General features: G+C 29.4%; 13 protein-coding genes across 18 annotated transcripts; 6 read left to right on the plus strand and 7 right to left on the minus strand.

The window, feature by feature from the left end:
- Positions 1-3,502: 3,502 nt before the first annotated feature.
- Bka (FCF1 rRNA-processing protein Bka) lies at positions 3,503-4,863 on the minus strand. The gene is made up of 5 exons (XM_011501291.1): positions 4,702-4,863; positions 4,526-4,608; positions 4,275-4,346; positions 3,873-4,182; positions 3,503-3,712 (listed from the first exon to the last, which is right to left on the minus strand). The coding sequence occupies exons 1-5, from the start codon at positions 4,702-4,704 to the stop codon at positions 3,569-3,571; spliced, it is 612 nt and encodes a 203-aa protein (XP_011499593.1). The 5' UTR covers positions 4,705-4,863; the 3' UTR covers positions 3,503-3,568.
- Positions 4,864-5,688: 825 nt separating this feature from the next.
- Positions 5,689-9,575, plus strand: Pgant7 (N-acetylgalactosaminyltransferase 7). The gene is made up of 11 exons (XM_011501292.1): positions 5,689-6,105; positions 6,565-6,735; positions 6,807-7,015; positions 7,133-7,299; positions 7,416-7,623; positions 7,788-7,964; positions 8,146-8,389; positions 8,612-8,833; positions 8,930-9,028; positions 9,108-9,233; positions 9,408-9,575. The coding sequence occupies exons 2-11, from the start codon at positions 6,583-6,585 to the stop codon at positions 9,546-9,548; spliced, it is 1,746 nt and encodes a 581-aa protein (XP_011499594.1). The 5' UTR covers positions 5,689-6,105; positions 6,565-6,582; the 3' UTR covers positions 9,549-9,575.
- A 1,668-nt stretch (positions 9,576-11,243) lies between these two features.
- On the minus strand, positions 11,244-15,053 carry CCT4 (chaperonin containing TCP1 subunit 4). Its single transcript, XM_011501293.1, has 9 exons — positions 14,744-15,053; positions 13,848-13,900; positions 13,682-13,771; positions 13,339-13,590; positions 13,139-13,234; positions 12,886-13,047; positions 12,473-12,817; positions 12,151-12,402; positions 11,244-11,753 (listed from the first exon to the last, which is right to left on the minus strand). Exons 1-9 carry the CDS (start codon positions 14,841-14,843, stop codon positions 11,508-11,510), a joined length of 1,596 nt encoding a protein of 531 aa, XP_011499595.1. The 5' UTR covers positions 14,844-15,053; the 3' UTR covers positions 11,244-11,507.
- A 9,629-nt stretch (positions 15,054-24,682) lies between these two features.
- On the plus strand, positions 24,683-32,788 carry LOC105363562 (ATP-binding cassette sub-family G member 4). The gene is made up of 10 exons (XM_011501294.1): positions 24,683-24,846; positions 26,490-26,827; positions 27,937-28,110; positions 28,199-28,409; positions 29,016-29,233; positions 29,884-30,052; positions 30,810-30,910; positions 30,996-31,151; positions 31,420-31,538; positions 31,788-32,788. The coding sequence occupies exons 1-10, from the start codon at positions 24,696-24,698 to the stop codon at positions 32,011-32,013; spliced, it is 1,863 nt and encodes a 620-aa protein (XP_011499596.1). The 5' UTR covers positions 24,683-24,695; the 3' UTR covers positions 32,014-32,788.
- Positions 32,789-37,582: 4,794 nt separating this feature from the next.
- On the minus strand, positions 37,583-66,238 carry LOC105363563 (ATP-binding cassette sub-family G member 1). The gene is made up of 13 exons (XM_011501295.1): positions 65,859-66,238; positions 47,525-47,923; positions 46,522-46,705; positions 45,875-45,998; positions 45,367-45,512; positions 44,635-44,758; positions 43,602-43,716; positions 43,083-43,211; positions 42,862-42,983; positions 41,881-42,049; positions 40,935-41,191; positions 38,515-38,648; positions 37,583-38,094 (listed from the first exon to the last, which is right to left on the minus strand). Exons 2-13 carry the CDS (start codon positions 47,757-47,759, stop codon positions 37,872-37,874), a joined length of 1,962 nt encoding a protein of 653 aa, XP_011499597.1. The 5' UTR covers positions 47,760-47,923; positions 65,859-66,238; the 3' UTR covers positions 37,583-37,871.
- A 14,681-nt stretch (positions 66,239-80,919) lies between these two features.
- Positions 80,920-85,392, minus strand: LOC105363564 (tRNA pseudouridine(38/39) synthase). The gene is made up of 6 exons (XM_011501296.1): positions 85,271-85,392; positions 85,037-85,164; positions 84,393-84,961; positions 83,976-84,267; positions 83,764-83,906; positions 80,920-81,267 (listed from the first exon to the last, which is right to left on the minus strand). The coding sequence occupies exons 1-6, from the start codon at positions 85,331-85,333 to the stop codon at positions 81,206-81,208; spliced, it is 1,257 nt and encodes a 418-aa protein (XP_011499598.1). The 5' UTR covers positions 85,334-85,392; the 3' UTR covers positions 80,920-81,205.
- Positions 85,393-90,394: 5,002 nt separating this feature from the next.
- On the plus strand, positions 90,395-96,724 carry ago (F-box and WD-40 domain protein 7). Of its 3 annotated transcripts, none has more exons than XM_011501302.1 (8): positions 90,395-90,512; positions 92,061-92,273; positions 92,372-92,601; positions 92,817-92,919; positions 93,920-94,453; positions 94,756-95,163; positions 95,503-95,818; positions 96,015-96,724. In XM_011501302.1, the coding sequence occupies exons 2-8, from the start codon at positions 92,073-92,075 to the stop codon at positions 96,176-96,178; spliced, it is 1,956 nt and encodes a 651-aa protein (XP_011499604.1). In that variant the 5' UTR covers positions 90,395-90,512; positions 92,061-92,072; the 3' UTR covers positions 96,179-96,724. The 3 variants fall into 3 exon arrangements, with proteins under 3 accessions (XP_011499604.1, XP_011499605.1, XP_011499606.1); XM_011501303.1 differs by lacking the exon at positions 90,395-90,512 and adding an exon at positions 90,692-91,000; XM_011501304.1 differs by lacking the exon at positions 90,395-90,512 and adding an exon at positions 91,939-91,966.
- Positions 96,725-99,716: 2,992 nt separating this feature from the next.
- Positions 99,717-100,559, minus strand: LOC105363567 (dnaJ homolog subfamily C member 24). Its single transcript, XM_011501300.1, has 2 exons — positions 100,536-100,559; positions 99,717-100,192 (listed from the first exon to the last, which is right to left on the minus strand). The coding sequence occupies exons 1-2, from the start codon at positions 100,540-100,542 to the stop codon at positions 99,762-99,764; spliced, it is 438 nt and encodes a 145-aa protein (XP_011499602.1). The 5' UTR covers positions 100,543-100,559; the 3' UTR covers positions 99,717-99,761.
- Positions 100,560-107,420: 6,861 nt separating this feature from the next.
- Positions 107,421-118,021, plus strand: LOC105363565 (acyl-CoA:lysophosphatidylglycerol acyltransferase 1). Of its 3 annotated transcripts, none has more exons than XM_011501299.1 (6): positions 107,421-107,641; positions 111,130-111,347; positions 115,888-116,102; positions 116,805-117,078; positions 117,145-117,296; positions 117,596-118,019. In XM_011501299.1, the coding sequence occupies exons 2-6, from the start codon at positions 111,197-111,199 to the stop codon at positions 117,830-117,832; spliced, it is 1,029 nt and encodes a 342-aa protein (XP_011499601.1). In that variant the 5' UTR covers positions 107,421-107,641; positions 111,130-111,196; the 3' UTR covers positions 117,833-118,019. The 3 variants fall into 3 exon arrangements, with proteins under 3 accessions (XP_011499601.1, XP_011499600.1, XP_011499599.1); XM_011501298.1 differs by lacking the exon at positions 107,421-107,641 and adding an exon at positions 108,141-108,651 and having other exon boundaries at positions 117,151-117,296; positions 117,596-118,021; XM_011501297.1 differs by lacking the exon at positions 107,421-107,641 and adding an exon at positions 108,141-108,651 and having other exon boundaries at positions 117,596-118,020.
- A 4,411-nt stretch (positions 118,022-122,432) lies between these two features.
- Ykt6 (YKT6 v-SNARE homolog) lies at positions 122,433-124,253 on the plus strand. The gene is made up of 4 exons (XM_011501305.1): positions 122,433-122,495; positions 123,011-123,218; positions 123,608-123,879; positions 124,037-124,253. The coding sequence occupies exons 2-4, from the start codon at positions 123,029-123,031 to the stop codon at positions 124,175-124,177; spliced, it is 603 nt and encodes a 200-aa protein (XP_011499607.1). The 5' UTR covers positions 122,433-122,495; positions 123,011-123,028; the 3' UTR covers positions 124,178-124,253.
- A 2,140-nt stretch (positions 124,254-126,393) lies between these two features.
- On the minus strand, positions 126,394-128,763 carry ND-42 (NADH dehydrogenase (ubiquinone) subunit ND-42). Its single transcript, XM_011501426.1, has 4 exons — positions 128,537-128,763; positions 127,244-127,897; positions 126,496-126,879; positions 126,394-126,399 (listed from the first exon to the last, which is right to left on the minus strand). Exons 1-4 carry the CDS (start codon positions 128,606-128,608, stop codon positions 126,394-126,396), a joined length of 1,116 nt encoding a protein of 371 aa, XP_011499728.1. The 5' UTR covers positions 128,609-128,763.
- Positions 128,764-129,501: 738 nt separating this feature from the next.
- Positions 129,502-130,957, plus strand: pen-2 (presenilin enhancer, gamma-secretase subunit). The gene is made up of 3 exons (XM_011501306.1): positions 129,502-129,738; positions 129,865-129,969; positions 130,723-130,957. Exons 1-3 carry the CDS (start codon positions 129,678-129,680, stop codon positions 130,860-130,862), a joined length of 306 nt encoding a protein of 101 aa, XP_011499608.1. The 5' UTR covers positions 129,502-129,677; the 3' UTR covers positions 130,863-130,957.
- Positions 130,958-131,134: 177 nt separating this feature from the next.
- On the minus strand, positions 131,135-137,908 carry MFS16 (major facilitator superfamily transporter 16). 2 transcript variants are annotated; one of them, XM_011501307.1, is made up of 10 exons: positions 137,814-137,908; positions 136,806-137,691; positions 136,496-136,574; positions 136,282-136,417; positions 135,795-136,160; positions 135,280-135,321; positions 134,671-134,869; positions 133,645-133,793; positions 131,970-132,284; positions 131,135-131,281 (listed from the first exon to the last, which is right to left on the minus strand). In XM_011501307.1, exons 2-10 carry the CDS (start codon positions 137,077-137,079, stop codon positions 131,219-131,221), a joined length of 1,623 nt encoding a protein of 540 aa, XP_011499609.1. In that variant the 5' UTR covers positions 137,080-137,691; positions 137,814-137,908; the 3' UTR covers positions 131,135-131,218. The 2 variants fall into 2 exon arrangements, with proteins under 2 accessions (XP_011499609.1, XP_011499610.1); XM_011501308.1 differs by lacking the exon at positions 135,280-135,321 and having other exon boundaries at positions 137,814-137,906.
- Between the last annotated feature and the right edge of the window lie 6,271 nt (positions 137,909-144,179).

Below are 144,179 nucleotides of genomic sequence, written 5' to 3' on the forward strand. Positions count from 1 at the left end.
CCACTCGGCCTACTTCTATTATTATTTCGATTGTCTTAATCCTAATGCGTTTCAATCGGCTGAGGCACGGCCTTACGGGCATCCTCAACGGATAGGAGAAAAAAGTCTCTGAACGCGTGAGATATGTATTCGGTGATTGGCGAGACCATTCTCGTCTCTCGGTAACGAAACTGGAGGCTGTATATGGACTCGCATAGATTTTATTTTCCCTCCCTGCCTCATAAATAAAGCCCTGTGTATACACACATGCCAAAGCATCTTGTATCTTTTTTCAAAAGGGATTCTTAGGAGATCCTGTGCGCAGGTGGTGCGAAAGAATTCTCCATCCTGGTGAATTGCATACCAAAGCCGGATGAAAAATCTTTGTATGCGCAAATTTTGCTTTTTCAGGACTTTTTACCTTTTTAATTTTCTGCATACCTAATTTCTTTTTTATTTTGTCGATTGTTTTGTTTTGTTCTGTTTTGTTTTGTTTTGTTTTGTTTTGTTTATAAACTCCCAATGCTATTTATGCATAATATTTTATCTTAATCTGTTGGCTTTATGAACCGCCGTTTAATAAATGCCTGACTTATACATTATTGCCAAGTTTGTGTGCCAAGTGTCACATCTGTCAACGATCGTCCATCCTCCCATATTAGTAGTTGTATAATTGATATTTGGTACGCTCGCAATCATATTACCGTTAAACCCAACATGAACATTTTATCTGCTTCGCCATCGTAACTTTCGTTCGGACGAATTTTCAAATATTAGAAAATTTTCAATCATTATTATGCTATCATTACTTATTAAATTGCACGTATTGGCGGGGAAGGGAAATCTTTCACAAGATATCGTGTGAGATACAATATAAAATAGAATTATTCGATTTTTATCTATCGGAATAAAGTAATGTCTCTGAGGACATTGTTGAACAATTTCCTTTAAATGACCAATGAAAATACCATTGATAAACCCTAATTAAAGCATAATTTTCCGTTATAAAAAAAAAAAAAAAAAAAAAAAAAAAAAAAAAAACGATGCACAATAATACGATTTGTAAAACCAATAAATATTATTTATGACGCGATAGTAGAGTTAACCTAAGGTAAAAGAAGATCATTATAGATACCTTCGGCCAAACTTACAAGCCAAAAGATAAAAAAAAGTCTTGGGAAAATAATGTGCACTATAGCGAATAAAAAATTACAATAAAAACAGAATGAAACAATGCAATTTAAAGTATATTCAATGATGTTGCCTCAACCATTAACAAGGCTCTTTATTGTGGCGGATTAACGAGCCTTAATAAACCAAGGTATTCAATAATACGCCAATAAGAATCGGCGGAAAATATTATTCATCGTACACGGAGTTGGGAGTTGGGCCAGAAAGATGCACTGAGATGGGGCAAGTACCGCAGCCCGAAAAATAAATCGTTTTTTCCTTTTACACATAAAAGCAAATCGGCATAACATGTAACGGGTAATTCACGTACCGATTTCGCAACATTCAACCGCAGTAAAATAAACGCTTCCGAGTGTACAAGCACTCTTAAGGGATTCAATTACCGCGCTCATATCGTACGTACGACTACATAAAGGGAGGAGCTGTAGTGGCCGATGGTGTCGATGGTCGCGACGATGGTAGGAGTGGTAAGATTGAGAGAGAGAGAGAGAGAGAGAGAGTGAGAGCGAATGACGAGGGGAGAAGGGGGCACATGACGCAACTTGGTTCGAATTAAAACGAATTTCTGGTACGGGATCCCCTCGATTTGCATGGCGAGAGTAACGTCAAGCGGAGCGTAACATCGAACGGGGCTCTCCATCGCGACGCTTCCTACCTGGTGAAACGATACGAGGTCTGCGCCGCGCGCAATACAACACGATTGAGACCGGCGAGCGGGTACTTAAGATATTAACGTTAATAAATTTAACGTCCCTTTAAATACTACGCTCGTGTGTACTTGGGCGCGCGCCAAGATATTCAAATGCACGTGGAGCATTTATGCGTTTTTCAATGTCGGCTCGACTAGTCGTTGGTTACGTTCTGGGTATATCGTCGGTTCTCTCTCTCTCTCTCTCTCTCTCTCACTCGAGTCTTTCATCGATTCGCGAGTAAATAATGCGGTCTTACGTTTGGCAAGAAAATAATCGTAATAATGACTAAGGCATCTAATTTTTCCAATAATACTCAAAGTCAATAAAGCTGCGAGAATTTGAGATAATTGGTCACTCAAAAAGTCTTTGTTACGTCGGGACGTAAGACATTCATTGCAATCGCCGGAATTGCTGAATTTCTGGGCAGGATCCGATCCTTTCAACTTCCCACGAATGACCATATTATACCAAAATTTTTTGTCTTGCGCACAGAGATAATAAATAAAGCCAACGTTGAAGTTGAATCAAAATTTTAGCGATATTTAATTTAATTTTTTCTTTCTCACCGCTTGCTTCTCATAATCGCACTAATGACCATTAATCCAACTTTTCATTTCCTATTATTCGATTCATTAATTTCTTTCGAATCAGCGATTATTAATGCCGCCTGTCAAGCTTCACCCAATGACCAAATGTATTTATTTATTGTCTCTGTCTCTTTTAAGAGCTTATTTATCAGAAAATAGGATGCTCGATCTTAGATAATAATGGGCAAAGTATATTAATCTAATTCGGATCTGTCCTCAGCCTCACCGATGCTACACTTATTTATAAATCATTGGTTTCTCAACCATCAAAATAAAATATAACACCAACATATTCTTTGGATAGCCAATTATCTTCTTTGACACACGGTTAGCCAGTTTAACGGTTAAAGAATTTTTCCGCCGCGCAAGGTGAGTGAGTGAGTGAGAGAGAGAGAGAGAGAGAGAGAGAGAGAGAGAGAGTGAGAGAAAGGCAATAGCCAAGAAGATGTAAAGGCTACAGAAACCCTCTAGGGAGGAACTAGAAAATGTGTTCGCTACGCTGATTCAAGGTGAATATAACTTAGCATTTCTCTTTTTTAACCGACGTCGCTCGCTTCCGGTTTAGATGTACATGTCGACCGCCAAACACGGATACATTTTCTAGAATCCAGTGCCTCCCCAGAGGGTTCGTACTTGTAGACAAGCTGCAGCCGTATAACGCTTTCCCCTTTCACTGCTGTGAGAATCTGTTAACCGTTAAACTTTGCAGAGTATTCGTAGTCAATTAACAGTGCTAAACAAAATTCTTTTTTTTTTCTTCCAGTAATCATTAGTAGTTTGTTAAGAATATATAATTCTTATATAAGCATTCAAATTATTTTAGTAAAAGTAGATTCATTTTATTTTAATTTTGTTGTTATTCTTCCACTCCAATGACACGCTTAGATATCTTTAGCGTTACGTTGAAAAAACGTGAAAGAACTGGAAACTTTATGAATTTTGGCTTCGACAACAACAATAAAAGAATCTTTATTATACTCAATTGGACTTATCGGTCCTTCATTAATTTATTTTGTACAAAATCTTAAACCTATAATACAATTAGCATTTGTATGTAACAAAATATACGATAGCGCAGACGTATACGATCTGTAATTGGCCACACCGGCTCTCTTAAATTTACGTTTTCGGCGCTCCGTAAGCATCGGGCATCCTTTCAATTGTGTACCGATGTTGTGATACATACATAATGGGTACACCTGGAATCTTGCGGATTCTGCGTTTTAGATCTTTATCGTTTGTCGCCACTATATAACATTTGTGCTAAAATTAAGAGGTTTTATATTATATAAGACACTACGTATTTCAAGCATCGGTAAATAGCTTATGCAGTTTATAATATATCCAAATATTGGATTAACCATAAGTTTTGCATTCAAAAGCTACGAATTTCAAAACAAAAAGAAAAACATGAACAACTCACCTGAGTAACTCTATTAACAAGACAGTCATCGGCGTACGTGCCTTTATGCATACAGGGAATTCTTTCAAATCTAGAGTCTTTTATAATTTTTAAAGCCACCTTATATTTTTGTCCTAATTTCTCTAATTCACCAACCACACAGTCTGTGACATAAGGAATACACTTTGCGTAGAGGCATTCCATCATATTCTGTATAATATCTAATTTATTCTTTATTGAAAAGTTAATAAAATTTGTATCCAATAAAATGTGATATGGTGGTCCCAATTGTTCATTATATTCGAAGAAGAGCGCAGAAGATTGTTGCGGCCTATAAAATCATAAATCAAACGATTATTTAAGCGTTTAAAATTTCCATCGTATTATTAAAAAATTAAAAGAAAAAACAAAAATTTTACTCACACTTCTTTGATTTTTATTTCTCTTGGATCTTCGGGTTTCTGCTTTTTAGGAGGAGCACGTTTTTCGCTCTTACTGAAAGTATTTCATATTTTATAATTAATAATATTTTGATAAATTTTCATATAACGCGCGCGCATGCACACGGACGTTATGCACAAACGTTCACGCATGTGTGCATGTGTTTATAATTTATACATAACATAGGTTAGATTTTAAAATAATCGATAAAAAGGTATCGTTGTTTAGCTTACATTCTAGGATCGCTCGGACTAATCATTTTTTTCATTTGAGCAAATCTCTGCATTATTACTTTTCGAGTTTTCTTATTCTTGCCCTAATGATATTAAAAAAAAAAAAAATTACACATGATTACAATGCATAACCTCATTTCAGATAATAAACTTTAAAAATATATCGCAATACCTACCATCTTATATTTTGCTTCGATTTCTATTTGAGAATTTAAATATATAACGTTTATGAATGGCACTTTATCGAATACTTGATAGTAATCACCATAATCACATGCTTCACGTTTTGCCACGTGTAAACAGGAGTTATGGCTAATCTGCTACTAAACACACGCGCGCGCACGTGCACACATGTCACATGCACGCACACTCGCGCGCACGAACATTGAATTCAACAAACTGTGCACAAACATGGTATATTCTATAAGGCTAGGCAATTTTAAAACAAACAGTATATTTACCATTATAACTATGATTAATGTTACAGAAACAATAATTGTCAAATTAAGATTAAACGTGGCCATGTTATCGAAGAAAAATTCAAAAGGAATTACTTGAAAATGCTCGTTTCGCTACAATCGATTACTTTAAATGTAACAATACTTTATGTGCTTTTAAACATTATTAAAAGAAAACAGAGACTAAAAAAAAAAAAGAAAAAAACAAAAACAAAATAATAAATACACTCTGAAGCTTATAGAGAATGTTAATAAATAATGTAGTGGTAACGATATTCCATACGTTAGTACGCGTCGTTTAATCAATTCTCTTATGAATTATATTATCCACATATTAGCAAAATTATTCAATTATATGTATTATTATTGCTTAACAATTCCTTACGACTAAGCTGCATTAAATTTATTATTAAGTAAATTAAGTAAAATGGGAATATTCATATGCCATATGCGCCAATAATTAAAATAATTCGTAATTCGTAATTCGTAATTAACAATACGAAATGAACAATACGAAAATATCAAATTTAACAATACTGGAATAAAAAATTATTAAAAAATTAATAATATTTTGAATATTAAACATTGAATATGTTTGATGTGAAGAATATCTTAATTTTTTTTTTTATTTAATTCAACAACTTAAGCATCAATTTTCATTTAAATTTAATACTCGTGCGTATTGTGACTGCAGCAAAAGCATTATGCGGTATCTCACATTAGTTCTGCTATTATTCCATTATCAAGTATATAAATAATAGAGAAAAAAGATAGGGACCGTAATTGAAAAAGTACCAACAACATCGTCATCTCTGTAGATTAAACTTGGAGAGTTTGGTTGGTTTGGATCACGTTGGTTTGGAGAAAACGAGCGAATAAGAGATGAAGAGATTGTAGACATCGGTAATCAGATTCCCGCTAGTCGGCATGACACGTTGGCCTTTCCTTTTCAGATTAAAAATGTCGCTTGTTAGTATTTTACACACCTATTGTGTTTAATTAAGTGATATTTAGTGTAGTCGGCATGTTGTACATTAATAAAGTCATATATTTTTCTATACGAGATTTGTGCTGACGTACTGTAAAATTTATTATACATGCGTACGTAACTGTGTTATAAAAGGTGAGTGTTGATTAAATGGAAATAAAGATTATAAGCTGCTGTCGGAATTTTCGGATCAAATGAAATTTAAATGTTGATGAGACGGGAATTTGTTTGAAGTAAATTATAATTGTAAATTACTGTAAATTATAATTTAATTTATATTGGTAATATGTTAATTATTCATGGCTTGATAATATGACATTTTTAAATTGCATTATCATGTTGCCTATTTATTCTATTAAATTTTATTATAATTTTATTATAATCAAACGATAGTTCGATAGTATTTCATTACATTGGCATTACATTCTATTTACAACGTTTGCTAAGCTCGCTAATTAATTTCTAATTTGATTATTCGGATAGATTCAAGGGAGATCGATTGACATTTTTTAAATCAAATCCTCGCAAAGCGGACCATACATTTCTATCATATTGCTTTAAATTTAACATGATGATTTATTTAATTTTTGTTCAGACTTAAAGGCAGAAAAATGAGAATTGTACAACTTAGAAGAAATCGGGTAGTTCACATTGTATTAGGTAGTGCATTTGTACTTTTGATTTTCTATTTTATATATTCGATGCCACGTGATAAAGTTAAGGGGTTGAATAAGTATTTACCGGAAAGCTTACAAAGCCAACAGGTTGGTAAGATTTTATCGATAATTATTTTACATTTATGACGTAAAATAACATTTTTTTCTATAAACTTTAGGACCACGTACCTGAATATGTTAAAGGTTTAGGCAATTTTGAACCCAAAGTTAATACAAAGGTAGGACCTGGCGAAGATGGAAAACCTCACATTTTACGGGATGATCAACAAAATGATGCTCAAGAATCCGAATCGGCTTATGGCATGAATATTTTATGTTCTGATGAAATTGCCTTGGATCGAACCATACCAGATACAAGACCAAACGAGTTAGTTCCTATAAAAAATAATATCCTAAAATTAGTATACAAATGTATAGAGATGAACTTGCTAATATAACGCCTTCGTCGTTTACACGATAATTATATAGAATTTAATTTTTTCAGATGTCAACATTGGAAATATCCAGAAAGTTTACCAAGAACCAGCGTTATTATAGTTTTCCATAACGAAGGCTGGTCAGTTCTTATGAGAACAGTTTATAGTGTTATAAATAGAACACCGCCGCAATTCCTTGAGGAGGTCCTCCTAGTCGATGATTTTTCGGACAAAGGTTATTATTTAAATATTAATTTTGCCCTACTCCAGTATGTATCACTAATTTCTAATTTTCTATCGTTTAATCGAATTGTAAAAATCCTAATTTAATAATATTTTGAAAATCTTTAGAGAATTTGAAGGAAGATTTAGAATCTTATATCGAGCAATGGGCAGGTAAAGTTAGACTTTTGAGAAATTCAGAGAGAGAGGGTTTAATACGTACAAGATCTCGTGGGGCCAGGGAAGCCACCGGTGAAGTTATTGTTTTCCTCGATGCACATTGCGAAGTAAATTTAAACTGGCTACCACCGCTACTTGCTCCAATAGCTGAAAATAAGTAAGATACTTTTTACTTTATAATATGTATAACGAACTTCTAATTAAATTGATAATAAAAGAAAAAAGAAAACATAATAAAAAGAAAAAAAGTGTCTTAAAAAGCAGCAACAACTTAGAAAATTTTTTTCTATTTTTCTATAATAACTTTTCTATTTTTTCTAGTAATGTAATGACCGTTCCTATAATCGATGGAATTGATCACAAAACTTTTGAGTACAGACCAGTTTATCAAGATGGTCATTTATATCGTGGTATTTTTGAATGGGGAATGCTTTACAAAGAAAATGAATTACCATCGAGAGAATCAAAAAGTAGAAAATACAACAGTATGCCATACAGGTTAATAATATATATACTTATATTTATTTACTTCTTAATCGATGAAAACATAAGTTTCATTTAAGAGATATTCTGTCATTTTTGTACTTCAGGCGAAATACTTTGATGCTCAATTTTTAATAATATAATTGAAAAACGAATCATCGTACAAAATTGTTATTTACTTCCTTCGTACTTTTAGATCCCCGACTCACGCAGGAGGTCTTTTTGCTATTAATCGAGAATACTTTTTGTCTCTTGGTGGATACGATGAAGGTTTGTTAGTTTGGGGTGGAGAAAACTTTGAGCTTTCCTTCAAAATCTGGCAATGTGGAGGTAGTATCGTTTGGGTTCCGTGCTCTCACGTTGGGCACGTCTATCGAGGATTCATGCCCTATAATTTTGGAAAGTTAGCGCAAAAAAAGAAAGGGCCTTTGATCACTATCGTAAGTTATACTTTTCGTTTGCTATCGCAGATGCATTGAAGACCTTGAAATGAAAGAAAATCATTGACATTATTATCATTGAACTTGTTATCAATGTTATTCAAACATTTGTGATATACGCACACACACGCATACACGCATACATACGTATATGCGTGCGTGTGGTGAGAGATTTATTTTTTGATAACGTTACTTTATCTAACGTTTACTCTTTAATTTTAGAATTACAAGCGCGTTATCGAGACTTGGTTCGATGAAAAACATAAGGAGTTCTTTTATACGAGAGAACCTTTGGCTAGATTACTCGATCACGGGGACATATCAGAGCAATTAAAATTTAAAACACGAAAAAGATGCAAGAACTTTCAGTGGTACATGGACAATGTAGCCTACGACGTACTCGACAAGTTTCCTGAACTACCTCCAAATATTCATTGGGGAGAGGTAATGACTTTCATAATTACATTATTTATCAAACTATTTAAAACAATTACGAGCGATCTTATTGTTACGAAATTTCATTGACATTTTCGTAATTAGTTAAGAAATGTCGCTACCACTACGTGCCTCGATACAATGGGACATGCACCACCTAATCTTATGGCGACTTCTCATTGCCATGGCTTTGGAAACAATCAGGTATAATATACATTTCATTATAATTAATTATCGATAATTTATAATATTAACAGCTGTAATTTTGTCATTTTCAACGTAGTTAATTAGATTAAATGCAAAAGGGCAGCTTGGAGTCGGTGAACGGTGCGTTGAAGCAGATGGCCAAGGAGTGAAATTGGCATTCTGCAGATTAGGAACTGTCGATGGACCGTGGCAATACGATGAAGTAAATAAATAAATTTCTTTTATTTTAAATTCGCGTCACTCGCCTGCGATCCAATCACTTTTTACAAATATAAGTAAAAATGATGAAATATAAGAAAAGCTCGAGTAGCATTATAGCATTAAAGTGAATAAGGAATCGTGATTCTTATGATTACATTTGCTTAATACTTTTCAGAAATCTAAAACACTCCTGCATCGGGTTCACAAAAAATGCATGGCTCTTCATCCACAAACACATCACTTATGGATAATGCCTTGTGACATTAATAATGCCTATCACCAGTGGACATTTGTTCAAATCAATCCTCATTGGTAATAAATAAATCTGTTTAAATTGTTGGATCCAATTAAATAATAATAACTACTTCGCGCACAATTGCACAAATTGGCAAGCTAACACAATATCAAAATACCGAAAAATCAATTATGTAAGAGATATATATATATATAATTGATCAATTATACGTATACTTTAATCAAATATTCAGTAGAAAGAAAAGAATGACTATTGTGCAAGGAGAATGAACAAATTCCATAATCCGCTTAGATTAATTGTTTTTAGTTTTGTTATCTGTATAATTGAGTAAAGCGGTAACAGTGAAGACTCGCTCACATTATAATTAAGTTGAAAATAATAATTTCTTTTTTCTTCTTCTTTTTTTAAAATGCCTTTAGATGAAGCAGTTTATTTATCATTGGATCATAAGGAATCATCTCATTATTACAGCAATACTAAATCTTCCAAGCGACTACTAGAAATTAACGAATACAACTTTTTTAAACTGGTAAAAAATTAAAAAATATTTTTCATACAAAAGATGATCTGCCTGGTTACGAGACAATCTAATTAAAAATGCAGGAAGTTAGTTTAAGTTTTTTTTTTTCTTTTTTTTTTTTCTCTTCATATTATTATAAATGTTAATATAATTGGACAATTAGATTGGAAGAATGGAAGTTAATATAACTGACTTAGTTGATTGCTCGGTAAGGATATTATTTTAAACCGAGTTTGCAATAATTTTCTTTTATTTAACATTTTATCGAGTATTGATATATACTTATTGTGAGGTATTTGTTCGTTTAAATTTGGATACAGTTTATGTATATTTATGAATAGTCCGTATGAAAATAGATATTAGATATAAAAATTAATTCGAAGTTTGGTTCAACTATAATTTTATATATTTTTAACTTAAGAAATTATTTTCTTTTTCATGTTTTTTTAGCATATGCAAGTGATTATTAAGAATCAATCACGTATATTTTAATTCCGAGATTGAATTAATTTATATAACTAATGTCAAAATGTACGATAATATATCATTGGAAATGTTATATAACTTATGAATCGGTTAGTATGGGTGATAGAGTAATGAAAAATGAATGAAATTATATTTAAAATATTTATTTGCATTCCAATATTCAAGACTTTTAATCTTGTGACTTAAAATTTTGTAAAACTAGGTAGCAATATATAGAATTTTATTATTTGTTTATTTATTCAGATTATTATTATTTAATGTTAAGAGAAGTAAATTTTCACGAGAATTGTTTATGTAAAATACGAAATAAATGAATGTATTGCTACCTATTTTAATGGTAATTTATCAATTTGATATTGGTGTACTTAATACGAGACATATTATTTTTTTCCAAGCAAGTAAAGCTTAACGCGAGAAGTTTAAACCTAATAAGATTTAGTAGCTGAAAATTATTTTATTACAATAATGAACGAGTGAAAAATGTTTGTAATAAAATACAGATTTTTACAATATATATATATATATATATATATATATATGTCTATAAGATAATGTTATAAGAAAAAAATGTAAGGAAATATTTTTTTTATAAAAAAAAAAGAAAAAAAAGAAAGGAGAAATAAACAAACACATTTGTGATATATTTGAATTGTTTTAATTAATCTCAACTTACAATGTTTTATATAAAAAATTATCAATCTTTTTATAAATGAAATGGTCTCGACGATGCTTACATATTTTATTAGTTAATATGAGAAATGCGGTCACATGTGTACTTTAAGTTAAAATTACCAAGCTTATATATTACATGAAAATCCTGGCTAACGTTAATTAGATTTTCTAAACTATATGCAATATATTTTATAAATATTTAGTAATTTTAACTTTTTACGATATTTTATTCATATGAGCTTCACAGGCAATTCTATTATGCAATTTATGTCTCAGAGTTAAAGGCATACCAATCAATCTTAAAGACCTTGGTGTCGTTTAAACAACGTTAATATTAAAATTTACTGTCTTGTACTGATAATGTCGTCGATCTTCAAAATGCTGCAGACTGTCTCGGTTGCAAGATTTATAGCACTTACTGAAACAAGTAACGGTTGCATCACATTTTCTTCAAACATTTGCGTAATCGAACCCTTGCGCACGTTTATACCCATATCCTTTATAGTGCCTGTATGGAACTTTCTCAGTTTTGTAATAGTCGAAATTGGATTTAAACCCGCATTCTCCGCAAGCGTTAATGGGATAACCTGCAAATTAATTTAAATAAATACAATTTTTTTGTCTTTCATTTCAAAATACATTAAAGAGTCGGTAAATATAAAACAAAATCTTTTACAACATACATTTTTATTAAATTAATCTTATTGATGGAAAACATTGTACCGAAAGCAAAGCAAATTTAATTGAAAATTTATTATATATATATATATATGTTTAATTTTTATTTTTATTCTTTGACAATTGTAGATATGTGAAAGAGATAGGTTAAAGACAGTTATTTTATTTAATTTTCTCAATAATATAAAAGTTATCATCGGTATGAAATAAAAACGTTGCGCTTGTGCGAAAAACGGGATAATTTCTAAGCTGAATTACGATGGATTTTTTGACATTTTATATATTACATAGAAATGGTGAACTCACCTCGAGAGCATTAGCATAAGCTTTAAAGCAATAAGAATAAACTCCAGTCATTATCCTTGACATGGCTTCGAGTTCTATGGATAATCGAATTTCCGGCGCTCCACCACCAGGGAGAACATGATTATCTCTGACCAAACAACGACTTACGCACAGCGCATCATGCAGAGATCTTTCAGCCTCTTCAAGGACGAGCTTGTTACTGCCACGGACAATAATTGTCACTGTTTTACCTTGATTTTGCGCTCCTGTAATCTGCATAAAAACGTAAAGCATTAATTATTCAGTTTTAATTAAATGTTTCGTAATTTTTACGTAATTTTACCATAACAAATTTAGAGTTGCCAATTTGAGTTTCTTCGCAAAGCTCGGCACTGACGAGATTTTCAGCAACAAAATGATCGACTGAAGCAATTGGTCGACAACCCAATGTCTTACAAATGAACGGAATATCCTCTCTTTCGATATCTTTAATAACCATGCACTTGATCTTATCGAGGAAATGAATTGCTAAATCGCTAAGGGCATCTCGGAGAATAGATTTCTGTACGAGTAGAACATTGCAGCCAGCTTTTTTGATTTGTTTAATAATATTAAGAATGTAAGCCCTTTCTTCTTTGAGTACTCTGTCCATCGCTGAGTAATCAGAGACAATAACATTGTGGTCCATCTGTAATATATATTGTTTTTAAAGCTCCGAATCATCATTAAAATGTTGTTATTGTCGCGTATAATTACATCAGTTTTTGGAGGTGAGATGCAAAATTGAATCAGACCAATTTTTGCTTTCTCAATGCGCTTAGGACCATTGACATTGCATGATTTTTGTGGAAAAACTAAACCGTCGATAAGTTTTGTATCCTCGACGGTACCACCCAATTTTTGAATAATTTTGATGTCCTATATTAAATAAAATAATATATTTAGTATAATGATTAATATTGATATGACACATTCTATTAATGAGCTAGTTAATTTTGCTTTGAGAAACCTTTAAGTCTACGATTTGTTCTTTGACGGGCTCGACCACTTTCAAAACAGCATTAACAGCAATCGGTGCCAAAAGACTGGAGTACTGTGAGACGACCTATGAAGAAAAAAAAGAAAGAAAATATTTTACAACAAAACATAAAGAGATCGATTGACTATGACGATCGACAATAAATAATGGAATGAATTACGTTGAATTACTTTAGAATTTAAAGATGTAGCAGCTACTTTAATTATAGAAGTGTCATCGCTAACTGAAATGGTTTCTGCCATATTTGTCAAAATATCTACGGCTGCTCCAGATGCCTTTTGAAAAGCATCGCTAATTAAAGTAGGATGAATATCTTTTTGAAGTAAACGTTCAGCCGCTTCTAAAAGAGCTCCGGCAATCACAACGACACTAGTAGTACCATCTCCGGCTTCGACATCTTGCGCCCTCGATAATTCTACCAACTAAAATAATAAACAAAATTAATAGAATTTAAACTTTCTGTGAAAATCTGTAACATAACAACAGTGCCGTCGTATTATTTAAAAGTAATACCATTTTTGCAGCAGGATGAATGACATTCATTTCTTTTAAAATAGTGGCTCCATCGTTTGTAATAGTAACTGCACCATTGCCAGATTGAATCTGAAAAGTTTCCAATCATTATGTTGACTATAATACAGATGATTTATCCATGTTTTATGAAACGTTGTTAAGTTACCATTTTATCCATTCCCCTGGGTCCCAAGCTTGTCCTGATGGCATAACTGACAGCTATTCAAAAAAAACAAAAAAAAAAAGCAGTGTTACATGCTTATTATGTACATTCTATTGTAACATGTTTACATGTTAATTCTATTGACTAATGCATTAAAGTGAATATTTCATTGAAAATATTCTTTTTAGGTATTTTTTTTCTCTTTTACAATAATGAAACATTTCTTTATTTAATTTAGTTAATTACATTCGTACTTACTTCTAAATTTATGTTGGGAAAAAAAAAAAATAAAATAAAAAAAAAATCACTTATCCAACGTTAATATCATTGAAAGGATTTTCTTTTTTTTTATATTTATATTTATATTAACAATCTGGAAATTTTCGCACGACCGAGCAGAGCAAAACTACTATAAGCCTCTTTATATTGTTTTTTTTTCTTCAACTTTTAGTAATAACGTATTAAACGACACCGTGAATAGAAGATTGTGGACATTCAATTGCCTAAGACAATTGTAACTGTTCCGGCAGCGTTGTAACCTCAACCGTTATCATCCATTCGCAAACGTCAATCGAACTTTATTTACTATTAAACCAACTTAATTCTCAAAGAATACAAAAAAAAATAGAAAAAATAGAAAAAAAAAAAGAAAAAAAAATTAAAAAAAAAAATAGAAAAAATATCCGACTGATAAATTCTTTAGCTTCTCGCATGCCGGCAACACTGGCATGGCCATAAAAGTCTCGTCGCTCTCCCTCTCGCTTCTCGCACCTTTAGCAATAAATTATCACTTTCCTAGTCGTATCGCTAACGCAACCGAGCACAATCCACAAATGCACCCAAATTTCATTTTCTTATGAAAACTAATATGTGGTTAAAGAACAAAATTATAGTGGCACCTTTAGCTGCATTAATGTTGCTAAAACGAATATCCGTTGGCTTGCTTTTATCCTTGTAAGCCGCCTGGCGAATTTCACGTTTTCCCTCGATTCCCGTCATCTTTCCCACCTTCGCCTTTACAATTGGCCGTTAAAACGAATGCCGAACTATCTCGACTCGACCTGGCTCGATTCGAATTCTCACAATTAAAACTTCCCTTTCTCGTAATTCGCACGAGGAGGAAAACACGAGGTTAGCGAGATGATATCTTTTGCCTGTTAGTACTACCGCAGGGTAACCACGGCATACATAGATGGAAGAACTCGAGGGCCATCGGATGTGGAGAGAGACATAGATAGGAGATGAGCACTGACAGCCGAAATCCTCATTAGAGTGACGTGAGGCGCGGTTAAGGACCCGCGTTTCTCGAGTATTATGAATGAGGGGGAGATTTCGCGCGAGATTTCGAAGCCCTTGAAACGAAGGAGCGTTTCGAATCCTGAAGGATATGCACTCCTCGCTCCACTCCGGGAGCGCTGAATTACGACTGCGAAGATGCAAACGAACTTGGTGCCGTAACGGGACGTTATAAACTACTCGGGTTGTAAGCATCCATCACCGAGGACGCCCACGAGGATTTGCGAAAGCGATTTTTATTATTTATTTATGTAAAAATCAAATCTTTATCAATTATGTAATAATGCAAATTCAAAAGACAACGTAATCGCCGTTCCATTTCATCTGGGCCGCCGATATCATTTCGCGGACATTCCGGTTCCGCGGTTGAAGCGACGCCACTGCCTCTTACGAATAATTCCCGAAGCTCGATGACTCGTTAATGGATCCAAGTGAAGAATTGCCGTTCTCGATGCTCTCGACGATCACCTGTCCGGACATCCGGTTTCCACGGATTTGCCAACGACCCGGGTCACGAAGCTCCCTGGGTCGCCGGGCGCCAAATCTCGCCTTCCCGTTTTGCAAAAATGTATGCGCACACACGGCTGTGCATCGTGCAGCATTGAAAGGAATAGAGCGGCGAGGTGACTTTATTTAAAAATTCAGCTCGATCATCGGCCGATTATTATTTCTTTAAGCCCGATGATGTCAATAATAGGGTAAAGTAGGGAGAATCCAACTAGACGAACGAATAAAAGTAAACGAATCGTAAGAGGCAATTTTTCATGATTTATTTGAATTTACAGATATAGGAATTGAAGCGTGGCCTAGAGACTTTAATAGGATTAAATTTTACTTGAGATATATTCTATTTCAATTGCTAAATGCGTTTTGCGGCCCTTTCAATGCCATTCACGACCTCGCCCGCTCAATATTCATTTGCCATATATAATAATCAAAATGCTTGTAAAAAAATGAATTTTTAACTACTTGATTAGAAACATGAAGAGGGTAAGGGAGAAAAAAAAAGAAATGCTATTAAGCACGTAAGATGGAATGATGTGCGGAAGCGAAATTTGTGAATAGTGACGATGAGAATGGAATAGCAGTTGGCAAGTAATAATATGCTAAAGAGGAGATGAAAGTACGCGACAACAACGCACGCATACATACACACACAATTGTAAATACTGCGTTAGTGGCTTTTTTAGTCAATAGTAAGTAAGTAAGTGCCATTAATTAATAATAAAATAAGAAATTATAAATTGCATTCACAATATCTTTATTGAAAATAATATAATAGCGTGTACGCGTTGAGACGCGCTTTGCCGCAATTACGATCAATTGTCTTTATTTTAAAGGGTTTTGCCGAGCGAAGGTGACATTCACGTAGGTGCAACGGTGCCGTGGTATGGCACGTGATTCATCCTCTGTAGCTCCCATGCATACTGTACGAGAATGTATACTTGCAATTATAATTTTAATTTTTAATCAACGTATTGATATAAGAGGAACACGATGGCACAAGTAAATGCTTGTCGTATTGTTCGTATTGTTCGTATTGTTCGTATTGTTCCATGATCGCAACACATCATCTAATAATTCCTCTCCTCTCAACCGGTTAATCAATCACTGTGAATATTTTCATATAATTTCTCCATACTTAATATTTCAAGATGCTCAATTAGGATTTTTGCCTCAGTAGCTTTACAACATTCCTTTTTATTGTTATGGGATGTTTTAGCTCGCCTGCCTCATTATATCAATATTTTCTGATAAAAGCATTTGCAATCGTTGCTCTTACTTTCAACTTAGACGAGGTGTCGGTTTTGGAATTTGGATATTTTCTTTTTTGTCGTTTATTATTGTTTTCATTATTGTTTGTCTTTAAATGCAAAAGACTCGTCTTTTTACCAGTATATTGTCGGGAGTTTTGTCGAGCTTCGCACATATCCAACGGAATTCCTGAAAGCGAATCAGATTGTTTCGAAAATCGTTGATTTTATTTTTTCATATTAGAATGGATTGTTACCTTGTCCATAACGATAGTAACTATTGGTGTGTTTTTTTTTTTTTTTTTTTTTTTTTTTTTTTTTTTTTGTAATGCGAGGATTGTATAAATTTATAATACGTATTAAGTGATTATCGTCGTGTTCGTATCGTCGTAATCAAATATCTACTGCGACACCGATTGTATTTTCGATAATCGGCAATTATAATATGGGTAATTATTTTATATAATAACTTATAATTAACTTGGAATTTTCTCGAAAATCATCTCGATAGTCTTCTATAAGTATTTCTCTTTTTTCCAATACAAGTTCCTTTACGCTGTTATTAGAAAACTAGATTTACGTCATGATAATGTTGAGAAAAAGGCGCTATAATCAGGATTCACCAAATTTGGAATTGTACAATTTTATGAGCGTTAATTATATAAATATTATGCAATTGTAAACATCTGTTTTGTTTGAGTTATAAAATTTTTCTAATATCTCTTAGGTAATGTCTTGTAAACGAGCAAGAAGCGGATAAAATATTTATTTTACAATAATAAAAAGAATACGAACACTGAGTGAATAGTACGAACAATGAATGGCCTACTTAATCCATGAATTGCTTATTTCATATTAACTCGTTACTGTCCTTCTTATACATTTTATAAAAATCTTAACGTTCGACTTTTATTCAATTACTCTATTTGTGTATCATGGTAATGTTACATTTATTTAATGTTCATGTACAATTAGAAGAAAAATATAATAAGCATTTTTGAATATATTCTATAAATTTTAGCAATAATAGGAGATGTTCGGTCCAAATGTTTAAAAGTTCAATGTTTTATTATTAATTTCAATTCAAGTGTCAGCTTCTTTTGCATTAATTAAGTTGTGCGAGTGCTGTAACAAGATTCTATGGAGAATATAAAATATAAAGAGCAGATTATCGATGCATTTCAAATGAATTACTAAAGAATTTCGTAAGAGAGGCAACAAGTGATGCTTTAGATTGAACGTACAGTGACATGTTTGTAGCAGTTATCATATGATAAAGCTACTGTGCTGACAATTAATATTAAATTTACAAACATGTTTGTAAATCGACAGATCTACGTAGAATAGTAATATGAATTTGAATATATAAAAAAAAAAAGTAATAAATTGCCTCGTGAAATGCATAGAAAGCTTATTATTATGTAGTTACAATAGCCATTAAGAATTATAAAAAAAATTCGGACAATCTAATTGTTAAGAAACGACAAAATTTATATCAATTTTCAGTTTGACTATTAAAAGAATATAAAATAATTGTACATTTATTGGCAGTCGAAAATCTTTTATTCCTTTAACACTTAAAATAATTATAGGATAGCCAGCGAACGATTTATTTACCAGAGTGAATAATATTCTATTGACGAGAATCTACTTATTAACTTTCGACCTTTAAACAATACATTAAAAATTAATAGATTTACACTTTACTTCTAAGGCAAATATTATTTAATAAATTTTACAATTTCATAAATTTCATTTGCACGCTTATAAATATTAATGCTATGTAATCGTATTACAACCACTGCTGATGTGATAATACTAATATTATGATAATATCATAACTAATGCTTTCATTCTCAATTGAATTGTTTTTAATGATGACGCTCCTTTTACAAACATACCCGATCGAATATTGTATAAATATGTTGAATATTAAACATACAGCATGATTAGCACATATAACGATAATTTCTCGCTAATCAAATGGAATAACACGTTAATAGTCATGTCTACTCTTACGTACACGTTTACTCATAACTGTTTTAATCTTCAATTATATTCCTTAATTTTCCTTCATTTCATCTTATTGTATTGATTTATTTAAATTATATTAATTATTCATAGGGAATTTTACTCATCGTTGTTTGAAAGATCAATAAGTCTGACGAAAAATGCTGTCGAATAAAATTAATTATTTTTATAACTATCAGAGGATTGTTTATATCATTAGCGAGAGTGACAAAACTTTAGTTCTGCTGTTTATTAATAAAAATGATGGCAATAATATGTCGAAAATTATATAGGATTAGTTGTGGGAGCTTAATTACTTTAATCCATACTAAATATCGTTTTTATTGTCAATTATAAGGACGAATTTTGGATTTCTTTTACATATATAGTAATAAGAAAATCTTTATTTTCATATTTTAAAGGGTTGAGTTAAGTTTTTAACGAAAAAAAAAAAAAAATAAATAAATAAAAAAAAAATTTATTTTTTACATTACCGTCACCAATTAGTATTTTTAAATAAACGTTTAGAGGTAAATATTTTTTTTCTTATTAACATTTATTACAAATGAGACTTTTATCCTGGAATTTATCAAAACTAGGCATTATAAATATAAACATTGATTTTATGTTTTTAATATGTCTAATATATTGCAATCTTCTACTTGATTGAAAATTATTAGATCGATAACACATTTTAACAAGATAGGAAAATAGTATTGGAAATTAAATCATTTTATGATTTTGTACGTATGCAATCAAGCATTTATAGATTAGTTACGTAAGCCACATTTATTTAATTGCTAAATAAAATGGGCTAATAAATGAAAAAAATATAGAAAAAATCTTTTTACGTACTTTCATGTTTTTAGAAGATAGAATAAAAAAGGGATTTTTGTGGGAAAAGTATCCTATGATCTCATTAATGGAAATTTTTCGATAAGTATAATACGAATTGCGCAAATTAAGATTAATAAGTGAAAATTTACAATTTTATAATTAATATTGAAATACTCATTTGGATTTTATTTTATTTTTTTTTAATTTTAATTCGATTATAAAAAATCACAATAAAAAATTTATTTAATTCATAAAATCTGTATATTACTATATACTATTTACTATATACTACATTCGTATATTACATTGTAGCAATTAGATAAAATCTATTTGGAATTCACAATGTTATCATCTTAAAGAAAAAGAGAATGGGAGAAGAATTTTCAATCGGAAAGACACGCACTTTATAATTATGTTATATATTAGATTTAGATAATAAAATATGAAATAATATTTTTTATTTGTGCTTGTGTTGTGATTGTTAAAAATTTAAAATATATAGCAGATTTTATTTATTATAAAACAAGTAAAATTATATATTTAATAGCTTGAAATTAACATTTCCTTAATTATTAATTTTGAACGATAATTTGTAATATAAGAAATTCAGATCTATAATGCGACTTATAAAAATGTTAAATATTTAAATTACACGTGAAAATATTTAAATTAGAGAAAACATTGATGTGGCAATACACCGAGAATGAATTACTTATCAATAGTTATTATATTAATGTTTTTATATTGAATTTAACAGTAGTTTATTAAGATAATCCATAATTCATAATTGAGATTTTACGAAGTAATAATGTTAAGTATTAGAAAGAAATGTATAAATGCTATATATCATTTTAATATATTAGAAAATAAATATAAATATCAGAGATAATATGTATTACTCTGATATGAGAATCTTGTTTATTTTTATGATAGTTTGATTAAATGGCATTTCTATTTTATCATGGGTTATGAAATCTGTAAAAGAGTTTAAGTGAATGTAATTTGTGAACTATCATTCGGTATTATTGGCTTATGAGACTGTATTTTGAGTAATAAATTTTATAGATACAATCGATACAATATTTGTTTTAAAGTTCGGATGATTATAAATTGTTATATATAGTTGTTAGTTGATGAATTTCTATGATCAACATCAATTCTATGATGAATTCAATGAATTGGTAAAGTAATTTTTTTTCTACATTATTATCAATGTTTTTCATATGGTAGATATCGTCTATAAAAATTGTATGAAATTAGTTCGTTATATTTAATTTAAATGATAATATGTGTTTAAAAGTTGTTTAAAATGTTTGAAAAGCCCTCTTTGCTTTCAGATAATTCATTGCCCTTCCATCGATATCTTTTTATTTATACTTTCTTCCAAATATCTTTATTTTACGGTTTTTTTTTTTTTTTTTTTTTTTTTTTTTTTTTTTTTTTTTTTTTTTTTTTTTTTTTATACATATAATGCATATTATCGGACATAAAGACACGCGCAAGTGTGACTATGTAGGATTGAACAATACGCAAATAAATGTTGAGAATATGAACAATTATCGATATAATTAATTGTTAAAAACTGAAAAGTTGATAAAAATTTAACGATAATAAGTGGTAAAATGTGATTATAAACAAACGTTGCAACACATGGTATGTAATAAGACAGAAAAGTTCTCATGACAAAGATTTAATCAGATATAGAATGTATTATAATTCGAAAATGCTCGTAGATTTATGGCATTCGAAAGTTACACGATTACATTCCATTCAGTTGTCACTCTACTTTTGCCTTATTTAACTAATTAACGATAAAGTTGTTTAGTTTTATCGCGCCGTTATTTCTGCACTAGCATTCGATATTAACAAGGGGAAGAGATTTCATAATTCCCTTTTAAAGTTATCTTTAGCACCTCGTGTCGTTGATAAATTTATCCCATTAAAAGTAAAGTGCGAGAGGCTAAAAGTTCATTACCAACGTCGAATAAGAAATGAATGCCAAGAGCGGCCATACGCCGTAACCAGTAATGGACAAAGTAACTAATGGCCTGTAAATTCAACTGTGGAAGATAAGGTATCGAGGTGTGGAATCTTTGTGTAGCCTAACACCTACGATAGAGTGGGAATCGGGTATAGTTATGGGTATATTTGATCTAAGCCAACAACAAGGCTCGATGTTCAATAGTGAAATCGTCAGTGGTGAAAATTAATCTCGGTAGCATAGCGGAAGCCAGCATTGAGAAATTCGCAAAATCAAAGGCAAACGCGATGATTGGGATTTCTCACGGCTGCATTATCGACGTAAGAATACGAGATCGGCGAGGCCTGGGGCCCGTTCGTAATTCTCCGCCCCTTTGCACTCACGCTCCTTTCCTGGCAATGACCCCCCTGGCATCCTTTCATCGTAGGTGGGGAGAAACCGGTGGAAGTCGCGCGAGTTACAGCCGCGCTCCAGTTGTCGAGTACTCGTGAACGACTCGTCCTCACGGAATCCCGGGGCCAGGCATCGACCAATGTCCATCTTTATCCGCGACTCTCCAACATAGCTAAGAGGTGCTCCCCATAAGGTAATTTGGAGTTGCTTATGGATGGATGTGGTTACAGGAGTGCTTGCTTTCACCGCGGGTGATAGACGAGCGGCCTCTTAATGAAACATAAAAGCGAAATGCATACGATAATTTGCTCGACGCGCGAATTAACGAGGCTTTAAGTACGTTTTCACGGGAGCAGAAGCGTGACGGGAATTTTGAAAATAATTCGATCGAGGAAATAATAACGGCTACATCGCCGACGAAAATGTATTTTAATTGCGAGACATAAATTGCAGCGAAAGGTCTTCTGCTCGAGATATCGGCAGTGAGATGCCACTATCGGCATTCTAATTGGGTTCACCAGTATTTTTATTTTGTTATTTGATAAAATATTTTCCTTGTGCGCGCGCTGTCTGACGGAGGAATGTTCGCGGAGTAAAATAATCTGACATTAATGATAAACGCCTCGCGGCGCACGCCATTGTCCAAATCACGTAATTTTTTAAAAAAAATTTCTCCAAAACATGTGCAAGACTTTTTTCAGTGAGGTAGTTGACAATTTTGTAAAACCAGTGCGCCAGAACATAGTTGTGCTTTATTCAAATTTCAAGGGTAAGTTACGTTAAACGACGTCTAATGAAACTCCACCGAGTGCGCTCATTATCGTTCCTCACTCCATTTTCATCCACACTTTCATTGCCTTTCTTTTAACACATCTGACATTTTCCTCTTAAATATTTTCAAACTGCTCCTATTTCCGATTAAATACATTTTAACGACTTTACCACTTTAACGTTCTTTATGATTAATAAATTCATTAAATTCGTTGGAGAGAATTTCTAATTAGAAAATTACTGATATTTCAATATGATTTGGAAACAGTTATGTTTCAAATAATTTTAAAACAACATTAAAAGTTAATAACGTATTTTATTATTGAATTTCTTTTTTCAAACAATAAAATTACAATGCTAAGGCTGTTAAATTGCGTAAAATTATAATTTCAAATATTCGAACAAAGTACAACAAACGTACAATATTTCTATAAATGAAACAAGAAGAGAAATACAAGTAAATTTTTGCTAATAATTTCCAACAGTCAATTCTTCAAAATACTTCAAAAGTAATTTTAAATAATTCTATGTAATTCCACAAAGTAAATAATTATTTCACTCGAGTCAATATCTTTAATTATCTCTCTTCTAATTATTATTGCAAATTAGGGAATAAAAATATTAACTTTCATTTTTAATAATTTTTTTGTAAAATTAAATTTACAAAATGAAATGTACTTATTGATAACATATAAGGTTTTGTGTAATTTTCTCATGAACGAAATAAAAAGTTTAATGATAATTTATTAATATTAATTAAATTAAATCATATCATCCATAGACGTAATGAAAACATTAATCATAGTCAGAGATTTTTTACTTTTTTAGAGAACAAATAATTACTTTTATCATTGGAAAAATTTTTAAAAAACAAAATACACATTTTAAAAATGAATTTATGTAAAATATTGTTCAAAATAGCTTATGAAAATAATTTTAATAGAATTTTTAATAGAAAAAACAGTGTATGTAACAATTAAAGACGCAAGTTAATTATAAATAATCATTCGTACTCTGAATATTTTCTGAATATTGAATATTTTCTTTGACAGTTTGATGAAATAATATAATAATTATTAAAATAAATATGAACTTACTTTTATTTTGTATTTATTACATTATTTATTATATTCATTTGACTTGTATTTTATTTTGATTTTGCTATCTTCGAGTTTATAAATTAAATTAGTTCTTATAAGTTAAACATTTTTATGTTTTAATGAAAATTTATAATATTATATTTATATAATGATAATATTATATATAAATACTATAATAATGATTTATTAAACATAATTTTTAAAAAATTGTTCGATAAATTTTATTTAAATAATTATATATTTTTCACTTTATAGTTCCATTAATTTTCAATTTTAATTAGATTGTTGAATATGCATTACATATTTATTATTGGGAAAAGTTAAAAAAATTCTAAATAGTGCTAGCAATTTTACATTATTATATTATTGAAGAAGAGTGTATTTTACGTTTTATTTCAATAATTTTTTATGTATTAAATTTTCCTTTAGTTGAAAGTATATTATGATAATAATAATCCTATGATAGTGATCATAATATGATTATTTGTTCTCATATCTAAATGTCTTGTTCATCTAAAATGTGTTAAAAATCATTTTTATTTTTCTCTCTTTTTTCTCTCTTTTTTTTTTTTTGTTTAAATATTTTTCATAATTTCATTTCAACGTTGTAAATATTATATTTCATAAACATACTTAAGATGTACATTTTTTAATTATACCATTGCTACATTAAATTGAATTAAAATTTACAGAAAACCATTGAGAAACAATGGAAAAAGAGTCGGAAGATATCGAGGCGACGATGCCACTGAGATCCAACGATCGCAAAGATACAGGAATCATCGTTACCGTCGGCAATACGCCGCGTCAAGTCGACGTTCAGTTCTCCGATATCTGTATATCAGTTCCGCAAAAGAAAGGTAATTCTCACTTTCCAATATTTCGCCTCGTCTTTTCGTCTCTCACGACCGTGTAATAACGGCAAGAGCCGACATTAAATGCCAACGGAATATATATATACATATATATTATTGTATATACACATGCGTGAGAGCTCATATATATTTGTATATATTACAAACGTTAAATTATACAAAAATTTATTTTTGTTTTTTACTCGTAGAATATTCTCTAAAATTTGGCTTATTTTATGCTATATCGTATTGCTTTTTGTATAGATTAATAATTGAAAATTATAAGTACATACGTTATATATTCATAAATGAGTGAGTACTATTTTCAAAACAGCTTTATAAGTAGAAAAAAAAACTAAAAAAAAAAAAATATAGAAAATCAGAATAATCATTACTCATTATTCGAATTATAATGTTAAATAAAAAAAAATGTTTTTCCTGAGTAATGTATTATTATTATTGAATTGGTATGGGCGTTTTTTTTTTTTTTTTTTTTTTTTTTTTAATAGTATGTGATGATGGAAACACATTGAGATCATTGAAATGATCGATTAAAGTTATAAGAAATTTCAAAAGATTATACGATTTTTCAAAAACATCGGTATTGGACGTGAATTCTCTTGTTAATAACTTCTTAAATGAGTTATTTTATACTTTAATGAAACGTTGAACAAGATAAAAAATATCGAGCTTTTTAATAAATTCTAAATTAATTTAATAGAATTATTTAATATAATCATTTAATACAAATTTTACTCCAAATTATTTATTCTTATTCGTATACGTGATAATGTATATATTTTATCGAACCTTCTCTATCAAATGCGTTCATAAAGATTAATGTGTTTTAATGAGAATTAAAGCAAAGTATTTTAAATTATATAGAAAGTGATGGAAAGACGGTTAGAATTCACTATTAAATACCATATACCAAGTAAAGTTGATTTACATTTTTTTTTTTTTATCAATTTGATCTTCTTTCTGGCAAAGTATAGAATTTGATACATTAAATAGATTTTACGTACATAGATCACTAAATGCCAATGTATTAAGCGTTGCTCCACATGCTATCACTTTGAATTATAATTTGTTATAATTTTTTTTCGATTAACTATTTTATCTTTACTTCAATGCATGAATAAGGCAAGGAGAATTAGGCAAGTAAATTAATAAGCAGATTTATCATATATAATATCTATCGATCAATTACTCTCTATAGTATTCTAATAAGTAAATTAATAAGCAGATTTATCATATATAATATCTATCGATCAATTACTCTCTATAGTATTCTACATAAACTTATTTAAATAAATTACAAGTAATCTCTTTCATGAGATATTTAATAGTTTTATCTTATACCTTAATAATTATAATATTGACTCTATACGAATTTTGTCAGTTTTCACTATTATATTGCTGACATTGCACGATTTAGTACGGACATAATAAATTTAGTACTATCGCATGAATTTGTAGTAAATTCTGATAAATAATCTTCTCTGTCTAATCTCACCATCCTTATCAATTCTGTCATAATTATCATAGACGAATATTGTCAATGTTTGGCCCTCATAATCACCAATGCTCTCAACGCAGAAAAAAAACAAAACAAAACTAGTAAGAGGCTTATGTCCTTGTGTACACAGGCAAATGCAAGGAGATTTTATGCGGTGTAACGGGAGAGTTCCGTTCGGGCCGGCTCACGGCGATCCTCGGGCCCTCCGGAGCCGGGAAAACGACGTTACTGGACATCCTGGCGAGCCGCGGGGCCAGGAGTTCCCGCAAGAAGGTTCAACTTGGTGGTCTACGCCTGAATGGAGTCAGTTGCTGCGAACGTCCGGAGATTCTTCGTCGACTGAGCGTCTGCTATATCCCCCAAGAGTTTGCACTCATGCCCTTCCTCACCACCAGAGAGACGATACACGTCGCGGCGACTCTCAAGCTGCCCGGGAAATCTTACGACCCAGGCACCAGGAAATTCGTTGTATGCACACTTGGCTCTCTTGAATCCGAGCTCCCATCCCACTTTCCTCCAAAGTTTTTCGCTTTCCTATTAAACCACGCCCACGACCGTCAATGGCCAACTATGAGAAACGCTTAATCAATTATTAAGAAAATGAAGTGAAAATTATACTTCGTCGAGCGACTATGCTTTAAGATAATTTCATCTTAAGCTTTAAAGTTTGTTTTGATAAATCAATGCTTTAATTAGTTATAAACAAAATGAAAATGTACAAGTTACAAGCAAAAAATAATGGCATGTAATATAATATTTGAAAAGCTTGAAAAACTTTATTAAATGGAGACAGAATCTATCATTATATATATATATATATATATATATATATTAAATTATTTAATTAATTATTCCGAGGAAAAAAAAGATCTTTAATTTTACGTGAAGTCGAATGAAATTTGCACTCTGAATTAATGAATTGAGCTTTGTAAAGCGATGATTGTTTTGCAAAAAATTAGAAATATAACTATAATGTTGAATATCTAATAGGCTAATTAATATGCTCAAGAACGCGTCAATTTTTTAAAATTTATAGTATTGAACGTAATGTAATATTAAAATATGACTGAAAAAATCACATAATAATGATATTTAAAGGATCAATAATAGCAATAATATGAACTCGAAGGATACTTTACTAAATTGCTTTTTCTCTTTATAAAAGGCTATAAAGAATCGTTTGAATCAATGAAAGCAGAAAAAAAACTATGGATAGAAAGAAAGGCAATTGAAAGTTTTCGATCCAATTCTTGTTAAAAAAAAAAAAAAAAAAAACATTTCAATTGAAATTCACGCAATTTGAACAGCTCACGAGAATTTTAATACAAGAATTTATAGCAAAAGTTCAATAATCAAAGTGCAAAATGTGTACGAAATACACAAGATGCATAGGACCAAAACTTCCTGTACTTGACGAATTGCTTGAAAGCTCATCGGCCAAACAATTTCAACGAATCTCTAACTGGCAATAAATAAATGACGAGAATAAAAACTAAATAGCGAGAAAATAGAGCTTTGTTAAACAAGTGATAATAAAGTTAAAAGTTCGTCTAAAAGTTGTGCTATTGATATCCTAGATGAACGACGTAGCGACTAGATTGGGCCTCCAGGACTGCATGGACACGCTGACAAGTAACTTGAGCGGAGGTGAGAAGAAGCGACTTTCGATAGCCGTGGAGATGATAACGAGTCCCTCGGTGATGCTCCTCGACGAGCCGACCAGTGGCCTCGACAGTGCCTCCTCCAATCAGGTGCCTATAAAATACAAAATACAATTTGCAATAAAGAACTTTCTATTTAAGCGATCGGACTAATAATGCTCGACCGGTTATTAATCAGGTGATCGGACTCCTGGGCTCGATGGCGCGCACCGGCTGCACCGTCGTCTGCGCGGTTCACCAGCCAAGTAGCCACATAACATGTCGCTTCGACGACATCCTCGTGTTAAGCCAAGGGAGAAGCCGCTACTGCGGTCCCCGCGACAGTCTCCTCGATCACTTCAAGAACGCCGGCTACGCATGTCCGCCTTTCTACAACCTCGCCGAGTTTGGTAAGCGAGGCTCGGACGATGAGCCGTCGAGAGAAATTTATGGACCTTCCCTCCATCGTCCTCATTCATTCGCGCTCGAGACGTTTTTTCTTCTTTTTTTTTTTTTTTACATTTCATACTCTTTATTAGTGATCGAAACGCAAACATACTTTAAAGAGCTTCGTATAAATTTTTTTTTTTTTTCATTTATTAGTATCCGTTTATTTCAAATAAGTTTTACGTCCGATTCAAATAATTCCAGCAGTAACCTGTCGCTAATCCTTTGAAAATCATAGCAAAAGTCGATATTTTCCAGATTAATTTTTGACACGCATAAGTACACTTTACATTAGAAATGCCATCCGGTAAAATATTCCTCGTGTCCTGTACTTCATTCATAAATCTTTTGACATATTATTTTATTGAGAAAATAGCGATTTATTTATATTGAGTAGAGGAGCCTCGATAACAGGAATAAAATACAGATTTAAGCGCGAATAGAGTAAGCCGCTGTGAAAATGTTTTAAATGTGTTTAAATAAGCTTCCTGTGAAACGTCATTCCCAACATGGAAGCGTTAAAAATAATAAAAAAAAAAAAAAAAACTAATTTGTATGGCGCTATTCAGTGCTGGAGGTGGTGACAGGTCAGCGAGGTGGCAATTACGAGCTCCTGTGCAGCAAAGACTCGATGGACGAGGCCAACGTGAGCGCCAAGTACCTGAGCCGCTCCTCGACCTCCAGCTTCCACGGCGACTCCGGTGCCTCGAAGCGCTACGCCGTCTCCCATTGGACCCAGCAGAAGATTCTCCTCCGGCGAGCTTTTCTCTGCATTTCACGTGACAACGTACGATTAACAATCCACCACTTTTTCCCCTCTCCGCTAAAAATTGTCTCATTTATATTTCTAAAATGTACACGCGTTTATAGACTTTTTTTTTTTTTTTTTTTTTTTTTTTTTTTTTTTTTTTTTTTTTTTTTTTTTGAAGTAAAAGAAGAAGAAAGATAGTTGTGTAGATGATAGCTAACGGACATGGAATGACCATGCCAATTGTTTTTAATGCTCAATTCCAAAGTCAAGTGACAAACTTTTATCAAAGGCTTATATCGTTCTTGCGTAAAGTCAATTGACTGATTACTTATGCGCTAATAGCTTCTCGCGATACTCGAACAAATATAATACGACGAAGGATCTTACCTGTAATTCACCATTATCGACTGTCTTGTCTTAAAAATTTTCAGTGTTTGAGTATTGTTTGAAAAGTGAAACGCGTTCCATCGAAATCCATTGGAATGCAGTGGCAATTTCCATTGCCCGTCTAAGCAATAATAAATAACACGTTTCTTTAAAGGCAAAAATTAATTTCTAAAATTGTAAAGTAATGAAAAGGACTCGTTAGCATTTCATTCGGATCGCATATGAAAGAATCTCTCGTTATTTCTCGTGCTATTACAAGCTATCTCTCTTTATCTATCTATCTTATCTTTCTTTTCCAGACTATGACCAACTTAAGGCTTTCAGCGCACTTTGTCGTCGCCATTCTTTTGGGAATAGTTTTTTACAAGTTTGGTCACGATGCCAGTACAGTATACAGCAACGTTGCTTGCCTATTCTTCTTCGCTGTATTTCTCTTCTTCGCAAACTCAATGCCATCCGTGCAAATGTGTAATATTGAATTTTTATTGTTAACTCTAATACCGATACTAACCCCCAAACGGCCATACGAATTATCCATACAAAACGAGAATACCTTCCACCTCTTACTTTACCTTTTATCGCTAATCCACTTCACAACGTTATCACTAAATATTTTCAAGCAAAAAAACTTCCCTTTTTAACTGCACGCTGCACAGTTGCACGTTGCACTCTTATTCGGTTGCATTTGCGGTGGCGTTTAAGACTCGATACTTATTTAAGAGTATAAACGATCGTTAGGTACATGAAACATTTACATGAAAATATAAAAGAATCGTACGGATCATCAAGATTAACAATGAAATATTAAAGTTGGTATCGAATTAAATTCAAAGTAAAACAACGTCTATATTTATAAATTCACTGATTAACGAATTTATGCGTAAAACAGAGAGACAGACAATATTTCAATAACTTATTTTTATTCATTAACTTTAATTTAAATGTACATCGCAATGGCTATTATCACGTGATTTTTCGTTCTTTACACGCACGTTATGTGCTTGAAATAAATGCTCGAACAGATGCATCGCGTATGAATATATATTCCAAATTACCTTACCTTCCTCACTTTTATCGAGCAAAGACGATAGATTATCAATAAAGCCAAACAAAAACAAAAAATAAAAATAAAAATAAAAATAATCTCTCGATTGTAAAAATGTACGATTCATTGCTTTGGAATTTATCAAAGTAATGAGGTAACGAATTTGCGATTTTCACGCAGTTCCACCAGAAGCGACGGTTTTTCTCCGTGAAAACACAAACAACTGGTACTCCCTCGAGGCCTACTACATAACGAAAGTCCTTGCCGACCTGCCAATACAAGTATTACAGAAAAGCTTGCTTTTATTTATAAAGAGAGTTTGCTCGCGCGCATATTAATTTAATAATTCTCTCCTCTCTACGTTAGATAGCTTGCCCGACGGGATTCCTGGCGATCGCCTATTACATGACCGGTCAACCCCTCGAGCTCATGAGATTTGCTCAAGTTTGGCTGATCTGCACGCTATTTACCATCATGGCGCAATCCTTCGGCATCGTCACCGGAGCCGCATTCAACACACACGTAATGTCCTTCAATTTTCTCTCTCGCCCCTTTCAATACGTAAAATATCACATTGCTCAGAATTAAAATGACCCCGTTTGTAAAATTATAATTGCTTTCTCCCCACCTCCAACCGCCCACATTTTTCATTTTTCAATTTATATTGCTCGCGATAACGAAGTTTATGGATTCTGAATTTTTAATATTACTATGCGATATTCATTATGGATATTAAAGAAAATCCATGCGATAGATATTTGATTACCAATACATTTATTATCTTTTATAGATCGGCATGTTCTTAGTCCCAGCCTTTAACATTCCCATGTTTCTCTTTGCCGGATTCTTTCTCAAGCTCAAAGAGATTCCATTCTTTCTGCAGTTCCTCAGTTTTATAAGCTATTTTCGGTAAGTAATGCTCCAGTATTTCTTAATTCCCAGTAATACCCATCTTAAAAGCAAAACAAAACAAAGCAACAAAGAAAAAAACTCAATCTTTCAAATCTATCCTCATCGACGTACATATTGTAATTTACGTGAATTTAAAGCTCACGACGACCAAAGCCCACCCATTGGACAAAAATTTTGCCACCATTGATTCCAAAGAATCATCGCCTTAAACATTAACGAATTAAACATTACACCGATGCGTTTTAGGTATGCGTTCGAAGGCATCATGCAGGCTGTGTACGTAAACCGGGAGAAGATCCCATGTCACACGGACTTCTGCCCCCTGCGATTACCAAGTCGTATCCTCGAGGAGTTTAACATGCCCTCGGTGCCCTTTGCTACGACAGTCTTTGCCCTTGTCAGCTGGATCGTCATCCTTCACTCGCTCATTTACGGCGTATTGCGCTGGAAGCTCTATGTTTTTCGAACGTAACCGAGGAAAGCGGGGCCTAATCCTTGGTCTCTCACTTTCATCCATGTAATTTGCAATTATTTGCATAGTTGGAGCCTGTGCTTTTCGATTGACCATCACATTGACGAAATCGAAGAAAAGAGAGAGGGAGTGGCCCATTGGGAAATGGTCGTTGCGCTAGTGAAAATCGCACTCAATGGCTAAGATTTCAGCATGCGGTTTTGGGAATGAAAATTCTGTCTTTGTTTAATGTACAGGCTCGGCTCTGCTTCAAGAAATTGACGCTCGACAGACAATATATATTCGACGCTAATTAAATCAATGTGTATTGGAATACTTGGAGTTTGAGAGTTTTATACATTTATTTTATACGAGATTATACTTGTCCTTTGTTATTGAAAACGCGTGTACTTTAACGAATATCGTCCTTTAAAATATCAATGACATTGGATGGGAAAATCGAGCAATGATATATTCAATCTATAGTTAACGATAATCAATAATTCTCATTAATTTTGTAAAAGTTATTTCTAATAAATTTTTAATTTATTCCCATTGTCTTATTCTAGAACGAATACTTGAAGAAAGCACTTTTATTCAGAACTTTCACCACAGTACATCTTCATATTCTCATAATTACATAATAATTAATAATATAAAATTAAGTTCATCTCTATCTAACGACATTTAAACTAACGAATGAACGAAAATAATTATATGCCGGAGGTAAAAATAAACCTCTTAGATAATAGTAATTTTGATCTGGGCTATTTATAATGTTTATTAAAATTTTTGAAAACAATATGAGAGCTTTTAAAATAAATTTTCATTGAGACTTAATAATATCTGTATGATATTTATATATATTCTATAATTATTATAAGCTTACAAGAAACTATTTATATCCTTTTTCATATGACAAACATGCTATATATGTATATGAATTAAATATGTATATGAATGTCATACGTGTATATTAGCATAACATAAATTAGTAACAAACATGTGTATTAGTGAAATAGAAAAAAAGAAAAAGAAAGACAGAAAAAAAGTAGTTTAAAGAAAATTTTGAAATCATTAACATTATTTATGTAAATGTGACTATTTATTTATGTAAATGTAATAAAAATGATCCATAATGTAATAGGTAATCAGACAATAGACAACAAATTCTTTATAATACGGACAAATTTTCAGTTCATTGCCAAGCAATACATATGTAAAAAAGCATTACCTAAATCAAAATAATGATCAACATTAAAATAAGCAAGCATCCATAGATCATCGTAGAGCTTGAAAATACGATGAAATAAAAATTTTTATTCTATTTTTTCATACATAATATAAAAGAGTAGCAGTAATCGAGTATTAATACATATATATCTTGTATTATAAATTTTTTTATATAAAATGCAGATATTTATAAATATCAGCAGTGTGCTATAGTAAATATTATATTGATTTTGACATCAACGCACACAATATTTATTATAACTCAATGTAAATTTTGTATATCCTTCATCCAATCGTTACTTTGGTAGATTTTTTCTATTATCTAATACTTCCATTGAAATTTAACATTAATTTAACAAAATGTAATTTATTCTTTATTGCTTAATCAACATTCTCAAAAAACATGCTTGTCATTTAGTTTCAGCGATATAAACTAAAATGGATATGTATAAATTTGTGGGCAAAAAAAAAAAAAATGAGTTAAAATAATTAAGTATAAAATTTTTAGAAATAAAAAAAATTTGTAAATATAAATAGGAAATATTATTAAAAGTTACACGCTATTGTAGCTTATTATTTTCGTCTCTTCGATATTATCATTATTTTATTTAATTCAAGTTTCATATGCAAACATTTTCATTCTATAACGATAGCTTATACCAAGGATTACTTTATAAAATATGTATAATTATTTTTATTTATTCTAATTTACCAAAATTTATTCTACTTCTTAAACGTGTTTTAATATAAAAATTATCGTTTGTTTTTTTTTTTTTTTTTTTTTTTTTTTTTTTTACCTTTGTCACCTATATATCTGCAAAGGCATCAATTTGCGATTATAACTTCATACAAAGTATTACATAAAAAAAATTTATGAAAACGGTAAATTAATTAATGTTTAATTCACTTGATTTGTTTATTTCACTATAAATAATTCGCTGTGAATGATTTTTTTTTTTATAAATATATGCTTTTACGTAACACTCTGCCTGCACATATTAAAACTATTTATGCCTATGAAAAACTTCAGCACATGAAAAGTACTTTGATATATCGATTTTAATGATTTAAGAGTTTTTGAATCTTAATACTTTTTGTTAAAATTTTGAATTAAAAGTTGCATTATCAGGTCAATTATTGTCTTTGTATTGTATTTAAAAATTTAACAAAAGTCTGTGATACGCGTATAAATGTGTGGCAAATTTATTAAAAATCTGTATTATATCGCTATAGTCATTGCTGAATAAATGCTTTCATCTTACAACGATTAATTGTTTAAATTTACTTTATTATATATAAAAATAGCAATTTTTATTATTATTTTAATATTTAAATTTGGTTAATTAAGCCAACATTCCATTGAGGATTCGATGTGCAACACTCACTATCACTATATAAACTAAATATATAATCTAGAAAGATTATTTGATAGTAGTTGAATTATAGTACAAATATAATTATGAAAAACTTTGAGATTTTGGTAGCGTTTAATGAAGAGCGAATAGGAAATATTCGTATAGTTATTAAAATATATCATCCGTGGATACGAATAAAATAGTGAAAATGATGACCTAACGAATATAACTTATGCTGATTTAATTCTATTCATCTAGTAAAGTAATCTAGTTATTGTAGACTACCGTAGGAAAAAAGCTTTGTTATTTGTTTTTTTCTTAATGACAAGGAAAAGATATTAAAAATTACGCTGGTGGATGTAATTTATTTTGCCTGAATTCACGAAGCCAAGTCAAAAAGTGCTTAACATTTCGGTAAAATTCTTATAAAAATACATTTGCTTATTTTAGTTGAGTTACGATTATTGGAAGGAATAGGAACCGTAAATTGCCATACGTTCCATCGTATCGAGGTGACGCAACTTTCCAATAGTGTCAGGGGCGCATCGTTGCTCGAACGATGAAAACAAAATTCCTGTCGATGACGATGCACACAGCAATCAAGACAATTAGCATACTAAATATAATTTGATAATTATAACTAGACTAATACGACGTTAGAAAATTTAATATTTGACAATCCAACGTTTTTAATTCATTTGATATACTGTAAGAAGTAGCAGATTTTCAGAAATATCTTTGAATTGCATACATAATTAATAAAACAAGTACTAGGCAGAGAGACTCTGAGTAAATTAACAAAGTTAAATTGTAACTAATCACTTGTAAAGAGTATAAACAACGTCACATTTATCATCTTATACAATGTGCTCATTCATACATTGCTTGCATCAGCATTATTAGCGTATTTCTGATTAATGTGCTACTAATAAATGGTAGTAACACATTTCTCCCTGACACGCTCGATTGTATTTTAAAATATTAAGACAATTTTTATCGCTAATCGAAAATATAAAACAAAGGAAATATTATTATGAATAATGCTTTGAGGAATATTTAGGTATTAATAATTAAGATAGCATTGCATTTCGTATATAATATTTAAAAAATTTATATTCCGACAGAGTACATATACAAAATTTTTTTAACCAATTAATTAAAGTGTCATATACAATAGAAATGCAAAAAAGATATCGTAAAATCGACTGAGGATATATCAATATCATTTTTGATACTGATTTTTTTTTTGTTTTTTTTTTTTTTTTTTTTTTTTTTTTTTTTTTGTTTTGTCGAGAAAGTCAAAACACAGTAATAATGCTATTTATTAAATTTTCAAATAGAAAAACTGATTAATAAAAGAATATCGTACGTATATAAATATTATAACAATTGATCTATACAGTCAAAGGAAACAAAGTAACAACAGTATATTTAATAATAATATGTTTACTATCATAAAATTGTATATTTTTACATGTATTTCTTATCTCAGCTAGTATGCACTGTATGCTAGTATGCATATACATGTATATACATGTATTCATTTCGTAAACTCATTTCATTTAATTTAATTGACTTGTCGGTGAGACAAAGCTCATAATCATTTTACATACAATAAATAAAAAATAGAATTGACTTATTTGCGCTTCACGGAAAATTCATAATCAGTTCCGATAAAAAAAAAAGATGAAAATAACGATGCATACGCTAAATTTTATCATCGATGTTCATTACTTTTTTCCATTTATCATTGACAGTTTAAACCGTAGTAAACAGTAAGGTCATTATTACGTTAATTAATAATGAAAAAAAAAAAAAAAAAAAAAAAACGAAAAAAAATTCAATTAAAAAAAAACTCTCGCGCGTAAACATTCAATGTCGAATGAGATCATACTTATACGATCCTGTACAATGAAAAATAATGCATTTCTGTTTATTGATGTTTGTAGAAAATTTTTTTACCGACACTCTCTCAGTTTCAAACTAATGGCAACGGCATTTCTCAAGTGAAAGCTCCTATTATCTCTGCTTGAGCGCAATGAAAGCTAACGAATAATAATAAATTCTATTTAAAATTGACATGGTTATATCTTATGAAAATATTACATCGAGATGGAATATTTTGAAAAAAGATTTAATAGTATTATAGAGAGAAAAAACACGTTTGCATGTATAATTAATCATTTCTGTCGACGATTAGTTTACGAAGTTGACCTATCGATAATATAATACTTATAATTTTTCTTCTTTTTCCATTTTTCTCTTGTGAATCAATTAAATTTTACTTGAGCTTCGAATTTGCATTTGCATAAATAATCTGCGACTAGTGTTTCTTAAAGTTATTGAATTTTAATTTAAACGAGTATTGAAAAACTTTAGTTATGACTCAAGCGTTTCAACTTTATTTATTGTGCAAAATAGATATGAATATTTCAAGGAAACTATAATGCTTCGATAAACTTTGTAAGTACTAGTTATAAATCACGTAATTTCCGTTTAATTAGGCATCGACTGTACGAGCACGAGAACAACAAAACAACAAACAGTGCTTATTATAACAGAAAAAGGACGTACGGCACTTTAATTCGAAAGGAATGATTAAAAATTTTATATATCAATGAACTACGCCTATAATTGCTGAAAAATAGACTTTTAGTCGAATTAATAGGTCTTGTGGTAAATAAATTTCTTTCGTTTCATTAATTATACCTAATATCGACGATTTAAATAATTATTTTGAAAAAATCGCATATATTAAATGAGTCAACGAATTTTCGCTAATCTTCCGCCCTCTAGCACCTCCTTACACATATATCTCATTAGTTTTAAAAATATTCAGAAAAATATATATATATATATATATATATATATATATATATGTGTGTGTGTTTTTTTGTTTGTGTGCGTGTGTGCGTGCGTGCGTGCGTGCGTGCGTGCGTGCGTGCGTGCTGGTGTGTGTGTGTGCGTGTGTGTGTGTGTGTGAAATAATTTCACTACTACGCCTTTCGCATCCCTCTTCACAGTGCGCTTGGGGCAGTTTTTCTAATAATCATCCCTACATCTAACATCACAATGTCGACAAATTTCATAACTACATATGGCACACGTTGCAAAACCTTTCTATTCTCGGTTAACGGCCCGAGGGAATTGTCAAATTTTCGTTCGTTAATGTGCTTAATAGTCCCCCAGTCTCCGTTTCATCGTCGACCGCTACGGTGCAGCCTCGAACGACGGAATTCCCACAATAGTACATCATGCGAGCGGGTTTTTTGTTATGAGATGGGAATCTTCCTATCTCGAGGACAGAAGTTTCCAACGCAAAAGGAAATAGGCGACGATGCGCATGGCGAGGACGATAAAGGAGAGGGCGGCGATGTCGTTCCAGAATTGATCGTCGCTCATCGCGATAATTTCCTTTACGAATTTCCGTGGATCCTTGTAAAAGCAGAAGTCAAGGTCATCGTTGTGACACGCAAGAGTCTGTCGATTCAAGCCGTAAATTGCGTTCACGTATCTGCAACGATGAATAAACATTGGTCGTATTATCCCTTTCGCAGCTTTTTGCGGCATCGTTTTCACTAATCACTCCAACAATTTTAATAAGCTTTCGCAAAAATTATTTAGTATAATATAATTCAAATGGTTATTCGATCTTGTGACTATTAAGATGAGCCTCAACTTTTTCTTCAACTCTCATTAAGGACACGTGTACGTGTCGAATTTAAAAATGCTTTTATATAATTAGTTATATGCAAAAATTACGATGTATTAAATGCGTGTGTGTTTGTTTGTGTGCCTGTGTGTGTGCGTGTGTGCCTGTGTGTGTGCGTGTGTGCGTGTGTATATAAACGTTATAGTTTTATCATAATTAATAGTTTGTTGTGATATCATTCTTAGTAGTAATTTAAAAAAAAAATATATATATCATAAATACCCTTCGAGACCATATCGCAAATAGCTAATGTACGTTCCCCAGTATAAATAGTTTGGAAGATCTCGTAAAGACACCCCAAATCCAGCAAACATCATCATTGGTACGGAGAGTGTGGGTGCTAAGAATGTCCCATTCTAAAATTGCAAAATTATCTTCTCAAACTTTTGAAAATAAATCTTAACATATTAAAATATCATTTGTATAATGTTTCGAATATTTTTATAAGTATTTTCAATTATCGGCAACTTTCATTAGGAAACGTGGATGTGAATAATGAATGGATATATAAGTGGGTATGATACTTAATATTCTTATGCAATACACGAAATATAATAATATTTTTCTATTCAAATATATTAGTTATTAAATGCATATTCGATCATTGCATATCCCATTACTACGCTCTGTCGCCGTATGCCAGAGAATCCTAATACGATAAAGAATTATTTATCAATTATTATCGCTATCCTTGCATTCGCTTATTAATTATTATTCACGATTCACTTTGCAACCGATTTCCCTCTATTAATATATACATAAACACCGTAATATAATGCACATTATATGAAGTTGATATCGTTGAATTTTTATTTACAAATCGTTCCACTTCAACCGCAATATTTATAAACACTACTTGCAATGTTTCGTTTTATATTTCTCTTTAATATAATATTTTCTTCGTACAAAATAATCTTTTATTGATTAAAATGTTGTTTATAAAAGTCTAAATTGTTATTTAAATTCATGTAATTATTGCACTTTATTGAGAATCAATTATGTATTACTCCTTCACTTTTTTATATAAAAAATTTTATTTTTATTCATAATAATAATTATTATTAATTTATTTATCAATGCTCATAAGTTATAGAGCTACAGAGTTATTATTCTTTTTCTTTATCTGTAAAATACAAATGAAAATTGGAAGGTATTTTATATTTAAAGATGCACATTTATGAAAAAAAAAAAAAAAAAAAAAAAAAAAAAAGTTAATTATCGATTCTTAATTGAAAATTAATAAATATAGTATCTCGAAAGATCATGGAATTTTGCTTGCCAAAGCAAATTTTGAGAGCAAATTATTATAAAAATTATGTTTATCCAATATTTGCTGAAAAACAACAGTATGAAAAACGACAATTTATACTTTGAAAATAATAATAATATATATATATATATATTAGGGATGAATAAAGAAACTTAATAATGAAACTTTGAATTACTGTCAAAATTTCTTAGCAATGCATAATCGGAACTTTGTTTTTTGCCTCGAAGAAAATTCTGATTTTCAAATATATAAATGCGTAAATCCACGCGTAATGTCCATATTATTATGATTATTATTATTATTAACCAAACCATGTGAAAATAATTTAATATCTGTACAGATACTCGCGAGCAAATGAGTCACTACATTAACTATCGAGAGCACGTATATATCCGTTTCATTAATTTATTTATTACATGATTTATTTTCCATAAGCGCAAGGACATTTACGAATTTGCATAATTGTTAAAAAAAAAAAAAAAAAAGAGGAAAAAAAAAATTTAGATATAATTGTGATTGTAATTGATAAGTTATTTCATATATTGTCAATATCTTTGTACCTCTGTAACTCAAATCAAACATAGCAATATTAAAATAAAAATTCTTCAAATAACAATTATGCGCATAATCACTTATTATTAATCAATACTGATTTTCGATATTTTTTAACTCAATAATCTAATGTTTTAAATTGTAAAATTTTTCATTAAACGTATAATTATTAATTATTGTTAAAGATAATTAATTCGATCATCAGTAAACAAATAAAAGATTTTCATATTATCTCATGAAAATTATTACTCGCAAGTGTAATTAAAATACTTCGTGTAACATTTAAATCTTGTAATATCGTTCATTTACCCTTGTAATGTAAAACATGAAAATAATAATATATTAGAAATGAAATGGAAAATATTTTTAATAAATTTAGAGAATTCGTCGAATGAATGAATGAATATCCGTATTAAGTAGGAAAATAAATTACTAGGAATAATGGAAAAAATGTATGTCGCTTATTGAATGGTTTTGCATTATACGAATAGCATTGAATTTATTTTAATCTAACCGATAAATAAAACTTAACAATAATTCTTTAATCAATATACATCCTGATCCATCGGACGTAGAAAAGAAAATGATAATCCCTTTGCATTTATAAAACCAACACTTTTTATTTTATCGCTGTTAGGCAAATATAAATTAAGTGATGGAAAAAAAGAATTTTGAAATATTTTCACGTCGTTGGATCGTTAAATATCTTCTCCTTTCCACTAATTCCCGACATTCCCAATTATTTTCATTTTTTATGGCTAAAATGGTCGGCGCGTAATATTAATTTCCTAATGCAATGCTAATGCAATAATAATTTTACCACAACGTCGAAGCTCGAGCCAATCATGAACCCGAAGCTTTGGGCGACGAAAGCCACTAGCAGACTGATTCCAAAGAACATGGAAAATCTAACGATGTCGTGTGGCTGGTCGGACATGAAGTAGACAATGACGGTGAAGAATAGGCAGCCGATAATCATCACGGGAATGTCAACAACCGTCACTGACATATAATACGCTTTCAAGCTGTACCAACGATTGAAATGTTCCTTCTTCAAAATGTTCATCTCTGCTGGGACTGAAATGACATTGCAAGAAAATATATGACCTTTTAGAGACAATTTCCATTCAATCTCAAATAGCGCGACGACATTTAGTCTTTAATCTCTATGAAATTATTATACAGTACAAAATTATTATACATTACAAGTAATTATTTGAAATTAATGATGCTGTAATGTAAAATATTTGTCGACAATGACGAGTATCGTAACGGTAATAACTAAATTCCTTACTAAGTATGAAAAAAAAAAAATAATAATAAAAAAATTGAGTTTATCAAGTAAAGTGATTCCACGTATTATCGTTATTGGCACAATAAAGCAACGAGCCGTCAATGTACATTAGTATTCAATTATCGCATAATCGTGGTGTTTGTAAGTCCACGTGAATAAATAAATTGACGAGTATCGAGGGAATCGACGCAAACGATCGACGAAACGAAGTATTCGCGAGCATCGAGCGAATGTTTCAAACGGGTGAAAGTCCCAGGCGAATAATGCACAGTGAAATTTAAAACCGCAGTCTCGCTCAAAGTGATTCGAAGCACACCGCCATAGCATCATAGCATAGCATAGCACACCGACAATAAAATACGCATACGTAGCATAATCATCGAATCGAATAAGGCTCGTTAATTTTTCATTGTCGGCGAGTTGATTAAGGTACGGCTCGGTTGCACACAGATGCAAGTTGTCGAATACCTACTGGTTAAGACCGTTAACATCATGGTGGTCATCATGTGATGTATGAGGCAGGCAAACAGGAGATTGTAGTTTTCGATTATGCGATCGGCATTGTTTCCGGCCTTCATAAACAACGTTCCCAGCATTAAACCAGTGCATATGTTTACGACTATTCGTAAATGCGTGAGTGTCTGTAACAAGAGAATCGGAGAATTATCTTTCGTTTGAAAATTGAAATTTTCATGTGATTTATGCGGTGGTACGCTTATTATAAGTCAAAGCTTCGCTAAGGCGACGAATACAGAAAATACGTCAACTAGTTGTTCTAGTCTACTAGTTCTAATGTGAATGTTGAAGAATGTTGAAATATGGAAAAATATTAAAGTTACTTATTCAGATAATCATATTATCATCGAAGCGATGTATTAAATATTCATTCTTATTAAAATTTATACATATATATATATATATATATATATATATTTATTTGTTTGTTTTTTGTTTTTTTTTTTTTTTTTATTGAGTTATATAGCGTATCAGTACTTACAGAGTCTCTTTTAACTTTTATGCCGCCTCTCTTCAACAAGACTTTTATTTGATTCCATTGCGATGTTGCTTGAGGTCCTCGATTTCCACCGTTTTGTTTATTACTTTTTAACGGATTAATTGCTGAAATCACATTTGTAATTTTATTAAAAAAAAAAAAAAAAAAAAAAAAAAAAAAAAAAAAAAAAAATTTTTTTTTTTTTTTATTTTTTTTAAAAAAAATCAACTAGTTGTTCTAGTCTACTAGTTCTAATGTGAATGTTGAAGAATGTTGAAATATGGAAAAATATTAAAGTTACTTATTCAGATAATCATATTATCATCGAAGCGATGTATTAAATATTCATTCTTATTAAAATTTATACATATATATATATATATATATATATATATTTATTTGTTTGTTTTTTGTTTTTTTTTTTTTTTTTATTGAGTTATATAGCGTATCAGTACTTACAGAGTCTCTTTTAACTTTTATGCCGCCTCTCTTCAACAAGACTTTTATTTGATTCCATTGCGATGTTGCTTGAGGTCCTCGATTTCCACCGTTTTGTTTATTACTTTTTAACGGATTAATTGCTGAAATCACATTTGTAATTTTATTAAAAAAAAAAAAAAAAAAAAAAAATGCTTGTTTTACTTAAGTTCGATTTTAAATAAGAAATAAGAAATATAAACCTCTTAAGGATTTGGCATCCAAAAGTGCACTTGGATTGTTAAACCATTTGAGGCTCCTGCCGTTTTGAGTACCCTGAACGAGCGTTTCGATTTTGTCTTCCCCATATTCACCACATGCCAATTCAATTACTACGAACATTTTGGAATGAAATATTTTTACGCCATTTGAATTTACACGTAATAAACGTGTTAAAAAAAATTATGACAAAATTTATAAATGTTTCTGCTCTTAATATATGCAGAGGAAATTATGTTTTTAGATTTTAAATTTTACTATAAACTTTACAGTTTATTATAAATTTGTGTACTTTTAGTAATATTACTTTCACCTACTCGTACGTATGGAACAATTAAATAGACAAAATTGATTAATTATCATAAAGTATGCTTTAGAGTTGATGTTGTGAATAGAAATTATCGCGTACGAGATTCTTTACGATATCAAACATATAAACCATAATATTATGCTCATTAATATTTTCAATACATAATAAACTATGTGCATTAAAGTGTATTTACCGTAATCAGCTGGATTGTGATACATTGGACAGGGAAGTTTGACATTTTCCAAATACGGCACTAAATTATGCGTTGCACCTTGATAAAGACATTCACCTTTCGCTAACACGTATACCTATGAAAAAGGCATTAATCAATTAAAATTACAAATTATAAGTTTAATTAAATATCAATTGACATGAATTTTATTCCAAATTTAGCTTCGTTTATTGAGAAAGCATAAAAGCCAATATAGGATACACAATTCGTCATGAGTTATTGAATTCAAAGTCACGCATATAATATGGACGAATGTATAAGTTGAAAATAAAAGGCAATTAAATATTTTTAATCGGCCATGCATTAATAATTTTCATGAATTATTCATTATTGTTTTTTTTTTTCAAGTGGCGTCTTAAGGCCTTTAAAGTGATAAATTGAGCAATCAAGGAGAGAAATATACAAATAATGGAGAGTATTAGACAAATTAAAATGTAGTACTCGTATTAGAAAATAATTCGTAAAATTAATGAATTGCCATGTTGTTAGAGCCGAGAATGCATGATAAGCATATTATTCATGCAAGAGCTTTTTTCTTCTTTTTCTTTCTTTTTTTTTTTTTTTTTTTTCATATCGTAATTACAGTGTGACGTAGATTGGTAATTTTTCTCACATTACGTAAATAGATAAAAAGATCGTTTTGATGCTAGTAGAGAAAAAAGAAAAGAACAAAAAAACGTTCAACGCTTTAAAAAGTATTCGAATGATTTGATTTAATTAAATTATGACATGTTATCTTCTACCAAAGAACGCAAACGAAGAATGCGACTTTATTGACGCACTTTATTGATTTATCATCGAGTCAATTTTCTGTCATTCGTTGCTTTAAAATACGAGATTTCCGAGGGCTCGTCAATTTATCAAACGAGCAAGAGTCGGTGCGTAAGAAACAAGGACAGAAACGAAGAGAGGCGCGTTCGAGCCAACTATCAACCGAGAGAGAGAGAGAGAGAGAGAGAGAGAAAGAGAGAGAGAGAGAGAGAGAGATACATGCCTGATCAAAAAGCTGGAAAATCATGGCACTTGGTTGATGTATTGTGCATATTATCGTTCTACCCTGGCGTGCAAGCAATTTGAGAAGATTGCACACTTGTGTACAGGATGAGCTATCGAGACCCCTGCAAATATTTCAAAATAATTTTGACCATTAAAAGCCGTAAAAATAAAAAAAAAAAAAACATTGAGAGACTCGAGCGGGAAATTAAATCCTATTTGTATTTAAATATGTCGCGAACACATATATATATATATATATATATATATATATATATGATTGTCAAATGCGATTTAAATAAATATCCGGCCGCTGAGAACAACTACATTCTTTCAATCTGCTCTCATCGTCACAAAATTCAATGTCCAAGGAGCATTTTGCGCATATGCTCATGCTCGTCCTACAAAATTACACGTTAGGCTGATTTTCATTCGAAAAAGGGGAATTTTTCGCTACAATGCCGGATCATTCCCATCACGAAAAGTACATTTCACAACGATAAGGGCTTCTGCTCACAAACGCAGCTCAATACATGCAAATACTTTGAGTGCATACATACATTATACATAACGATGATCGCACGTAGTTTGTGCAGCTCTATTTACTTTATTATAGAAAATAAGATCACGTCGACAGTTAACCGTACGAAGAATAATTATTAAGATCATTGAGCTCCGGGCAAGTGGTCGGATTATCTGGGAGTTAATGAAAAATAAAATGCACGCGACTTACGTCGTCGGCTCGTCGAGGAACAACACCGTCGGGTTGTTGACGAGTTCCAAGGCTATAGAAAGCCGTTTCTTCTGGCCACCGCTCAGTCGACCGGCCAGAGTCTGCAGATGCTCGTAAAGTCCGAGGGTCGACAGGATTTCCTCGATCTGCGTAAAACGAGTTTAATTGCCACGTGTCTTTTCGCCGTCTGCTCCTTCAATTTTCACGTATTCTTTCGATTGTTGTTGTTGTTGTTTTTATTGTTGTTGTTGTTGTTTTTATTGTTTTTTTGTTGTTTTTTTTTTCGTTTTTCGTTTTTCGTTTTTTGTTTTTCGTTTTTTGTTTTTTGTTTTTTGTTTCTTAATAAACATATCGGCTAACAGCATTTCGAATGTGAAATGCGTCAAATCAAGAGTATTGCTTAATTTTGCTCGAAAGGGACAAATATAAACGGCCGAAGAGCCGAAATTACTGAAATGAAAGAATAAGAAAAAAAAGTGGGATGGACGGGGAGGGTAACGAAACTTACGATCGTCTCTTTTTCGTATTTCGGAGTATCGGTGCCGAGCTTAAGATCGGCTGCCACGTGCATATTTTCGTTGACCGTAAGTAACGGCTGCAATCGATCGTCTTGCGTAATATAAGCGCTGGACCTGAAAGGACAATCGGCCGTAAAGTAAGTGCGATTGTTTAGGAGAGGCGAATGTCGCGCGCATGCCCACGTCACAATGGTGCTCGTTAATTTATTCATACGCAAATAAAAGCTGAGAAGCGCGAAAGTGGCAAAACTTGCTTGCTTGCTTGCTCGCTCGACTTTGAGTAATAAGTCTGTGGGAGCTGTTTTGTAAAAAAAAAGTTGGCGCGATCGAATCATTCGAAACGTTCGGCACTTATTACAAATACCGTGAAATATCGATTTATATATATATATATATATTTGGACGTTGGATTATCGAAAGTTGCTCTTAAAAAATAGTGCTGCTGAATTAATTGCTTAAAACTCGAGTGCCGTTACGCGCAATTGCTAATGGAATAATCCAAGGTGAGGAAAGTTCGTAAAAAGGTGTATAAACGTCTCGTTCGCCGTGAGCCTCGGCGACCAATGTCGGCGTAACGAGTATCCGAGTGAGCAAATCTTATGGATACGTATCTTACAGGTACGTCGACGTTTCTTACCTGCGGAAAGAATCCAAGTCACGGACCCGACCATTGATGTAGACTATGCCTTGGACGCCGGTAATGCGGAATCCCGACAAAACATCGAGAAGAGTGGATTTGCCGGCACCCGACGGCCCCATCAGCGCAATCAGCTGCTTCGATGGCAAACGTCCGTTCAACCCGTGTAAAATCTCCTTTGTTCCTAAAGACAATTGCGCAAATTGCGAAACTGGGCAGGTACACTTTGACCCGTAGAAATTATTGCCCACTTGTCGAACGAATGGCTCGAACGATGTAAACACCAAGTAAACTCGATTTTAATCGATTTAGTCATTCGCATATACATGCATTTTGCTCTTCATTTTCTTTAACTTTTACTAATATCGACTCGAACGTTTTCATTCTCATTTATGACAAAATTTCATCGTATTAGAGTTACAAAATTATATCGATACTTAAGCTTCTTGCCACCTTGTAATTGCCAATAATTTCCTTTTTCAATCGATATTATCGTTTAATCTTTGAATGGAAAATTAGTATTCCAGCAGCAGCATTGCATTAATTATCGATGCTCTATGCTTATGAAAAATTAAGTTGAGCCATCTATTATTGTATTTAAAGAAGTGATATTATAATTAAGACGATTTATATTTAATAATTGTTAAGTGGTTAAGTGGTTGGCCGTAGCGATAGGAAAATAGCTCTACTTAGAAATTTAGCATTAGGAATGACTTTCTAAAATTGATTGATTTATCGCTGCACTACCGTTTATTGTCCATTAATTGGAACGCGCTCGATAAAGTAGGAAAGTAAACTTGACAAAGATGAGCGCTCAATCGTGATATTTCCTTATGTTATTGCGATATTGATATTACGTCGATGTGAATTATTATTCAAATGGTATCATCTAAATGCCACGGAATCGTTATGAATCTAGAAAAAGGCAGTCTACCATCGACTCGCTCCTGTTTGTTCAGTTAAAGTCCCTCCTTGTTAGGAGGGACGTCGGACGATAACCTACCTTTCCTCAGGCCGAGGGACACGGTGTATGTGATGTTCTCGAACATGAGGTCCATGTACTCGTCGTTCTTCGTCTTGGAGAAGGGCGTGCCGTTCTTATCACCGTTGCGAGAAGGGGCCTCGATGACGCCCTGTTGATGGCCGGGGCTCGAGGACCTCGCGCAGCAGTTGGCCCGAGACTCCGAGCCGACGGAGCCGTTGCTCACGGCGCTGGCCTCGTGCAGCAGTACCTCCATGGCCAGGATTAATCCGGTTGTCAACGGCTCGCCTTCGCGCCACGTTATCCACTCTCGGCTAGGCGACAATTTATCAAAGTATGTGTTTGGCGCTTATCGCGATGCGTGGATGATGCGTGGATGCGTGGCGTTACGAAAGCCTATTTGCACCGTTGGCTTTCGTGCTTTAGGACACAATTGCAGCCGCGAGCGTGATTATTAATAATGAGCCAATGGGCGGCTTTGTCAGGCGCCATCGATCGCGAGGGGTTGAGTTGATTATTGAGTGGGAGGATCGGGAGTGGCGGGCGGATCGCGGGTCTAGCAAAATCCACAAATGCTTGCACGTTGATTTTTAATGTTATGAAAAGTAGCTCCGAGCGGCTAATTAATTCAGCGATTCCATGCATTTGCCTAACAATTTTCCATGGCAATTGCGAATTGTAATGATCGGACCCAAAATCATTACAAGTGGCGGATAATTCTCAGCGTACGCGTGTAATGATGAACACGAGGTCGAAAATCTTCTCACGACCACTTGCTTTCCAATCATTACTTTTTATTATAAAAGGTAAATTCGAAATAAAAAATTACTAATCATCCGAGATTATAAATAATAATAATTGATAATTATCATATTTATAAATAGTAATTAATATTCAATATATTATTCCAACACGAGTTTATAACTATTAATATAATAACTATTTACCAAGCATAGTCAGCCATTCGATTGAAATTCACGCGAACGTAGAAATTATTATTCCAATGTGATCTACGTGTGTGTTGTGTGTGCGCGTACGTGACTTACACACATACATAAAATATATTAATTTTATCGATTGATTTTTTATTTTTTATTTTCTAAAATTATTTGTAAAAAATAAATTCTTTTACAAGTGTATTATAACGGCTTATGTAATAGCATTGTTATTCTTTGCATCCATTTCAAATTAATCATTCGCCAAAATACTTATCTTGTATTTTGATTTTTAAATGATAAGAAATAATATTATCTACATATACTAAAGAGCACAATTTTATGAAATATAAAAATTGAGCCGGCAAATTTTAAACAATAGGAATTAACATTTACCGTGAATGGTTTTATACGAAAGTAAATATCTCCAATCTATCGAATCCCTGCCTATAATTGTTTTACTTTCAGCGTGTACAGTTACATTGTCGTCATAATTATTATAATTATAATCGTAATGATCAATATAATCGGGAATCTTGATGTAAAGTACGATCGAATGTAACTCGTTTCGTTGTTAAAACTTACATTAAGATAATTTTACAATTTCATAATTTGCAAAATTCAAGACCTTATATCCATACAATGCAACATTGATTTTTAATACTTGCATATTTGTTAAGTTAGAGCATCGAGGGAGATACGAGGAATCGTGATTGAAAACATTTTTTCTCTTTTTAAGATTAAAACTTTATTCAGCTACTTGATGAGCATTAATAAGAAATTTAAATGATTGTTCGGAGTATGAGTGCGTAATATTATGATATCAAAAAGCTATAGCACAACGTATAATATCAATTTTAATTACACAAAGAAGTCTAGAATTTATTTTGAGAAAAGTATTCGAGGAATAAAAAGTATATAGAATATCATAAATTTGTCTTAAAATCAATGACGATACTTATCATTTTATATTAGCTTGGAAGGATGAGGAGAGAAACAAAAAACAAGGGCATTCGAACGATATACGCTATCGTTTTATGATTTTTAAAATCTGATAACTGGTTAAGCAAGATTATGAAATCCATAAAGTCCAAAAGTACAAAAGAGATCAATTAACGAGTAAGATTTGATAGGCTACAAAACTTCTTTTCTAAAGTCGACAATCTTCTATGCATTTTCTTGGCTTTACGTATGATAACTACGACCTTGACCGGGCAACTACAGTCCTCAATATTATTTTATGTTTTGATGAAGACGATAAATAAAATCTAATAGAATTTCTCATTGTTTGGAATTTTTTTAGAAAATAATAATTTTATCATATCTTAGCTACTAAGTTTAATACTTTTAGACCATTGTTAAAGCATGAGGATTAAATTAATATAAAAATTCTTCCTAATATTCGATAGATTTGTTCCGTTCCGTCGACAAATCATTATTACAAAATGTATTAGTTAGTGATTAACAAATTCTTTATTACATTCAATGCTTATAAATATGTATTCGATATGTGAAAGTGAGCTTAACATTTTTATCAAATAACATCATAGATATATGACGTTACTTTATCTTATGATTTGAGCTCAATAAATATCTCGTAATCACGAAATTTTTAATATTCTACATTGCATCGGATATGTAATCGATACGTCCTATTATCCGCAAGTGGTCGAATTTCTTTGGAATTAATCAAATTTCTCTTATATAAAATTTCTTTACAAAAACATGACGTCCCACATAGTCCTATGATAAATTTCATAGTATTTCACGGTGCGTAAAATAATTTAAAAACGAGAAGTTTTTAATAATTCTCTTCTCATCGTAAAGTAACAAATGCTAAAATCACTTATTGTATCATTTACTTATTTGGAATTTGTGTATAAGCAATCGACACGAGCACATAGAAAGTAATAAAGCAACGAAGCGTGTGTAGTTATACATCAACTAATAATTAATTAATTGCTTGTATCAATCATATTGATTGCTACTGGTATTCGAAAAATTCATTCGTCTGACGTTTAAGACTAGCAAACCACTCAATTTAATAATATATACTAACAAATTATATCAATAATTATTGAAATATGTTTCAATACCGACAGTTTAAAAGTATTATTATGTATTATTTGTTTACGCTTCTCCACGGCATCGTAAGATACGCTCATTACTTTTTCGCAAATCTATTCAATCACAATTCTTAAGCACATGCAATTACGTCTTGATCGTCCATTTTAAATTTAACAGCAAGTGATGAACCTTAATTTAAACAATTACGTATTGCATTGTTATTTTTGCTGGCGTATTGCTTTTTTTTTTTTTTTTTTTTTTTTTTTTTTTTTTTTTTGGTGCCTTTGTTTTCATTTTCTTTACTCAAGCTATGACGCAATTAAACATAAGCGTGTTTTTTATGTATTTACATGGTGTTTTATCCTAAACGCAACTTATCATGTTAATAGTTAATAGATAATATTGAACACTACACTACTCAGTTTAATGGAGGTTATTCGCAAGTACAACGCGATAAAATTAATTAGAATTGAATATCAATTCACCGATTTCAATAGCATAAGGATTAGTGGCATTGTACTATTATCCCCATGTCCTCTTGTCGTAAAAGGACTGAATTCCATTATATTACTAAATCGAAATACTCAATAATGTTTCTTTGTAATTAACAATTTATTATATTTTATTTTTATACAAATTTATCGGAATAGTCATGTAAATTATGCTAAATTTGAGAAAACTCTAAATAAACTAAATAAGTATTTTCAGTACTTAACTGAAACTTTATAAATTTATAAATTAGCTATAGAATTCAATATATATATATATATATATATATATATATATATATATATATATATATATATATATGTACATATATGTACATTAATCTTAACTTCTTTTTAATTTTAGGATTTTTGCTATTTTTAACTTTTAACGTTAAAGTAAATCCATTATTTGTAAACTTATTATTAACTTAACAAAAGCATGCTTTCGAACTAAATCAACAAGTATTTTCATTATAATCTAATTCTTTAGAAATATATGCTATTCATTTATCTTATCTTTACAATGAATATAAAATCTAAATTCACAGGATTTGAACTGTCCATTCAGTCTTACGAGTGACATCGATTTATTATCATTTGCAATTATTGACAATATTGAATATGTGTCATAAATAGTTTTTACGAGTCGCCCTTTAATAATTTTCTACTTTATTTAAAAGTTAAAATGCGCGTAATACATAATCAAGCCTCTTCTTTGTTCAAATAGTTCAATTAATATCGAACTCTGTATTGCGTATCATAAACCGACTATAATCGTACGAATTAAAAATAATTTACTATTTTAATTGTTTACGCAAAGGTAGATCGATAAGAGCCTATTTATTTTTCTTATATCACTATTCGCTTTGTTAATTTAATTTAGGATTTTTTCTTACTCTCTTTAGAAAGAATTTCGTATTGTATAATCGATACGTGACTATAGGCTTTTTTCCCAATTGTCAGATAAGCTGAAATCTCGATTATTCTTTATACTTTATAATTTTTTTAATAGAATTTCACAAAAAAAAAAAAAAAAAAAAAAAAAAAAAAAAAAATGCTCTGTCTATCATAGTTTTGACAAAATCATAAAATATACGATTGCTAAGAATGATTCGTAACTCGCGAAAATCTCTGCTCGCTTCGTATCATTATATCTAACTGTGTCATTTTAAAATCTCAGCTTGGCAATAAAACTTTTTCATATAATCATCCGACTATACACTTTTGTCCTCATAAAAGAAAAGTGTTTAATTTTATAATGTATTTACTTTAATCAGATGCACTTTATATTACGTCGGAGTCACAGAGGGTATCTCGACTTAATGCGTCCTGGTGTCTTTGTCTTATTTGCAGCTTACTTATGCGCTTATATGCAATAATTCGACTTAGTTTCAAGAAAATTTAATTCCTTGATAACGATTCTCTATTCATTATACGAAATTAATTGATTAGCCAGCATTGAGTCAATAAATGAAAATACTCCTCATTCTCGCTCAATTAAAAATTTATTCCCATTCGGCGATTGCCTCGTCATTTTTACGTTCTGTCATTCCTCTACGATCTGTCTTACAATTTCTGCCCCTATCACTTTTTATGCTCTAGCTCGAGTTTACGTAATTTAAAAATTAAAATGAAAACCATTTCACGACCTCGCCCCTTACGGATAACCGTCAGAAGCGAATTTGCACGGTTACAATGCGACTAACCAGAGCCTCCTGGTAAATCCAATTGACGCACCAGGGCTAAGAGCACCCGGGCACGGCGCCAAATCTCGTGGCAAATCACGAGCCGCGCATCATGGCCCCCGGAACTCATAAAGAAAAGCGAGAATCAAACGCAATTGAGATAAGGTGGCTCGAGTTGCACAGCCAGCAGCATCGAGCATCAACGTGAAATGGGATAAGGAGTTCGGAGGCGCGTGCGCATCGATAATTTGTCACTCTCCCTGTCGCTCCAAGAAAAGCAATGAGTCACGCCGACAGCACCGCGGACTTTGACCGCCGACATATAAACGCAGCCAAGTTTCACGCGCCCATCACATTATCATCGACCGGCGAGTTTTTATCGGCCCTCCTCCGGGCACGTGGACGCGGGATAAGCCCCGACGAGAACGTGTGCCGCGGTCCATCGGGACTCCCCTCCCCGCCTCATCTCCTACTCCTACTCCTCCTCCTCCTCCTCCTCCTCCTCCTCCTCCATCTCCTACTCCTCCTACTCCTCCTACTCCTCTTACTCCACCTACTCCTCCTTCTCCTCCACCTCCACCCATCTACGCGAAACGGCGCGGCTTCGTTGTTTCGGCGGAGATCGTAATGGCGACAAACTCGCCACGTTATTCGATAAGCGATCGTTTCATACTTCGGCGGGGCTTTTACTTCCTCACGGACGGTGTCTCCAGGGCAACGGTTACTGTACACTCGCTCCCGTCTTTCTTTCAGCAGGGGCCGGCCTTCCTCCTTTGGATGAAAATAAAGGGCTTCTGGCTACGTGACCTGAACTTGGGGTACTTGTAACTACGCGAAGGCTTCAATTGGATGGCGAGAAGTAGTAATGCTGACCCAATTCAATATTATTTCAATTCGGATCGCAATGGTGCATCGCTTCGCTTCGACTTATATACTCAAGGCAAACGTTACGAAAGATGACAGCCAAAGAAATGCGCCGACGAATGCCAATAATTACGATGAGAAAACATTAGAACAACAGATCCTGTAATGTCCGTCATTAAGCGTATTCGATTTTTTTCGCTATTTAATGCTGAACGTAAACGAATGAAACAAAGAATAGAAATTCATTTAATCTGTGTGTAAATTTTCATTTTACAATAGGCGCTTTAACCATTTGATTTCAAGTTTGCGGTTAAGCTCCGCTAGCCAAGAAAATTAATTGCACAACAAAATTTTACTAAAACTTACTTCTATAATCAATCTTCTTCTTTTCCTTATTCATATAAGGAAGACTTTCCGCTACGACAAAAGAAATATTAATATAAAGAAAATCTGGCATTATCGACGCGCTTCGATTCTATTCTCTCCATTAGTATAAATACTGCTGTATTCATCATTACTATTCTTTTTTTCTTCTTCTTCTTCTATTTTACAATGCGAGAGAATTCATTCGTATCTGAGTAAAATAAAAATAAGAGAAGATAAGAGAAGTGGTTAATTGTACGAGTAAAATGTTAAATGCTAAGTACTATTAAGGATTTCGAACTCTAAATTAATAAGTAAATGATTTATTGATTTTACGAATATTAATCTGTCTTAACGCCACTTGTTGATTGCACACTTCAATTGTACTGATATTTTTGCCGTCAAAGTATGCAAATAACAATATAATGGTATAAAAAAAAAAAAAAAAAAATTTTCTTCTTAATTTACAAAGAAATATTTATTTAATATTAATAAAAAATGTGCTCTTATTATAATTTTTAGCATACTATTGTAAATGCATGTTTCCAGCACAAATCGTTAGAGCCATTTTCTATTTCGATAAATATTATTATTATTATTATTATTAATATTATTATTATTATTATTATTGTTATTATTATCGTTGTTGTTATTTTTATTATATTGCTATTGTTGTTGCTATTGTTTTTATTAAATATTATCGCACAGTCTTTTGCATCATCATATATAAGGATCGATAACGTATGTGATAATATTTATATTTAGGTAATTATTTACTTTGCTATTATGAGAAAGATTTTTACAGTGATTATTATACAATTTTTAGATATAATTAGCAGTATAGTTCTTGACCTTTTAATATATGCTTTAAATTAATTACAAATAATAGAAAATTAATTTTTTTTTTTTCAAACTTCTCGTTCTTACAGCCTTTCAACTTATCTTAATCTTTCAATTATATTATAAATAAACATAATCATATAATTTTAGTGTCGTAGTGTATATTCATGAAACCAACTAACATTAATTAAAGCTGAAATAATTTTGAGAAACCGAACGATGTCCTTTGTCGTAAAAATATAAAATTCATTTTGTATTGTTTATTTAAGGTAATTTTCCTTAATTGTTACTTTTATAAGAAGAACGTAACTCTCTTTAATTCTTTTTGCTTGAAAAATAATAATAACGAAAATTGAACGAGCTATGCTTTTACCTTCTATATTTAAATAGATAAATATATTTGATTTGATAAGCAATGTCAGCCGTATAAAAATAATAACCAATGAAACAATGTTTATGCAATACTTCATCTTTTCTACATATAAGCGCACTTTTAACATTTCTTAGTGCGTTAAATCCTGTTCAAAAGTCCACAAATGTTTACATTCTTATATGTACTAACGAGTAAAAACAATACTAAAGTAATAGCGCCCATTGGTATCTGTTTTAATTTAAGGTACATTTTACGGTTTTGTTTTAATGTCTAATTACGCTGCTACAGGAGAAATAACATTGTACCGCGTGTCCTTTATTTTATGTTTAGTTTGCAAATTAATATATTGTAATAACGCATAGTAAGGCTATGAATTTTAATTGCCTTTTACATTAATTGTGAATAAAAAAAAGTTATCAACCACGTAATACCTCGTTAAATAATATTTACACACACGCGCACATACACAGAGTTATTTTATACAACAACATTTTTTAGAATATTCAATACAATTTATCGCTTTATGAATCACTAGGTACACGTGCATAGACGGTAAAAATTATTAAGTGCATGAGAAAGTGATAATGATTATATATTTACTATCCCATTCTAAGGCATAAAATAGTTTTCAGTGTGCATTACCTTAAAAGAACGCACGACGCTGCTTTAGGTTAAAGATTAATTTCTACTATAAATGAGAATAACCAACTTAATAATAGAATAATAGATAATAGAAGTCTTATGTGCAACATATTAATAAGCTTGGACTTAAGACGCATCTTATGCAATAAATTGTTTACTAAATTCAGATGTCTCCGATGATAATAAATTAGTTTAAATAGACTTGATTGGTCTACGCGAACACAATTAAAATAATGAAATAAATCGAAGTGGTCAGCGTTTCGACCTATTTGCATTGGGTAAGTGACTGCGATCATTTTCGAGACTAGAGAGGATAAATATAATTTTTATGCAAGTAAAGGTTGTGAGCTATAATTTTCATGCCATTATTTATAATCTCTTCATACTAACTAATAATTGTCATTTGGCTGACCGATATAAGTAAACAAATTCTATCGATTACAAAATGTCGTTAATCTATTTAGGCTCATGTAGAACAATCTTATTAATAATAATTTTTTATTTGCTGAAATATAAGGAAATTCACACAAATAAACTATTAATTATAATACATATATATATATATATATATATATATATATATATATATATATACATAATCTATTGTTGTCAAATAATCAAGTAAATTATTAAAACATAATACTATCTATTGTATATTTTTCAAGTCTGTATGGGAGAATAATTAGTAACATAGATAACATTAAAAATGCAAAATCTTTCGTGATCTAATTGTATTAATAAAAAATTAATCCTAAAATTATTCATAGTAACAATAACAATGACGATCATAATACTAACAATAGCGATAAAATTTTTTAACAAATTAAATTAGAATGCTAATATAAATTGCAAACATTGCTTTCCATTATTTTCATTTCGATTCAGAATATAAATAAAAGTACGTTAATTATCGTTAAAAATGCATTAAAAATTTTGTCTTTATTTTTCAAAATATATATTACATAATTTACAAACAGTCCTTTGTAAATAAATAATATTAATCTATTTTATTCATATCATTTATAAAACAATTTTAACTCGCCGTTAATGTTTATGGGCAAATTAACACTCCATTAAAATTTATGTATGTAAGACGTAAAGAATAAATTATTTTTGTTCTCAAATATAAACCAATGAAAAACATACGACAAACTAGTTTATTTATGATAATATTGATCTCATGATGTATACATAATATTACATACATATCACTATCAAGAAAAGTTATTAACATCAATAATGCTTATATCAATAAAACATTGATAACTATATGGACAAATCTTACCTTAGTTTACAACTCTAATTATATCGTATTTTTGTAATTAATATAGTTATTAAGTAATAGGGAGTAAGTGTATATTTGAGAATTCCATGTCACTGTTACAAAAAAAAAAAAAAAAAAAAAAGAAATAAAAAAAAATTGCATATCATCGAATGTACATGCGTACCTACCTTTATACGCATCGATAAACATAATTAATATAATTTACATGTAAACGTGCTTTTGCGCTTATTTAATGTTTCCTATTGATTCTAAATGAAAATGATTGATTTATGGTATTTTACAATAATATTTTGAAATTATTTAGAATTCGTATTTTTTTATTTATTAACGGCTAATGTATCATTACTGGATGACGTAATTGACATTAGAGCGATTAGAGATTTATCGGAGTCTACTTGTAATGACATATTCCAAGAGAGTCACCATTTCGATGCTAATGTATCTTAAATAAATAAATAAATAAATAAATAAATGAAAAACATTTAAACGAAAAAAAAACAATAATAATTTGTATTGCAACAGGCTTGGAGCAATATTATCCGTATGTCTATTACCTCATTTAATTCGAAAATTTAATCGTCAAAATCCATTGGATTTTACAACATAATGTATTGATTGGATCGAGTGGTTTGCGCGATCGATCGATCTCATAATGCGTCATGGTGTAAGCTTTTGCATGGATAAAAGCTCGAGCTGATAGGACGGGGAAAATAACGTGGAAGGACACGTGCGACCTAATGGCTCGCGCCGCTGGTACGAGCGACGATTATCAAATTTATGCGACGATAGAATCGTTGTGCATCTTTCTGTCTCTCTCTCTCTCTCTCTCTCTCTCTCTCTCTCTCTCTCTGTGTGTGAAAAGGAGAAGGGATGAAATAGAACGGCGAAACTCCTAGTCGTACGTTAGATCAGCGATCGACTTACGTAACGAGCGGCACTTTCGATTCATCTCCCGTAGAGAAGAATCATTGGTTTCGTTCGCGATACTTTCAATCCGCCCTTACCTGTACCAAGTACACCCAGTATTCCCGGATAAGCAATCAAAGTCATTGGTATTTGCTCGTTGATCAAGGAAGGTCGACACGATGCAGTCGATTAGAAATTGTTATATGACTGATATAGACTTTGATATATGCTATATAATTTAATTAATTACGACATTTAATTAATTACTACATTGTATTAACGCTATCCAAATTGTAATAATAATTTTCAAATCGACCATCACGATTAGGCATAAAAGAATTATTTCCAATTTTATTATTCGTTTCATTAAATCTATAATGACATTTAAGAATGATTAAAATTATTCATTAAAACTTGATTTGTGAAGAAATGAAAAATTTTTTCTTATTTATTTTGTATTATTAAAAATTCAAATTTATGTTATTAATGAACTTTGCTTTGAATTTTGTCCGTATTCCTAATGCTTGGGGGAAAAAAAAAACAAGAAAATTTTTTGTATTACAATAATCTTTTCAATAAATGATTCGCTTATATCTTTCATGTATAATTAAAAAACAAACTTTACGATATTTCTATACAATTTACGGCTTATATTATGTGATTTTTTTTTTCCTTTCAGTTTTATTATCATGACCATCGTTTACAACAGCATCACTATTGACTTTTTGTTCTTTAGCCTCGTAATAAATTAGAAATACAATTGTAAAAAAAAATTAATTTATAACTATCCGATTTTATCTCTACTTCAGTATTTACAATAATAGTGAACGAATTTTGAAATAACCGAATTCTAAATAACTTAAATATACTTGTATTCTTATTATTTACCTCTACACTTCGTTATTTCAAATGATTATTCATAAAACAAATTTTCCGTAATCGAAATGTCGAACAAATCAATGATTTAATTATATTTTTAAAAATGAATAGTTTCAGTATAAACAACTCTACGTATGTATGATTCATCCTGATAAATCAGTCTCACAAAAGAAAATGGCTAATTTTTTGGTTTATTGTAAATTGTCATTGTCTCTTTTCTCTTGAATATAAACATAGTAGTTTTAAATTTATTCTATCGCAATGATTCATAAAATTCATATAGCTTAATAATATTACCAAATGACTTTATGGACCTTTAAAATGCCTTACCATAATGAATTCACTGAGAGAAACCGAAAAGTTTAATGTCATGTAAATACAACTTGCACCATTATATGTATAAATATATAAAAAATTACATTTTATTACAAGATAAATATTATACTATTGTAATGAAAATATGTGCTCTATCTTTCGACAAAGAATAATATTGTAATAACGTAAATAATTAAATTAAACTAGACGTAAAACAATAAAACCCTAGACGAATAATATTTTATAATAAACTATATTTTATTTCATATTTATTAAAATTAATAAAATTTTGTAAATGGAAACATACGGATGCTAACTAATTATAAAATTGTAATTTTCAATTTATTATATTGAACGAGTTGTTACATCTCATAATAATAATAATAATAATAATAATAATAATAATAATAATAATAATAATATATGTATTTTATATTTGTTACTACATTTGATATTCTGAACAGTACTTGCGATAGTAATTTGAATTTTTTACAGAAAGTCTTTACACACAATGATAAATTATGAGAAAATCTACAAGTACTAATAGCAGTATTGAATCAATTAAACTCCAAATGATATTAAAAACATTAATAATAATGTATTTAAATCATACTCTCACGTATGTAATATATTCTGTATTTCATTTTCCTATAGACACGCGCACGCGCGCGCACACACACACACACATATATAAACTCGAAACGAAGAAAAATATCTGTGTAGAATCCAATCTCATGAAATAATTAAAGGCCAAGAAATACAAGTTTTGAAACTGGACCTCCCACAATACGCCTGTAATTTCTTATTGCGAAAGCATCAATTATACAAGAGTGAATTTGGAATTCCTATTTTCACTTAAGTTTATAAAGCTTATTACAATGGTCCCAAGTTCATAAACGAACTTGTTTCTTATAATGTATGTCTTATAGCATCATTTATTTCATATTATTTTAAATTTTGTATTATATATATATATATATATATATATATATATATATATATATAATAAATACCTTTAACGATCTTTTTAAAAATATATTACAATTCCTACTTTATAATGAATGCAATATATCCACGATCTCGATTAATATATTAAAATTCGACTTGACAATTAAATAATTTTTTTTTTTCTTTAACATAATACGTAGATAGAAATTTAAGATTCATTTTACTGAGACAATGAGTGCTGCATACGTTATTTTTTTATTTGATTATTATGGAAGCAATGATGGTTTACCTTAAATTGAAATATTTGTCAATATAATGTTTGTACTGGCTGTAATAAAGATTCGTTCGTGTTTCTTAATACGTAGATGAAATAGAGAAACTCGTTTTCATGGAGTAATCGTGAGTAGATTGATGATGAATCCTTAAAATGTTTGCTAGATATTTACTTCGCAACTGTAAATACGTTTTTCATCGCCGTTCTTGTCTGTGTCATTGTCAATTATGTCATCAAAATCCTATTTTTGCATCTCCCGAGCATCTTTACTATGTATGCCGAGCGAATTTCTGAATCTCGTGACTTTCGTGACTGTAAATTTTAAAAATCTATAAATGAAACGAAATGAATTCGTCTAGCATCACCAAGAATATTTCACACTGACATGACAATTACAATTTATAAAGATTATATTTATAAGAAAACAAATTCGGTCAAATTTTGAAGATAGGCGATTGATTAGTATAGAGAATAGAGTCTATGTTGAAAATTATAGAGATAAAAATAAATAATACTTAATTATAAATGTACACCCGATTAAAAATATATTCATAAGTTATAAAATAGACAAAATTTTTGTTTATAATAATTTTTCAGAATAATATCGTAGGATAATCTAGCTGTAATTTCTTTGAGTATTAAAATATGCACAGTTTACTTACTCAATATATTATATATAATAAGAAATTATAAAATGCAGCGATAAAGTAATTTTACACTAATATAGTGCAATTATATCAGTAAGGCCTAAAGTAATTAGAATAATTAGAAATATTGATATTTTATACGTCAGCTCGTATATTCAATGCTCAAATAGCATTGATAAATGCGTCATTAATGGTGTCATTTAGTATTTATTGAATGTATATAAAATGCAAAAAATTATTTACACCTTGTTATTTTCCAAATTAATGTAAGATCTCACTTAAGCTTAATTACCGGTCCATTGTAATTCATTCGTACAAATTTTCTGTGCCTTACAATAATAATTACGTAAGTATTATTCATTTAAGTGAACTATACGAATTTTAAAATAATTCAGCCTGTAAAATACGAATTAATATTAACCAATAAGATTTTGCTTCAATTGACCACTGTCATATGCTAATGTTAATTATCGTCTAGTACGAGTTATGTAAGTGTGCTTAAAAAAAAAAAAAAAAAATAAAAAAATAAAAAAAAAATAAAAATTAAAAAGAAAAAAAATTTCTCCCCTAATTATAAAAGCAGATATTGTTTTAAAAACAATTGAGCTTGAGACATTTCACTCGTGCCAGATTACTACGAATTTCATATTCCGGATCGCATATTATAATGATAAATAAATATATAATGAAGAAATACTAATATCCGATCGGACAATGGTAACGTAATGGTAGAGTAGTGACACGATTTTATCGACGTCCCGTTGGATATCGCGTAGGCGATCGATTTATCTATCGTGAAACTGCTCGCGATAAATCATTTATTATCCACCTTTGTATTGTGCTGCTGTAAGAGAGACTCGGACCGATGTAGAAAAGCTCCGAATAAGTGCAGAAGCGATTGGCTTATGTCCAGCCCGTTTATGGAAACGAAGATGATTATTTGCATTCGGCAATTATCGGCTTTGAGGTTCCGATGATTTATTTACATATATTTGCACGTATCGGCTAACGACATCATCCATTTATGCGCAAAAAATTCATCGCTCATCGAATGTAAACACATACTCGTTTTTTCCAACCTCATCTCAATATAACTTATGACTTAGCTTATATTTAAGTCGGCGTACCGAGTTCGGCTAACGATTTCATGATCAGCAGGCTACGCTCGGCTAATTTAAACTATTACGACATTTCCATTCGTAATATTTAATTGTAAGGTAATAATATCCATGGCGCTGCATGTAATTGATTTCGTCATGTCCGCAACAAAACAACGGATTTATCGACAATGATTGTAGCGACAAGTAAGTTTGAGCGTATAAGTGGCAGCAGACGCTGCCACTGGAACTATAACATAATCGTAAATAAACATTAATAATAACAAATTGTAAAATTAAAGAAAATCGCAATAAAATTATATGTCACGGAATCTTGACCTCTAAATGGTAAATTTTGAATTGCATCAAATGAGAAAAACCTTGAAGTAGATAAACTATAATCTATAAATACAGATTATGATTTACTGTGGTGAGAAAAACATAATTTGATAAGGATATATTTATAAGTGACATTCTTAATTGTTAATTTCAATATTTTCCTGGAGATATTCAGCTGTAATATACCAACATATATTATGTCACCCATAATATTAGTGTAATGTTAAGTTTTAATGGCAAATTATTTTAAGTATCGCAATAAATCTTCGTGACAAAGATCATACTATGTACGTATATATCAACGAATTTACAAAATCCATTGCTAAGCTGCACTTTGCGCAAACATCGTCTTGAACGATCGGCATGCCGAGAATGAAAATGAAATGTGATATCGGACTCGGAGGAGCGATCGTTAACGAACCGAGGAAACGAATATTTTAGGTGAAGCGTGCCCTTTCAGCTTCTCACCTTATTCCAAATGTCATTATCTCGTTCTACGTGAGAATGATCGGGGGACAGATAAAGCGCCGATAACGTAGAGGCAGATAAACTTTCTTGATTGGTACGTTACAATGACATTGACACTTTACATGAGGGAAAAGGATATTTCGATTTACGAGGTTTTCTTGTGAATTTGATGTTTGAAATTTTTAAATTTTTTTGATTATGTTGAAACTATTTCAAACGCTTTATCTTGAGAGATCGGTGCTGTTTTGGTAAGAATTTTCATTGTTTCGCTTTTATCGCTTGATCGATTGATAAAACGATATGTTCTTTTTATTATCGGAGATGAATACTATGCCTGATATACGAAAATTTAACGGTAACTCTCAATTATTTTAACCAATGATAAAACTGGACATTCGGAGTAAAAATAATTGTAAGTTTTTCAATTTGTGGTAATTAATAATTTCACGATTCATTATATAATTTAAATACAAGACCAGCGAATTTTGATAAATAATGGTATTTAAGGTATAAAGCTTGGAATTTTCTTTCGACACACATTACCGAACAATTTTCCATCCCACAATTATGCTTCTCCCCCTCCCCTACTCCCTACCCCTTTCACCCCTAAGATCTTGTACTTTTTACGTATATGAAAATTGAAAAGACCATAAATACGATATTTTATCCTAGAATTATACAATATTATTAAAGGTATATAGTTTATAATTGCATCAGCCGAACTGTATTGAATAATATATCTATTCGTATTTTGTACAATGAAATAGTCGAAATGAATGCATATTCCTGAGTTTCTTAATACATTATTTCTTTTTCGAATAAAAAAAATTAACAATCGATAAAGCCTCGGAAACATTAATCTTTTCAAATACCATTATCATTACGCATATGAAATTTAATTTCCGTCTTTTTAAATTTTAAACTCATATTATTTGTTACTATGCTGCCGAATATAATAAAAATATTCTAATTCTCAAAAAAAAAAAAAAAACAAAAAAAAAAACTATTATTACGGAATTACCAGTAAAGCATTTTCCAAGCAAAAAATTTCAATCCATTCATTTTAATATACAAAATAACATCGATTTATTTATAATAAAGTGGAAAAACCTACCTAATACGGTAAATAAATTTCTTCTCCAGTTTCCCCTTCTTCGCTACTATAAATACGTTTTATATAAAAATCAACTAATTACCCGAATTGTTGTATGTATATATATATATATATATATATATATATATATTTTCATTCTGTTATAACGCAAACGCGCTTCTAATTTTATAATATATTGTGATAGTTATTATTATCATTTGAAAACAATCAACATAGTGATAATTTTAGAAAATGAATTAAAATCAATATTTTTGTTATCTAATTAATACTGAAAAGCCTTGACAGAATAAATTTAAAAAAGAACATTTTTCTCTTGCAAATATTGTCATTCGTAACATATTTTCCATAGTTTAAAGTGTCATTTATAATTTAGATGCACAAGCAAAGTGATTTAAAGGAATTTTACAACTTTTTATTCGTAATTAAATTCGATTTATTCGTAGCTTCATTGTAAATTAAAAAAAAAACAGTAGCATTTTATTATTTATTTAACAATGTTATAATTATTATAATTTTGTTTGATTTCAAAACATATAAAGAATAATTTTTTCACAAGTGACGTTTAATTATATAATAATTTTTTCACATATTGAAATATAACTCTGTCATTAAATGATTTTTTTTTTTTTTTTTTTAAATCAATTCCCAACGTAATTTCTTGTCTTCTTTTCGTTAAATTTTCAAATTTTTAATTTATTTAATTTAATATATACGAAGAAATTATTATTTCATCGTACTTTTAATATGCTAGCATATTTTAAATATGCGTCATCTATTGTTGCAAATACATCAATATGTCAGATGTTCATGTTGTTTGCATTACATTGTTTGCATAAATTTGAAAAAAAAATCTAGCACACACTCGTATACATCATTCTCTTCCTTTCTCTTTCGCTTTCTCTCCTCTATCCTTCTCTTTCTTCTGTTTGATATTCGAGAAAGGAAAACATTGATACTTATAACTAGGTAAATACTGAGGAAGACAGTCCTATAGTAATTATTAATTTTAATGCCGTTTCAATAATTATTCTCCCTTAATTATTGAGATAAAAAATGTAAGAATAGCAAAGATTTAAAACAATGAGTAGCTACTCATCATATTTACGTATATAGAATAGGGAAGAAAATAATTCAATTTAAATAAGTATAATCAATTCCCAGTATCGATATTAATTCACGAGATAATAGAGAGGAATAGAAAAATTATACTATTAATTGCTCTTCGACTGAGGCGGGAAAGTAATTTATCAAATAAATTTAACGTAGGAATTAGATGTTTGTTCGCTGGTAAAACTGGATTTAAAAATTTCTCATTTGGATTAAAACATTGAAATTAATGAGTAGCTTCGCCAACATATTCAAGATAAATTTCCAATACACAAAATATTAATTAAACATTCGATAAAGTGCCATATATACATATAAACAAAAAATTATTTCAAGGCATCTTAATAATAATAATAAAAAAAAGAAGAAAAAAAAAAGCTTTCAATGGACTCATAGAGATACAACTTTCGTCGAATACTTTAATAAGGCGACAATGATAAAAAACCACAAAACCTAAAAATGCATTTTGGTTATTACGCGTAAGACGTATCTGGATGCTACAAGTAGCAGGAGCTACTGTCAATAAATATAGACAATATAGTCAGAATAGCTGTCTGTCAAATACCCTCTCTCTCTCTCTCTCTCTCTCTCTCTCTCTGTCAATACTTCTCTCGTTTTGTTTTTGCGCTCCCGCCACAAAGTGACACAACTCAATTATCGGCATGCAAACTGCACGATCCGCCACACTCACTCGATTTCACGAGCAATACTCAACTTACAAATATCACTCCTCTGTCATCTCAACCCCCGAATGAAACACCGTCGACATTTTCAAGCCACAGCATCGTTCCGATCTCGAATTGACCCGAAGCAACGAGGTTTACGTACTCGACGAATTCGCAATGCATCAGCCAGGAAGGCAGTCGTCGGTGTCAAAACGTCGGCCGAGGAGTCGAAAATGAAAGAGAGCCGCCCGCTCCCATACCGGAATCCCCGCGGCTCCCACTCGTACTCACCAGGGCTCCACGTGTCCTCCGCACCGACGCCAGACGAACCTGCGGCCAGAAGTTTGGCAGCTCTCCTGCCACGGAGATGATAGGTGAGTCGCGCGCGCGCGCGTCCGTCTCCGTCCGTTTCTAGCTGCGGACTGCGACTAACTAACTGGACTCGGCAAATCGTGGACGCCGTCTCGCCTTGACTGCGCCGGGGTTTCTCGCGCCGCGACGCCCTCTCCTTTCTTCCCTTGTTTTTTATACGTAACGGCCACTGCCCTCCCCCGTCTCCTTAAACGTGGCGCGGGCTTCTCCCGCGGGCGATCACCTTTTGCGGTCCAAAAATCGGATTCTCGGGATAGTTTTCAACGGGTGTTGAGTTTGGGATCGTTCGGGCCTTATAACGCAAGTCTAGCGGGACCCTAGGATTTCACTGAGATAAGAGAGAGAGAGAGAGAGAGAGAGAGAGAGAGAGCGAGAGAGAGAGAGAGAGAGAGAGAGCGAGAGAGAGAGAGAGAGAGAGAGAGCGAGAGAGAGAGAGAGAGAGAGAGAGAAAGAGAGAGAAAGAGAGAGAGAGAGAGAGAAAAGGTTACCTCTTCGAAACGAGCAAACTTACTTTGCTGATGTTTGGCGTTGACGATCATCCTTACAATTGTCTCGTAGCCAATCGATTTCCCAAAATTAATTAAGATAATTCAACAATGGGATATTGTTGCTGAATTTCAAAATCATGTATATGCTTTTTGCAATGGTATCGCAATAAAAGAGGCCGCTTGACACATATTGACGTTAATCAAATAGCCATTTATACTTAAGCTTTCTTAGAAAATATATTCCTAAGGTATGGATCCTTGAAAAAAAGTACTTTCTCATTTTCTAGTTTGTTGTATGTGTATTGAATGTACGAATCAAATGAGCCCAAAATAACTTTATAAAGTGCGAAAGATATAATTTCTTGAGCATACCAATTAATATTCTAAAGATTTTTCCATACTTTTTAATTACTTATGAATTAAAATCTCTTAATTATCTCAACCAAATAAATTCTATGTAACTGTGGAATGTATTGAATATATTTTTCGTCATCTTTTTCCTTCAACTATTAACTTATTTCTAATAAAATGCTTGTTTCACAATACTTTATAGATAATGAGTAAGTAATTAATTTAACTACACGTTATAATTTATCTACATTTAACATTACATTGCTTTATGCTAACTTATAATCACGTTATATTCCAATTTTTGTTTTCAATCAAATTTTTCCCAAATACTATAATAATTGGTATTTAATTCAAAATATTAATAAAAAAAAGCACATGATTGCTCTTAATTGAAAAAAAAAAAAAAATTGTCTCTATTAGTTATTGTAAAATCCAAAGACATTTCATTTGACGACCAAAAATGCCCAATAAGCATTAAGGACGAATGTAATGATTTCTATTAAAAGATGTAAATAACAAATATGTCACATAAAATAAATAATAATGATATCTAATTTTTGAAAACAATATATACAACATATTGGAACAAATCTTAATGAATTGATGATAGTTTAACGTACCGAGTATTTACTTTAATAATTATGTATAAAAAAAGAAAAGAGGAAAAAAATACTTTGTTGAGTAATTTGTAAAATTTGCTATTAAAGCATTCTCAAGATAATAAGTACTTAGACTTTTAGTGTTATTAATCTAATTTTAATTCTAAATAATCTTAAGATACTTTTAAGAAAAATTAAAATAAACTTTAATAACTTATTTCATCATATTTTTCTTTAATAAGAAAATGAAATCAAATTATTAAAAAATTATTCAACATGTCCGTTATTCTCTCAATGAAAATGTTTCTTGCTACTCTAACAGCAAATCATTCACACTGATTCTTAAGTATAACTTTTCAATTAAAAGCAGAAATTCATGCGAATTAATGAATGTCAAAGATATTAATGTAAGAAACTTATATTTCCGAAGATTTCTAATTTCAAATATAAACATTTAGCCATCATATAAAACTTATTTAGACAGAGGAGTACCAATTTCCTTTTTTTTTTTTTTTTTTTTTTGAATAACGAAGAAAATCCGTTGTTACTCGACTCACCAAAGGACACAAATAACAATTAGCATATTGTAGGAATATAGCTATTATTGTTACAAACATCCTTGAAATATAGAAGAAAAAAAGAGAAGAAAAAAAATAATTAAAGTTCTGTTCATTCGCATCTTGGATAGTTTGATTCATCTGCAACGAGTATATATTTAAGTAACTTTATATAATAACAATAAATACTAATGTCTATCCCTAATAACAAGATCATGTGAATATTGAAAATAAAAGAAAATATTACATGCAATATCAGAATGAAAAGAATTTTGTGTCTGTGCTTGTCTGTGCTTTCACACGAATATGAATATGCAATGGAAAATCTATTTAAATATATTGGTGGATGCAGCTGTGACGACACTTCTCTAGAATTGGATGAATAAACATAAATTAACATTTTAAATATTTGCAAAAAATATCAAAGTTTTTTTTTGCACAGTAACTTATCAAATATAATATGAATCTTAGTTGACTCTAATTTAACATAATTTAACAATTTAACATAAAACTGCTAAAAATGAGGAAATCCTAATTGCTCATATAAATAAGGTATAAAAATAGAAACAAATTAGTAATGAACATTGTATAAATAATTAAAATATTTAAATATATTAATTTAACATTATTATATTGCAATTAAATTTCATGCTTTCTTCTTTTAATTAATAATCGATGCACTTTTTTAGATAATTTTTTTACTACGGTATTTTCAATAAAATATCGATTTTCTATGTTTTCAATTAAAAATTTCCATATACTTAATATTTGATTGATTAATTGATTAATTAATCAATTAATTAATTAATTAATTAATTCCATTGATTAATTATTATTTTACACTTATTTCGATTTCATAATGCTGACAAAAATTTATCTCTCTATCATCTCACTCTCTCATTAAATACCTTACATGCAATACAAATACAAATACCGGCTTCGCTCTATTTAAACATCTTTTTATTCTTATACAATTTATTTGAAGATAAATTTTAACATAGAAGAAATACATATAATCTATGAGTATTTGTTTTTATAGTTATTGAAATATAAACAAATAATTACGCTTATTAATGCTCGAAAAGTTTATTTTATCTTCGAGCGACTGTGTGCAATAAATTAATTAATTACTTCGTTCAAAATGAAATTAACGTTAACATTTAATTAAATTACCATTTAAATCTTATAAAATTATTGCTCAATTGTTTTGGATTATTAAACTTACAATGCTATTGCATAATCAATGCAATTGATTTGGTTAAATTTTAATTTATTATTAATGTACTATTTATTTATTATCATATGCTACTGTATCTTAAATATTTTTCATTACCTATTATTGAATATTTTAACAATGTAGAAAAGTAAGAATAAAAAGCGTTGATTAGATAAAAGTGATCATTTGAAATCACGCTTTAGACATTCATTCGGATAATCGATAAATTTTAAAATAACATGAATCATCGAAAAATTTTATGTATGTTTGCTTGGTAAAAATCGTTACAAATTTTTTAAATCGAACTTTTAATTTAAAATATAAATATATAAATTAAAAATAAAAACTTTTATTATTATTATTATTATTATATATATATATATATATATATATATATATATATATATATATATATTTATATTAAGATTAAGATAGTTTAAGATAAATTCGTAGCCATTGACTTATAATTTATACTAACATTTAACAAACTAATTAACTCTTGAAGTATGTATTTTTGAATTGGTACTTAAATTTAATTTGGAATTACTTAATTTTCAATAATTAGTGTAGTTTCTTTATAAACTTGAAAGAGCTTTCAGATTTTTTACTCCACTTGTTAACTGTATTTATAAATAGTATCGCAAATATTTTATTCGTTTCGTCTTTGTGTCTTTAATCCAGCATCAAATTATTTGCATTATTCGCCTTATTATCAGATCGAACATCATTCTTCTATTGTTATTGACATCAACATGAAACTACAAAAATTATTTCATCACGTTTTTTGAAATGTTATAATTATTTATTTAAACAGCATCCGACTAATTAGTAAATAATTTCTCTACAAAAGAATATAACCTCAGAAATTTTTAATAAGTAAAATTATTATATATTCACACAAATCATATAATATTTACAATACTGGCAATACTAACATTTGCCGAATGATCCATTAAAAAAAACCTTTTATACTTTTAACAATCGCAAATGCATTTATTGAATGCTAAATTAATATTTAAGTAAAATAATTGATTCTACTTCAAGAGTGAGTATTTCTTTCAGTATGAAAGTTATTGCAAAGGCAACGCCCCAAATATTGTATGGAAAAAATTAGTTATATCATTCTTTTTTATAGTAATTTATTACTATGAAATTGAATACTATTAATTTATTGAAAAACTTATAGATTTTACATATAACATATCTCTAAATCATGTTTTAATATAAATATATAGGACGACATAAAATACTAAATGATATATTGTGATATACTAAATGAAATATTTTTTATAAAGTCATATCATATCCTTTTTTTGCTCTATCGTATATACTAACAATTTAATATGCAGAAAAGTTTACTTTATTATTATAATTAAGGAAAAACCATATGTAAATTTACCTCCAAATTAATGTTTTTATAATTCATTATGTAATATATGATTAGCATTTTATTGATATTCAAGCTTTTATTTGAATATATACAGAAATCTTATAGGACTAACCGTTAATAATATCGCTAAAGATTTTTTTCACTACAACGTCAACTACTAAAATTATGAAACTACATATTAATTAATTAATCGACTATTGTTATTTTTGAATTTTAAAATTATGCTTTGATTTTATTAAAAAATTGTTAACTAGATTTATCCATAAAATTAATCAAACTAAAATTCAAACTTCTCTACTATTGTAAACGTGTGCCTAATAATTATAGACATTTAGTTAAAATAATTTTAAATTCCAATAATATGTATGAATATTCGATATAAGTTTGATTTCACAAAATACTATGTTATGCTTCTAGTTTTTGGTAAAATTAGAAACATTTAGTAAAATGTCACTGTATACCATTACTTTCAAAATTATTATCGCTAAAGCGCATGTAAAATTACTATAAAATCATCCCTTTAGAAATCAGATTACCTATGATGACTATCAAAGTTTAATGTGTATTGTAGTTTATTTGAACTTTCTCTTGTATATAATTTTTTGCATTACTATTGTTTATCTGAATTGGGTCTCTATTTACTCTGCAATACTTCTAAATTAGCTTTTATATACATTTATCGTGACATAATTACCGCAACAAATACTTTTATCTATATTAGAAAAATATATTATTATAAACAATTTTCAGTTCTTTATAATAATGACTATAGAGTTATTGTAATTTTAAAACGAAGAAAAAAAATATTTTCTTATTATTATAATTATTTTATTCATTAGCCTATACGTTCATCTATTGCACTTTGTCAACAATAGAAGACAATAGAGACTGAATTGTTGAATTGTTGTTGTTGTTGTTGTTTTTTTTTTTTTTTTTTTTTTTTTTTAAGAAAGATTTGTCTTTTATGATAGTTATTAAACGTGTTTAAATTATTAATTATTATTCATATATTTAATTTTTATATTAATTTTTCTTCACCATTCATTATAATTGTCCAGATGAAGATTTATAATATCTTAATATTAAGAAAAATTTAGAATTATTATTTTTAATAAATAAGATTGTTTTTTAAATTTTCATCATTTTATCATTCACAAATAGATCGTTCAATGTGTATATTCATCGTCAATTGATATTTATTATATATGCTTAAACATAAAGGCATTTGCGCTTACATAAATAAGTATTACGTAAAATATTAATCTATGATATATTATTGGCATATAGATACATTATTGATTAAATATGTATTAATAATATTGACTGTCCGAATAGCTCGTAAATATAACTAACAAAATCGCCACACTGTATTACTAATTTATAAATTAAATTATTTATTCGTACAAAAGAATTATGAACTAACTGTATATTCACATTGTTTTTCAAAAGTAATTTATCATTGCTCTAACTTCCTCTATATTCAGGTTGTCTAGAACTATGTCTCGCTTTCCTGCTGTTGATAGTATTAAATGACTAATATTACTTCCGCTTTTCATTTATTATAGATTAGACAAAATAATTTCATCTCCCTTCAATAAACCCAATTATTTTAATGAATAAATATTCGTATAATTTTTATTTTTGCATGCATAGCCCGATATTGTAATCTCAGTAAATAAGATTGTCAAAAATTTTCAAAAATAATTTTAATCTAGTTTCATCATCAATCAACAATTATAAGATCAGTTATCATAATTGTATAATATCGTTTCATTTCACTTTATTTTGAAGTAATGATTTAATAGCATTTACAAATAAATTAAAATAACCAATAACACGAGTAAACCGTTCTAATTAAGTTGGTAGATGAAATTTATTGTAAAATAATTTTTATACCACAATACAGACTGCTTTTGTAACAATTAAGAAGAAACGATGGATTTTTGTTTTAATGGCATAGACGAAGCTACGATGAGCTTAAAATCTTTTGACTTTTAATAGTTTATGTTTGTATAGATATGTCAATGCACATAGAGATTGTTAAAATTGTATAAAAAAAAAAAAAAAAAAAAAAGTGTAAGCTTGCGATGTTTGATTAACTAATTTTAATACAAATTTCATTAATATATCATGTTTGATGCAAAAGAAAAACTGAAAGATTAATTTTGCTGGAAGAATTTTTATATTGTAAAATGAAGATTGCAATTAAATAAATGTATAATAACATTAAAATTTGATAAAAAATTATTGAAAAATGATAAATTAGCGACTTCAAAGAACTACCTATTATATTCATATTTAGTTATAATTCTCGATTTATTATCATTATCATTATCGATTATTAACTAATAATTATCAAACTCTTCAGTTATTTTTTGTCTACCTTTTGTCTTTAGTCGAAATATTGATTTCTATGCAAATTACGTATTCAATATTTCATATATCACATCATTGATTTTTTTACATTTCAAGTATATGTAGGCGTCAGTTGAAATTAATTTCTGTAAATTTTTTCCGACATGACGTGCCGTTTCATAATGCCCACAATCATCTAATTACTCTTGTATTAGTAACCTTACTTATTCCATATTTTTATTAACACATATTCTTAAATGAAAATAAAAAATATAAATGTTGAGTAGTCTTTGTATAAAATTACAAATTGCAAATATAAATTAATATTGCCATCTATATATATTGTGTTTTAAACTGCAAAATGTTGAAAAATTTAATTTCACTATAATTATTATTAAATATTGAATTACGATGAATGTTTACTTTTTATTCAAATAAATATATAATCTAATAAATTTTACTCGCAGTAAAAGTTTCGCTTCTTTGAAAAACTAAACGTATTTTATGATATTCTTATAATTTTTCTAATTATAATAATTATAAGGAATTAAATAACTTTTGCTAATAATATAATCGATAGACATAATTTTATAAGCTATTTAAATTAAATAATAATTAAAATCAAATTATTATTTTAGACATTGATCATAATTGAGATAAATCTGTAAATTACTCTTAATTTCAATCGCATATTGATATTAAATAGTACAAAACTTTGTTAAATTGAATAAAATAATCTTTTTATTTATAGTATAAAATTAACTAAAAATAAATTAGCAATAATATGAATGTGCTTAAAAGTAGAATTATTTATTTTATGAATATACAATGATTTATGTTCTCTCTCAATAATAATCTTTGTATTTCTAAAAAAATTTTCTCTTATCACATTATTATTGAACTAAATGGAAATTTCTCTTGATAATATATAAATATATATATATATATATATATATATATTAATAAAACTTTTAAAATATCCATTTATTTTATCTAATACTACTGCTTTAGTTGAATAAAATCTCCAAGAATTGTTGAATTAATTATTATTCTAATAATTTAAAATTAATATGAATAATAGAAAAAATATAACCAATAATCTGTAATAATAAAGCGGTTTATAAAGTTTTATTACTAGATATAAATTTATCATCATAACAAAAAAAAAAAAAAATGTATTTTATGTGCTAACAAGATAATTTCATATAAGATTTAGTGTGACTATGAGAAATCATGTTTTTCACAGTCGATTTTCTCAATAAATTTATGTTTATTTCATAACTTTTGGCTTTATTGAAAATAGAATCAGAAAACGCTTTTTTCTTAAATAAGCAAATATATTACAATTAAATAATATTAAAGAGTATTTGTTTGATTTACAGAAATTATAAAGAATTTATTAACTGATAAATATTAAACAGTCATAATTATCTCAAATATTTAGTAGCATTGAACAAATATATTTATTTGGATTAACTCATTCGTGTTTTATTAAATTTTGTTTAACATTATTAAACATTAATTTTTTATTTTTACGTTAATTGTCTATAATTTATTCTGTACTACATCTTCATTTCTTAATAATAATGAGAATATATTATTTAAATGATCGAACTCGTTCAAAAATATAACGCAGGAAATCTTTTCAATCGGCTTAACATAAAATAATCAGAAAAATTATAAATTACAATAAATACAAATTGAAGGTCAATTATTAATGATCCTAGAGATTTATTAAGACGAGAATGTAGATTATGAACACAGTATTTTTAAATAAAATTTTGAAATATTAATTAGCGAATATTAATGATATATTTGTAATGTGAATAATTTTTTTAAATTGAACGTTTAAAATGTATAGCGACAATAATACAAGATATAAAACTACATTGACAGAATATAAATTTAATTTCAATTAGAATTATAATTACTTAATAATAATTGAATAATTATTTATCAATTGTTGCAAATAATTTCTGAAATAAAAAATATTTTGTTCTCATACAATTAAATAAGTGATCGAAGATATTATTAACATAATAAAAATAATACTTATAAATATTATGTTCATTGATTTTTCTTTTTTTTTTTGCTTTAATAAACAAAAAATTTACCAAATTAATAATTACAATGACATAGAAAGTTTCAATGGAATTTTATTAATGTTTATGGTATGCATTTTATAATCTAAGCCATAAGCAAGGATAAGCAAGTATCCGTACTTCTCCCTTATATATGCATCGTATCCCACATAAAATATATTTTTCTTTTAATAAGTAATCAATTGTAAAAGGTATTCTTTTAATTTTTAATTTTCATAAGGAGTACATTTTTTTTTTAATATTTTATTAACTGTTTTTTTTTTTTTTTTTTTTTAAATTATAAAACCAATATTTCTTTATGGAACAATATAAAATCTATAATTGATGCAAAATAAATTATGTGATAGATTATCCGTATTTTTAGGTTCGTTTTTTTCAAAAATATTTATTAGTATATATTATAACAATAAATATAAAAAATATCGTAAAATAAAGATTCTCAGCGAGAAAAAGCGATGAAGGGTTAGATTAAAAATTAAAAATAAATAAATAAGAATTCATCTGTTATTATATTATGTATAATTTATTAAAGCTAAATTTATTGTTTTTGCCGTGTATTTTCGTATATATAATTATTTTCATTATAAACATGTGCATAAGTAACTATGTAGATAATTTTTTATGCAATTTCAAAAGTACGTGAAATATATACAAAAGATTATTAATTAAAATTATTAGTAAGTTTAAAATTTCCTAAAGAGTTTTTATCGATAATTGACAAAGAATAATTTTATAATTATTATATACAAAATTTTCATAAAGAATTATTTGAAAAAAAATGAAAATGAAATTAAAATTAAAAAATTTAATTCAATAATACTATTTAATATTCTGATAGTGTTTAAATTATACGGAGATCGTTTTTCTAATTTTCTATTTTATTTAACAATTTTTTATTAAGTGTAAAAATAAATCAATTTCGACAATTTTAAATAAATCTTTAATATCAATGGGACATTAAAATAACGATTACGACAATTTATAATTATAAACGACGCTCAAATAAAATTATACAATAATTATTTACATTATGAATAAACGTATAACAATGTCTCCTATAGCAACGAGATCTCATGAAATAACTAAACAAAAGAAATTAAATACAATTTTTACAGTATAAACCTAATAAAATAATATCATACTATGAATATTTTATATAATATATATTAACACTATAATATACTCAGTACCTTATACTTTTATCTTTTCCAATATAATTCGCGAAGATGAGTTGACTCTTAAAATGCCGTAAATGTGTGGTAAATATATATTGTGTCATTGTACATAAAAAGCAAAACATTTGCAGCGCATTGCTGATCTATAGGTATTTATTTATTTATCAAGCCATATTTAGTGACCATTTCAGACAATAGTTAGTGTGTTTAATAATTTCGATAATACTTCCTTTAATATGTCAATTATATTTTCAAATAATGATTATGCTGTGTGTCCGTACAGAATGAGCTAAATACGATTTCAAGAAGAAAAAATGTTAGTATTTCGAATTAGAATCGTCACCAATTTCATCATAATTTCAATAACAATATATGATACTTGCTTCTTATAATTTTTTTTTTAATATTATCGATTCATCGGATCAGTTCTTCGACATTTAAAATTTTTCATCTCATTAATTTTATTATTTCTGTTTTGTTCAGTTATTTTTGTTCTGCTCATAATTTCATTCGTAGAGAATAATTTATTCAATCTTACTTTTTAAATACAATATTTCTATTTAATAAAGCAAATTTAAAATATTTTAATAAAATCTCATTACATCCTGTAAATATAAACTGATGTATAAACAATAATAACTTAACTCTAATCAACGTCTAATTGCAAACAATCTTAAGGTTTCGGCCTTCCGAAATGTCAAGCTCGTTTTTATATAAAAACACTGAATGTAAATAATCGCACTCGCTAAACACCCAACATAAGTGCAACGCAACATATAGGTAAGGCAACATTAATAATGCCAGAATTTTTCATTGTTCATGAACTTTGGTTCACTGACACACAGGCGCATTTACATTTTCCATGCCTTATCAAACGAATGTAAGAAGCGCTGATTACGGCGAAAGCGAACTACGCGTTTCCACATTATCTTCGCCTCTATAATTATAAGCTTGCTTATTAATAACTATCACACAACTAACATCGCACGGCTGTCGAGGGTCCCGTGATATTTCTTTGTTGGACAGAGAAATATCTGATATTGGCTAAGCTAATAAAGCTTTATCAAATGATTATAATAACAAATGAAGTCGAGTAAAAATTGCAGTAAACTAATTACAACACTGTTACTTAATTACCAATGTTATCCATTGGATTATACATTTAGTGTGTTTCTCATCTATCCTACAAATATATAAAGAATAATGTTTGCAATTATAAAAAAAAAATACAATAATCGATTGCAATACATTAAGGATAATTCAAACATTTACAACATTCTCTACTAATCGACAAAAACTACTCTGACCACTAAAAATTACTTTCAACCATGTTTAGATTTAAGTTCACAACTCATAACTAAGTCTTATTTGATTATTGAAGATGCCAATCCTTTGTCCAGAAATGTGCATTAACGATAATATAACATAAATCAACATAACATAAAAATAAAAAAATATCATATAATCATGAATATTATATTTATTATTTTTCTATTTCTGTTATAATTTTCACTTTAGACATAAACGAATGACTAATAATAAATGAATATCGTTGCTATTTATTCAACAGAAAATTAATTCACACTATAGCAGTCAGTAAACAAAGCACAAAACAAACAAACAAAACAAGCATTATGTGCAAAAGTATTTTATAATAATTTACAATACTGCAAAGCATAAAAAAATAATCACTCGTTAAATGAGAAAATCCTTTTTAGTATTATGCTTTCCAACATTTTAAATACAATAAGACAAGAAGAAAGAAGAAATACAAAAAATGCAGACAAGGCAGATAAAAATTTTGTAATTACATATTAAAATAAATAAATATGATTATTGTTAACTTTATTTTAACTGCTCATCTTTCAACTAAGAATTGTAAAAGATTTCTAAAAATTTGTAATATACTATAAAAATATTTTATTATAAGCAACCGTTAAATGTTATAAAATGGGGAGGACACCTTTTATCATTGACTGTTTAACGGTCAACTATTTAAAAACCACTACTATTAAAAACTATTAAAAACCAATTTACTAAATTTAAATGTGCTAATATAGAATAACTGACGATTAATTTAATTTATACAGCTATTATTGTTAAATATAATTTTCATTTCTACAAATATGGTTTATTCATAAATAAAGTATTATATAATACGGTAAGTTTAGTGGAAATTTTTTTTAAATCTAAAATAAATAATCGTGACAAAAATTATTTAATCAATATTTTAATTGCAGACGAATAATAAAAAATTGTAAAAATGTAAGAAAATTACTATAAGACATAATAAAATAGACAAAGAAAAATTCCATTAAGTTATATATATATATATATATATATATATATATAGTGTATGTGTGTGTGCGTGTATGTGCGCGTGTATATGACGAATATTTTTAAATTCATTAAACAATGATTAATAAAATATATGGTTTGTGTAATATTTACTATAAGAAGGTATTTTATCATATATAATAAATCTATTAAGCAATCCTGCAAAATTGATTACAGCTGTAGAATTACAATTTTATTTATTCAAAATGAATAAAAATCTAATTTTAATGTTGAATTAATATTAAAGTTTAAACTAATGGAAATTCATTAAAATTAAATGATATGGAGCATCACGATAAGTACGTTTTTCAAATGATAATATAAATATTTTTTTTGTTTGTTTTTTTTTTTAATTCAGCAATTGATTTAATTATAATAATAAATATTCTAAGAAAATTAACGTGATGTTTTATCAGTGGACATTAAGTATACTTGAAAAATACTATTCCAACTTCTCAAAACGTATTATCAGGCTCTTATTTGGAAAAATATACATCCAACAATTCGGTCTATATTGGTTTCAATTTGCGTTGATGATCAAAGATTTAAAATTTCAATAATCACGCTATTAAACGACGGTAATTTTTTATCATTAAAACAATCACAAAATTATGGTGCTCTTAAATGTGAGTGAAGAAAATTTGGATTTCATCATGGTATGAAAATTATCAAGGTGATAGATAATTTGTTTTTTTAACTTTCAGATTTCAGCACACGAATAGAGGTATTATTTACCGGTATTTACATAAAATACCGAATCACACAAAAATATGAGTCTAATAAAATAACAGAATCAATTATATAAAGTAAAGGCTCGTCTAGGCTTTTATTAAGTTATTTAAAGCGCCACTAATCCAAAACTTACAAAATTTACTTTTCATCATTTAGAATCTGAATATTATAACTAAAGTTCTGTAAGAAGTAATATCAAAAGATTAAGTATTATCTTAAAAAAAAAAAAGCTATCAACGTGAGATAATATATGTTGGTTCATATTTGTTAGGTATCATTAAAAATGATATAGCTTAATCAGGCTAATTAAAAAAATTAGATACATTACATTTACATTATAATAATCAATAATTCGTATTTCTCATTATAAATCAATGCAATAATCATTTTTCAGTATCTCTAAAAATGTCGTAACAGCACTACCAAACTACCACGAAAATATTGAAATCGCATAATCATTATTTATATAACGCGGGACTTTTCGAAGGGTCTATTCGAATATTCAAAAGTTGGAATTAATCATTTAATCATCGAAATCCATGAGTTTTAATGAATCGTTAGACATTCGATGATGTAGTTGTTGAGGCGAGGACGATATCGATGAAGAAAAATAGAGCAAATGAGATAATGGGCAACTAAATTTGTCCTTCATCAAAGTTAGACTAGAGAAAATGGTAATTTATTATTCCTACACAGTATTACTTGGTATTTATATACAAATATGGAATTGTGTTAATTATTATAAGTACAAAACGTTGACGCTTCAAAGAAATAATAATTATTGGATAGCCACTTGGAGGAATCACAAAATCAAACAATATGATGAAGAATAAATAAATTTCTTTAATAACTCTATTGTAATAGTATAATTGTATAATTATATATTATCATAATTATATAATTGTCTTATAAATTTTATTATTATAATTGATCGTTAGGCATAAAGCACAGTCAGTTTGTTTGATTTCAAAATCTTATTTCAAATTTCAATTATTGAAAATCACAAATGCGCGTGCCTATTCCATATGCGTATATATATATATATATATATATATGTCCAAAATGTATGTAGCGTCACGGTATAGTGAAAATTAATTGAGAAAATGTTATTGAGAAGAATCGTGATAATCCATGTATTATTGTATAGACGTACACTTACAAAATTTGTTTTGTTACAAATAATTTTTAAGCGCTCGTTGGTGATTATTGTAAAAATATCGAATATAAATACGCAGCTTCGATCCTGTCAAATTGGCATAGATAAACCAGATTAATGAATATTAATCAAAGTACATTTGGATGGCGAGAATCCGATCAAACTTATTGCATCGCCGCAACGGCTGTTCATGGAGCTCCGACGAAGTCAGACGCCCACAGAGAAGCAGCCAAGTAATAAATCTTGACTATCACTTTTCGAAAGCAGCTCTGTCCCTGTGCGATGTTTGTTTTTGTTTTTGTTTTTGTTTTTGTTTTTGTTTTTGTTTTTTCGGCCCGTAAAGAATGGATTTGAGAACGGAAAGACGGGAAAGGAGTCGATCGGAAGCACGCGTCGAGCGGCTGGCCTGTTGACGATTGTCATGCCTCGTCTACGTGGTCGATGTCTGCGTCTTAGCCGGATTGACCTTTGACGCTCGATCCTGAAGGCGAGCCCTCGTCGGCTGCTTTGTTTGGCCGAGCTTATCCGCCGTTCGGCATGTGCATCCGATTCCTGGATGATTCGCCAATCACTAACTCGTTTTTGCCAGCCTTCGTTTTTTTGCGTAGTGCTCAATGCGCTTTTCAAGACTTTCTGAAAATAAATTAAATATTGGTGTGACTCGTGCTGTTATACAAGCTTCGTACTTTTTTTTACTTTGTGCTCTTTTTATACACATTTTAATTGGCATAATTATCGATTATTGAGACTTTTGAACTGAAAATAAGTGAAATGATTTACAACTATAAATAAACATTCGAATGGGACTGACAATATTATTTACTTCAGATGCACAACAAACTTATATAGAAGGTAATAGTAATATTATCCAGGGATTGTTCATCGTAGCGGTGTAACGATCTTTTTTCTTTTTTTTTCCATCTCACATATTGCATAGTAATTTATTACAATCGACAAATGGCCAATACATCATTGTCCTTTAATTTTATATTTTTTTCTTTAAACGGTTATTTGCAATTTTTATTCGCTTTGGAGCTTTAAGTAAATAGCAAAAAATAATTGTCTTCTTAATTTAACGCTTATCATTAGCAATCAAGATACAAATTGCTTTGTTAAAATTTAAAATTTTTAAATTTCATTTTATGATAATTAACGATGGAACATATGCATGTATAAATTATATATTTTATAAACAACTTTACGCCTTCAAATGTTTCGCAAATACTTAAAATAATCAAATTTTCAATCAAGTTTTAAAGAATTTTTACATTCAATTAGAAAAATTGCTCAACTTTCTTAATAACGTAATGAGGAAATCAAATTATTTATCTTATTTATCTCTATATCATATCTCTCTCTAAGTGTAAAGAAAAAAAAACGGGAGAAAAAATACCGTAAATAATTTTGTCTACATTTATGATTTCTTTCTCTATTAGACAATTGGTCCTATAGATATTTTAAAAAAAATTATCTCAATATTATTAGAATATAATTACTTTAGATATTATTTCTAAACGTGTAACTAAAATAAATATAAAAATATTATCTTTATATTCATTATTTATAATTAGAAACTCAAATGCATTTGTATAATATTTTCAAAAATACTATAAAAATAATCGTATTTATTGTACAAAAACCTTTTATTAATTATAACATTTCCTATTCCTTATTTAAAATTGCATATCCGATCAATTTCGACACAAATATCTGCTTATATTCACCTTTTTATAAGGAAAAACATCTAAACTATAAATAAAATTAATTAATAAAGAGTAAAAAAATTCAATTTTAATGAAATATATATAATAATACTTATAATAAATAAAAAATATTCATCGTTCTTTATTTTATTTGTTTAATTTTAAATATTTAACTTATTATGAATTACGTAACGTTTTTTACTTTGTGTATGTAGTATGTCGAAAGACCTATTTATAGGAGAAATATAAATGAACGATCTTGATTTTGTCATCGATTTTTTTTTTATAATTTTAAATTAAAGAATAACAGAAAATTAATTTTCTAATTACATTCTAAATTTAAAGATTAAAGCTATTTGTAAGCATATTACAAAAACATGTAGTAGAATTAAATTTGATAAAACGTCATAATAAATCGTAATAATCTTATGAAATTTAATTTAATACAAATGAAAAAAATAATTTGAATAAACAACAATTGCAATTTGCATTCATTATAAAATTATTAAATCTTTTGTCTTTCTTTTCGTAAGTTATAAACAATAATTTTATGTGATAATACTTTTAATAAAACATCTATTTTTTTACAATTGTTATTTCTATGGCAATGACTTTTACGTAGCTTACGAATAATTACAAAAATAATTAAAATTTTTTGTAATATTTTTGATTTTAAAAATGACTAATTATTCGGGTACTATTAAATTGAAATTTTTTTTATATTAATGTCAGGCTCGTAATTTATTGCACTACATTTTGTTTACAATTAGTAATGTGTTACATTATGCTTACATTTATTACAATTCTGTCATGAATATAAAAAAAATTATTATTTTCACTAATTTGTATAATTAGTTTAAATTTTGCTTTTAAAAGATATGGAATATAAGGTAATCACAATCAATCATATATTTCTAATGAATTCGTAACACTATCGTTACACATCTAAAATTATAAGCAAAACTATCAAATTTCACTATGCTAATATATAATTATAATACGTACAAGTGTTTCCACCTACTTATAGGCAAATTTAAAAATTCTTGATTAGCAAGACTAATATTTGAAAAACTGTTGTTAAAATAAGTATAACATAAATTTACACAAAAAATTTGTATTAGTTGCAGGAATTTTTTTGTTTTATATAAAGGTATTGTAAAAAAAAAAAGAAAAAAAATGTATTCGAATATAGATAGATAATAGAAAAAAGGATATTATTTACAAGGATATAAAAATTTTATATAAAATAATTTTAATTAAATGCAAATTAAATAGTAAAATATATTAATAGTGTACTGTAATAAGATTAATGTATTATCTTTTTCATGGATCTATTTCATATAGTTTTCTAATAACATTGAAACTATATACTTAATTACGAGTAAATATAGACTGATAAAAAGTACAATCGCATGAAATAACTTACCACATCTTTGACGCTGCATCAATGGTTGGTAAATTTTCCGTTTAACTCCTTGCATCAGGCAATCAGTTTGAAAATTTAAACTAACACTTTTATCATCTAATAAAGTCTCTAAATTTGTTAACATACTTCTTGTCATTGTACATCTACAACAATGAATTAAGTTTAATTTTATTAAAAATATTTTTCACTTCACGTACAATTAATTATTTTACTTGATTGCAGCACAAGTCCATTCTTCCTGCAAATCTTTAATAACCTTTTGAATTTCTTCTTTATCTATATTCCAATTTACATCATTATAATAAGAATAAAATAAGTTTAAAGGAATATAATGAGCTATGTTATATTGAGGCTTCTCCGGACATTTTTCAATATCTAATAAATCTTTAATGATTTCGGGCTTTTCTTGTCCATATCCAACAAGAAATAAAATACCCATTATACAGCGAATTTGATGCCATAGAAAAGCATTGCTTTTTATTGAAAATTCACACATGTCATATGCTTAATGATTAAATGAAAGAAATCAAATTAGAATTATATTTGTTTATTTGTATTAATTTTCTATTTTTTTAATTGTAAAAATCACCCCTCACTTTAAAGGGATGCATAAAAGAATTAATATTCACCTGAATTTCTTAAATCACATTCTTTGGTTAAACAAACTACTTGAGCTTCGATTATATCTCGTGAGAAATTGACAACACCATTTCCCACATCCATCTTACAAAGATTTCGAAAATCATGTTTACCAATGGCATATTGAATGGCTTCGTTCATAAGGTCAATATTTAAATTTCCTCGTGGAAAAAAGTATTTATAACCTCTCCAATTACAATTAAATCTAGCTGAAATCATATCTCCTACAGGAGCCCAACAAATACATCGAATATTTTTTGGAAGAAGTCTGTTTAAAATTTTACAATATGGTATTTCATCGATTAGCGATCCCTGCTTTACTAAATCAAGGCGACTTCGAATGTCAATAGAGATGACTTGTGAAAATGCACTCACACCCTTATCCGTTCTGCCGCAACGATGATAATTAGATGTCTCTCTGCTTTCTATCAAGCAACTTTTTATTAAAGCAGCAAATAAATAATGCTCAATAGTATTTACAAAATCCTCCTGTACAACAAACCCTTGATAATCCCATCCTAAGTAGGATAATTTCATAAAAACATGCCTTTTTTGACATCTACAAAAACATTTTAAAGTTAAAATATCGACCTCTACATTCCAACATTATAAATAAATTCGAATGTATACTGACTTTGTAAAATCAAAATTCCTCTTCACAGCATCTGTCTTAATGTTATTTGAAGCGTTATCTGTCTTCTTAATAATTTGTTTAAGTTGAAAATTATGAGCTTCCAATTGTAAAACTCTGTCTATCAATTGCTAAAACATAAAATAAACATAATATAAATATATACGTATCTGCGCTTTCATGTACACATTAATATGCACGCGTAATTATACAAAATATAAATATGCTTAATTTTACAGATTTATCAAGCTTCTCCAATACATTCCTAGATAATAAATTTTTATTAATAATCTTAGCCATGATTACAATTTAAAAGCAAACCATACACCATAATCATTAAAGGTTATGTGAACAGTCATTCGCATTATGTCGCATAGCATACCGAAAATATTTACCGACAGTTAATCAATTTCATTTGCAACATCAGAGATGACGGTACTGCATATTCTATGTGTGAAGGAAAAAAAAATCATAGTTTATGTATTTTAATATTCAAGATTTTCTTTCTATATGCTATTACGCTATATTATTTTTTAACCTATTGTATTTTTTATTTTTTTTTTTGTAAAATAGTTTATTTAACGAAACAATATAAATTATATGTAAATATTAAGTATTTGTCATATTATATTATAATTAATTTTATAATTTATTTCATGATTGACTTAGACTCATAATGTTATTAATTTGTAATAAGAATTCATTAGCGATACTTTTACTTTATAATGATGATTAAATAAAAAATATTTCGTTTCGATTTAAAACGATAATTTAATTTAGTTATTAGGAATTCCTTATCTATTTAATGAGAAAATTTACAATCGTCGTCGTTAGAAAAATATTCCTTCGATATTTTTCATACTTTTTTATCCAAATAATATCTTTGAAAGAGTCGCTTTATACAATAATCCACGCCCATCGCCATTATTCATATTATATTGCAATAAATGTTTATTTGTTAAGAATTATCTACAATCATTGGACAAAAGTATAACAATACCAATTTATGACATAAAATTGATTCGAATGTAAAAACAAAGATTTCACTTCATTTGATTAAACTAAATCATAAGAAGAAGAAAAAAAGATATTTACAATGGGAACTATTCAAATTTATTAATACATCCTATGACATTTTCAAACAATTTTTGACAAAATGTTCACACGAATTGTATTAAAAATATACGTATTAATATGTTGTAATATTAATAGTTTATTTGTTTAATATAATTACTTAATATATTTATTTATTTATTTGTTTATTTACTTATTTATAGTTTAGAAAATAAAAGTAATTGGACTTTTATTAAATTTCGACAGAATTTTACACATAGATAGTTACAAAATCTAATAAAATTAAACTAAATATTGAAGCAATTCAAAAAATTAAAAGATTATTTCAATTGGAAGATAATACATTTTTAATTTCAATGATAAATCAATAAAACAATGAGATGTAATATTAACCATTAATCAATAACCGTAAAATAATATTGATTTTTTTTTTTTAATCATCATTCAATTATGCCCTCAACCCTTGAATAAAAATACAAAAAATTGTATGATTTTATTTCATAACAATTGATAATTTATACAAATAATAGAACTATGTATTAATATTTAAATGCTTTTGTTTTTGAATTATTAAGTATGTTAACGATATTCAAAATCGCATACTAATTGTATTATCAAAAATCTTTGCGATAAAGAAATGAAAAGTGTTTATTGTTTACCAATAATATAACTTGTATGTCTTATCATTGTCTTAAATTATTTATTGTATATTCATCCTGCGATTCACGCGAAAAAGAAAATTTCAATGACTCCGGCATATGTATATATATATATATATATATATATATATATATATACATTTATCTACCTGTAAAATTAAAATTCTAATTATGCATGTCGGAAATTGATGATATAAATAGTATTATTATTATGTTACATATAGTAGGTGATTAAATATATTAAAAATGATGTTGTTTTAAAATATAATATTGTTTATTAATTGAATAATATGCGTGTAAGCGTAATATAAATCAAATAAAACATAATATATTGTTATAAAGTTATATATTATTAATAAGATTTATGTTTTATGATTTTAATTTATATTTAATTAATATAATTCAAAAATAATCGAGATTAATAATTACAAATTTGTCTAGCTTTGTAAAATTCTATAATTCATTTATATTTATTGTCTATAATATTTATTATCAATACCAGTAAAAATGCCATAAATATCTTTAAAAATTGTAAATTTTATACAGATTTTTATATTTAAAAAATTTTATGACGATTATTAATACTAAAATTAAATCTTTGTAGTATCTTCAAAATCATATATTTGCTTATCTATGATTTATCTTTAATTACATATTGATAATTGCAAATCTTGTAAAATGTAAATGTTATTTGTAAACTTATGTACTATGAAGTATTAGGCCATTTTGTAGAAGCAGAGCATTGAATTTTTCAAAATCTATGTACATCTGTAAAGCATAGTTTAGATTCTATAAAGTGTACTTTAGATAATTTTGGTGTCTTAAATTCATCAATAATACAACTTCGAAATCGAATTACTATAATATCATAAATTTGGATATTCTATAATAAAGTAAAATAATTGCTTAACATTAAGTTAATAATTGTATGTAAATTTCAATAGATGTTAATTTTAAGTATTCTAAATTCATTTGACTACATAATGAAAATTTCTTAGTTGTTAATAATTACATTATGAATTATTGTTAAATTCATTAATAAGGAAATTTCGTGGGTTTAAAAATTTTTGTTAAACCTCTTCTTTTATCAATCATAAATCTCAAAATTTAACAAACATCTATATTATTTTAAAAATTGTAGTAATTTTTAGATAAATAAATTGTGGAGCACAATATCGGTAAGTATTAGTTCATTTCTAGTGCAATTTCTAATATCATATACATGATAAATTATCTATTCAAATATAAATGTATGGAGTGAAATCTCAGCCCGAAAGCATCAGAAGCTGAAAACTGACTTGTATCCGACATCACCGCATGTCATCAAACTTACAGTAATGCATGTAAAATTATTACAAATAGAATTTAACAATTAAACATCGTTCATAGTATATCTCTATAGTGTAATTAACGATTACATACATGTTGCGATTGATAACATTGTCATTAGGATAAAATACATCGGAGTTCTCAACATTAATTAATGTGAAATTGCATTGCTCTCAAGGTCGTAAGATCGAATGAACAAATAAAGAATCTAAGTTTGCACGTCACTTAACTTCTAATTTAGGTATAAAATTAAAATCCAGTCAATCCAATAAAATGTCAGTTTATGCTATTTCCATTACCAATCGATCAGACTTTCGAACAAATTTTCGAAACTGTGCTACTACACGCAAACTCTATCATTAATCATATCAATATTTCATTGTTATTAAGTATTGAAAACAATATAAAATTTATCATTAAATTACTATAATTATATAAAGTATTAATAAAATTTAATATAATGAGTCGAGAAGGATATTTATCTTTGATTTGTTTGATATTCATTATCTGCTGAGAGGAAAAATTTGTTGTATTCAGTATTAAGCAAAAATTTCTCGTTTTACAACGAATACGCAGAGAATTAAAAAAAAAAAAAAAAAAAAAAGAAAAAAAAAAAAAAAAAAGAGAAAGTAAGAACAGACCGATTGAATTAATAATATGTGAGGAAAAACACAAGTTAACGACATTAATGGCAATATTACCTTAAATGTCATTAAAGTCTTGGTTTAACGCACATATATAAGCACTGATGGACGAATTTATACGCATGATTCATTTATTTTTTGGATTGTTCTCTTTTGGTATCTTTAGTTGCGCAAATGTTTATGCAAATTTATTCTATGCAAGTATACAGGTCTTTCGAATCCGTGAATGTATTTCCATAAAAAATATACTTTTTGCCCCGTAAATCATAAATCAAACGTATTAATTACAAATCTGACCACTCCCTGTAAACCACATGGTTCCCCGCAAAAACACGAGCTCACTCGTCGTTCTGCCGCCGTTCCTTCTGCGTTACATGATAAATAAGCAATCCCTGACGCGCTTTTCACTTTCAGCTCTTGGCGATTAGCCCAGCAATTGGCGATTGTTTAATTAAATTCTGCTACGTATGATAAAGAATAAATTTTCAATAGCGGCTGTTCGTTATTGCATTAAAAATATCATCTCGCTCTCTTCACGCCGACACCTCATACGCGCACGAGGGAGTAAACGCCCGCGGCGAGGATCGTCAGAGCTAACCTAACCTCGCGCCTCGGACAGCAGCCAAGTGAGATCACAAGGCGAGGACGTACGTCACAACTTATGCGACATACGCTTTTTAAATGGCTAGAAAGAGATATAGCTATAGGCCCGTGACGTATATTTCCACGCGCATTAGGCGATGTTCCGTGTCATATTTGCGCGGCGCAACACACTCATAAAAAATCTTTGACTGCACGTTGCCTTGTCGATTTCCCCTCTGAGCGACAGCTACCAATACCAACACTGGTCATACAGTCGTAGACAAAGTTCCAAACTGGGGGGGTACGAGTACGACTGTGAGGGCGACGACGACGACGACGACGACGACGACGACGACGACGACGACGACGACGACGACGACGACGACGACGACGACGACGACGACGACGACGACGACGACGACGACGACGACGACGACGACGACGACGACGACGACGACGACGACGACGACGACGACGACGACGACGACGACGACGACGACGACGACGACGACGACGACGACGACGACGACGACGACGACGACGACGACGACGACGACGACGACGACGACGACGACGACGACGACGACGACGACGACGACGACGACGACGACGACGACGACGACGACGACGACGACGACGACGACGACGACGACGACGACGACGACGACGACGACGACGACGACGACGACGACGACGACGACGACGACGACGACGACGACGACGACGACGACGACGACGACGACGACGACGACGACGACGACGACGACGACGACGACGACGACGACGACGACGACGACGACGACGACGACGACGACGACGACGACGACGACGACGACGACGACGACGACGACGACGACGACGACGACGACGACGACGACGACACGATAATACCGACAGCAACAACCATAACAACAACAACGACGACGACAGCGACAATAACGACAGCGACGGTGACGAGGACGACAACGGCGGCGGCGGCAACGGCGGCGACAGTGGCGGTGGCGGCAGCGGCGGCGGCGGCGGCGGCGGCGGCGGCGGTGGCGGCGACGGCGGTGGCGGTTGCGGTAGCGATTGCGGTGGTGGCGGTGGCTGCGGCAGCGGCGGTGACGACGGTGACGGCGGCGACGACGGCAAGCAGGAGGACGGAGGCGAGCAAACACCGCGAGCGTAAAACCCACCTACCACCACGAGGTTAGATACATATCTGATTTTTGGTCCGGATTATCTTATCTATCGCAGTCCTATCTATGACTGTATAGCGTAAATATTTTCCTCGACTGATATGGGAAAGCAGTAGAAAATAATACACGCAGCAGTGCAAGGGCTAATTTTCATTTTGTAAAGGTTATAATATGGAGCGCGTGAGTGCAGACGGCATGTGTGTGCGCGAGCGTGTATATATATAATGTGTGTGTGTATGCCTTCCTCTCTCCCACGGTCCCTGGGAAAAGTGTCTCTTCTTTATAGTTCTCTTCTTCGCGAGAGGAAAAAGAAAGAAAAAAAGAAGGAGGGCACGCACGCCACGATTCTTGGTGTTGTTGCCTCTTCCTCTCCCTCTGCACTCACAAGACTAGCAGATAGCCAGATCGTGTTGAGTTTATTTCCTGTTATTTATTTTAATTTATTAATCACATGCTGAAGATTTGGAGGAACATCGGGCCGGACAACGAGATTAGCAAGTAATGATTTCTTGTTAAATCGGCGATTTTCTCGAGAATTCGGAGTAAGAAAGAGCAGATATGTCCACCCCTCGTTTTGTTCCTAACCCCCAATCTCCCCCTCTTCTGCTGTTCATACGTTGTGTATCCTTTTAGGCAGAAAATTTCCAAGTCCTTTTAGGGTGTGGCGAGGCATTATATCGAAGAACCGGCGAGTTGTACATTTTCCATTAGTACTTTAGATTAGAATGATAACAAATTTAGCATCAAATTTATTATATACAATATAATGCAGGCAAAAACTGCGTGTAGTATCAAGGTTAGGTTCATCTTTACCCGTTAATCGCACGCTTTCTTAGTTAAAAATATCGCTGCTCTTTTGCAATGTAAAACTCCGGTATGAAATTTGCATTGTTTTTTCGGTTTAATTATGAGCATTAGCAATAGGGTTTTTTGTTTTGTTTCAATAAATAAAAGTGTAATATTCGAATTTTTGAATTTGCTCCAATGTGCTGATTAGTTTTGGAGAGTTTTTCGTAATGGTGTAACACGATATTCTTGCTCCAGAATGTTTTAAATATTTAATTTTCAATGTTTATTTTTCATTAATAAATATTTTCGAGTGTATGTCGAATTATTGAGAATGTTGTGATAATTTTGTTTGTTGCTAAGAAACAACTGCAGAACTTTTTTGATGATTTAGCATTTCAAGTGCTTATGTGCAAGTTAGTTTAAAAATAAAAACTAAATTAGTTTTGAAATATTTCTATATGATAAAAGTATTGGACTTTATAAATATTAAACTGTTTTCATTTATCATATAATATATTTGAAAGGTCAGAAATTATTCAAACAAAGACTTGAATACAAATCATATGTCAGTACTATATTTGGTGTTCAACTATTTTAAATTCTAAATTATTTGAATGAATCATAATGCTATTTATCAATGAAATATGATTAAGACAGCATTAAAATAAAATAAGGGTGTGTAAAAATATTTAAAAATAATTGTAAATAAAAATTAATTCTTTAAAATGCTATAATCATTAACTCTGATTATAAATCACTTTATTTATAGTATACGCCAGTAATGTCTGTCCCTCCATCGTCGTCCAAGGGAATAGCCAGCGTAAAACCAGGTGGTACAAGTCCAAGTCCAATAGAAGGAGTCGAGGGTGTCCCAGGTCCCAGTACATTAGAACAGATTCCATTACCACAAAATGAAGAGTTGGATGATTATGGAGAAACGGCTGACGAGGAGGAGGAAGAAAGTACCGAAGAAGATTGCGAGGTGAAACATAACTTATATTTCAGTATTATTGATTTTTAAAGTGTCTCGCGATTAGTGAAAAATATTTGACATGTGATAACATAACCTCTCTTTTGTAGATCAGTGATTCGGGTCTGTTTTGCGATGCAGAGTGTGAAGAAGATATTGACGAGACGGATTGTCAATCACTGGCCCTACAAAGGCAGCCACAATTGCCACAACGTATCCAAAGTCCAAATTTGGAAACGTGCGTACCCTTGGATGTCGTATTACCTCCAAGGAAACGTAAAAGTGAGACTGAATCCAGTTTACCTTGTAAAAAGCCCAGTCCTGAGGAAAAACCTAATGTGTATGTAATTGTATTTGTTTAGATATTTGTTGTGAATAATTAATATATGATTTTTATAAATCTATAACCATTAACATTACAACTCTACAAATAGTTCAAATATATCAGTCAGTAATTTATTAGAAAAAACTATTGGTGATCATAAAATAAAGTAGTAAAGTGAACTATAAATTTATAATATATTTTTTTTGTTCATATTTTAATGTTTACTGCAGAAGTCTCAAGAGACTTGACGAGAAAGTGAAGCATGGTCGACCAGTCATTCCGACAAAGGATAATCCTCCTCCAGAAATGAGTGATTGGCTTATACAATTTCAGGTTGGGATTCGTTAACTTTGAATTTATTTAATTGATTTTATACTATAAAGACAGAATCAAGGTTGATTCGATACTAATTGCATTGACTAACTAAAACAAACTTACAGTAACATTCAATGTTAAATTTAAATGATTCACATTGAATTAAATCAAATCGTTCGATACTTTATTTATATTTTCCAATACTAAATGTGCTTATTACATGGATTACATATATTAATTGATATTGAATTTCATAGTAACACAGATTTATAAAACAAATTTTGTAACATTTAGAGTATATATTATTTCAAAATGTAAATTCAAAATTGAAGTCATAATTAGATTATCATTATACTTTTATTCTTTCGCATTAATTGCAGCTGATATTTATATAAATCGGTGTAAATTTAGAAAACCCTGATGAAAATTTTTGTTTAATGCTCTTGTATTATTTCTCTAATATGAATTGTAGTTCTCTATGCCTGGAATCAGTGGCTTACACAATTAGAAAAATTTATAATTTTAAAAATATGGACTATATTATATATATAATGTTAATAATGTATTTGTTAATTTTATAATTTGTAAGAATGAATCGTCATAAATTCGTTTGAATGCAGAATAAAAGATACAAAATTGGAAATTTTAACAATACATCGCTTCAATTTAAAACTTATGAATATTAATTTATTGTTATGTTATATATTATAATAATTTATTAAGAATTCAGGAAAAGAATTTTTACGATTAATTAAACATTAGGTATTTTATGCAATAAAGGAATTTAAATGCTTCGATAATTAAATTAATAGCTTTCGGATGAGTATAACCTCTTTTATTAGCAAAGAGAATGTCTTGCGATGATAATTGTCTACAATCGGCAGCAAGTACCTATCAAATTCTAATTATATAAAAAAAAATCATCCAAAACCATTCGATCACGAGCTACGGCTTATGAGCAAATACTTAACAATAATTTTTTATCGCCCAATAAAACGACGATTCACGTAATCCACAGAGGTGGTCGAACGCGGAGCGTATGCTCGCGATCGACGAACTGATCGAGCGCTGCGAGCCGACCCAAGTCCGCCATATGATGCAAGTGATCGAGCCCCAATTTCAGCGCGACTTTATCTCCCTTTTACCGAAAGAGTTGGCGCTGTCGGTACTCGCGTTCTTGGAGCCTCGCGACCTGCTACGCGCCGCCCAGACCTGCCGCTCCTGGCGTTTCCTCGCGGACGACAATCTCTTATGGAAGGAGAAGTGCCGGGCGGCGGGCATCGACGATCTCAAGGACGTACCGAGGCGCAAGAGCGCCAAGTGCGCGACGGCCAATTGTTCGCCGGGCAACAACAGCGCCTCGCCCTGGAAGCAGGCCTATATGAGGCAGCACAACATCAAGATGAACTGGAGGACGAAGCCAATTCGGCCGCCAAAGGTGCTCAAAGGCCACGACGATCATGTGATCACGTGTCTGCAATTCTCCGGGAACAGAATCGTCAGTGGCTCCGACGATAACACGCTGAAGGTTTGGTCCGCCGTAACTGGCAAGGTCAGTATCGTTTGTTCAGTTCCGTCGATCGCCATTTCCGGGAATCAGGGCTCGTTTATTCCCGGTGTCTGGAGTAAAATGAAGAGAGAGAGAGAGAGAGAGAGAAGAAAAGAAAAAAGAAAAAAGAAAAAAGAAAGAAATGCATTAAAGCGATAAAGAGGTGCAATCGCAACAAACAAACAAAAAAAAAAAACGTTAAATTTAAAGCCGAGCGCTCGATTAATTTCGAGATGAACAAGGATACGCGCTAGGAGCTCACGATTAAAAAGATTGTAAAAAGCAATTTAATCGTTGGATTACAGTGCCTGCGAACGCTGTGCGGCCACACGGGCGGCGTCTGGTCGTCCCAGATGTCCGGCACGACGGTGATAAGCGGCAGCACAGATCGCACCTTAAAGGTGTGGAACGCGGAGACGGGCGAGTGCATACACACGCTGTTCGGCCACACGTCGACGGTGCGTTGCATGCACCTGCATGGTAACAAGGTCGTCAGCGGTAGCAGGGACGCGACTCTGAGGGTTTGGCGAATAGACACGGGCGAGTGCCTCCACGTGCTCGTCGGCCATCTGGCCGCGGTGAGGTGTGTGCAATACGACGGCAAGCTGGTCGTCAGCGGTGCCTACGACTACATGGTCAAGGTGTGGAATCCGGAGAGGGAGGAGTGCCTCCACACGCTGCAGGGACACACGAATAGGGTCTACTCGCTGCAGGTCGGTCATTCGCGCCACGCCCCACCACTACTCGGCACAGCCGCGCTCAATCCCTTCTTCTCGCCAGTCGGTCTTACGGTGACACTCGAGCTTGCAAAGCCCACGCTTACCTATTTTTCTATTCTTCCCAAAGGGCACTGCGAATGTCTAGTACACAGATAAAATCTTGATGGATCGTTAATGCGGCTGATATAACGTATTTGATTAAGGGTCGTATAATTATGTAATAAAGATTTCATTGGACTTTAAAATTGGGGATGAAAAGGGAGTCCGACGTCTGCGTTATAGACCTGCCGCCCCGTTAAGCCTATGTATGGCATTTTTTTCGTTTTCTCGCAGTTTGACGGAGTGCACGTGGTGAGTGGCTCGCTGGACACGAGCATCCGGGTGTGGGACGTCGAGACCGGTGCTTGTCGACACACCCTAATGGGCCATCAAAGCCTTACCTCGGGCATGGAGCTGCGCAACAATATTCTCGTGTCGGGTAACGCCGACTCGACGGTCAAGGTGTGGGACATCGTAAGCGGACATTGTCTACAAACATTGTCGGGTCCAAATAAGCACCAGTCGGCCGTTACTTGTCTGCAGTTCAACAGCCACTTCGTCATTACTTCGTCCGACGATGGCACCGTGAAATTATGGGATGTCAAGACTGGTGCGTACCATTTTCCCATTGAATCTCATTCGTTCGACATTACCATCGGGTTCATCTTCTTTCTCCTTTTTTCCTTCCTTCCTTCCTTCCTTCCTTCCTTCCTTCCTTCATTCATTCGCCTCATAGTCACTTAAGACTCGTGCAATAATTGTTGGTATACCAATGGAATAAACGAAATGCATTGTGATGTCGGCAGGTGAATTTATAAGGAACCTCGTGGCGTTGGAGAGCGGTGGCAGTGGCGGCGTTGTCTGGCGAATCCGCGCGAGCGACACGAAACTCGTCTGCGCGGTAGGCAGTCGCAATGGCACCGAGGAGACGAAACTCCTCGTACTCGACTTTGACGTTGAAGTCAAATAAAATCATAATAAGCATAAGCAAATCACAAAAACAAAAAACAAAACATTTAACGCTAACGATTATTAATTAATTAATTAAGGACAAATCATTAAAACGGTAAAAACGAAGGCGTAGGGGCGTTAACCTGTGTTGCCGCTCGCACTCGAATCAAAAAATGGAAAGATGCAGGTGTGAGGGAGAGGAGGATGTAAGGAAAAGGTGAAGACAGAACAATTTTCCTCATGTGACTTCTGTAAATACTTTAAACTTAGATAGTATAACCAATCTACTGTACAATGTTTCGTGCATGGCGTTGCGTATGATTGTGAATAAGACTGCTTGTGGCTGCGCTTGTGAGTGCTATCCGGAGAGCATGGTAAGAATGATTATATAAGAAAGGCGAATGAGACACTGGACTATTTAGAAGTACGAAGTGTATTGTTAATATGAGCGGGTACAGACGCGTTTGCGGTAGCTTTCGTCATTTTGAAAAAATGAAACTGCAAAATTAGTTTATGCATGTAACCCAAGTGATTTTTTTAATTCTCTCGATTACCCCCCCCCCCCCCCCCCCTTTTCCCCCTTTTTTTTTTTTTTTTTTTTTTACTGCAATTTGAATACATTGTACCCCAAGTCTAAGTAGAAAATAAATAATTCACGATAGGCATTGATAAAATGGAATTCTTTATAGAACGTTCTTTGCATACCAAACTATCGAATTAAAATTGTATATTGATATTAAAGTAGTTTGACTTTTGTCCGAGCAAACTTAATTTTGATTATTCGGATCGTGAAGCAACTAAAGTTTACAAAACCTTCTTACACACACACACACGCACACGCGCACACACACACACACACACAGAGAGAGAGAGAAAAAGTTTTTATTTATATAGATTCTTGATATACATATACTATATATTTATATATTTTTTTTATCGCTAAAAAAAATCTAAGGAAATTATTTAATTAAGTGACGATTGTTACTTAACGCTTTATTCTTAACTTTAGTTTTCATATCGTCACTTTTACAATGTAACTACTAATAGTGTCAGTATATATATTTTATAGATTATTCAAATAAATTTTCAGTATTAACAATAATAATCATATTCGAAAGTAAATGAATATTTCAAAATGACGCAAGATGCCCATGTCTGGATCGGCAGAACAGTGAGTCGTAACGTAATTATATTTCCTTGCTTCCTTAACAAGTTACGTATCAGGATTCTGTATTTACCATTTTACCTTGAGTTACTCGAATGTGTTCGAAAAGTCCTATGATAAGTAACCGCTAATTAATAACTTCGGGCAACTTTTAAAAGTCTCATATTATTTATACACACACGTACACCCACTCGCGCATGCATATGCACACACACACACACACGCGCGCGCGCGCGCGCGCGCACCCACCCACTCCCAGATATATTAATTATAAAATTCGTATTTCATTTTTTGCATAGACTTCCACAATTTAATAAGTACGAAATTATAAATTAATCCGTATTACTTAATCACTTTTCGATGGCTTGAACATATTCCGTTTACTCAAATGCGAATTTATATATAATGATGATACTTTTACATTTAAAAGTATACAACATGCAACTTCACTAATTTATTTGGGGTTCTAACTTAAACATTTTATAATTATTTTTTTTTATTAATTTAAATAATTTCCAAAAATTTATCAAAGGCTGTTCTAACACTTAATAGAAATTCTTTTTGTAATCTGAATAAAGGACTTAACTGGTCATGTTAAATCTTTCTGTTTTAAACAGTTATAAATACTTGTGTGTGTATATATATACACATGCGCATGCATGCATATGTATATCTGGTATATATATATATATATATATTGTTGTACGTATGTACGCATATATATATATATATATATATACATATATGTATATATGTTTGCGTGTGTGTGTATGTGCGTATGTTTTATATATGTATATATGTATGTATACACTAACATGAATGAAGAAAGAGATCTTTCCAAATTAAGAACTTATTTTTTACTTTGCACTGAAAAGTTAAAGAATCGTTGGAGGCACTGAAGCTCTCTGACGTTTTGTGGACTGATGTATTGGTATATAAAGGGCATTTTTTTTCCTACAATGTGCCGAGCAGTTTTCATTTTTGATGGTTCATGCAGGCACATTAGAAATAAATGTTCCAAATAATAATGAAAGTTTGTTAATTAAAAAATGTTTGAGTGTTGACTGTATTTTAATTAGTTTGTGTAAATTTAATATTTTAGAAACTTGCAATATTTTTCACAAACTTTTTCTAGGTTCCCTTGCATGAATTATACTTAAATGATAAGCTATATTTACCAAGATATTGTATCATACTTGAGAGCATTGAGTCTGAAAAAAGAAATTAGATTGGATGGGATTATTGTGATGTTTATTATCAAATTTAAATTGTGTTAAAAATGAAATTTTGTTTTACGAAATCGTAAGCGCGGGAAGAAGACGTGTTACACGCGTGTGACGTCACGAGTCAATTATTATTTCAAAAAGGTATCATTTCTTGTAAAGTTAACTTGATTATTGCGCTAGTTAAAAAGAAAAATATCGTACGTTGGTTTCTCTGTGAAAATTGTTATAATTTGTAATCTGTTTATTTAAGACTTTAAGTAAATCAAAATTTTTAATCTGTAAAAAAAATACCATTAGGGAAAAAAGTCAAAGTTCTTTTTGTAGATAAAAGAATTTCTTATGATAAATTTGATAGAATTCTTTCTGTAATTTAAACAATTCGGTATTTTAGTACATAAGTAAAAAAATTTTCATGGATACGTTAAAATGAAAATTGCTAAATTTGCGAGAGAAAAAAAAATGAGAATCTTAAGATCTCCCACAACTGTGACACGTAGCAACTATATTATGTAATTCTTTTAATTTATGAATAATTGTCAATTAATGAAATTTATATCATTTGGCATGAAAATCCAGAATGAAGAAAATAAGTTAAGGGGATGAGAATGATACAAAGGACAAAAAAAATCATAATAAACATACTGAATGAACTGTTGAGTTAATATCAGCACTGAAAGAGTTGCGTATCAAAGTGATGATCATTGATTTTAAAATATCTGTAAAAATCTGGTTAGCCATAGTCCAGTAATAGTAAATGCAAAAGTTTATTTATTTTGTGCAATACAATACAATACAAGAATGAATTTACTGTACAAATATACTCAATATTTCCATCACGCGATGATGGAGTTATTTTGTTTAATATAAGATACCCAATGAGCTTAATATCAAATACTTTCTCTTTTACTGTAACAGATTAAAAAAGGCAGGTAAATTTTTAATTAAATGTGAATACTTTTACTGTGTTGACTATTATTGGGCCCAGATTATTTGCAGTCCGTATTTTATTTGTATATTGCTCAATAGTTTATAATTATAAGAATGTGTTATCTGTTGTATCATTTTTTATAAGAAATAGAAAATGTTGCTGCATTTTAAAAACTTTGTTATTTTATTTATTTTATAATACAATTTTTCTTACCTAAAATTTTTGTACATATATTATAAAATACATAATGTAATTAATTAATTACCGTCTCCATAATTCGCCATCATGTTTCTACCGCTATTACGAATGTACATTCTTGACAAGGAATGTGTAAAACGCAATTAGTTTGTTCTAAATCAGTTTTTTGAACTATGTAACTATTTCCACATCGGCACTGGTAAGAAAGTGTGTCGATATCTTCAGTTTCTTCTAAATCGTTAGGAAGTAAATTAGCATAAATAAGTTCACCCTCCGCTTCTAATTGAATTTGCTTAAATTTGGCGTCGTACTTCCTTCTACGATCTGTATTTCCTAATATTTCCCAAGCTGCTTTAACATCATGAAATATTTTAATATTCTGGTGGGAATTTTCATTCTTATCTGGGTGAGACTCTAATATCTTGCGATGATATGCTTGTTTAATTTCTTCCGACGACGAGTTAGGTAAACATCCAAGAATATTATAAAGATCCTTCTTTATATCATAATCATAATCTAATGGACGATATTTTTAATAGTACAATAATTAAAATATCTAATTATTATATGGTACGTGTATAAATTGTATATACTATAACTTTAAATTATAATTTCTAATAATATTAATCATTAATACATCAAGCTTTTACAAAACTATAGTTTATTAGTCACTCGGATATAAAAAAACTACTAACGATTAAATATGGATTTTAAATTTCGGGAAATACCATAAGTTATTAAGTAATTTATTATTAAAGCATTTTAAAAGGCTTCTCCCTGATTTATTAATATTAGAAATTAATTGCACTTTATTTGATTTTTTCATTTTTCATGATGCAAATATATTAAAAAAACAAACCTGTCATTATTAACGACGACGTTGTTAAAATATTATTTTTGTATTATATGATTATATAATACAATAATAAATTAAACATTCGGTTGGCGAGTTGCTGTTCATACAACAATTAACCTCAAGAAATATATCATTCATTTAATGCTCTGTTAGTTTTTACAATTTTGAGAGCAAAAAAAATTAATAATAATCAAATCCAATTATAAAATTTCTACACAATAATATTTAATTTAATTTAATATTTAAAAATATCAGAAGAACAGTGGCGAATGTCAAAATTAACATTTTTTTTAAAGCACAAAACACGGCTTATTCTGACCTAAATGTTATTCCACAAATCACATGTTATACATAAAAAAAAAAAACAAAAAAAACATAACTTCTATATAATAAATCGCATGAAAACGAAAAACACTTTTCAATTACTTCCATGTTACGTGCATGTATTATTTCGCCAACGTGCCTTATCTCAACAACTTCCGTCACGATATATAATATTCCTTCGTCACAACGTAAGATTGTGAACATTCCTCATTGCACAGCAGTGTCACATTCACGACACAATGTTCGAATAAGGCGAAGCATATTCAAAGAGTAAAATAAGAAAACAGGAACAAATGTAAAATTTAAAATTGGAAAAATTCCAACAGAGTATAACGACCAATCTGAGATAAACTGAAAATAAAACATTACAACATCACATTATTGTAAATTTGTTTTATTATTGTTTTCTGCTCTCACATGCTTATCAAATATTTCTACTTTCCAAGCATACACATTCCCACACATGTAACAACACATACCTAAATATACGCACGCGCGCACGCGCGCACACAGAGAGAGAGAGAGAGAGAGATATGATTCACACAAGAAAAAAGATGAAAAAAAGTTTAAAATTAAAGTTTAAAATAATATTATATTAGGAAAAAAACCATAGCTTATTTTATTCTTTAAATTATCTTTCAACCGATGAGCTTTTTGTATTTTTAAATGTCTATATAATGTATTGAAAAAAAAATTTTTTGTTCAATCTTCTCCTTTAAAAATAAAATGTTATTATCTTTATTATTTTTAAAATCAAAGTTCTTATCGTGTGTATTTGAATGGTAAAAGTTAATTAATTACCCTTAAAAAAAAAATGTATATATATATATATATATATAAGTAATTAACATTGATATATTATCATAATCGACAATTAATCTAAATAAGTCTGATAATAAACTGAAATGAAAACTAAGAAGTTTTCGTCTATTTTAGAAAAAATAAGGCTATTAATTTTGCGAATGTACGAATAACATTTTTAGGCAATATTAATCATTATGTGTTCCAGATTTAATAAATGAGCGTACTTCAGTAATTAAAACCAAATGCTTAACCGACTTACGAAAAAATTAAATTATAAATATTAAAAATTTTAATGTAAACATGAAATAGTATTGATCTTACGTTACCGCGCGTGCGATATAATGTTTATCTTATCAATAATAATTAATAATATAACTTACATTTTACACGAATGTTTTATTAATATTTAAATAAAGAGAAACACGCGCTTAAAAGATACCAATGTCTCATCAATTTTCCAACTCAATTGTATCGCCTAATATTAATAAACCAATCGCATCAGCGCGTTGTATTAAAAAATATTCAGCAATCCTACTGAGGATAAAACATAATCCTGATTCGGCTGTTGAATTAATAAATTCATTCTCATGAGCACACATTAGTGTATTCGAAGTATTCGATCTTATGCACATTATTTAAAATTCTTCACCGAAAATTTTATATATGTTTTTTTTTTTGGTTTTTTTGGTTTTTCTTTTGGTTTTTGTTTTTGCTATTTTTTTGTTACTTATTTGGTGGGAGAGGGGGGGGGTTGAGCTTCAACGAAAAAGAGATCAATAAAAAGATATCGCTCAAATGCATGAGTATCAAAGGAATTGCAGAGAGAAATATTCGTGCAATGGGTCATCGTGCGTTTGATAAGCTAAGCATACATTTGCTTTGATAAAAAATGTTTAAGCTGTGATATTTGAAAAGAATACTTTAATTGCAATACAATACTTAATGTTAATCGCAATTAATCAAGGCTGTTGTTTTCAATTAACTTTACCGATCTTCCGAGCAGTGATATAAAAATTCGCAGAGCCGATATTATTAATAATATTACCGTCAAAGGAAAAATTAAATTTCATGGAAAAAAACTCGGTTAATTCGATTTATTTAGGGCACACCTTACACGCAAGACATCTTTTATAAAATGAAAAATATACCGCTGATTTGCCGATTTGTTGCCGAAGCTCGTTTAAAAACTATGACCCATTTACATTAATTTCTATTAAACGCAATAATATAGTCGATGTGAATTTCTTTAGCACTGAAAGATCAAATTTATTTAAATAAGTATGCAGCATTTTTTTTTTTTTTTTTTTTTAATTATTTGAAAATTTTGAGAATAATCGTACATGATCGAAGGAATCGTGAAATCTTTATCGTTTACATTTGTATAATTTTATTTTGTCTGTACTGACTACGTTGGCTGACACTACCTTGTTATTTAATATTTATCTCATTTTATTTTATAAATGGTTCATGGCATATTTCAGATTAAATTATGTATGTTATTACGTATGAACCCAAACATAATTTACATGTGCATTCCAACTTTATTATATTAAATATCACTATATTATTGTGTCCGTTCCTTAATATTTTCACGTTTGTACGCGTTTGCAAACTTTTACATATAAAGGACTAAAGTGACTTGTTACAATGTCGTCAACTAAAATCTTTGTAACTTTTTCATTTATCATCGTTTATTAATAATAGTACGCACTTATATTATTACGATTTATGATTATATTTTTAATATTTCACTAATTTTTTAAAGATAAATTTACTAGAATTTTTCCATCCAATATACAATTAAAGAATAATCTCTCTCTCTCTCTCTCTCTCTCTCTCTCTCTCTCTCTCTAAATACTCGTAGATATAAATTATTGCAAATTGAACAAAGTAATGAGTATTCATTCCCAATAAAACAATTTCATTATAATTAAATCAATTCTTATTTTTGGTTTGATTTGAATTATCTGTAGCAAAATTCAGTTAACATTAAATGGATGAGTATTAAATTCTTAATCCGTTATCTTAATTGAGAAAATTTTTTGAAGCATTAATTATTTAAATACAATACTACGGCTGATCATTTACTTAAAAATTCAATTTCAATGTATAAATTTGTTTTATTATGTATATTATTTTATATGAAAGTAATTTTAAGTAATTGTAAGTAAAAAACGATCATCCTAAAATTTCGAAAAAGTTCATTTAAAATTAAATATATAATTATTTATTAGCAGCTACAATGCTTAAGTATAGCTTCAATGTACATAGGACTGCTCATTTAGATTCCAATAGGTCTAATTGTATCACAAATTCGAAAGTAAAATACAAATTTTAATTATATGTATTGATTGTTTTTATTAATTTTTAACTTATTAATTAAGAAATTGATGCTAATTTTTTATTTCTACTTATTTCGTAAGTTTTTATCGTTACAGATTATATATCTAATTTTACTAATTTTAAACGATATATAACAAAACTTTAAATTCACTCGAATCTCATTTTAATACAGAGAGTTAAATATACGAAAATTCAACCTGCAGTCGACGAATATGCAATAATATGCTAATAAGATTTAATATTTTATACGATTTATATATCTGGTTCACGCTTTTAATCCAAATGCATTAAAGGTATGCATAAAAATTATGTAACGCTAATTTTATTTGTATGAGCTCACGCAACACGCGTAATAGAACGCACGGCTTTTATTACAAAATATATTATTAATTTTTGGAATTTTGTCGTGTCAAATTATGTAAAGTAATAATAAAAAAAGAAAAGAAAAATGTTCCTATTTTGAACGAAGTTGATTGTTGTTAGTTTCTTACGTAAAACCAACTGCATACAGAATATTCATCATAACATTTAAAAGAGAGATAACAAATATAATAAAAATAGCGTAGAAATAAATTTTCTGATAAACCAAGTTTTTTTATCGATTATATATTAAATGTTAATTAATTAATTTTTTTTTTTTTAATAGTACCGTGATAGAAAAGTTTGTATAAAACTTTGATAATTCATTTTTGAAAATTACGTCATCGATATTTGAAGTTTGCAATACTACGAGCGTCGCATATGAATTATAATCTATTTATTTAATGACAAAAAAAAAAATAATAAAAAAAAATAAAAAAATAAATAAATAAATATATATAAATAAAAAGAAAGGGATAAGGATTTGTTAGTATTACCATATGTACCAATTAAAAGAGAATAAAATAAAAATGTGTCTAATGAAAGCAGTAGGAAAGGTATTAACCGGTTTACCTCCGAATTAATTGTTATTGTCCAGAGGTTAATAAGCGATATTGAATACGAAATTTGTAACAGAGAATGAAAAAAGAAAAAAGAAATATAAATATTTATGTGGAATTAATAGAATATTTAAAATTAGTAATAACAATTAATTAACTGTCGAGTTAATAGCAATGCAATTGAGTTTAATAATATAATCGCATAATCGCGGTCCTGGAACAAACATTTACGGAATATAATTTTTTTTTTTTTTTTTCATTAAATTTTTATTACTTAAATGTTATAAATGATGTTATGCATTGAATAGAGAATGATTATTCGATTTATGATCATTTAACGTATTCTAATCGTTAGCTCGAATAACTTAATAAACCGTAGAAAAAATAATATGATGCGATCACGTATTTCTTCGACGCGTATATGAATAGAATAGAAGAATAAAAAAAAAGTGTTTTTAGCTTTTAATATTCAAATTACCGACTATTCTTCTACGCAGGAAGGAAAAAAGTATTTACCTTACATTAATATTCTACGAGTTATTTCTCTAAGAAATGAAATTGTTTAACGTTGACAATAATGATCTAATTAATTATTATAATTGAATCGATAATTTTAAGCTCTATATGTTCAATGATTAGAATTTTTTTTCATTGTACGCTTAAGTTGAAATTTATTGTACGAAGCCGAGGCAAAACATTTGTTTTTATGCACAAAATACGCGCTAGTCATTACAATGCAACGATTATATTTCAAAGTAAATAAATATATTGCACAAATACATTATCGATTGTTATGTAAAAATCAACATTATATAGAATAATTAAGTAATGTATGCTATAGTTTTTTTGTTTTGTTTAGTTTTTTTTTTTTTCAGTTCATCGTAGGATTGAGCATAGAGCATCATAGCGCTATTGAAATATTTAGAAGAATTTATAATGCTTTAACGAGACAATCGCATAAAAGTACTGAAATGATTCCGTACGATAATGAAAAGTACTTGATAGGTAAGAATAATCACAATAACAAATCCGTAAATCTCATCCGTATCTCATTAAATAATGTTAAAGAAAGCACATTGAAATTATTCTTTTAAAACATTTATGCTTATATGTTTTATCGCTTATAAAACGCTTATAAAATATAAAATAAAAAATCGCTTATTAAAACAGCGATCAAGTATTGATTTAATAAGTATTCCTGTAGCAACTAATAACGCGTGCAATTGCGCGATGGTCTCAAAATAAGTAATTAACAATTTTTGAAATTATAAAAAGATTCTCAATGAAATTGCAAATTTAGATTGGCGATATGCATGATATGTAATTTCTTTGCCACGCTCTTAATATTATTTTCTAGGATTTTCAAACTACAATCGTCTTATTCGTGCTCTCAACTGCCGAATTCAACCTTCGCACAATTTATTGGAATATATTCTTGATTAATAAGATACTTTAACGAGCCCACATTTGTTACTCTTTTGAAATGAATATACATTATAATGGACTTAGCGATTAATTTAAATAATGACTCTCTCGTTATGATCTACTCGCTCAAGAGCTTGCAAAATTTTTTCAATCCGATCCTTGGCTTTAAGCTACGGATTACGATGAACATATTGGAGGGGAATGCTAGCGCGATAGGAGAGAAGAAGATTGTTGAGATCTCAGCTCAAAAGTCATTATCAGCCTTAAAGTTTTGCAAAACGGAAAAGTATTTTCAACCTTTAGTTTAATAATCTATAGCCGCGTAGCCCACGCGCGCACTCAGCACTGACATTTGTATTCAATCCCCAGACGGATATGCCACCAACAGCGACGATACCACTTGGTTAGCAAATTTAATCGTCGTACGTAATTTAAGAAAAAAAGACAGAAATTAAAAAGAAAAAGGAAAAAAGAAAAAACGTGACAAACGACAGCACGTGGATTATTAATAAATAGTTGTGTAGCGTAACACGCTCGCTTTATCATCATTTCGCGAAACTAATGCTTATGTTTACCAAACAACGAACGTTACCCTAAACAACGATCCGCGCAGGTTCCCAGGTTCCCTAACTTCCCCAGCTACCTAGAGTACAAACCCAAGTAAGGTCCGCGTTACTTACGGGCATCTCCGGCGGCATAACCTAGATTACACGCAATTCAGCTAATTGCCAAAGACACCGAGGTACGTTGGGTGTAATTTCGATCGGGTCCGGGTTAGCCTGCGCATTAGCGTCATCGTGGTCGCGGAAAGGGTGGAATTCGGATCGAGGAGAGGCGCTTGAGGATCTTTTGGAAAAATCTTCATTGACGGGCAGACGGCGGATGGTGGGAGTGGTGGTAGCGTCGGCAATAGTAGGGGCGGTGGTGGATATGGTGGCGAAGGAGGAGGTCGATGAGGAGGAGGAGGAGGAGGAGGAGGAGGAGGAGGAGGAGACGACGCAGTGGTAAATAGTGCGCGCGCGTGTTTTCGTATGACGGACGGCAGCGAGGAGCGCGCAATTGACTTAGTTAATGTTCGGCGACGTCGACAGTGGTGGCGAGGAAGAGGTAGGCGATAAGGTCGACTCGTGTCGTGTCGTGTCGTATCGCGACGTAGAAATCGTGTAAAAGTGCATACGATGCATCAAGGGCGCTGAAGAGGGTAGACATGAACCGGAGCAACAGCGCCCGGGCTGATCGCTCAGAAGCAAGAGATGCCGTGATTTCGCCTGAAGATTCTTTCGCGAAACCTTGGTAGTTCCCTCCTATTTATCATTTTATTTTGTCGGTCGTTTAGTTGAAAATTGTTAATAGTATAAAAATTCGTTGGTGTCATCGATAATTCGCCGTCGAAGCCTACGAAAACGATTACCACTATCGCAATAATAACCATAGTAATAAGAATAATAATCCGTCGCCATACATAACGATAACAACAACAACAACAACAACAACAACAACAACAGCAAGAGTGATAGTAAAAATAGTAGTAGTAAATAACAATAGGTATTGATGATAAACAATTATGGTAATAGACAATAAATAAATCATCGATATTAACAACGATAATTAATAATAATAATTATTATTATTGTTGATGATAATAATAATAGTAAGTAGCGGTGTTGGGGTAGGACGTGGTGAGGGGAAGTGCGGTGTGGCGTGGTGAGGCGCGGTGTGGTGAAGCGCGACGAGGCAAACCGTGGCGAGGCGAGGCGCGGTGAGGTTAAGCGAGGCGTGGTGCGGAAAGGTGTAGTGAGGCGAGGAGAAGAAGAATAAGTAACAATACCAGTGGCCGTGGTCGTTGTCGTGGTCGTGGTCGCGCGGACGACGATGCGTTTGCGCGCGAGTGTCTGAATTTGATCTGCGTGGTGGATGAAGGGGGGGGGGAGGAGAGTCGCAGAGTCGCTCGAGTCCTCCGTCAAACACAGACCGAAGAGCGGAGAATAGTTGCGGGCGCTCGCACGGACTAACGCAAATCAATTTGTTGATTTAGCAGTGACGTTGGGCCGCGGTGGGGAGAACTCGTGAAGGACACAGACGGGTAGAGCGATCGGGAGAACGAGAGCGGCTCATTATGTAATATTGAAAGACAGGGAGCCCCGAGCATGGCCGTGGACAGCGGCAGCGCAACGCCACAGCCCTAGGATAAACATGAGCAAAAGTGAGGTTAGTGGCGGCGGTGCTGCTAACCCTCGGCTGAACGGCCGCGTCGCCGCGTCGCCGAGCGACACGATGAACGAGCGCCCGAACGCTCTCATCAGGTGAGTTGCGATCTGATTTATTTTGTTCAGGTACGAGTGGACGGCTCGCCAATCGATGTGAGATGCCCGATGCTCGAAGCTCGCGGGCGAGCGGCTTGTGCGTTTACGCGCACCTCATCGATTTCCGCGACGTCCGCTTCAAATATCTCGCCGTCCTCCCATCGGCGCCTTTCAGCTTCGATAAATAAACGCCTGCTCACGCCGTGAGAATATAGAGAGTCTCGGTCATCTCCTCGGGCAGTTTAGCGAATAAGCGACCGGTGGACTTTATTCTCGTTTGTTTCTGGGCAAACTCAATGGCTCGATATGGAAGTTTTGGAACAGGGGAGGAAACGAGAGTAATAGTGGTGTAAAATTATTATGAATTAAACGTTAATCGAGCACAGTTAGTTATTACAGAAAGGGCCCTTCCATTATGTTATTAAATGTCTCGAATGATCATTAAAATTTAAGATGTATTTACTGGCTTAACAATGAGTTATCGTGTGTTTAAAAGTTTCTACGTTTGTTATGACATACATTGTGTTTATAGAAGAATAAAAGTAAATGCTGATATTTTCATCAATTTATTATGTCGTTTTCTTAACTGTTATGTGGCATAAAGAATTTTCCTAAACTATTTGCCAAATAATGATTTTTAACCGAACACTAATATAACACTATGTAATTGGTACATTACAAATCATGAGAATCTTTAAGTGCAAATGATCAAAGAAACGTTAACTTGCATATAAAATATAATCATAGATTAATATATGAATTTAAATTAATGCAAATTACACCGCTCGATATGATAATAATCCCATTTTAATAAAAGTAACGTACAAAAAGTATTATATGTATGTGGGTCTTAGTTAAAAATAGCGATAAACTTATCTCTCTATCTCAATTTATCTCTATTTCATTGATCTTCCTTAACTAAATGATATCTATTTCAGGATAATAAATTTAAATATACAATGCTCGAGAGTAAAAAAAACTGCATATTTTTATAATTGAATATTAATTTAGTATGAATGTTATAAGCTGCAAATGTAGAAATTATATTGTCACAAGCAACACCAATTGCACATTGTATATTTCTTTTCAAATGATAAGTAACATGAACAAACATAATCCTAAAAACTTTATTCAACTAAAATAGCAAACCTATTTTTATACAATTAATATTTTTCACATTTTCCATTAATAAACGATTTAGGAAAAGGTAAAGTTAATTATAATTATATTGGATAATAGATAATTTACAGAAGAAAAAAAAAAAAGAAAAAAAAAATTATAATTTAAATAAAGTAAAAAAAAGTAAAATTTCCATTATTTTATTAAATTAAATTAATTAATTATCTAAAAACAAATACCAATTTGATATTTTTAAATTAATTGAAATATAAATAAACAAAATAATAATAAACAAAAATTACAATTTATAAAATACAAATTCTATATGTATTTCACCATAGGCATTATGTTTCAACCTTATATATAATTAAATATTTTATAGTTTTTTTTTTGTTTCATATAAATATTTACCATTTTACATTACATTTTACTTTCATTTTTAAATAAAAATATATTGCAATGTTATTTATTTTTATTAATGTTAATAACAAACACAATGTAATAATGAGTGCTTAGTAATTATGACTGTAATCATGAAAGTATATCCAAGTTTTACTAATGAACTCATTATTATACATTTCAATGGATAATGTACAAAATTGTACAAAATATATATATATATATATATATATATGTCATTTTAGTTAGATTATTTCAATATATTTTACAATAAAGCATAAATATTAATAATCTTTTTAATGTCTATGTTTGAAAAAAATAATAATATAAGCATAATAAGTTGTTTGTCATAACAAAAGCCTTTTTTTTTTCTTGTTTTTTTTTTCTTGTTTTTTTATAACAATAAACTATAATATTGTGTATGTAGTTTATTAAACTAAGTATACAAAGTTGTTTTTAACGTCTCATATTGACAACGGGGTCATTTACTTCAACAGTCTTGCACAAACTGAAGATAAGTGGGAGATATAAGTCAAATTTAACATCAATCGCCTTGTAAGAGTTGCCTTGATTCTTAACAATATAATTGCATAAATGGACTACGCAAAGGCTTTCAAACAGCTAATTTTTTTTTTTTTTTTTTTTTTTTTTTTTTTTTTTTTATGGTAAAATTAATAAACTGATTTAAATTTTTCTCATAGTTCTTCTATCTTTTTGTATAGAGAAAAAAAAAAGTCAAGCATAGGTAAGGTAATAAATGTGAATAAAATGGAACTTAATAAGCTATTGTCTCATATATTATTTGGTACATGCATATAGAATTGATATTATTGTGAATGTTATTTTTATCAATGATTATATTGATAGTTGATACGATATCTCATTTTCCTACGATAAAAATAAGAAAAAATTTAATTTTCTATGATTGAAAATTTATACCAATGAAAACACTTTTTTCAGATTAATTATAGCGCTCACAACATTTTTGAAATGCCTATTACGAACTGGATTCGTTATTGTAAACAATATGTACTGTATACCAACATATATTACTTGGATGTTGCTGCTATTTCCCATAAAAATTTATGATCCACAAGTATATTGGCGCATCGAGGGCCTTTTCTTTCATTGGCTCTTAGCAATGGTGTCTATGTGGACTTGGTCTGCTGGATATAATGGTAAATTTTATTTTATTTGCATAATTATAAGTATTGGCGTGTACCTTTCGCTGGAGATACAATATGTGTAAGTAAATAAAAATTTTTAGTTGAACCGACTGCTGAGAATATTTCATTTATATTGAAAATTTTTAATACAAAAAAATAAGAATTTTTGAAGAATAAAATACAAATTAAATATTAAATCATTAAATGAATCTTATTAATTCGGAATGAATTTTTATTTTTTTTTTTTTTTTTTTTTTTACAAGATTCAAATTAAATAATTTCTTTTGAAGCTAATTAAATCTTGATTTCTAACAATTTATGTTATGTATAAACTGTTAGCTTTATAAAATTTTAAGATATCCAATGGGATATGTTGTTTGTTTTTTCTACTATGATTTGTTAATGCTTTAAATAAAATATTACATAAACAATTGCGACATTGATTTTGAATATATTAGACTGAAATCATTAGCAAATGTCACAAATATAAATGTTTTTTACATTAATGATTATGATTCTTCAATATCGATAGATATTCATTTAATTAATGCATCGATGTTAAATTTTATTCTATTTCACTAAAATTATCAACTATCAATTTATCCTATTAAGGATTTATTAAAATATTCGTAGACATTTATTCATTAAAAACTAATAATGCAATCGCATATTTAATCGGCACCCCCCCCCTCCCCCCCTCCCGATCGTTAAAACAAAAACAAAAAAAAATTTAGCTGAATATTTTGTGGAATAGTCAACGTAAGTCGAAATTTTGATAATTTTACTTATTACTCTAATGTCGAATGAATTATTTCGTTCACTTTAAACAAACACTTGTTTTTATTTACATATTTATTATTTTATCGATGGTTTTGAGATAGTATATTTATGAGCGAAAAAATTATAATAATGTATTGTAATTACTAGGTATGATAGTCATTAATTACTACATATTAATGTAAATATTTACAAAAACATGTAATTTAATGTAAGGAAATTTAGAAGGTTTTTGTACTGGTCTTATTTCTCATTTTCAAAATCTTAAACAAATATACCAATATCACAATAATCTATCATTTTTATATTTGAATTCCTAATGGCAAATAAAATGATGAATAACATTAAGTATGTGGACTTCGTACTTGTTTGCCAGCATATTTCATCTATCTAAAAATTCTTTTGATAAATGTGCAATTATACCGTAAATAAAATAATAAAAAAATCGTACTACAAAAATATTTCCATATTTCTGTCCAATCGTCATCTTTTAATTTCACGCATTTATCACATTTCTTCAAGAATTTTTTATTTTCTTCGTTCCATTTTTCAAAAATAATACAGTACAGCGTGTAATGATATCAGAAGATTTCATTATTATTAAGTACACTATACCAATCTATTCTCTTAACGATGGCTAACAACAAAACGACAACAGTACAATATCTGTAAGTATGTGTATATGCAAATACACTTGCAGACGTATTGGTTCTAATGATAATTTCGTGCTTTCATACGAAATTTGGTAATCGTGCCTGAAATAAATTATTCGCGTCTCGAGCGCGACGCTCTGCGTAACAGAATCATTCAATAATATTTACGAGCCATAAAACGAATTTCTTAAATAGATCGAGCAATTTGCACGCTTCTTTATGAAATATATGAAACTTAACGACATTTAAATAAATAAAATAATCATACGTATTGATAATAAGTTTCGTAATAATTCATCAAAATTCTCTTTAAGCTCAGTCATATTAACATTTTTCTGTACGATTCGCCATACTTATTAATATATAAGTAAATAAATTTTATATATTAAATATCGCAGTTATTTATTTCGTGTATATACTTATCAATAAAAAAATAAGTAAATAAAAATGTCAATAAATTAGGGAAAATTGAATCGGCAAGAAGCAGCTTATGCGCGAAAAGCAATAGTTCGAATTCAAATAAAATATTTTCACATAATTATATATTTATTGCAAAATGCTATCGCTGTATCAAATTTCTCACCACGTGCATCGCCAAGGTGCTGTCATGTTGAATGTGTGACACACCACTGCATTTCATGATGGAACGATGACGGCATTCTTACTGTACGCATTGTGTAATTTGGATACCTATTGTCCTTCTATTATTATTATTATTATAACTAACGAAGATAAATTGCAATAAGCGCAAATTTACCCTTATTTGCATACAGTTGATTACGGCTAAATCAACGTTTTATTTGATTTGTTTCTTGAGTTTTTAAATTATCCATTAATGTTATTGCATTTTTTTTTTTCTTCACTATTATGCCTTTCTTAAGGAAATTATTATTCGCAATTAGTTAAACGTTCCAATATTGTACATAGGACGTTGAATCTTTAAAGTATTTATTTTCTTTCTTTTTTTTTTTTAAATACGAATTAATAAATGAACTATAAAAAATTTAATATTGTGAATATGTTATTAAAATAATTATTTACTTCATTTTGCTAAGCGGTAAATATACGCAAATACTACTCTATTCTTACTTTATGACAATGCATAATAAATAAAAATATAAATTTTAATTGGTATTAGGAATTCATAGATTTGCAATAAAATATGAAATTCGAATATACGGAATCATCGCATCTCGCCATTATTAATAGCTGAACTTTTAAATAAAAAATGCCCGATCTTGTAAATGAAAAAATTACATTTTCCTTTATTACGTACCAAATTACTATTGAGTATCCTGCAATATCGTGGCAGTTATTTTAAGTATTATTTAGCGCTTTATATCCATTTTAGTTCTGGTCTATCAAACGATTTTTTACTATCTGATTTTCTAACTAAAGCCCGATTTGCCGTTCGCTTATTCATTATTTTAATTGCTCGTCTCGTGTACCCTAATCTATATGGTTTAATCACTCTTTCTACGTTGAATGATTTATATATTGCTACATCACATGCGATGTTTTACATTTTCCAAGTGCTACATACGTTTATCATCATTATAACATTATCAGGAAGATTATTATTTTGACAATTATAACAATCGTCCTTATAACCTGGCATTATATAGAAACCATACATTTTTCAAATATATTTTCATTAACATTGTATGTTTTATTTATTTATTTATCGTACCAAAGATCTTTTTAAGAATATTTATGCCAATGTTCTATACTATATTTAACGGAATAACAGGCACGTTTCGTTTATTTTTCTTAAAATCTGCTATTAAAAGAGATTATTAAGTCTAATCGACAATCAAAATGTCCAATACATTTTTGTATAAAAAAAATATTAAAATATATATCAATGAATTTAAAAATTATAAGAATTTCGAATTTTTTTTCCAAACAATTAAAATATTTTTTCATGAAAAACTATGAACCTTTTATCAAATTACTAGGTTTTGTTTGTCTTAGCTTAAAATATGGGGAGAGAGAAAATATATATATATATATATATATAATGCTCGTCATTATAGTTAATAATTAAACACACGTTTTATTCTATTTATTTCAAATGAATTTCATATCTAACATTAAAACTATTAGAGTTTTTCGTTACAAATATAGAAAAAAAAAATTAATAATATTCTAATTAATATCAAATGAATCAGGTTTCATCAATACTCGTAACGGGAAATTTAGCCTTAACGACGGTACCCTCAAAGCTTAAATTTTTTTTAGACTTAAAGCTTTTAATTAGTCGTATGTTATAAATGTAAATAGTTGCCAATGCAATTTTATCATCTATGTGAAAAACAAAAAAAATTATAATTTGCACCAGAATTATTTATTTTTTTTTTTTTTTTTTTTGTACCCAATCGCGTATTTCATGTACAAATAAATGAATTTTTTTTTTGTTGAAAATCTTAACATCATCCAAGCCATAATTTTATTTATTAACAAGATACGCTACACTTAAAAGTATATACGATTAGCAAATATAATTTTTCAAAACTCGAATCACCGGTCAGTATTTTTTATTTATTTAAATATTATATGTCTGTCCAATAATATACACCGATTAAATTATTTTATTTTTATAGCAACACTAATTCTAAATAATTACCCAAATGGTATGTATTATTTAATAGCTATAAATATTTTTAATACCTCGATATATAGAAAAGATACGTTGCTCACATTCTTTACATAAGTTCTTTACATTTCATTCGTTTTTATCACACTTCTAAATTTTATATCATTGAAAATATTATCAAGCTTACGTTTGATTGATGTAAATAAAAAAATAAAAAATATAAAGAAAAAAAAAGTTGTGATTAATTAATTTAATACGTCAATGTAAATTAAAAGAAAAACTATTAAATTAAATATTTAAGTGAAATAAATATAAGACGATATAATTCATTTTAAATTATTATAATTTATAATGTTACATGAGTGAAGCATTAATTAGATTTATAAAATACAAACCCAGCGCTCGCATATTATATTAAAATATATTTTTCATTGATTCGCTTCTTACGTTTGAATTTTGGAACAAATCAATATTTCTCTCTATAAAAATACATACATGCAATTAATATTTTTGTAACGTATTGCAGTGATCGAACAAGGTGATGACATTAATAGAATCATAAGTGATCGAACTTTGGTAATTGCAAATCATCAAAGTACTGGTGATGTTCCTATCTTGATGACAACTTTTAATACTAAGCCTAATGTGTTGCCCAATCTCATGTGGATTATGGACAGGATATTCAAGTTCACGAATTTCGGAATGGTTTCAATATTACATCATGATTTTTTCATTGTATCAGTAAGCATTAATAATTTATTTTTCGATAATATTGTTGATATTATATAATTTAAAAAGAAAAGGAAAAATAATCAATAAATAAATAATAGGATAATTTATAGATTTGTGTTTATTGAAATTAATGTTGCCCTTGTGTATAATAAATTATATTTAATTAATTTGCCATTACAAATAATGTATTATTAGATAAATTCTTTATTTCTTAATACTAATAACGCAAAATACTTATTATTTACAATTTGAAATTGTTCTTGAAATTCTGCCAATAACAAAAAGATAATATATACATTAGCGAAAAGACATTCGATTAATGAACACACTGAGCATAGAAAATATTGAATATATACAAAGTCATTCAAATCAATATCATTCTTCTTAATAATTGCATAAATTTATTGATTTTTATTTAACTGTGAAAAGGCATTGTAAGCTATGACTATCAATTTCTTTTAATTTTATATTGTTAAATAATACCCTGTAATAGGATACTAATAGGATTGTAATAGGATTACAAAATAAAGAGAGAGAGAGAGAGAGAGAGAGAGAGAAATACCATATCATTCTCTTAAAACTAATAATTTAGAAAATAAATATTATTATTCAATTCCTTGTAAACTTGCGAGACATTTTCATTGCGAGGCAAATTCATTTTTTTTTTCCTGTCTTTAATGCATAAGATAATAAAGTTATTGTACTTTCAAGGGTCGTAAAAGAAGAGAAGAAAGCTTGCGACAATTGGAAAAACACCTAAAACAGTCATACGTACCTTTGGATAGAAAATGGATGGTACTGTTTCCAGAGGGCGGATTTCTTTGTAAAAGACTCGAAACTTCACAAAAATATGCTAAGAAGAATAATCTACCTATTTTAGAAAATGTAACTTTACCAAGAGTTGGAGCTCTGCAAACTATATTTGATGTTGTTGGTCCCATACAGAATAATAACTCTGACGACCAACAATTGAATTCTAGATCAAGTATAACAATTGATAATCTAATAAAAGTTTTATAAATTTATTAGAAGTTAATTTAAACAATGTTAGTTACAGCTATGACAAAACCAGAGATCAGATGGATACTCGACATAACGATTGCTTATCCACAAGGAAAACCAATAGACTTACCAACTATTATAACTGGTTCAAGACCACCATGTGATACAGTTCTTTTCTACCGAATATATTCTACTTCAGTGGTTAGTTAAAGTCTCATTCATTCTCAACACTTTACCAATATCTTTTCTAAGTTTTTGTTTTTTAACTTCGTTACTTACATTAATACAAGTATTATATTATTGAGAACAGTGATTTGAAGCTGAAAATTGTTGCAAATATAGTTAATCACTATTTTCATTGGACCGTCTATTATTAATAATATTTAAATTTATATTGCTCAATCAATTTATTGAATAAGAAAAATGAATTAATTATCGCAGATTTTTAATAACATTACGAATTATTATATTTTGTATTGAATTTTTTATTCCTTTTTTAGGTTCCTAAAGAACCTAAACAATTATCAAGATGGCTGTATGACAGATGGGCTGAAAAGGAAGCTCTCTTAGATAATTTTTACAAACATGGTACCTTTGTTGGCACGCAACGACTAAATTCAGAAGATTACAAGATTCAACAAGATCCCTTGCGTTTCCTAGTCCTCCACTTATTCTTCATGACATCTAGTTACATTCATTACAATATGTTCTCTTACGCTCTATCTTGTATTTGGTAATTCTTTTATTCTTTAAAAATGGACTTTTAAAGATTTTATATTTGATGTAACTGTGTGCTGTCACTCTAACTTTGATGACAACAGCAGTTTTATCATTGAAGTAAGGCTTTTGAGTGATTTTACACTAACACTGTGAGGTATTAAAAATTAGTATGTCATTGAAATAAAATCAAATTCTAACTTTAACTTCATTATTCATAAAATTTCAATATAATAACTGGATAATTGTTGTTTATATGTTAATAATAACCATTATTTTTTGTTATTGGATCCAAATTATAAATATTCTTGTAACATTTTGAAATCTTTTATTATACATAAGTAATTAAAATTATTTATAAAATTAGCTTTCTTTATCGTAAGATAGAAGAAGAAAAAAATGACATACGCGAAAGGATTTAAACTGCAATAACCGCACACTAAAATAATGATTATGATTTTCACGAAATTATAGCCATTAATACTGTATATTTAATGAGATCTAACTATTTGTACTTGACATTGTATATGTGAAATTTAAGTTCCTAGTTTTGTGGGGAACAGTAACCACTTTTTAAAACAGCGTGAGTGTATTGTAGCACATTACTGAAAATAAGAAATATTTAACGCAATGAAATTCAATATTAAATTTAAGAATAAGAAAAAGTAGAATATATTGAATACTAATGTAACAGAAGACGTGTGGATTGTATTGATATAGTATAATAATGATAACTGCAAAGAACAATATTTTAATGCAATGCAATGTCAATAACATCCATAGTTTGTGGGAGAAAGTTCCAGAGAAAATTTTTTAAATGATTTTGTATTGTAATTCTTGCTAAAATTTACACCAAGGCTTTTTTATATATATGATAATATAAAAAAACAAATTTATGATTAGAAAATTGTCAGAACATTCAATTTTTAAATAAAAGTGATTTTTTTTTTTTTTAATAAACTAAATATAAAAGAATATATATCACGTAATAAAAAGAATATCCAATTCTGTTTGCAAACTAGCATTTCTTGACTTGTAAGGACTTTTATCGTTACCATTACATGACTTGGACGAATAATTATGCATACATCAGGGATTAAATTGATAAATTGATAGAATATTGAAAAACATACGATATATGTAGATTAATGACCAATATTGTTAAATAAAAATATTTCTTATGAAATAAATTACGTATGTATTTATCTGGTGCGGATGAAAATTAATTATCATAGTTGTTAATAAAATTAAAAATGCGAATAATCGAATTAATTCGTTCGTGCATAATTTTTGTGCCTATCGATAGATCAATGGTTAAGATGCAAACTATTAAGTCTATTCTATTAAGTAACGAATTGTTTTCTCGTTTTTTCACTGACGTGTTAACCAGTTAATTAATTTATCGATAATTGATTATTTGCTATGAATGAATGACACTTCAAATTGATCGTGCCTTGCTCTTGTTAGCAGTTATTATATATCATTCTGTAAATAGAATTTTTTTAACTCGGAGCCTAGCAAGTATTTAAAATAAAAGAAAAATATTTAAACTAACGAGTAAAGGTTACTTTATGTAGGCAAAAGGCATAGAAATCTTTTCATTGGTATAATAAAAATAAAAAACCAAAAAAAAAAAAAAATTGAATCATTAAATTAATTGATTGACAAAGATGCAGCCACATGTTCCAAAATATTAAGAAATCTTAATTTTTTTTTAATTGGTCAAGTATGGCCTATTGCGCTAATACTGCTAAGTACTCTACATATGTACATATTTGTAGAAGATCTTTGATATAATATTTATTCATTATCTTTTAATGTATTAATAAACCAAAAAAAAAAAAATCTGAACGTATTACATTAGATCATCTTTTTGTTTCAAATTTATTATTTCTTCGTGTTTTAATTCATTTATGATATATATGTTTGTCGAATTAAATATTTGTTTGCGTTGTTTTCTCTGCGTTATTTTTTTTTTCCACAAAATTTACGTACAATTATGTTCTAAAGTTTTGAGAAAAATTATATTGAAATTATTTAAATAAACTTACCATAAAACATATATATATATATATATATATATATATATAAATCATAAATTACTACATGCATTTTATTATTAAAATTAAATAATTGACATTGTTGTATTTTAATAATAATGAAAACAATTATTTACAATTTATTTTTACATCGATTGCTTCATATTAACTTTTACAATAGAAACAAATATCAAAATAAAAATATTAACCAAGTACTATTGAATTTTATAAACTCACAATTCACAGAGAATTTATCATCCACATAATTAAACATGTAATTTAACATATTTTAACGATATAAACAAAATTAAATTAAACCAATGAACCAAAAAATAAATAATACATATAAAACATTATGAAAAACTTTTGTAAAACATACTTTTAGATTTTTATTATAAAATGTGTGATATAAATAAACGTATTTATTGACGGGAATTTAAAGCAATGCATTTAAATTTGGCTAAGTAAAGAAATAGTTTTTCAATTTTGAAAAAATTATCTCAAATACAAATGTAAACAGTGTAATATTTTAATTAAACTAGAATGTTTCATCTTAAAAATTTTCTGACTGTTCTTGTTCTATAAAATATAATGTAATACGTATGTAATATGTATTTTTACACGTAATTGAAAAAATGTATAAATTAAAAAGTTAATTTAGCTATGGTATAAATGAAATTAGAATTAGCGTATATATGTAAGCATTGTATGGAAGTTTGTGAATGTCTTTGCATAATCTTTATAACTAATAAAGAAAAACTTCGAATAAACTTAATTGAAGTATATTCTTCTAAGCATTACCAACTTCATCTCTCCAATTACAATAAAATTGAAGATCTTTTATTTTTAATATTTAATTTAAGAGAAAATAATTACTTCATATAGTAACAACATTTCAAACACCATTTGCAATGAGATCGTCTGTCGAGTTAATTGTTTCGATTTTTTGTTAAACCAAGTTCAAAAGCTTTCATAAACCAAAGCATATGTAGGGAATAAAAGCATTATTACTTTACATTCCAATATAAATATCATTATTTGTTGAGCTCATTTTATCGGACATTCAATATTCTAATTTCTAAAAACCTGTTTATGACAAAATTGAATGGAAAAAACGTTAATTTACATTTCAATCATACATTTATATGAAAATGATGTTTTGTTTTTATTATATTCTACGACTCTTTATTATGTAAATATATATATATATATAATCTTCTTTATACTTATGTTATATACATTAATGTAAATTTTAATTTGAAATCAATATAATATCAATATTAACTATAATTTTCCGTATGTTTAAGTGAAGCATTTAAGAATTTTATAACAAATAATTATTAAGATATTCTCTATAATAGAAATGTCTGTTGTATTGAGAAGAATAAATTCATAATTTACATGGTCGATTGATGCGAGCCATCGGTTTAGTCAATTTTATGAAAACGTCGATGCTATGAATAATAAATTAATCCATTAATAAATATGCGAGTTTCATTTAGTTATAAAATCTAATAAGACACCGTAATACATAGAGCATTGTAGTTAAGAATTGAAGTATTAAATGATTATCAAGTATAAATCTATAAGTTTATATGGATTATTAATTAAACAGACGATATCACAATGGGGGTTCCCAAACATAAAAATGTAAATAATAAGATTTTAATAAATTTTCCACTCATGGAAATTTATATTATTATTGTAGGGCATGGTATTGAAAGTAGTTTGAAAACTTTTTATCGATTCAGCGATACATCATGCGACTTCTTCTATGTATTAAAGCATTGAATTTAGAATAAACAGAAATTGATCTACGTAGATTTCAATATACAAGTCGTTACAGGCATTTTAAATAAAAGGAAAAATTCTTCTTTAAATTATGCATCGCGTGCGATTCGCACGTGCGTATACAATATGCGTCGTGTGCGCTCACGCTTCCCGTCACTTTTCCACTCGTCAGAACATCAAGCGAGAAACACACAAGGCACGTACATTTTAATCATTCGCGGGTCATTTCTTATGGGCAGTCATTGGATTAAACAGAGATGGGCATACGTGCGCAAGCGCAAATCTCAGAATTCCCTGCAAACGTCATTGAATTGAATGTCGACGCCGAAAATGTCCCCGACCATGTCGTTCGACACGGGCGCCCTTAACGCTAAAAGCCTTGCTTCGCTGCTGGCAAGAGCCGAACGAAGTCAATATGGCGACGATCAAAGGCACGGACGATGTATACGCGTGTGACAACAGTAGAGATTAGTACGAGCCGCTCCTTCCCGTGTCGACATCTTAAATTTTGTCTTCGACCAGATAGTACGGATGCAGTCAGGATTGTATGCGTGTTTATTCATCCGATTCTGGTTTGCCGTGCAGAGCGAATGTTTAGTGCAAACCACGTAAACTTGCAACATTGTTTATAGTGCGGGAGACGCGATTAATTACCACCAGAGCCTTGTCGTCCGGTAGTGTAAAGCAATTTATTATGTATAAAGGATAAGGATAAAGAAAGAAGAGAAAAAAAAGTATTAGAGATTTATCAGCTCATTCATTGTCTGGTACAAGAGTTCTCTTCCTTAAAGACGTGGACGGCATTTTTAATTACATTGAGTTTTGTGAATATTGGAAAGTGCAGTATTTGCAGGTGATGATTTAAGCTTCTGATGCGAGACGATTATTTTTAAAAGCAAAGTGTTGAACGAAGAAACGCGAATAAAAGACGTCAGCACTTTTAGCTCTGATTATTATATGTCCTTAATGCTTTGTGCATTCGATCTTTTCCAAATTTTGGTGTCTGCTTATCAACTATCGCAAATATCGTTGGATTTGTGATTTTTAAAACCGACCTTTTATCCGTAGAATTAGCAGCACGTAATGCAATATTTATGAAAATCAATTCTCATAAAGTCATATTAATATGTCATTGCGATTGTCAATTTTTATTTCCCAATGTATTCTACATTTTTTATTTGTTCCATTAAATTATTTTAGTACTCGGTTTTTATCATGATCTCATATTATTCTATATTTGTATATAGAATGTGAAATTTAATTATTAAATTATGGAATATAATTAAATTCAAAGTAGAATTTAACAAGCCTAGCGTTTTTACTGCTTTTAACGAAATCAAAATTTATATCAATTGTGCAAATTTACAGATTACACTCGATATCAAAATGGTTAAATTATACGCCTTGACAATCCTGTATAAAGGTCCAACATCCGCGACAGCTTTAAAATCAGCATACGATATTGATTCCTTTTCCTATTTTCAAAGGAATAGCGTTAAAGAATTCATGGCATTTGTTAGTAAAACAATAACTGAAAGAACACAAATAGCAGCGAGACAAAGTGTCAAAGAAGGAGGTAATAAAGTCATATAAATATTACAATTTTATTGCTTGCTTTTGTATTAGCGGTATAATTATTTTAAGCTTCATTAATAATTAATTTAATAAATTTTCTATAAAATTTGTTTAACTTAAAAAAATTGAATTCAAATTTACCTAAAGAGACACAAATGACAAAAGACTTTTAACCTAATTTTAATTTATGCAATGTAAAATTAATATATTAATTAATCAGAAGCAAAAAATATTGAGAACAATTATGAATTTCCTTTACTAGATTTAATTGTATATTTTCTCCTAGGATTACCTTATTTTTAAATCTAAATTTCTTCTTAGCAAATGAATTTTTAGTACATCTAATATAATACAGATTCAATGGGGTTATATTTTTTATTTATATTTCAGAATATATGTGTCATGTTTATGTTAGAGGTGACAGTTTAGCTGGTGTTCTTATTTCGGATCATGAATATCCAAATAGGGTATCACATACGTTAATTACAAAGGTTCTTGATGAATTTTCTGCAAAATATACAGTACATATGTGGCCTACATTAAAAGAAGGAACCACTGATTTTCAGCAAGTAAATTTATATTTAGCTAAATACCAAAATCCAAGCGAGGCCGACGCTTTAACAAAAATACAAGAAGACTTGGACGAGACTAAAATTATTCTAGTAAGTTCAAAAAAACATTTTTCACAAACTTATTTTAAATAGAAAAAATTAATATGAAATAGCTCAATATTTTATAAATATTTTTCAAAATTACAATTTTCAAATTATTAAACAACTATGTAATAAAGCTAATAGAATATTGAAATTGTTATTTTAGCATAGTACTTTAGAAGCGGTTCTGCAAAGAGGAGAAAAATTAGACGATCTTGTACAGAAATCAGAAGGGCTCAGTATTCAGTCGAAAGCCTTTTATAAAACAGCCCGCAAGACTAATTCTTGTTGCAGTCTTACCGCTTAAAATGAATTGTACATTGTTAGCTATGTTGGTTGATTTTTATACGCATTATTCTGTGGATTCCAAATTCTTGCATAATTGCAAAAGAATGAGCTGAATTCGAGAGAATATTCATTAAAACTTAATTGTTACATTTGTATATATTTTAATGCATAATGGTTTTATGCATTCATTTAAAATGCTGCTGTTCCAGTATAAATCTGGCAGAATAAATGAACGATTCACTGCCAGTTGATTTTGATAGTTAGAACGAATGGATGGCAACGAGAGGTGAAATTACTCAAAAAAAACTAATAGTAAAAGTAAGAGTGGATAACATAGTAAAAAATTAGAAGATTCGAAGATAGGGCATCCATTAAAACGAAAATTTGTATTACAAAGACATAAATTTTTATGATAAAATGCAATTATAAGATATTATCTAGTTTTTGTTGTCTTATTAATATATATGTTTGTTTTAAATAGTAATATTTTTGCAACAAATTTTGTAAATGCACTAAAATTTTCGAATATTTAAAATTACCTTCGATAAATGAACTTACTAGTTTTGCGTAATTAGATGGAATGAAACTTTTATATTATATAAGTATCGTTTATCAAAAGCAGTGATAATGATTTCATTTTCATATAGTTAATAATTATTTTTAATACGTGAAATATTTAATACGTTATTAAAAAGTGCAAATAATTGTGTAAAAATGAACTTGATATTCGCCAAGGGAATGTGAAAATATTCTACTTAATCTATTCGAATCTATGTATAATTTATAGTTCTATATTCTATGAATACTTAGATATTTAAAAAATTAATTAAAAAAAACAAAATAGTAATATTATCATTATTATTATTTGTATTTTAAACGTTAGATTTGAATATATTTTTTATGATAAAATCAAATTGTAATTGAAACGGTTTATCAAATTATCACATTCTCTTAAATCAAAGACACATGTAAAAAGTCTTGTGGTGTAAGGTGTTTGAATTATTCCTTGTTTATATTAAACCATGAAGCTGATAACATTGTTAAATAAGACTTAATTTTTTAATTTGATTTATTAAAATATATACTTATATATATATATATATATATATATATATATATATATATATATATATATAATTATTTAAACAAGTTAATGTGATTTTTAAAAATATGCACATGTAAAAGACGTACTCAAAATTTAAAAAGTAAAATTTAAAAATTTATTTGATTTCTGCAAACTGATCGTATGTGACGAATTATTATACTAACTACACATATAATAGAGAATATTTTTATTTCAATGTATTTATCCCCATTTCTCCATGTATGTACTTTACATGAATGTCAAATTTTATGGAAAATAATGAAAATATATTATTAAATATTAATTATATACTATATCAATGTGCGTACAATATGGAAAGAAACATGATTTAATATACATAAATATATTTTGAAATGTTAAAAAAATTATTTAAAGCCACGTAGTTTTTATTCAATTCCCAATTATTTTTGTACTTTTATATTTCTTTAAATGTCATATAAAGTTATGTGATAAAAAGAAAATTATTTTAAAAATATATAATTTCGTATATCTTTATTTATTTCTATAAATACTTGTATAAGTCTACGTTTGATGATCTTTTTATTTTACAGTTTAGTTCTAAATGATTAAGTATCTGAAATGATATATCTTTAAATTAAATAAAAATTAATATTATTAACTATTTGTTATAACTTTCTTTTTCCTTTTGCTTTCTCTTTGCGAATCTTTCCTTATATTTCTCCATTAAAGGGGTTATACAATCTCGATAAAAAGTTTGTTTTGTCTTAAATAACAAACCAGTGTCACCCTTCAAATGATTATATCCTGGACAATATTTTCCATCATTAACCTATTAAAAAGAAAGAAAAAAGTTTTAACTTACAAAGCATTATTATCTGTGTATTTTGTTATTTGTTTTTGTATACAAACTATTATTATTGTTTGAAAAGATACTCTGATTTTTCAAATTTTGTAATTAAAGCAAATGTTGTAATTTATGTGATAAAAATGTACTGATTGTTGTAAAATATAGTAATTTTTTCTAATAATTGATTTCATTTTAATTAATATAAAAGTTGTGTTAATCTAAGAATTAATCGAATGATCTAATTTTAATGATAACTAATTCAAAACCATTTTTTTTTGTTTTTTATTTTTTAATGGAAATCATATTCTTTATAAACTATTGGTTATTCCTTTAAGTTATATTTAAATTTCCATATTTAATTTTAAATAGTTTTATTTCAATGATTTTTTTATATTTTAATGTTACACCAAGTTAGTTAACTTACTTCCCCCCATACTTTCTCCCAAATTTTTGAAGATTCAGCTGACATATGTAACTCTGGCACATCTGAATATATATCTGTGGACGATAATATAGCATCCAGTTCGTTAGAATACATATGCACACTCCCAATTTGATCATCTCTGCTCATTCTCCAGAAAGATAATATAAAATCTCTCGTTAAATAGTTATCGAAATTTAATTTTTCAATCTCATCCAATGTATCGCTGATTGGTTCATCAATATTTTTATGATAGTATATCAAACCATGAGGTTCCAAATAATCTAACACCGAGCATTTTATATCTGTTTCAAAAGAAGTGAGGTACTCTTTTGTGAAAACTTTTGAAGTTTTCTCTAATGGTTCGCCATATTTTTGAATATTTTCCTATTAATGAAATACAATGAGTGTTAGTAATATTAAATTTTAGTTGAAATTATAAATAAATTTTTCATTCAAAATTTTGTACACATTAAAAAATAAATTAAATTTAATTCAGTTTCATTTACATATAATGGCCCTAATATGTTTTCATTATATTCCTCTTTATTTTTAAAGAGGTTTTTTTAAAGAGTTTAATTGAATAAATCGATATATTCTATATAAATAAAACGAAGTCTTCAAAATAAACAATTTAAAATATTGAATGGATAAACTTATAGTAGAATTTTTTTTACCAAAGTATATTTTTTAATTAATAAAAATTAATTATAGGATTATTTTTTAATAATTATATAATTTAAAAACTTACTAGCGTAACATCAACTGGTACATCCATGTAAATCGTTAAATGAGGTCTAAACATCAAATGCCATGTATTTTTATAAGTATTCATAATTGTTTCATATGCTCCATCAGAAATATATTTGCTATCATGCATAGCCGTGGTAAAACATCTATCTGACCAAGGACCTCTCACAGTAATCACACCCTGTCCAGTATGACAAAGATGAAGATATGCATGTATATAAGATTTTAGTCTCAAATGATACATATATAATTGCATGGCCGCTGTATTTATGTCATGCGGATCCTGCAAAAATCTATCGATATCCCATGTTTGTGCATCCTTCGGTAGCTGGGAATCTAACGTTCTAACATCAAATCCCCAATGAGTTATATACAGATCATCAAAAGTTGGCTCTGGTATGTAGAAGAAATCCAATTCTTTTGCCAGCTCTTGAGCAAACTTCTTTTTCCCACAAGCAACCGGACCATCTACCACAATTAGTTTACAGTTAGGATGCCATGGTTTCCAGGCAAAAGACTTCCGGCCTTCTAGGCTGGAATATATCTTTTCATGATAAGGAAAGGGTTTGATCAATGGCTCCTCATCTTCATTTCGATAAGAAAGTCTTACAAGAGTAGCTACTTGGGATTTGTTGACATTAGTTTTTGAAACTACCTAATAAAATACATTTATTAAAATATGTTAGTAAAATAAAATAATTTATAGATAATAATCAAAATATTGTATTACATTATTCGATTAATTTTTATATAATAAATAGCAATAAGAATTAAATTTTATATGTTCGGATACTATATTAATTAATGATCGAAGCTTCATTATAATTGTTTTTCTTTTTTGTTATTCAAATCTTATATTAGATAATTGATTATATATTATCATATCTTCTATTTTCTACATTATATCATGATCAACAGATATCTTATAAAGGTAATACAATAGTTTAAAAAGTATAAAACATGACTGCTAACCCAAATAAATAGATAGAATTTAATGAAATAAATATAATGATAATAAATATTATAGCATATGATTTTTTGAAAATAAATAGTTGACAAAGTCTTTAAATAATATTTTATTGGTTTAAATTTAAACTAAACTCAAATAAATTACTAATTTTATTAAACATTAAGAATTTAGAAAGTTGTTAATTTAATAAATGTAGGCCCGGTTCCTTTTATGAAATAAGTATCAACAATGACAGTAAAATGAGAATTATTTTATAACATGTTATTTAGTCAATAATTCCTTAGAAATATCTCGTGCAAAGTTAGAAAAATAAAAATATCTAACCTTATGTAATTTCGAGCTAATTCCAACACTAGATAATGCATTGGTTAAACCACTTTTTAAAATCGGAAACATATTATCTTAAATTTTGTTAAAAATAATTATATCGACCAAACAAATATCAGCTCCTTACACAAATACCGTCATAGATTAACAATACCTAATTATAATAGCCATTCGTAAAAAACTGTGCGGCCATCTTGATTCAATTTTGTTAAGGAAACACTGTGTACATTTAAAGTCGCGCGAAGTCGGCCAAACACGATCGTATTTTCATTATTTGCATTGTTGATTACCGTAGCATTTAAATGAAAAACATTCAAATGAATAAAACCAAACGAATAAATATATTCGAATAATACAATGATAATGAAACTTTAGTGAAGATATATAGATTCATAGATAGAAGATATACAGATATATAGACACAAATCCATAAAGTATAAAGCATAAATAATAAATAAATTATTTTAAGTTTATTCTCTATTGGTATTTATCAATAAACAATATATCAATATAAAGCGTAAACAATATATACATTTATTTATAAATGCATATTATATTAGAAGGTATTATCTTTTTATGCGCGAGACTGCGAGAGCGAATCTGAAAAGTCTATCGCTTGTTCTCTTCATCTCACGTTCTTAAAATTAATTGGCTTTTGCTTAATTTGAAATAATCTTTTGCATCAAATGCTTAACGCAAAATGAACAATATACAAAGAAATATTGTTGCCGGCATTTGCTACAACATCACGGCTAATTTCTCTCTCTCTCTCTCTCTCTCTCTCTCTCTCTGTTGGAATTGAGTGCACTTGCAAGTACCAATAAATTAATAAGTTTCCGTAGGCTTTTCTTTTCATAACTTTGTGGCGTGAATCGAAGCTGAGGATGGCTTAGTTTTTATCAGCCAGCCAAATTGAAAAATGTCAAAAGCTGTCAGAGGAGCTAATTTAGATACTTCACGCTAGATGTCGTTTAATAAAGTCTTTAAACCAGTTATTACTTGAGATGTACATTTTGACATTGGCCTGACGTTATTTACGAATGACGTTTATTTTGCGAATTTAACTGGCGTCCGTGATAACTGATTTCTCAATAAACATTAATTTACCGTTGAAATTGCACAAAAGTTTATATAAACAATGGATCTCTCAAAGATGCCTAACCAAAGGAAGCTGTTCCTTTGTAAATGCTATTTCTTCGGTAAGTTCAAAATATTATATATTACGTGTTTATTAACCTAAAATTTAACTGAAAAATTAGAATGGCAACTTTTGTGGAGAAAGGTTTCTCTTTAAATTGGCATTTAAACATTTTATTTATCCACAGCCGGATTTGCAATGCTTCCCTTTCTTTGGGCCGTCAATTCTATTTGGTTTGCTAAACAAGCCTTTCTTGCTCCACACTTCGAGGAACAAAAACAAATTAAGAAGTGTAAGTAAATTTGTAATTTACCTTAAATTTCTTTATTTTCCTTATGCAATTTTCAAATAAATCTTTATTTCTTATCTCAATAAAGTCATTATCGCATCTCATATTAATATATTACAATTATTCAAATAATAATAATATCAATAATTATTTATATTTTGCAGTAGTAAGGAATAATAGATATTAATGTCCATATTGATTTGTTACTTAATAATAAGAATTTTAAATATGCTTATTTTACTAATTGTAAAAAGTGTTTATCTGTGATCTACCATAGATTTTTCAATATAAAAACTAATATTACACAATGCATCAACATACATCAATTTTATTAAACGCTTCATTAGGAATGAGATAATATTTACATTTTAATTATACTATTACTAACGACAAAATAAAAATTATAAAAATAATGATATATAAGTGTCATACATTATGTGAAATTAATTGAGTTTTGAATGACGAATGAAAAATGTTTTTATATCGAATAATGCACTAATAATAGTCTTATATTGTTTATTATAAATAGATATTAAATTTTAGGAAAATAAAATAAAGATTACAACTTGTATTTATGTTAAAATGAACAAATTTACTTTTTTGAATACAAAAAGGTAAACTTATAATTTATAATCATTGTACATTCTCTTCTGTTAATACAATAATATTTTAAATAATTAGGTACCTTGTTTTATTCTCTCTATTTTTTTTACAAAACATTTCAAAGTTTTTTTTTATAATTGTGATATCTTTCAGATGTTATATTGTCTGGAATAGGAGCATTACTATCATTTTCTATATACATCACATGGATTATACTGTTTCAAACACAGAGAGCAGCTTGGGGCGAATTTGCAGACTCTATTAGTTATATTTATCCTTTTGGCATTCCATAATTCTATTATACATGTCAATTAAATTAATCGAATAAGTTGGATCGTATTAAGATACGTTATGAGAGATGAAAATGTTTTATAAAAAAAAAAAAAAAAAACCATTTATTTTTATAGTCAGTTGTCTATCGATTTTCACTTTTGAAGCGTTAGTATTGTGATATTTATGTTACAATTTTATCTAGTAAAAATAATTTATTCATTTATTTTCATTTTTCTTTGTTTGTTTGTTTTTTTTTTTTATTTCAAGCAGTCTGTAAATAATGTAATATAAAAATACATTAAAATCTATTTATCTCAGCTCTCAAATTAAAATTAACTTTTTCACACGTTCTCGCTTCTTCTTTACATGTGAATGATTAGACAGCTCGCCACCTTTGTGCATAAAGTTTCAAATCTTTGTACACCAATTTCGATAGTAGCTGTAAACATTATTATTATTAATGACAATCTTTCAAATGTATCTGGCTCTATTTTCATGCACTGTTAGTTTTAAGAATCAGTCTATTGAATATCCGATATTAATCATAAATGGAAAAAAATTTTAACGTACTATTTTATAAAGCAGAAATATTTGAATTAAAAATGACATTTTATGGGTAAAGATTTTTATGGATAGACATTAAAAAAGAATTGTTCTTGTATTACGTATTTATATTATGTAACTCATTATGCTAAGAATATGTATTTATTAAAAAATAATGATAAATAAAAACTTTAGTTATGGCAAATGATAGGGTATATTCATTTTAAAAAAGGTAAAGATATATTCATTTTCAGTCAAATTGTCAATTTTGACGTAAATAACACGAATGAACATTATTATTTTTAAACTTTCGATGCAATATCGTAGTCATGTGATTTTAATGATCTCATTTCACCTATTTAAATAATATATAAAATATCTTTTTTAATTTTCACCATAAAAAGCTCAATGCTAGAAATCCATATAGTTAGGAATAATCAAACTTAATCAAAGTAAAGTGTGTGGCATGCAATTTATCCAACAGAATGTACTCGATGGAAATCTTACTAACTGCACCACTAGGAATTTTTGGGGAGGGAAGGAGAAAGGGAGGGCAAAAAACAAAAAAAAAAACTGTCTCTTACCACTAAGGCCAAAATCTCTGATGCAACGAGTACGTAGTAGACATTGTGCCAACCATTTTTGAGGTTGCCTTGACTGGAGACAAAACCCGCGAGGAGGGGACCAACGGCTGCCCCGATGCTGCCCGTCCCGTCGATGATTGCCGCGACAGTCGCGAGCGCTTTCGAGTCAACGCCGAGACTTGGATGCGTCCCAAGTTCCGCGGAGACGGCCGTCGTTATCAGAGCATACGGACCGTTTACCAGGAGTCCCGCCAGCATCAACAGCAATACGTTCACCACTAGGTTCATACTTCCGATGTAGTCATATATGAACAACTGCAATTCATGTTTGAGTTATTTTTACTATTATTATTCCGACATAATTTTAGGATAAACAGTAAATTGCTTTCCCGTAAGTGATTTCGAAAATTGGCAAAAATGAGTTGCTTGCTAAACAAGAAATATCAAAGTAAATATAAACGATACATTATGTATGTTTATTAATTATAGGAATTTACAATTTCAAGAATGCTCAAAAAATTTTTTAATTTCAACGTCCTATTTAAGTTAAATAATAAAAGAAAGAAATTTTCAAATCGTCTAATTTAATTGAAAATCGTTTAATATACTTTTAAATTTGTTAATATTTATAGAAATTTGTAGATATTTTAAGAATTAAACTATATATATATAGTAAAGATAGATTACTTGTATATCTGGTAAATTATTAAAATGATAAAAGTGTTGAAAAATATTTCAATTAATAAATGGGATAAACAAGAGGTAAATAAAGACGATGTTGTCAAAGACTGAGATCTTTAGCAGTTTAATGCAACATGATTTATAAAATTATTAACTTAGTTATCAATTAAAAAAATAAAAAAAAAAAAAAAAACTGATGATATTTCATTACTAATAAGACCTTAATATCTTTAGTTGATTCAAATAAACAAATCTCCTTTCCACTAGTTTTATTATGTTTTTCATAATAAAACGTATTTTTAAAGTATTATAATATATTTTATGTAATCGGGTACTAATTAAAAAAAAATTCTACTTAAGGTTTAAAAAAAAAAAAAAAAAAAAAAAAAACTATTTTTCTAAACATTACACTTTTAACAAAACTTTTTGTCTTTGGATTATAATTCTCAATGATCTATAATAAATAGCATTTAATTTTTGTTATATTATTATTTAAGGCTATGTTTTTGCTTTTATAATAAATAAATAAATAATTATGTTTTAACTTCTATAAGTTATAAATTTATTTTAATCAAAAATATAATGTCGTGTAATTGAAATTTATATTTATTTTTTACTTTATATTACTATGGTAATGAAAAACCTATCGAATATTAAGAAATACCGCGATTGGTTAACATTAACGATATTTTTAGAAATATATGAGAAAAAAATGTTAAATTTTATAAATTTTCAATAATTTTTTGGGTACTTTGATCGCAAATTAGTTTATGCATTGCACTAAACAGACATTGTGAAGCTCGGCAATTTAACGAATCATCCTCTCCTCTCATAATTTATCATAAACATCTCGATTAATTTTGCATTACACTTATATAAGATTGCAGTTTATGCTTGGAAATATAGTTCGGCATATCCTGTCGGTAGCCGATCGCAATGAACGCGTAGTTAATCGGTTGGATATTTTTGTTTAGTACGTATTTGGCGTACTTACAGTGGGACAAGCGAGGGCCAACATTACAGCACAAGTTAACGCACTCATGCCTGAATAATCCGACAAAACTCCTGCAATTATTGCACCAATGATCCCACCTACATCAAAGAGCGTTGACAAATCTGCGCTCAGTGTTGCACTGTATGTTGCTGTTCGAAAGAGAGAATAGAAAATGTAGATGGGCATAGCGATAACGTGCTTAAAAAAATTATGGAGATCTTATTGATTAGATTGGTGATATGAAGTATAGGGCTTTCTGTCTTATCGATGCATGTCCAGCTAATGTTAATGTTAATATTAATGCTAATGCATCTTTGAATTTTTTTTTTCCATGTCATTAAATGAAATTTTAACAAGAACACACGATCAGATCAAGAATTGAGTCATGCAATTTAACTATTTAATTTTTACCGTTGTAATTGCGGAATGATGAAATAAATGTATGACAACAACAAAAAAAAAACAAAAAAAAATGTTCCACCATGAGAGAATTTATGTACATGTTTGGCTACATGTCATAATACATCGCACAATGTCATTTGTGCATTCCACAAAGTATATATAAACTTACAACAGTTATTTCAAATTTTATTTAGAAATTACAGATTAACTGCATTATAAATCCAATGCTTCCACATTCTTTTCGATAATAATGTAATTGATAAAAGCCCACGGCTTATTAATAATGTCTACAAAAATTATTAATTAAATGTACATGTATTAGAATATTTTTATGATTCTAAGATTAAAAATTTTAAATCGTTGCTATAATATATCGTGAAGTAATAGTGCATCCGCATGATGTCCTTATGAACATAATCACGTATGTACTTCAATTTTTATAAATGTGAATATTGTATTTTCAAACGATAAAATTGCCTTAAAACAATTTAAACGAACTCTTTTAACGATTATTATTATGTAATTTTCAATTATTAAAGCTGGTTGTTAAGGGAGGGGTGGGCCTTGGAGGGAATAAGCACGACATTATAAACTTTGTGGAAGAAAAAAGTGGATATTACTAACTTGAACTGGAGATGTATTGCGGCAGCCAGAACAGGAATGTATAACTCACGAGTTTGGCAAAAAATAAGGATAGAGAGTATTCGATAACGCCAGGTATACTGATTGCACCGAGAAATCCAATAGCTTTCTCACTAGAATTTTCGGTATTGCGATTTGTAGATAGCATAGGGCTTGTTTCAGATCGTTGATATATTAAGTCCTTTAAATGTAAAATATAACAAGATTAAGAGAAGTATGTAATGGTAGATGAAGAATAATTGCTTTGTTTACTCTACATTTAACGATGACATGCACAGGCATGCTTTAGTGATTGTACTTTTAAGCGTACGTTCATACAAAAGCAATGGTAAAGAGATTCGAGTACTCGATAGATGTAACAATATTTCTAAAATTTTACAGCACATGCTAAAGTGTAATTAAATTAAACGATAAAAGTCAATTTCACTCGTTCATTATTAATTTAAAAGCCAATTCTGAAGGTCAGTCTTGACACTATATAACACTATATATTTTTAATTTCAGAGTACAATTTTAAAAGATATTTTAATTTTTTTTTTATAATTTGCACGAGGAAAAGTAATACAAGAAATTAAGTAGTCATGCACTTACAACAGCGTCCTGGTGACGGCCTGTGTTGCGATAGATGATTCGCTAAGATGGAAGGTTAAACAAAGGATGTGGTTACATAGTTTACTAAGCATGCAATAAACTGTGCAAACGAATTCTTGCATTCTATTGACTTGCTGTAGTTGTTAAAGATTATTTTAAAGATTCAATCATAATTAATCTACCAGAGACTGTGACTAAATATTATTCTACACGCTAGCTAAGTTAATTTTTACAAAAAGTTTTACAAGTCATTAAGAATATTTATTATATATAAATCGACCTTGGCAATTTACATTCTGTTGATAATAATGATTGTTTACAATTACATGCATTAGTAATTAATAATTTACAAGATCATTTCAAACAAGAATTATTTATGACTTTTAAAGTTGATTTAAATAGACATTGTTTTAGATTTAATTCACATAAGAATTAAATCTACAAACATAAAATATTCTGTTAATTCAACTAGAAATACGTTGTACCTTCATTTAACACATTATTTATAAACTCACGCGATCATCATTATGAATAGATTCTGCATCCTCGATACCGCTCCCTTCGTCAGAGCTATGAGCCACGTCTAATTTTCTATAACCATATGGTCCAGGTGGTATATATCCAATATCAGATGGATTCGGTACCAAAAATAGAAATATAATAAAACCAGATATTCCCATTATGACACCGGGTACCATGAAACTCAGGCCCCAATCCTTTTCAACAAACTCAGCAGCGATTAAACTACCCAAAATATTGCCTAATGAAGTATGCGAATTCCAGATACCAAAGATCAGACCTCTTTTACCTTTGCCAAACCAATTACCGACAACGGTAACCACGCCTGGCCAGCCAGACGTTTGAAGAATTCCATTTATTCCCTGAATTATTAAAAAATTAATGTCAAATGATTGCGATCCAAATTGATCGATGAATGTCTAAAATAATTTACATTGCATGTGATATTAAACCATACTTTTAAATAAATAAAAAATTATTTACCTGAATAAATATAAAATACCATAAGTTATGGATATTATAAGATCTGGCGATGCCAAAAAGGTAAGTAAATATGCCTGTTCCAAGCATACCGAGGGCTAAGAAATAGCGAAGATTAAATCTTTCGGCAAGAAAACCACTGGGGAAAAACATTGAATAAGCAACATAATTCAATACGTCCGTTTAATATTATAGAATTGTAGAGATGCTTAAGTACCTGAGAAACATAGCAGCTGCATAACTGAATAAGAATGCAGAGTCCAATGTTCCCAATAAGGCAGAAGCATTTGGTTTATCTGCGATAATAAAATATGGCATTTAATTCTCACCGCTGTATTTTTCAAATATCGTCATAATATAAAATATTAATAATATAAATCTAAAAAATATGTCAATAATCTAAACGAGCAGAAACAATTAAAACAAATTAAAAATTCATTGAAAATATTCTTACGCAAGTTTTCTCTAAAAATATCGCGTATTATTTACATTGCATCGACTACAATTATTATAAATAAATTACTTACCAAAAGGAGCCCAATCGCACCAAGTGTCTCGATTACTATCATTTATGAACAAATCCGGTGGTGGTGATATGCCACTACAATTAAAGCTAAGAACGTTTTTTACCACTGAGATTGGCTTTCGAGACATATGATAACAAGTATATGCTAAATAAGTGAGACCTAATACGCCGGCACGATGCCATGTCATCCGATCTAATCTCCTGTACTGACATTTTCCAGAAATCCACTCAATGAATCTTATACCTAATGGAACATCTTTCAATAAATTAGTCATTTCTTACACACTTTTACAAGCTTATCAGATTCTTTTTTCTTCTTCCTAATATTACAAGTTTTCATATCTTACATAATCTTATACTGATAAAATATTTATCGAGATAATTCTATTCATCAAATCCAATAACTATAGTATGGGCAAAAATAATAATCCGTTCCTTTTACTCTATCCACAATAAAAACTTTAATTCATAAGTACATTTACAAAATGAAGCGTGTTTTAACTCAATCTTAAGATTTTCTGCTTACAGCACAACTGATAACAACGTTTATTTACAAAATGATCTAATATTTATTCAAGTGTGCAATTACGTTTTCATGCTCATAAACTATATGTATATTTATCTCATAGGCTGACTCTGCTATTTCAAGAGTTAATGCTATTAAATTTGAAATGTAAACAAACTGACAAACAAAATTCTAAAGTGAACTTTGTTACATCAGAATCACAATCACATCGACAAAAATATAATATATATGTATATCAAAAATATATCACACTCGCTTATTAGCTATTTACGTATTTAACCAATTTATAGGTAAGCGAAACATTGTGCTTAAATTACTTGAAAATACTGATTTGCCGTTGGCACACAAAGTCAATCATAACCTACAAAAAAGAGATAATGTTAATTCAATAAAAGTTAATAAATTCGCAAAACTACATTCGATTACAATGGCATGTCAGGTAGGTTAAACGAGGCCCATGGGTAAGGCTTTCTCTTCACTTACCAAATCCATGAGAGGCTGTATTCAGCCATGTTGCTCAGCAATACACTTTGCTTCTTCTTTTTGACAATTTGCTTGCAACCTTTCATCGAACCACATAACAACAACAACGTGGCCGAATTGTCATGTTGGCACTTTGGCTGCACTGCTTACGTGAGATTCAACAGTTGGCAGTGACGTGGTAAACATGCAAAATTACCTTTTTCAATTCGCTGTCGAGCAATTTAAGAATAAATTATTACATCAGCTTTAAATAGTTAATAGGCTTTTTGAATATTATTTGGATTGTTTCATCCGTTGCATTTTGTATGCGTGGAACGACTCGCTTATATTCCATACGACATTAGTCGCACGCGCACATGCATTTTATTTAATTCACTTTATAACCTTGAACTTATATTATATGAAACTTACTTTGCTTATCATTATCATTATCATTATCATTATCATTATCATTATCATTATCATTATCATTATCATTATCATTATCATTATCATTATCATTATCATTATCATTATCATTATCATTATCATTATCATTATCATTATCATTATCATTATCATTATCATTATCATTATCATTATCATTATCATTATCATTATCATTATCATTATCATTATCATTATCATTATCATTATCATTATCATTATCATTATCATTATCATTATCATTATCATTATCATTATCATTATCATTATCATTATCATTATCATTATCATTATCATTATCATTATCATTATCATTATCATTATCATTATCATTATCATTATCATTATCATTATCATTATCATTATCATTATCATTATCATTATCATTATCATTATCATTATCATTATCATTATCATTATCATTATCATTATCATTATCATTATCATTATCATTATCATTATCATTATCATTATCATTATCATTATCATTATCATTATCATTATCATTATCATTATCATTATCATTATCATTATCATTATCATTATTATTATTATTATTATATAATATTATTATACTCATTGTTCTTAAGGTTTTACAATTACGCTTGATTTCTTTTTTTCCTTCAAATTCTATACGAATCTCGTAGTATGCATCTATGCTTAGGAAATCTAAAAAGAAAATAGTCAATATGTAGTTCATACATGTAAGCTTCAAATATTTGCTATATTTACGCTACTATTACTAATGCATAGAGATTTTTTTTTGCTTATATCATACATTATTTTACATAAAGTTAAAAGTACAATTTTTAAATAAAATTTTTTAAATAATAATTGAAAAGTAATTTTTATGTAAGTATTGCGGTTTTTAATATTTAATAATTTCAACGACATATTAATAGAACATTAATAGAACATATTTTTATTCATAATAATAAAATTGCTGATAAGATTGATAAGTGTTGGAATATAAATAATTTTGAATGATTGCATTATTGTTCTAAGCATTGAAATTATTTCAATAACTCTCGTAGCCCCTTCGCCTACTTGAGCTTATTAAAATGTATTTAATCTACATTAGACATTTCCTATCATTTTCTGTCTATATTGACATATAATATATTTAATACAACTATACGCTTCACCAACTATACAACGGAGTAGTAAAGTCATGCAAATTATGACTCACCGATGACTCGTCAAGGCTGTCAAAACTTAAATCAAAATAGCCACTGTATAGATTGACTCTCATAAAAAGTACTTTTCACGTTGTAATAGCTCATAGGCGGTTAGATCTGTCACATAAAATGGCATCATAAATTTAAAAGACATTTTCTTTAGGCATATAAAAATTGATAGATTTTCACGAGGGTTATAGAATTCTACGAAGAACATGAGATTAAATAAAATAAAATAAAATAAAATGAATTGCCATGTGAATTTCCTTGAAAAAAAAAAAAAAAAAATAAAAAAATAAAATAAAATAATATAAATAATAATATATATAATACATTATCATATTCTTAAATTGTCCTTACCACGTTGTTTATCCATTTCGGCTCATCCTACCAGTTTCACCAAAATATCACGTGCGAAATCCTTAAGGTATTTCTATGGATACAGCATAAATAACGGTGTGCATAACGGTAATAAAGAATACGGTGCATTCACAAATACTTGCTCGTGCAAATATAATCCTGTTGTGATTGTATTTCAATGGAAATTCACATTATTCTGTCGGATTTTATCGCTGATAAGTGCGGTTAGGGATTGGATACCTTGGATACAATATTCATAGTAAGACCTAAGCCATCCAGCTTCCCTATCCTGAAATAGCTATTTTGAAATTCAATTTGTTTCTCTGGATAAAAAGGAGACTGTTTCTTGTGTATATTTAATAGACGTCGTTTAATTTTTGACAACTCAATACTTCATTTTTAAAATGAGGGTTTTATCAACAGCGATGGACATTTATTGGAATACGTAATATTATCCTTAAAAATATGTGGACATAAATATTAACGAAAGATACTAGAATTTCCATTTATTTAATATATTAAATAATATATTACGTAATATTATGAATATAAATGAAAAATAGGACTTTGAAATTCTTCGAAATTTCTTCTTCTTGAAATTTCAGCGTAAAATTAAAATTGAACAAATGTTTTGTATTCATATTTTATCAACTTTATCAATGATTTGATTAGAGCGCCAAACCAAAGCATGAGACTGTGCACGAGGAAGTACTGATTTGACACGTACGAACTAGTATTTTCAATCTAAAGATTTTCAAATTGGCAAAATATATTTAACAAGTAAAAAATTTATATTGGAAAACTTTTACGCTCGCAATAACAAATATTGAATTTACACTCTCACGAATAATTCATTTTTTATTATAATTTAAGCACTATAATTTTATTTAGGTTCGACAATTGATATAACTCATGAAGAATTAACATTCACCTTAACAAGTGTAAATGCTCTAATTTTCAATCTACCACTACTCAATTATATAATTTTATACCTTCATGGATTCATTGACAAACTAATTTATTCACATTTTCAGCACATTTAAAAGATACCTATCCTTCATAGTTTCCAAGATGAATTATCAAATATTTTGATTTAATTTTAATTCGTAATTTAACATATTTTTAACGATTCCCATTGTATCTCTTAAAATATTATGAAATATCAATGGGATATGATTAAACATTACATTATTGAAGAAAATTATTACTAATAACGTATATATAGACGCACGATATAGATATAAAAGAATACAATTAAAACTTATTAATAGTTAGTAGTCGCGCTATGGGGGAAGAAAAATATTATCAAAGCTATGTCCTTACTTACTTTCTCTCCTATATCAATATTTATTTATTTTACGACAATTAATATGTAAATTTTGTTGTATAAACGTATTATTCTATACACGACAACAAAATATTATTCATTAATATGTTTTGATTAAATTTTTCAAATTCTCAAACTAATGCAATATTTATCATATTAAAAATCCAAATTGACGGCTATTTTATTCCAATGTTAATACATTATCATAAATAATTACGTGTCTCAATACTTTGGCACTTTGGCCCTGCACTATGTTTACCTACACATACGCTATGTGCGACGACCATTGAATCTGTTTCCACAAAGTTTAGAGTGAGAACATTTTCTTTTCAAAGAAACTCACAATATAAGTAAAATACTTTGCTGCTGTATCACTATAAATCGTATGTTTAATACATTGGTTGGTACATTTGGATTTTCAAATTCTCAAATCAACTACATATAAATTATACATAATGGAATAAGAATGGATAGTAATTTTGAAAATTTGCATTTGAATTTGAATTTGAATTTTATTACTAAATAATGCATTATCCTGTATCGCCATAAATTTTATATCAAATTATAAATTAAATTCTTTAATAGTTAAAATGTTAGTAGTTATGATGTTTAAATTTATTTATTCATCATAAAGTAGCTTTCAAAGAAGAAAAATAAATTTGTATAACTTCTTATGGCTTAAACAAATGTTTATATTTGAAAAGTATTGGCTGTATCTTTTTGATTATTTTTCATCAAGAAGAATCACATACAAATGCAAATGTAAGAATTATTAACAAACGATTAATATATTATTAGTTTTCTTTAATAAGGATTATTACTATTGTTGCTGTTATTATTTATTATTTATTAATTATGATTATTATTATCATTTCGTTTTAAATAGGAATTTGAATTGATTATAAATTATATTTTAATCGACATTTTCATTCATCATTTCAAATTATATATCGAATATGACGTTATATGATAAATATAATTTTTAATTATAGAAATTTCACACAAAATTCATAAATATCAATCCAAATTTCAGCAATCTAAATCGGAGCGATAATTTTTTTTTTTTTTTTTTTTTTTTTTTTTTATATTCATCTAAAAAACAAATACTTATGTCGAATAAATATTTAAAAATAAATACAATTGAAAAATATATATTTCTCATGTGTATATTATTTAAAACAAAAAATTTTATGCTAAAATACAATAAAAAACAATGTTTTGTTTTAGAAAAAAAAAAAAAAAAAAAAAAAAAATTGCAATACCTTTCAAACGAAAATCTATGCGAACAGTGAGTGATTGGTGGTTAATAGTTAGTCGAACCCTACTAATTTTACTTGTATCTTTTTTGTTAATTAATTTTACTCTTTCATTTATCATGAACTTGTTTCGTATTTTAGTTTTTACACGTACTTAGCCACAAGATTAATCAATATATTTTCTATGAAAATAATAATAATAAGTATTGTAAGTAAGATAAGAATATTTTGAGCATTAATTAATATTAGCTGGCATAAAATATTAGTTTTATATAAAAAATTTTATTTCTCATTGGGCTTAATAATAATAAATGATAATTTTACAAGGTACAACAATATTATTAACTGAATTGTTATACGTATATGCAAGAAAAATCGATAGACCATAAGCACACGTCAATAGTATTTAAATGTTTAATTAAAAGGCTAATGGTCACGTGACCGAGAATATTTTTTTTATAATTTTAGAAAAGTAATTTCTCAATAAATTATTATATTAAACAATAAAAGTATGTGAGAAACGTGTGAACGATGATTAATTTCTCTGTATTATGTTTAACATAATTTTACGAATAAGATATCAGTCTGATGAATAATATTTATTAAATTTTCAATAACTTCAATTCTATATATCACATTCTTATGTAAAGCACTCTAAATTTTCTTAATAAATTTATCCAAATTATCAGTTATTGTTAACGGTTAGCTCTTTTATTGGTACTCCAGACAATAACATAATAATAACATGTTGTTAAATAATCAATTTAACCATATTGTTGACTCTGTCTTAACCAATTTAAAAAATAGAAATGATTAATTTTACAAAAAAAAAAAAAAAAATGCTGCTCCGCTTTTAGAAATTTTACACATCTTTCATTATCTGCTCGGGCTTAATAAGTTTGCTACACCCGCATTTTTAACATGTAAATGTCTTAATTTGATTAAATACCGTCTCGATTACAAAATATGCTCCCTAACATTTATAAAAGCAGAATTTTTACAGAATTTTTCTTTTTAAAAATAGATATAATTCGTTTCACTTTATAGATAATACATGTTTTCTTTGGACTATTTTCACGCAATTCTCTATCGACTATTCATAAAATCGTGCCATAGCAATAATTGAGTCTGCTCACGCGTGTCTATTTATTATGGCTAGATATAAGTAACCCTACACCGCACACTGTGCCATAATGTTGCACACTCCCAGAACCAACGCTAATTCACACACGCACACGCTCACGCACACGCACACAACGAGCATATGATTACGAATTGAAGCAAGCAATGAATGGCTGCTATCAAAGAAAATCAAGCTTCCCTGTCATTTTTCTTAACGAATCGCATGCAAGCTAAACTACACGCACGCGCGCGCATACATACACGACATTTCCGACCACAATCTAATAATAATAATCCAGTTTTTTGGATAAAAGTAAGTGTTGGCGCACGAGATCATCGCAAAAAGAATATTAACTGGAAGAGGAAATAGAGGTCCGGGGAAGCCGTGTCAAGGCAGTGAGAAAGACAGAGATAGAGACAGAGACAGAGACAGAGGCAGAGACAGAGGCAGATAGAGAGAGAGAGAGAGAGAGAGAGAGAGATAAAGAGAGAGAGAGAGACAGACAGAGGTAGATAGAGATATAGAGATAGATAGATAGAGAGAGAGAGAGAGAGAGAGAGAGAGAGAGAGAGAGAGAGAGAGAGAGAGAGAGAGAGAGAGAGAGAGAGACAGACAGAGGCAGATAGAGAGAGATAGAGATATAGAGATAGAGATATAGAGAGATATATAGAAAGATAGAGATAACGATAGATAGAT

This window comes from Ceratosolen solmsi, unplaced genomic scaffold, assembly GCF_000503995.2.
Source record: "Ceratosolen solmsi marchali unplaced genomic scaffold, CerSol_1.0 scaffold3, whole genome shotgun sequence".
Classification (NCBI taxonomy): domain Eukaryota; kingdom Metazoa; phylum Arthropoda; class Insecta; order Hymenoptera; family Agaonidae; genus Ceratosolen; species Ceratosolen solmsi.

Excerpts from the sequence above, each read along its gene's own strand:
- Bka (XM_011501291.1), bottom strand. Across the intron at positions 4,183-4,274 it reads GAAATAAAAATCAAAGAAGT|GCCGCAACAATCTTCTGCGC; the intron begins GTGAGTAAAATT and ends ATGATTTTATAG. Across the intron at positions 3,713-3,872 it reads TTGTTAATAGAGTTACTCAG|CACAAATGTTATATAGTGGC; the intron begins GTGAGTTGTTCA and ends TCTTAATTTTAG.
- Pgant7 (XM_011501292.1), top strand. The coding sequence starts at position 6,583 with ATGAGAATTGTACAACTTAGAAGAAATCGGGTAGTTCACATTGTATTA. Across the intron at positions 6,736-6,806 it reads AAAGCTTACAAAGCCAACAG|GACCACGTACCTGAATATGT; the intron begins GTTGGTAAGATT and ends TATAAACTTTAG. Across the intron at positions 7,016-7,132 it reads CCAGATACAAGACCAAACGA|ATGTCAACATTGGAAATATC; the intron begins GTTAGTTCCTAT and ends TAATTTTTTCAG.
- CCT4 (XM_011501293.1), bottom strand. The coding sequence starts at position 14,843 with ATGACGGGAATCGAGGGAAAACGTGAAATTCGCCAGGCGGCTTACAAG. Across the intron at positions 13,901-14,743 it reads CAACATTAATGCAGCTAAAG|CTGTCAGTTATGCCATCAGG; the intron begins GTGCCACTATAA and ends TTTTTTGAATAG. Across the intron at positions 11,754-12,150 it reads CTTATGCTAATGCTCTCGAG|GTTATCCCATTAACGCTTGC; the intron begins GTGAGTTCACCA and ends ATTAATTTGCAG.
- LOC105363562 (XM_011501294.1), top strand. The coding sequence starts at position 24,696 with ATGGAAAAAGAGTCGGAAGATATCGAGGCGACGATGCCACTGAGATCC. Across the intron at positions 28,410-29,015 it reads CTACAACCTCGCCGAGTTTG|TGCTGGAGGTGGTGACAGGT; the intron begins GTAAGCGAGGCT and ends GGCGCTATTCAG. Across the intron at positions 31,539-31,787 it reads AGTTTTATAAGCTATTTTCG|GTATGCGTTCGAAGGCATCA; the intron begins GTAAGTAATGCT and ends GATGCGTTTTAG.
- LOC105363563 (XM_011501295.1), bottom strand. The coding sequence starts at position 47,759 with ATGGAGGTACTGCTGCACGAGGCCAGCGCCGTGAGCAACGGCTCCGTC. Across the intron at positions 44,759-45,366 it reads TTCCTCGACGAGCCGACGAC|GGGTCTCGATAGCTCATCCT; the intron begins GTAAGTCGCGTG and ends AAATATTTGCAG. Across the intron at positions 43,212-43,601 it reads TCACAATCCAGCTGATTACG|TAATTGAATTGGCATGTGGT; the intron begins GTAAATACACTT and ends AAATGTTCGTAG.
- LOC105363564 (XM_011501296.1), bottom strand. The coding sequence starts at position 85,333 with ATGGCTAAGATTATTAATAAAAATTTATTATCTAGGAATGTATTGGAG. Across the intron at positions 85,165-85,270 it reads TGGAGAAGCTTGATAAATCT|CAATTGATAGACAGAGTTTT; the intron begins GTAAAATTAAGC and ends TTTATGTTTTAG. Across the intron at positions 83,907-83,975 it reads TGGACTTGTGCTGCAATCAA|ATGTACAATGACAAGAAGTA; the intron begins GTAAAATAATTA and ends TCATTGTTGTAG.
- ago (XM_011501302.1), top strand. The coding sequence starts at position 92,073 with ATGTCTGTCCCTCCATCGTCGTCCAAGGGAATAGCCAGCGTAAAACCA. Across the intron at positions 92,602-92,816 it reads CCTGAGGAAAAACCTAATGT|AAGTCTCAAGAGACTTGACG; the intron begins GTATGTAATTGT and ends TGTTTACTGCAG. Across the intron at positions 95,819-96,014 it reads ATTATGGGATGTCAAGACTG|GTGAATTTATAAGGAACCTC; the intron begins GTGCGTACCATT and ends TGATGTCGGCAG.
- LOC105363565 (XM_011501297.1), top strand. The coding sequence starts at position 108,542 with ATGAGCAAAAGTGAGGTTAGTGGCGGCGGTGCTGCTAACCCTCGGCTG. Across the intron at positions 108,652-111,129 it reads CGCCCGAACGCTCTCATCAG|ATTAATTATAGCGCTCACAA; the intron begins GTGAGTTGCGAT and ends CACTTTTTTCAG. Across the intron at positions 116,103-116,804 it reads ATGATTTTTTCATTGTATCA|GGTCGTAAAAGAAGAGAAGA; the intron begins GTAAGCATTAAT and ends TGTACTTTCAAG.
- Ykt6 (XM_011501305.1), top strand. The coding sequence starts at position 123,029 with ATGGTTAAATTATACGCCTTGACAATCCTGTATAAAGGTCCAACATCC. Across the intron at positions 123,219-123,607 it reads ACAAAGTGTCAAAGAAGGAG|AATATATGTGTCATGTTTAT; the intron begins GTAATAAAGTCA and ends TTTATATTTCAG. Across the intron at positions 123,880-124,036 it reads ACGAGACTAAAATTATTCTA|CATAGTACTTTAGAAGCGGT; the intron begins GTAAGTTCAAAA and ends TTGTTATTTTAG.
- ND-42 (XM_011501426.1), bottom strand. The coding sequence starts at position 128,608 with ATGTTTCCGATTTTAAAAAGTGGTTTAACCAATGCATTATCTAGTGTT. Across the intron at positions 127,898-128,536 it reads TTAGCTCGAAATTACATAAG|GTAGTTTCAAAAACTAATGT; the intron begins GTTAGATATTTT and ends GTATTTTATTAG. Across the intron at positions 126,880-127,243 it reads TACCAGTTGATGTTACGCTA|GAAAATATTCAAAAATATGG; the intron begins GTAAGTTTTTAA and ends TTTCATTAATAG.
- pen-2 (XM_011501306.1), top strand. The coding sequence starts at position 129,678 with ATGGATCTCTCAAAGATGCCTAACCAAAGGAAGCTGTTCCTTTGTAAA. Across the intron at positions 129,739-129,864 it reads TTGTAAATGCTATTTCTTCG|CCGGATTTGCAATGCTTCCC; the intron begins GTAAGTTCAAAA and ends ATTTATCCACAG. Across the intron at positions 129,970-130,722 it reads ACAAAAACAAATTAAGAAGT|ATGTTATATTGTCTGGAATA; the intron begins GTAAGTAAATTT and ends GATATCTTTCAG.
- MFS16 (XM_011501307.1), bottom strand. The coding sequence starts at position 137,079 with ATGACTAATTTATTGAAAGATGTTCCATTAGGTATAAGATTCATTGAG. Across the intron at positions 136,575-136,805 it reads GTGCGATTGGGCTCCTTTTG|ATAAACCAAATGCTTCTGCC; the intron begins GTAAGTAATTTA and ends TTATTATCGCAG. Across the intron at positions 136,161-136,281 it reads GGTATTTTATATTTATTCAG|GGAATAAATGGAATTCTTCA; the intron begins GTAAATAATTTT and ends TTAATAATTCAG.